The 140,628-nt window shown below is 34.7% G+C and overlaps 17 protein-coding genes, 3 long non-coding RNA genes and 1 pseudogene across 30 annotated transcripts; 10 read left to right on the top strand and 11 right to left on the bottom strand.

Annotated features, from left to right (window-relative positions):
- Positions 1–1,482: 1,482 nt before the first annotated feature.
- Positions 1,483–2,645, top strand: LOC110230063. The gene is made up of 2 exons (XM_021032000.1): positions 1,483–1,638; positions 1,707–2,645. The coding sequence occupies exons 1-2, from the start codon at positions 1,483–1,485 to the stop codon at positions 2,643–2,645; spliced, it is 1,095 nt and encodes a 364-aa protein (XP_020887659.1).
- A 1,174-nt stretch (positions 2,646–3,819) lies between these two features.
- On the top strand, positions 3,820–8,442 carry LOC110225722. Of its 3 annotated transcripts, none has more exons than XR_002329938.1 (7): positions 3,820–4,245; positions 4,359–4,439; positions 4,558–4,874; positions 7,171–7,328; positions 7,451–7,493; positions 7,642–7,747; positions 7,843–8,442. It is a non-coding gene; the product is annotated as an uncharacterized LOC110225722 (long non-coding RNA). The 3 variants fall into 3 exon arrangements; XR_002329939.1 differs by having other exon boundaries at positions 3,821–4,245; positions 4,363–4,439; XR_002329937.1 differs by lacking the exon at positions 4,359–4,439 and having other exon boundaries at positions 3,826–4,245.
- LOC110225723 lies at positions 5,338–7,174 on the bottom strand. Its single transcript, XR_002329940.1, has 3 exons — positions 6,769–7,174; positions 5,486–6,352; positions 5,338–5,375 (listed from the first exon to the last, which is right to left on the bottom strand). It is a non-coding gene; the product is annotated as an uncharacterized LOC110225723 (long non-coding RNA).
- Positions 8,443–26,217: 17,775 nt separating the features above from the next.
- Positions 26,218–27,487, top strand: LOC9299603 (BOI-related E3 ubiquitin-protein ligase 1). The gene is made up of 2 exons (XM_021015934.1): positions 26,218–26,439; positions 26,517–27,487. The coding sequence occupies exons 1-2, from the start codon at positions 26,384–26,386 to the stop codon at positions 27,334–27,336; spliced, it is 876 nt and encodes a 291-aa protein (XP_020871593.1). The 5' UTR covers positions 26,218–26,383; the 3' UTR covers positions 27,337–27,487.
- Positions 27,488–31,574: 4,087 nt separating this feature from the next.
- LOC9299602 (fe(2+) transport protein 1) lies at positions 31,575–33,661 on the bottom strand. The gene is made up of 3 exons (XM_021015509.1): positions 32,638–33,661; positions 32,403–32,552; positions 31,575–32,214 (listed from the first exon to the last, which is right to left on the bottom strand). The coding sequence occupies exons 1-3, from the start codon at positions 33,250–33,252 to the stop codon at positions 31,909–31,911; spliced, it is 1,071 nt and encodes a 356-aa protein (XP_020871168.1). The 5' UTR covers positions 33,253–33,661; the 3' UTR covers positions 31,575–31,908.
- Positions 33,662–35,140: 1,479 nt separating this feature from the next.
- Positions 35,141–37,667, bottom strand: LOC9301355 (probable zinc transporter 8). The gene is made up of 4 exons (XM_002863479.2): positions 36,575–37,667; positions 36,304–36,453; positions 35,618–35,895; positions 35,141–35,387 (listed from the first exon to the last, which is right to left on the bottom strand). Exons 1-4 carry the CDS (start codon positions 37,160–37,162, stop codon positions 35,141–35,143), a joined length of 1,263 nt encoding a protein of 420 aa, XP_002863525.2. The 5' UTR covers positions 37,163–37,667.
- Positions 37,668–45,296: 7,629 nt separating this feature from the next.
- Positions 45,297–48,007, top strand: LOC9299601 (regulatory protein NPR3). Its single transcript, XM_021030217.1, has 4 exons — positions 45,297–46,388; positions 46,494–47,244; positions 47,317–47,517; positions 47,610–48,007. The coding sequence occupies exons 1-4, from the start codon at positions 45,855–45,857 to the stop codon at positions 47,882–47,884; spliced, it is 1,761 nt and encodes a 586-aa protein (XP_020885876.1). The 5' UTR covers positions 45,297–45,854; the 3' UTR covers positions 47,885–48,007.
- Positions 48,008–48,029: 22 nt separating this feature from the next.
- LOC9301354 (transcription termination factor MTEF18, mitochondrial) lies at positions 48,030–51,090 on the bottom strand. 2 transcript variants are annotated; one of them, XM_021030208.1, is made up of 2 exons: positions 48,742–51,090; positions 48,030–48,607 (listed from the first exon to the last, which is right to left on the bottom strand). In XM_021030208.1, the coding sequence occupies exon 1, from the start codon at positions 50,532–50,534 to the stop codon at positions 48,756–48,758; it is 1,779 nt and encodes a 592-aa protein (XP_020885867.1). In that variant the 5' UTR covers positions 50,535–51,090; the 3' UTR covers positions 48,030–48,607; positions 48,742–48,755. The 2 variants fall into 2 exon arrangements, with proteins under 2 accessions (XP_020885867.1, XP_020885871.1); XM_021030212.1 differs by having other exon boundaries at positions 48,030–50,526; positions 50,657–51,088.
- A 515-nt stretch (positions 51,091–51,605) lies between these two features.
- LOC110225646 lies at positions 51,606–51,830 on the bottom strand. Its single transcript, XM_021015462.1, has one exon. The coding sequence runs from the start codon at positions 51,813–51,815 to the stop codon at positions 51,672–51,674; it is 144 nt and encodes a 47-aa protein (XP_020871121.1). The 5' UTR covers positions 51,816–51,830; the 3' UTR covers positions 51,606–51,671.
- A 5,390-nt stretch (positions 51,831–57,220) lies between these two features.
- LOC9299600 (probable aspartyl protease At4g16563) lies at positions 57,221–58,904 on the top strand. Its single transcript, XM_002865233.2, has one exon. The coding sequence runs from the start codon at positions 57,342–57,344 to the stop codon at positions 58,815–58,817; it is 1,476 nt and encodes a 491-aa protein (XP_002865279.2). The 5' UTR covers positions 57,221–57,341; the 3' UTR covers positions 58,818–58,904.
- A 6,847-nt stretch (positions 58,905–65,751) lies between these two features.
- Positions 65,752–66,461, bottom strand: LOC9301353 (annotated as a pseudogene).
- A 198-nt stretch (positions 66,462–66,659) lies between these two features.
- Positions 66,660–68,773, top strand: LOC9299599 (ras-related protein RABF2a). Of its 2 annotated transcripts, XM_021026988.1 has the most exons (7): positions 66,660–66,922; positions 67,406–67,483; positions 67,569–67,736; positions 67,851–67,899; positions 68,001–68,074; positions 68,226–68,319; positions 68,421–68,773. In XM_021026988.1, exons 1-7 carry the CDS (start codon positions 66,884–66,886, stop codon positions 68,519–68,521), a joined length of 603 nt encoding a protein of 200 aa, XP_020882647.1. In that variant the 5' UTR covers positions 66,660–66,883; the 3' UTR covers positions 68,522–68,773. The 2 variants fall into 2 exon arrangements, with proteins under 2 accessions (XP_020882647.1, XP_020882648.1); XM_021026989.1 differs by lacking the exon at positions 67,406–67,483 and having other exon boundaries at positions 66,681–66,922.
- A 170-nt stretch (positions 68,774–68,943) lies between these two features.
- Positions 68,944–80,098, bottom strand: LOC9301352 (DNA-directed RNA polymerase III subunit 2). 3 transcript variants are annotated; one of them, XM_002863476.2, is made up of 39 exons: positions 79,961–80,096; positions 79,612–79,669; positions 79,425–79,521; positions 79,140–79,261; positions 78,837–78,929; positions 78,567–78,639; positions 78,397–78,487; positions 78,269–78,321; positions 77,905–77,969; positions 77,618–77,723; positions 77,427–77,537; positions 76,706–76,765; positions 76,259–76,294; positions 76,066–76,116; positions 75,894–75,992; positions 75,513–75,572; positions 75,319–75,411; positions 74,899–75,012; positions 74,702–74,812; positions 74,481–74,597; positions 74,179–74,295; positions 74,019–74,099; positions 73,522–73,626; positions 73,349–73,429; positions 73,084–73,254; positions 72,953–72,997; positions 72,653–72,730; positions 72,446–72,585; positions 72,256–72,346; positions 71,635–71,756; positions 71,412–71,547; positions 71,182–71,312; positions 70,638–70,763; positions 70,493–70,548; positions 70,184–70,254; positions 70,010–70,094; positions 69,816–69,919; positions 69,511–69,639; positions 68,944–69,269 (listed from the first exon to the last, which is right to left on the bottom strand). In XM_002863476.2, exons 2-39 carry the CDS (start codon positions 79,635–79,637, stop codon positions 69,219–69,221), a joined length of 3,498 nt encoding a protein of 1,165 aa, XP_002863522.1. In that variant the 5' UTR covers positions 79,638–79,669; positions 79,961–80,096; the 3' UTR covers positions 68,944–69,218. The 3 variants fall into 3 exon arrangements, with proteins under 3 accessions (XP_002863522.1, XP_020882644.1, XP_020882646.1); XM_021026985.1 differs by having other exon boundaries at positions 79,986–80,090; XM_021026987.1 differs by lacking the exons at positions 68,944–69,269; positions 69,511–69,639; positions 69,816–69,919; ... (1 more) ...; positions 70,184–70,254; positions 70,493–70,548 and having other exon boundaries at positions 70,746–70,763; positions 71,635–71,725; positions 79,961–80,098.
- Positions 80,099–80,804: 706 nt separating this feature from the next.
- On the top strand, positions 80,805–84,190 carry LOC9301351 (ribonuclease 3-like protein 3). Its single transcript, XM_021033322.1, has 7 exons — positions 80,805–81,160; positions 81,231–81,383; positions 81,465–82,084; positions 82,426–82,972; positions 83,057–83,212; positions 83,299–83,663; positions 83,908–84,190. The coding sequence occupies exons 1-7, from the start codon at positions 80,864–80,866 to the stop codon at positions 84,047–84,049; spliced, it is 2,280 nt and encodes a 759-aa protein (XP_020888981.1). The 5' UTR covers positions 80,805–80,863; the 3' UTR covers positions 84,050–84,190.
- A 3,451-nt stretch (positions 84,191–87,641) lies between these two features.
- Positions 87,642–91,969, top strand: LOC9301350 (ribonuclease 3-like protein 3). Its single transcript, XM_021033316.1, is given in 7 exon segments — positions 87,642–88,229; positions 88,326–88,943; positions 89,172–89,712; positions 89,794–89,949; positions 90,481–91,400; positions 91,490–91,565; positions 91,567–91,969. Coding segments are annotated over 6 exon segments (2,403 nt in total). The 5' UTR covers positions 87,642–88,229; positions 88,326–88,455; the 3' UTR covers positions 91,789–91,969.
- A 1,790-nt stretch (positions 91,970–93,759) lies between these two features.
- On the top strand, positions 93,760–99,172 carry LOC9299598 (protein ROOT HAIR DEFECTIVE 3 homolog 2). Its single transcript, XM_021021798.1, has 23 exons — positions 93,760–93,896; positions 94,013–94,198; positions 94,384–94,450; positions 94,560–94,662; positions 94,891–94,961; positions 95,228–95,291; positions 95,369–95,434; positions 95,515–95,562; positions 95,649–95,711; positions 95,848–95,904; positions 95,995–96,153; positions 96,236–96,304; positions 96,393–96,484; positions 96,570–96,648; positions 96,754–96,919; positions 97,046–97,170; positions 97,247–97,509; positions 97,594–97,690; positions 97,761–97,931; positions 98,159–98,263; positions 98,345–98,439; positions 98,545–98,641; positions 98,728–99,172. The coding sequence occupies exons 2-23, from the start codon at positions 94,045–94,047 to the stop codon at positions 99,016–99,018; spliced, it is 2,502 nt and encodes an 833-aa protein (XP_020877457.1). The 5' UTR covers positions 93,760–93,896; positions 94,013–94,044; the 3' UTR covers positions 99,019–99,172.
- A 113-nt stretch (positions 99,173–99,285) lies between these two features.
- Positions 99,286–103,333, bottom strand: LOC9299597 (CBBY-like protein). The gene is made up of 12 exons (XM_002863475.2): positions 103,249–103,333; positions 102,001–102,284; positions 101,844–101,890; positions 101,685–101,748; positions 101,256–101,304; positions 101,080–101,148; positions 100,910–100,971; positions 100,723–100,803; positions 100,128–100,282; positions 99,946–100,030; positions 99,711–99,854; positions 99,286–99,578 (listed from the first exon to the last, which is right to left on the bottom strand). Exons 2-12 carry the CDS (start codon positions 102,258–102,260, stop codon positions 99,476–99,478), a joined length of 1,119 nt encoding a protein of 372 aa, XP_002863521.1. The 5' UTR covers positions 102,261–102,284; positions 103,249–103,333; the 3' UTR covers positions 99,286–99,475.
- LOC9301349 (cyclin-T1-5) lies at positions 102,218–107,058 on the bottom strand. Of its 5 annotated transcripts, none has more exons than XM_021021814.1 (8): positions 106,884–107,042; positions 105,965–106,223; positions 105,465–105,546; positions 104,965–105,099; positions 104,562–104,737; positions 104,321–104,472; positions 103,249–104,216; positions 102,218–102,284 (listed from the first exon to the last, which is right to left on the bottom strand). In XM_021021814.1, the coding sequence occupies exons 2-7, from the start codon at positions 106,189–106,191 to the stop codon at positions 103,255–103,257; spliced, it is 1,734 nt and encodes a 577-aa protein (XP_020877473.1). In that variant the 5' UTR covers positions 106,192–106,223; positions 106,884–107,042; the 3' UTR covers positions 102,218–102,284; positions 103,249–103,254. The 5 variants fall into 5 exon arrangements, with proteins under 5 accessions (XP_020877473.1, XP_020877468.1, XP_020877464.1 ...); XM_021021809.1 differs by having other exon boundaries at positions 102,234–102,299; XM_021021805.1 differs by lacking the exon at positions 102,218–102,284 and having other exon boundaries at positions 102,518–104,216; positions 106,884–107,058.
- Positions 107,059–124,455: 17,397 nt separating this feature from the next.
- On the top strand, positions 124,456–125,086 carry LOC110227819. The gene is made up of 2 exons (XM_021023531.1): positions 124,456–124,639; positions 124,720–125,086. The coding sequence occupies exons 1-2, from the start codon at positions 124,571–124,573 to the stop codon at positions 124,996–124,998; spliced, it is 348 nt and encodes a 115-aa protein (XP_020879190.1). The 5' UTR covers positions 124,456–124,570; the 3' UTR covers positions 124,999–125,086.
- Positions 125,087–125,336: 250 nt separating this feature from the next.
- Positions 125,337–126,526, bottom strand: LOC110227472. The gene is made up of 3 exons (XM_021021669.1): positions 126,373–126,526; positions 126,206–126,290; positions 125,337–126,122 (listed from the first exon to the last, which is right to left on the bottom strand). The coding sequence occupies exons 1-3, from the start codon at positions 126,453–126,455 to the stop codon at positions 125,478–125,480; spliced, it is 813 nt and encodes a 270-aa protein (XP_020877328.1). The 5' UTR covers positions 126,456–126,526; the 3' UTR covers positions 125,337–125,477.
- Positions 126,527–127,151: 625 nt separating this feature from the next.
- Positions 127,152–128,030, bottom strand: LOC9301348. Its single transcript, XR_002333338.1, has 3 exons — positions 127,953–128,030; positions 127,349–127,381; positions 127,152–127,230 (listed from the first exon to the last, which is right to left on the bottom strand). It is a non-coding gene; the product is annotated as an uncharacterized LOC9301348 (long non-coding RNA).
- Between the last annotated feature and the right edge of the window lie 12,598 nt (positions 128,031–140,628).

Raw genomic sequence — 140,628 nt, 5'->3', positions numbered from 1 at the left:
GTTTTTCCATCTCTGGTCATCTCCCTAACCGGTTAAATAAGACTCATGTTTGCCTTATTCCAAAAGGCCAAGCCCCTAAGACTCCTGCGGGTTTTAGACCAATTGCATTATGTAACGTGACCTACAAAATCATTGCTAAGATCCTCACTCACCGGCTTCAACCTTTTCTCAACAAGCTTATCTCCAAGCACCAATCGGCCTTTATCCCGGGATGCGCTATCACAGATAGCGTCCTTATTACGCATGAAATGCTCCATTATCTCCGAATCTCAAAAGCGAGAAAACGATGTTTCATGGCGGTTAAAACCGACATGAGCAAAGCTTATGATCGCTTAGAATGGAACTTTCTTCGTGCGGTACTCAAAAATCTAGGCTTCCATGAGAATTGGATTGGATGGGTTATGGAGTGCGTTTCATCAGTCTCATACTCCTTCCTGATCAATGGGTCACCTCATGGTAAAGTCTCTCCGACTAGAGGTATTCGTCAAGGAGATCCGCTCTCTCCATACCTCTTCATCCTTTGCACTGAAGTTTTATCGGGTCTCTGCCTCAAAGCTCAAAGCAATGGATCTCTCCCGGGCATTAAAGTGGCATGTGGTTCTCCCCCTATAAACAATTTGCTCTTTGCGGACGACACAATGTTCTTCTGTCGGTCGGACAGCAAACATTGTGCAACTCTCGCTGCAATTATAAAAAACTACGAGACTGCTTCCGGGCAAAGCATTAATCTCGAAAAATCATCCATCACCTTCTCCTCAAAAACTCCCCAAGCATCGAAAGAAAGATCAAAGAGGATCCTTAATATCTTCATAGAAGGGGGAGTCGGAAAATATCTAGGGTTACCCGAACACTTTGGAAGGAAAAAAAAAGATATTTTCACTTCCATAGTTGACCGGATTCAACAGAGAGCACACAGTTGGACTTCTAAGTTTCTTTCAGGAGCTGGGAAACAAGTACTGCTCAAAGCGGTTCTCTCTGCCCTCCCCACCTATGCAATGTCAAGCTTTAAACTCCCTTAATCGCTTTGCAAAAGAATTCAATCCGCTCTCACTCAGTTCTGGTGGGACAATAAAGCTGATCAGAGAAAGATATGTTGGATCTCCTGGGATAAGCTTACTCTCCCAAAGGGCGCAGGGGGTTTAGTGTTTCGAGAAATTGAGGAATTCAATGATGCCTTACTGGCGAAACTCAGTTGGCGCCTGCTTAAAGATCCTACTTCCCTGCTTGCACAAGTTCTTCTCGGAAAATATTGTGCAAACGATTCTTTTCTCAACTGTCAGCCCCTCACAAACTCATCACATGGCTGGAAAGCTATCTTAGCGGGAAGAGAACTTTTGAGAAAGGGACTTGGTTGGATAGTGGGAAACGGAGAGAGCACTAAAGTGTGGCCGGATGCATGGCTCTCTACTTCCTCCCCTTCCACTCCATTTGGACCTCCCACGGAACAGAACAGCAATTTAAGAGTCTCAGAGCTCCTTCACCATGACTCCAATTCCTGGAACATTCCAGCTATTCGTGATCATTTACCTCACCTTGAGGATGTTATCTGTCTTCTCAGACCCATTTCCCTCAAAACTGAGGATTCTCTTGTTTGGCTCCCTGCAAAATCAGGCTCATATACCACTAAAACGGGTTATGGTCTCATTAAAAAGAACCTCAACCCTCATCTCTTTGATGATTTTAAATGGCAAACTAATGTATGGCAGGTCAAAGTATCACCAAAGATCAAAAGCTTACTGTGGAAAGCAGCAATAGGTTCTCTTCCCTCAGGTGAACAACTCCTTTCACGTGGAATCCTGATGGTAGCAGCTTCCTGTAAAAGATGTGGTAATATGGAATCCACAATTCATATACTACTCCACTGTCCGTTTGCCCAAAGTGTCTGGAGCAGAGCCCCTCTCGCTGCCAGTTTAGCAGGATCTAACTTTCTTACAACAAAGTTGCTCCTTTCGGCTCTAAAACCCTGCAAGAACCTGCCTCCCTCAGGGCTCTCTACCACTCCTATCTATCCTTGGATCCTCTGGAATCTATGGATTGCAAGGAATCAACTACTATTTGAAGATCGTTTCTTTTCAGAGGAAGAAACCCTCCTAAAAGCCATTCAAGAAGCCAAAAACTGGCAATCAGCTCAGCTAGAGTCTGTCCCCCTGGAAAAGGCTCTCCCACGGAATGCATCAGAGCCCTTTGAGCCCTCCTACTCTGATGCTAATACTATTTGCCTAGAATCTGACGCTGCTTGGAATGAAAATGCTTTTACCTGCGGGATGGGATGGATTGGCAGAACCTACTCGGGCTCCCCTGTTTTCAAAGGAACCAGTTTCACCATGCATGTCTCCTCTGCTCTTACAGGTGAAGCACTTGCAGTCTCAGCTGCTCTGTCAGATGCCCTCTCCAGAGGTTTCACAAAAATCCACCTAAAGTCAGACTCAAAAGTCCTTATGGATCTCATCCATTCAAATGAAGTAGTAAATGAGCTAGTGGGTCTTCTCCATGACATTCGAGCCCTGGCCTCTCTATTTACTTCAGTGTTTTTTACTTTTGTTCCTCGAGCAGCAAATACTTTAGCTGACTCACTCGCAAAAGCTTCTCTAGCCTCTCTAGGCCTTTGCTCCAATTCTGGAGTTGTAATCCCAGAACTTGTTTAAGTTTCTTAATGAATTCAGTTTGACCAAAAAAAAAAAAAAAAAAATTTACCTATCTATGGGCCCATTAATCATATAGTCTCGGCCCAAACGAAAATAAATGTCAACTCAAAATTTTTGTCGATTTTACAAGTAAAAATAAAAATCATTAATCTTGGATTTGAATCCTAGTACCAAGATCTTTGATACTATAATCAAACGCAAAACTCATTAATCTCATTCAGAGGTATAATTTACAGTCGTTCAATCATATACACTAGGATATGACCCGCGGTACACCGCGGGATAATTTTTTTTTTACTATTTTGTTATAAACTTATGAATTTGATGTATTAATTTTTTTTTTATTGGTACCGTAACGAAAGTTTGATTATGTATGGTTTTTAATAAGATTTTACCCACGGTACACCGCGGTCTGCGGAATAATATTTTATTACATATAACAATATTGATTTTTTACAGTTTTTTAATTAGTATTAGAATTATTTGATTTAAATTTTTAGTGCTTTTAGATTTAACCCGTAGTATATATGTAATTTAGTAATTAAGTATTATAGTTACACATTTAAAGATATCAAAAGACACTAACAATTCTATTTAAATCCTACCTCGGATTATTGCTAATTGTAACCCGCTCCACTATTAAATCTGCGAATTTTTAAATATAATTTTTTTCAAGATTGTTTTTTTCACATTGAAATATTGTATTTGTTTGATCGATATGAATAATTATAATCATATTCAACTATTTAATATTTGAATAATATAGTTTTTGTTGTTTTTATATCTTTTTGTATTTGTTTTGGTAATTTTTTGTTTAACTGTTATCGCACATACTGGCCAACCCGTCATCAAAATCCCGCAACGCATCCATTTTTAACTGCTGGACCAGCCGTACAAAACGTTAAATATCGCTTAAACCGCAACCTTCCGTTTCGGTAACTGTCCATTTTCGCAACTGCTCGTTTTCACAAATTCTTTTAACTGCAACTGCATTCGTTCGTCTAAACCAGTTAGGCTTTAAATATGGTGATATTAAAATTATAAAATATAATATGGGTTTAAATTATTAATTGACAACAACATTATTCCTTCATGTTTCTTATCTTATCTCAAGACAAATATTTTTTATTAATTTGAAAAAGAAAAAATAGGTAACTAAGTTAACTTTTGATCTCTCGAAAAAAGGGGAAATGTGCCAAAAATGTAAATGTCATTTTTTAAATTGAAAAAGGTTTCCAATTAAAATGCATGAGAAATTCGAACCATAATTGCATTACTTAAAAAAATTTACCCAGCCCACGTCATTTTTTTGTTGGGTCAAGCACATATTTGAGATTAGACTACAAAACCCATAAGCGAAAAAAAGAGAAAGAATAGAAACCCATCATTAAGTAGAAACACATCTCAACCAATATTTACAAAAAAAATTTGTTCATGTGAAGCGACTAAGCATTTTCATGGTTGACGGAGGATGACGCATCTCAGACCGTGAAGCCAATTTAGTGAAGAAGGTGAAACAATTATGATGTCAATTTGGTGGAGCAATCAAGACCAGCTTTGAAGCATCTGGGAAGCAAATTTATGATTCGAGTATCTATAGGTAGAGATTCTACTCCTAATTAAAATATCAAAAAAGTTCAAATGAAAATTGTTCTACCATCTGCGATTGAATCTCAATTAGATAAAAGCAACCGACTAATCTATCAATTGAAGACAGAAATTCCATGCATCTGCCATTGATGTTATTTCTTGGGAAAATTCGATTTCTTATCATTTTGTTCATGGATTCTTAAGGTAACTGATTAGAAATTTTAGATCTTATGGTTAATGATAGTACGTCTTCTGATTCATAAATTTACAATTATATTGCAAACAATTAGATCTCATAAAATAATTTGTAATGTTGTTACAGTTACAATTTTGCACAACGTCTAATTAAAAAGATGGAGCCACTCAAAGGGCTGGTAGAAAAGTTGCTTGCTTCAGGTAACTTCATTTACACAGGCTGGTTTGGCTCTTGGAGATCTCAGATCAGTAAAGGATCTGTATGATTTTAAGACTTTGTCCGTGCTATTCCTCATTGGATCCATCTCTATATTCCCTGCCCTCCTAAAGAGAAAGAGAGTGAGTATATGATAAACGTGTTAAAGGGCTGGTAGAAAAGTTACAATTCATGCTAGTGCTACGACTCAATGCTCTCTTTCAGTCAATTTGTCCATGAGGAATCAGGTAACTTGTTCTCCATGAAATTCTTGTGGATTTATCCATCTCTAAAAAATGATCTTGTTACACAAAATGTTAGAAAAACACCAAACATAGTAACAACTCAAAATTGACAAATTGAGTGAAAGTACTTTGGCCGATAATGATCAAATTTTTGTATTATAGAAGTCGAAGAATAAAACAAAAAAAGCTAATCGTACCTCTCTTAGAGAATGAATTAACAATATGGCTCTTATGTTAAGACTCTTAGCTAATGAGATCTAAATTTGCTGTTTGTTTTTTTTTTAAATCTCTGTTATGTTCAAAAAAGAAAAACAAAAACAAAAAAGTTATTAGAACATTTGCTAAATTTATGGTCAAAATTGAACCACATATCAAAAATAATAATCGTAGAAGACAAAAATAAATTAATGTGAATTAAGTAAACTATTGAGTGAAATTTTGTACATACCAGAAATCCATCAAACATATATATTAGTTTGATAGATCTGCAATGCCACAAATATCCTGAAAACAATAAAAATAACACGTTAACATGATAATTGATCAAATTTTCATTACAAACACAAAATCGTTTTTCAATGATATATCTATTCGTAACAAAATAAGAGAAGCACCTTCACCTGCACACGCCAATCTGTTTTGTAAGGCATGATGTTCCTCAAGCAAGCAAAGGATTTGGCCATTGGTGTTCGTAAAAAAAATTTTGAGCTTAAGTTAGAGATCGGAAATGTATTAGTGTTTTATAGTGTTTAGATAGATTAGTAGGGTTTTATGGTAGAGAATATACAAAATCTTGATTAGCAAGTATTATATATCTTATAAAATATTCATGATCCTAAATCTAATAGAATATGCTATAGGAAATAAGAATAAAATCGTTTAGTTAAGAATCATTTCCAATTCAGTAGTTGTGATTGAATGTGGATTTTATACGGTTTATTTGATTTAGGAAACAAACTTTAATGGGGTCATAATATGTAGCATTTTTATAGGAAATAAGTTGAATATAAAATATTCGTTTGTTAATACGATATATATAGTTTACAAAAAAAAGAAAATATATATATATACAATGGATATATAATTGTGCATTAATTTCGGAAACGAATTAAATTCTGGAAATTAATGTTTAAATTTTCCTAATTTAAACAATCGAATTAATGATTTTTATATTGTATTAGTTATTTATGATAACTAAGGTATGTGGAATAATCATTAGAAATTTAGATTTGATTTCGATTTTATTGTTTTAGTAGTTTCCATTTGCTAGATATTCTCGATATTAAGTTTAATAGCATTTAAAATTAAATATTTGATTTCCATATCTTTTAAACTCAAATCTAGTTTACGAAAAATTAGAGACCAGAATACAAGCGGAACTCATCATCAGAGACCAAAATAGGAGCCGAACTCTTCTCTTGCTCCATCTGCTTCGCCTGCTCTTGCTCCATCTCCTTCTCTTTTTCCTTCTCCTTCTCCTTCTTCAATATCAAACATTCAAAAGCAATCTTAAATTCTACCTAAATAATACGGATGTTTTTTTGTCACTATGAAACTCTCATTGTCTAAACCAAGACAATAAACGAGCAATCCAAACACAAACTCACATAATCTCATTATCTATCTACATAATTATAAGAGATAAAGTTTGGGTTTTCAACAAATTTCAAATCCGAAACACATTTAAACACATTTTGAATCGGAATCCTTTTGAATCTATATAAAGTAATTCAAATCCGAAAATAGAGAGAAATTCAAATCGAAAATTGGGACAAATTCAATCCGAAAATTACAACAAATTCAAATCCGAAAAATCATCCGTTTCACAAACAAAACCCAACAAAATCCATCGAAATCAAACAAAAGAAAGAATGAGAATGAAGAATTTATAGCTTACAAGAAAGGAGACGGAGGAACATGGATTTGGATTGGATTTCTAACAAAGAATTTCCAGCGAGAAGAAGAATGAGAGTTTCGATTCGGAGAGAAGAGGGAAGAAAAGAAGGTTTGCCGGCGACGAGAGAAGAACGGCGGAGAGATGAACGGCGATTCGTCGTTTTTTTTTTTAGAGAAAAGGGGAAAAAAATTAGAGTTAGGGATTTTGATTTTGGAACTTTACGATTTTGAGATTTTTGGGGTTAAATGATCCAAAATCCGACCCAATGTATGTGGATCTAGATCCAAATTGAGGTTGGGTCAGTAAATAAGTTGAAAACCCAAGTTTTATTTGTCTTTTACTCTTTTTCAGAATTAAAATAATCAATTTAACACAAGTTTTTTTATTTCGGGGGCTAACTAGAGAATGATTATGAGGGGAGGGGGCCGATGAGATTAAAATCCAAACCAAAATCCCAAAAAATTTCATCCCTAATTCCCAAAATCAATCTCGATTTCTCCCTAATCTCTTCACTTGTCAAAGTTCCCTTCTCAAATTGATAAGATAGACGAAGGTTTAAGGTGAATCTCAATCACTGTTTTCTCTGTTTTTAATTTTGCCCACTGTTCGTTCCTTCGTCGGTTAAAATCGATGGAATCAAAACTGATTTATGCTTCTTTGCGTTCTTTCTTACCTGTTGTAGGTGTCTGAGGCTTCTGAATGTGCTATGCGTTACAGAAACTTCGGTAAGCAAATTAAAATAATTTGAAGTGTTTCTGTGCTTGTAAATAGAGGAGTCCGAGCCACATATGTGTTATTTTATTTGTGTTCAGTATCACTAATTAAACTTCGGTGCTATTCTCTATTGCTTTCGATGGTGCCATGATACAACAGGTTGAGCCCTTGTGCAAGGTCTTGATCTAGAACCGTGAAACATTAACTTCCATTGAATTTCTTCACTGCAAGTTTTCTTCGAGTGCAATCCGTGCATTAAGATGAGGTACGGTTTCATTGTGTGAAGTCTTGTTTGGCTTATTTTTCATTTCTCAGTTTAGAAAGTGACGAATGAGATATGATTGACATCGTATTTTGCAGTTTTTCAGAGATCAAAATCAATTTACATTATGGAGGATTAATGAAGTATGAGAACAAGACAGTCAATTACATAGGAGGATCTCTAAAGCAGGGAATAGTCATCGATCCTGACTATATGACATGGTCGATGTTTGATTCATTTTGTGAAGACAATGGGATCCCTGGGTTGGTTGAACACGCACATCAGGATATGGGTTTAGTAAAGAAAATCTTGGTGCTTAATTCAGATGCAGATATCAATGAAATGTGTGCTACATTTCTCCTTACACTGGTCGAGTTTTTGAAGTATGGGGATCTAGAGCTACAGATTTGGATGTTAGCAACACCAAACCAACCTCAGGAACTTCTGACATTTAGTCGCTTTTGTTGCATGGATCATCTTTGTTTTTGATTTATTAACTCAGGTGTTTTAATTGACTTGTTGTTGTTTTTGCAAACATCCATTAAACATCCAAGAAAGGGAAAAATTGCTGCGCCAATTTGTTGTTGTCTCGTGGGGAGGTTTCATTGTTGTCACTGCAATGATCCTGAAAATAGTGTGGTTTGGTGTTGTCTTAGGTCGTTTGGTGTTGTCTTATGTTGTTAGTATTGTCTTTGGTAGTTGGTTTTATTTTAGATATTTTTGGTTATATTTGGGTAAAGAGTAACCATTGTATTTTCGATAAATCGAGTATTTCGGTTAGATTTGGGTATATATGAGTTAAAAACCCGAACCCGAAAATATTTCGGGTATTTTTGGTTATTTTTGGGTATTTTGTTTTTTTTATTAAAATACCCGAACCGACCCGAACCCGAACCGAACCCGAACCAAATTTTTAGAATACCCGAATGGGTCTTGACCTCCTACCCGAATAGACCCGATACCCGAAAAAAAAGAACCGAACCCGAACGGGTACCCGAATGCCCAGGCCTACTGAGTGGTAAGTAATTAAATATTTTGTTACTTAAATTAAAATCAAATGTACAAAATAATATAAAAAATTCTACTTCGAATACTATCTTTTGTCAATGTTATTTATTATTTGTATACTAATTAAGCAGCTCGATTCAATATGTAATGTCCATATATTCATAATATGATTTGATTAAGAATTGTAAACTAGCCTGAGAAGTAGGTGAAGAAGCTTCCCGATGGCCTCTCATATATATTTGTACTTTATGTGAAACTAATAGTGATTACCAGCAGGAACATTAACTAAAACAAATTGAATTCAAATCTTGTGAAACTAATAGTGATTTTTTTTGGTCTAAAATAATACTAGTGATTATGAACAATGCACCTTTGAATATTAATTAAAGCAAATTGAAAGATTAGCACAGAGGTTGATTGTCCGTCCGAATCATGACAAAAATAAACAAATAATCAAGTAAATCATGATAGTGATTTAAACTTTATGTCATAAAATATAGTATGAGAGACATATACTTTATAATAATGAGTGATTAGATCTGAACCCGTGTTGTGGTTAAACACTTAGGCGGCGGGATTAGTGGGGACAAAATAGATTATGGAGTGTATTCAAATCATTCCATTTAGATAGGTGGGACGATGATTCCTAAATTCTAACCTAACGGGTAGATATATTTTTTAATTGAAAAAAAAAAGCAAAAAGAAAAAAAATTGAAAAATGAACATAATCTAAAATTTTATAACTATATATTAAAAGATAGGGACAATTGTTAAACTGAACTTTTTAATAATAGTGAAAAACGTTCTATTCCAACGAATTTTTTCTAAAAGATATACTAGCTGCATATGTTTTGAAATAACACAATACCTTAATTTTTAGTCATTACTCCCAAAATTAATGCAAAACAGCCAACTTTCTAGATTTCCATTTAAATAAAATATAATTTCACTTTACATTAAATGATAATAGCTAATTTTGAGGGTTGATAGTATATCAAAATACCTAAGCATAATAAAAGGTGAATTTGTTAATTGCAATTGTTCTAGCAGTCTGACTTAAATTAAATCTTGAATACTATATCAAGTGATTGAATGGAGGATAAATTTTTAGTGGACCAAGTTTAAACTGATAAAAGCTGGATTAAAATTGATAGGATGAAAATTTACGGAAGCATTGGCAATTGATGATCCGACAGTTATAGTTTGATTTTTTTTATTTTGTGTGATTAAATATTGTCGAATTTAACTACGTATATGTTTTTTTTTTTTATATATAAAGGGTTTTCAATTATATGTACTCTGGAGTTTGGAGCTGTCAAGAAAATTATATGTACTTTGGAAAAAGGTTTAAACGTATATTATGAAACAAGATATGGTTGAAGTCACTAATCAATCAACCGCTTCAAACGTTCTTTTTTTCCTTCTACTTTCTCAATTTGGTCCCTAAAGACAAAGTAATCAATCAACACATTATGTAAGATGTTTGAAACGTGGATGTGTAAGAGACCCACTCCACGATGACTTTGCCTTCTTCCTTTCTTTGCAAAAATGTGGTCTATAATAGAAGTTCCAATCATGATTACAAATTTACTTAACTATTCGTAAATTTACTCAACCATCCATGTATAAAGTAAACGACAAAATAAGAGTGACGGCAACTAAAAAAACATCATACTAAAGAGTATCATAATGAGTAAAATGTCATTTAATCTCCCAACTTTCAAATGGTGGTCATTTAATACATCAATTTTATATGTGGTCATTTAAAACATGAACTAAACGTTAACTAACGTTTGAGACATGGAAATTCGTTGACCATGCCAAAATAGACATGCCGTTATCAATCGTTGACGGAACCTCTAACTCCCGTTATCACTCCTAACGACTCTGTTAGTCAACTTTCAAATTGTGGCATTTTTAAACATCAACTTCATATGTGGCCATTTAAAACATGAACTAAACGTTGACTAACATTTGAAACATTAGAATTCGTTGACCAAGCCAAAATAGACATGTCGTCATCATTCGTTAAAAGAACCTATAACATCTGTTATCACCCGTTAACGACTCTGTTAGTATGTCTAAAACGACTTCGTTTTGAGGATAATCGAGAAGAAATCAAGATTTTTCCCAAATAAAAACACCAAATCCCCAAATCTATTTCTACAATAGCTCAAACAAGATGAATAGTCCTATTATCTCCATCTCCATTTCAGAAAAGCTACATTTAGTCCTATGATGGGTCTACAAGTTTGATTCCATGATTCTTTTTTAGATTTAAAACAAATATATAAACGATGTTTGCTTCCAAATACTAGCTCTACAATTGTCTCTATATCAAACTATGTCCTTGGAATCTGCTTTAAAGCAAAAAAATTGTCCTGATTTCCTCTCGATTGTTTTCAAAACGACGTCGTTTTGGGCAGACTAACAGAGTCGATAACGGGTAATAACAAGTATTATAGGTTCTGTTAATGACTGATTAAGATATGTCTATTTTGGGCTGGTCAACGAATTCTCATGTACTAAATTGTTAGTCAACGTTTAGTTTATGTTTTGAATGACCATATATGAAGTTGGTGTTTAAAATGGCCACAATTTGAAAGTTGATTAACAGAGTCGTTACGGGTGATAACGGACGTTAGAGGTTCCGTTAACGACTGATAACGGCATGTCTATTTTGGTCTGGTCAACGAATTTTCATGTCTCATACGTTAGTCAACGTTTATTTCATGTTTTAAATGACCACATATGAAATTGAAATATTAAATGGCTACAATTTGAAAGTTGGGAGATTATCCCGTATCATAATCCAAAATATGTATATATATATATATATATATATATATCGTACATATAAGTCAGAAATCTATATTAGAATTTGAAATATCTAGAACTATATATTTCTTTTTTTTTTTTTGTGCACAGAACTATATATATTTCTCTTTTTTACCATATTGTACATGGATGGAGAACGGATGGAACTAGAAGCCTAGAACAGTAGAACGGCTAGAAGTCTAGAACCATCCTTCATCAAATCAATGTCACTTTATAGAAAAGCAAAGAACTTGTCCTAAGAGAAATGTTTAACCTTAAAATCGTAAAGACGTAAAAATAAAACGAATATTGAATAAAATAATATTATAAATGAAACGACAGCAACCTGAAACAAGTCAGAAGAAATTCCTATAAAAAAAAGGTTGACAGATGTGAACATTAAGATACTTTCACTAATTAGTGGGTCCTTCTATCTATTTTAATGTTAATTACGAAATCATATTATTATAACTCGCTTGATTTGTTATTACTTATTAGTTTGAGTTTTTTAATTCTATCTGTCTTCTTTTGTCCCGAGGACTTGGCGGACACGAAGGGAGAAAAAGGAAATATATATAAGTGGCGAAAGTAAAAGATGAGATGCTGAATAAGTCATTAGTGGGACGTGCAATTATCATCGATTCTCTTGTTTCTTTTTCTTATAATAAACATTATAAAAAACGAAAGAATCAAAAAATTAACTAGTGTTGTAAACTGTGTCTTTCATTAATAGGATAGGGGATATATACAAGGATAATAGCAGGATACAAAGAATAAGGTAAAACCCTAATGGGCCATGGACCGGTTATAGAGTCCATCTATATGGTTTATAACACTCCCCCTTGGAAGACATAACCGTGCCCGATACTAAACCGGGATCTCTATAATGCGCTGGGGAATGTTGCCTCATTAAAACCTTACCAGGAAAACCCAGTGGGACAAAACCATGGTGAAGGAAAAAGAGTACAACACGCATTACTCCCCCTGATTTGAGCATCACTGTAGATCCTTAAGTCCGCGCATCCCGATCTGATGAATGAGCTTCCGGAACGTTGAAGTCGGCAATGATTTGGTGAATAGGTCGGCTGAATTCTCACTTGACCGGATCTGTTGAACTTTGACCTGACCGTCCTTCTGTAATTCATGAGTGAAGATGAACTTAGGCAGAATATGCTTCGTTCGATCCCCTTTGATATAGCCATCCTTTAGTTGAGCAATACAGGCTGCGTTGTCTTCAAATATGATGGTCTTTGATGTAGTAGTAGTAGTAGTAGTAGTAGTAGTATTAGTAGTAGTAGTAGTAGTAGTAGTAGTAGATGCGCCTTAAGGAAGGCTGCTTACGTACCCTTGGAAGGGATCAAGCCACACGTAGTTCCTATTCATTGACCATGCCATAATCAGATCTTATGAATAACCTGCATCAGCAAATCAAACTAAACCAAAGCAAACTGGATCTTCTTTGGTTAGATCAGTATAGAATAAACCCAAGTAAACAACGCAGGAAGAATAAACTTTAAAATTTAACCAAACCTTCCTTTAAACCTTTCCAGTGCCTTTGGGTTGATCATGAACTAAATTTAGACAGGAGACTCACGGCAAAACAAATGTTTGGTCTAGTGTGTCTAGCAAAATTCATTAGAACTCCTATGGCACTGAAGTATGGCATTTCCGGACTGAGTGGATCACTATCCAATCTGAGGCTTCTCACCACCATTGGGCCTGGTCAATGGGCGGGCCTGGTCCTTATTAAATCTCCTTGAGTACTCTTTCAGTGTATGCCATTTGATGCACAAGGATTCCATTATTCACGTACTCAGGTTGTAATCCCAAACAGAACTTAATTATTGCCTAGGTCTTTCATTTGAGATTCTTTCTTTAGATATACTCAACTGTTTGGGCGATTACCCAGAGGTTTAAATCATTCATATACACTTCTATGATTACAAATCCTTTGTTTGCAAACTTCTTGATAAAAATACATGGACTGATCGGATCGTTTTTATAGCCTTCTCTGATGAGATATTCGCTTAACCGGTTATACCACATATGTCCGCTTTGTTTCAGTCCATATAAGGATTTGTCCAGCCTTATGCAGTGCTGTTCTCGAGAATCTTTCTTATCTTTGAGCTCAATACCCTCTGGTAATCTCATATATTATCCAGTGGACTTATATAAATATGCAGGCATTACATCCATTAGCCGCAAATCTTTCTCTTTTATATAGCCAGACTTAGCAAAGATTTAAATGTCTTAGCATCCACCACAGGGGAGTATATCTCCTCTATTTCTGGTCTTTGTGTGAATCCTTGTGCGACAAGCCGTGTCTGATATATCACGCTTTCACTATGTTTATTTCACATAATCACAAAGACTCATTTGTCCCACTGGCTTTACATTGAATGGTGTCCTTCGTATTGGACCAAACACATTCTTCTTCTTGATAATTATTAGCTCCACATTTTATGGTCTTGTACCATTTTAATCAATCAGGTCTTTGAGTGCACTCTAGTATAGACGTGGGCTCCTGATCCTCATTCATTTCAGTTGCTACCTTGTGCGCAAATATATTATCATTGATGTCGACATCTTTTCGGTTCCATTGTATTCTAGACATGATATAGTTTATAGAGATCTCTTTACACGTTCAGGACCTTGAGGTTTGGCGTCCCAAACCTCATTGATTGGTACCTTAGGGTTATGTCTATTAGCCGGCCATGTCTATGGTTTCTTGAACCTTCTCGGTTTCCCTTGCACCTTTCTTTGATTTCTGAGGGTTCTTGTCTTTGGAACCTTTTGGGTCTACCACGTTTCTTACGTGTTGTAGCCTCTGTAGCAACTTGATTGTGTTCCTTGTGAACATCAATACGTACTGGTGCATTACAAGCTGGTATGTACGATTTTGTTACTCTCTTTGGGTCATTATAGGAATCTTGGCAACTGTTTTAGCTAGCTTTTGCAGATATATAGTCTTTTGGATCTCTGATGGAGTCCGAGGATCTTGCCATGTGAAGGATGTTTGATTCCATGTAAGTTCTTTGACCAGCTTGTTAGTCTCTCTACCCAGTGTTGGGAAAACGGATTCATTGAGATGACAATCCTTGAATCTGGCCTTTGGCTCGAGATACTTAATGATGGTGGGAGAATCATTGTTAACGTATATTCCCATCCCCTTTTGAGGTCCCATCATTTGCTCTCTGTGGTGGTGCAATGGGTACATAGACTGAACACCCAAATGTCTTAAGATGGGAAACGTCTGGCTCATGACCCGTTAGCAATTGGGATGGGGAATATCTATGCTCACTAGAATGGCCTGATGCGTATAAGCTCTTGTTGCATGTAATATTGTGTGTCCCCAAGAAGCTACTGTCAGTTCAAGTATGGACATGTGCCACGGGGTATACTACTCTCCCCCTCATGGACATACTGTAGCCATAAAACGCTTGAGACATAATTTACCAGCATTATCTAGACATATAGTCTTAAGTATGTGGGCTCACAGACTTATGGTCTGGGCCAGCAATCTAGCAAACACCAAGTTTCTAGTTGCTTTGACTGGTGATGACCTTAGTATGGGTTTCCCTTGTGTACATGCTGCACACGTGAGGTCCTTAAGGAGTGTGTCCTTTTGATTTTAATATCACCTTTACGCATCATGTTAGAACCAGGCTGGCCAAGCCGGTCATGCCATTAGTGAATTTCTCAGTAAACCCTTTTGTTTACTGTATTAGCCTCTATCATATTGACCTTGGCATAGTAAAGGTCTATGACGCGGGTATAGTCTCTAAGACCTTCTCATGGTCTTGGGTGCTCTTAGTAATATATGGGAATCCTTTGTTCCCTTCACCCTTAGTTTCAATGTGGAAACCATTCAAACACTTTTCTTTGAAACTCAACAAGGCCCCTTTGAGCTGGGTGAATATGAAGCATCTGAGGATGCGTGCCCTTGGGAATATGGGCCTGCCATGGCCCTGCCCTTAGCCTTCACTAAATTTAGCTATACCCGCAATTTGGCTAATCAGCCATGTCTTTGGATATTTCGTTGGCATTCCGAAGTCTCATAGTCATCTATCTCATGGTCGAAATCTTCTTCACCATTGTGATGAAATGAGCTTCTAGATTCTTTTCAAACTCTCTTGATAGAGATCAATGAGATGCTTAGGAGTCATGCACGTCTTAGTCCAATGGTTTCCCCATTCCTCATCAGTGGCAAACAAGTTTATTTGAGTGTTGTGGTTTGGGTATACCACGGCCTCTAACTCGATTACGACCAAAGTCGGGTCGGCGGCCTTAACCATATGAATGGTTTCCTTGATCATATAAATTATAATTGCCATGATACTTATCTCTTTGGACGTGGTTAGACTCTTTAGTCTCTTTAGGCTCTTTAGGCTCTTCAGCCCAATGGGCTTCTGATAATGGGGTAGGACCAGGAGGTCTCATTTCACTATTCATAACTCATTGTTTTGCTCAGCAAGTAGCAAAACAAGAGTTTAGACTTGCATATGTGCTAAAAACCTTTTTTTTTTTTCACGATATTGTTGCTGAGGCAATATATTGTTTGTGTGAAAGGTTGAGAATACTTTCTTTAGCAAGTCATTCTCAATAATTTCCTCACCACGGAATCTCAGCATTGACACTATTTTAAATAGTGCTGAGTTATACTCATTCATGGATTTGAATTCTTGGAATCTGAGATTCTTTCGATCGAATCGGGCTTTTGGGTAATAGCACCGTTTTTTTTTTTCAACTCTGTCCTGAGGTCCAGAGGATTCTTAATAGTGAGGTACTGATTTTGAGACTCTCATTGAGGTGATGGCGTATGTTAGTAATCGCCTTATATCTTTCTCTTCTGGTGACATTGTTTCCTTCCATAATAGATTCACCAAGCCCTTTTTCCTTTAGGACAATCTTAGTGTCCAAAGCCCATTTTAAATAATTGTCACCAGAGGCATTGAGTGCCGTGTATTCATAATAGTTGATTTCTGATATCTATAATATATAGAGTTAAATGAGAACTCATGTAATCGGTTAGACCAAGTCATGCGGTATTTAAGACCGAGCCATGCTTGTCTTCAGCAAGTGTTTTCTAAACAATCATGTTATATATATATGGATGAAATCAACCCTAGAAGATTGATCTAGTATGCAACAACCAAACAATCGGATCATACTAGATTAGGATATTAGGATTTCGCGGTTAAGTTTTAGGGTTTTAGCATCCGCGATTTATAGTACTAGGGTTTTAGAATATTTCCTTATGAAGGGGTTTCCTATTTTGGTAACTTTCCATTTTGGGAAACTTGCTATTTTAGGGAACCTTTTATTTTGGGAAACTTGCTATTTTACGAAACTTTCTATTTCTGTAAACTTTCCTTATATGGAACTTTCTATTTCTGGAAACTTTCCATTTATGGGAAGCTTGATCTTAAACCGTGACTTAGGGTTTATTAAACCGGTTTAACCTAGGATTTAGGGTTTCGGTTTACTTTCGGTTTAACCTAGGGTTTATATTAAAACATTCAATCTATCATGCCATTAAATATCTTTCCATTCACTAACTTCTCAATTAATTCTCCAATCATAAATCAAATCACATGTGCCAATTTTCATGCAAATTTTATCTTATCAAACTTTAATTGGATCATGTATATAAAGCATAATAAATAAATAGCACTTATCTTAATTGGAGAACTGAAACAGAGACCCGAGATCTGATACGGAGATTGGAAAACGTTATGTCTCTTAGCTGGTTGGGTCCTCCTACAAAATCTCAATATATATAATCCTGATTCCTGAGAAACTCAAAATTTTGCTCATGGAAACATGGCTATTACATTAGTAAAAAAAAAAAAAATAGGGTTTCTGTAATATACTGCATAAAACAGTTCAGAATCAATAACATATAATCCGTGCATAAATCGTACAAAAATATAGACAGGATTGATAATAAATAATCCGTGCAAAATTTGTGCAAATCTGCAGACAAAATTCGTGCAGAAATACAGATAAAATTGATAACATATAATCCGTGCAAAATTCGTGCAAAACTACAGACAGAATTGACAATAGATAATCTGTGCAAAATTCGTGCAGAAATACAGACAAAATTGATAACATATAATCCGTGCAAAATTCGTGCAAAACTACAGACAGAATAGATAACAGATCATCTGTGCAAAGTTCGTGCAGAAATACAGACAGGATTGATAACAGATAATCCGTGCAAAATTCGTGCAGAAACAAATATGAACAGAAAACTTATCTCGATAGAGTTTAAAATTTTGTTTGCAGAGACAGCTAGGGTTTTGGTTTTGGTTTTTGTGAGAGAGATTTAGGGTTTCGGGATTTTTTTTTAATTTTTAGGGTAAGAGGCTATCGTGCTGATAACGTGTTGTAAACTGTGTCTTTCATTAATAGGATAGGGGATATATATACAAGGATAATAGCAGGATACAGAGAATAAGGTAAAACCCTAATGGGCCATGGACCGGTTATGGAGTCCATCTATATGGTTTATAACAACTAGAAAATAGGTTAAAAGGTAAAGTACATTTTTGCTTTCTCAAGTGTAGTCCACCATTTCATAAATTTTATTACCAAACCGAACCACATCACACTTCATACATATATCTCTTTATACATTCATAATGTATGATATTTTTTCCAGTGGTTGATATTAATTTTGAATATAGTTTTGATTATTTCAATGGAAACATTTCAACGTGTTAACCAAGGATATTGTATTGCACTGCTTAACTTTTTTTTTTGTTGTGCAACTTTTGCAATGCTTAACTAATACCAGATCTTAATTAGTAATAATTAGTAATAATAAGAAGAAGAAGAAGAATATTTTTAGCTAATTTATATGACCAGAATCATATCAAAATGAGAAGCTATAGTTTATTTTTGTTTAAACAATGTATATTTTTCAGCTATACCTACAGTTCTATCTAGTCTGGTTTCGAAATTCGACATGAAACTCCTTGCTTCCACAATTTTATGATAAATGAGTATATAATACAAAAAAGATTGTTTAGATTTGATTTTAAGATACTTTTTTTTTTCCTTGGAAATTCTAAGTTGCCTATGAACGAACAATTCTTATGATAACAATATAATGTGTGGGTAAGATGATCAAGTTCCCATGTATTTGTGTTTTCGGTGTCATTCGTTAATGGTGGCATGTGAATGTGATGATTATTTTTATTGTAAATCTCTTAATTATTTATTTATCTTAGCCATCCATAATCGTCCATTTCTCGAAATAATATAATAAGAAAAATAAAAGACAATTTGGTCATATGATTAAGCTTTATAGAATTATAGGTCCTTTGATTATCTAACTAATTAAACATTATGCTGACACAAATTAGCCTTAAGTTCTGATCAATCTCCACTAATTATATTATTTTTGTATTTAGCATGTGTGTCTAAAAGTGCACAAAATCTTTACCTAATATGCTCTCCATTCTCCAACTTATCAAACACTAGTAATTTGTTACTATATGTTAATCTTATTACATTAAGTATTAATGGAAAGCCTCGATCACTACTACCTAGTATTATAATATCCTCATATCTTCAATAATTTAAGAAGATGCTTTAATAATTTTGTATGTTCCTATTATTTGGCCTTCCGACATTGTTTTATGTTATCGTTTAGTTTTCTTCTTTATCTATATTCGAGCTTATACAGTTGCTTTTTTTTTTTATTTATTCCAGCGACATTGCTCTAAAATCTATCACAACGATTAAAATCCTTTTTTCTTTATCATCCAAATGATAACATCGATTTGTGTTTGTCATTTTTATACTCTTCGTACGAATTGAAAATTATATTCATATACCCAAGGAGCATTTTTATTTATTCAAATTGCTTCATCCATACCCCATAGAGGTTATTTTAACTAAAATCCTAAACAATGGTTACGATACATTATAATCTAATTCATATTTGACATTTATTACAAATTAACAAAATTTAATTTTTGATTATCTTATAATTAGTACTATCAATAAAATGTGAAACCATGGCACAACTAGTCGTAAATTTGGTTGAAAAGCAAATTTCCTTGAAATCAACTTTATCTAAAGTTAAGTAGTTGTATTGTAATAGTAATTTTTTCTGTTAAAAGTGATTTTGTTTTACTAGCCTTTTTTCGTGGAAACACGTAAATTTGACCTATAAATTACTTAGTCATTCAAAAAATAATAATAAACCTAAATATATAAACGGTGGTGGATACCAAGAATCCATCAATCTCAATATATGCCACCTTTTCTGGTAGCATCTCCATTTATGATTTTCGATCACTCTTGTCCATTAAAAATTACGACTATTTATATTTTGTTATTTTTTATACACACATATATATATATATATATATATATATATATATATATATATATATATAAAGATTACTAGGTATATGTATATGTGTGAGAGGATCTTTATGCACCTTTATTTTTGCCAGTGCTTTAGGGAATTTAAGACAATGCTAGCAAGTCTCAGACACATTATGTAGTGGGGATCACTGTTCCCATAACTTCTCTATTTTTGAAATTTTCAATTAATTATTTTTATATTCAATTATTTCCTTTTTCTGTGCTTTAGGATCAATGACCTAACAAGGTTTGTGCAGGAGTGGGTGGTGATGGGGACCAATTTGATTATTTCAACAATTTCAGATTTGGTTCCATCACTATCTGTCTCTTTTCTATATATAAGTGTATATGCAAATTTTGTGAAATCCAAAACAATGTAATAGTGAAAAAGGACAAGAGAAATGGTACCTAAACATGTATATATGTTTAATGGGCGTGAAAGTGTCCCGTGAATAAATTTATTAAAGTTTTGGAAAATCACTCAAAAACAAAAAAAAAAACATTCAATAATGAAAAGGACAATGAAAATTGGTTGATATATGTAATGAGCAACTCATCCACGATGTGAAGGAACCTAATAAATATAAAATATTGAAATTATAATTCATAACAATTTTATCACATTTATTATCATGTGGGCGCATTTCTGCAAATACAAAGGATGAGCTTGGACATGGCCCTAGTACTCTTGTCTTGTTCTTGTCTAAACATCTAGCTAATCAACTTATTAATTATCAATATTTAAAAATATAATTAAGTAAGTCTACAAAGTTATATTGATAGGAAAGTGTGCTCATAAATCTAGTTGGTGGTACCATTAGCTCGGCGATTGACAAATGAATTTAAGAGTTTTTGGGTCTATGATAGAGGTTTAATCTTATACACTATTTAAATACCACAAGTGTATTTAAATAATGATGCTTCATTTTTCTCTATTTATATATAAGAATGGTAGAAATAGCGGAATTATATTGTGAAAATATGAAAACATGAGTAGAATCTTAAACTTGTATTTTAAAATAAGTAAATCGATCCATGATATTGGTAATTAATATTGATGTAATTGGGAACAGAAAATTCATGTTTATATTATTTCAATCTTCAAAATCAAATTTCTTCATCATAAACAAAATATGACTAACATAATTTTTCTTTTCTTCTATTTAATGGCCATGCCTAGTATATGTCACTCCTACCCACTTTCTGTTTTCGTTCCGTTTCTCCACAACTTCATTACAATGCTTAAACTTCCAATCTCCATCTTCTATTCCCCCATCTCTTAATATTTTATCACCTCGAATAAATATATAGTTAATACTTAATATATATGGAATTAATTCAATCTGTTAGAGGTACCATGATTTTAATTTTACTGGATCTGAAACTGCAAATGAACATAAACTTGGAGAGATAATATATATGTTGTACCGAACTACCAATTATGTCATTAAGTTGGTCTCAGGTGTAAAACAAGTGAACAACTAATAATAGGTTAGGTTTAAAAATTTTAACCCTTTTTCTGTTGTCAACAGTCAGAAGTATGTAGTACAGTAGAACCTCTATAAATTAATAGTCGATAAATTAATAAACACGATAAATTAATAAATTTGGTCGGTCCCGAGTCGGGCCAATGTAAAAATTAACCAAATTCGATAAGATAATAAAATAATATTTTTTTTGAAATCCCTATGTAAAAATATAGTCCCAATAATATCATAAATTAATAATCATGTAATTTTCACATATATATATATAATAGTTTTAGTGTTTTTCATAAAAATAGCCAAAAAATTTTGTAAGTTTTCAAATTTTGAATATGCATAATTTTTTTTTTAATAGTCGTATATGTTTTTAAAATACAACAATGGATGTCTTTGTGAATTTTAATTTATGTATATCGTTTGTATATGTGAATTCTATAATCGTTGTTATTCATTGTCAAAATAAATTATTCTTTTCGAAATATTAAGTGTTTAAGGCTAAAACTATAAAATTTATAATATCCAAAACATTAATCTTAGTTAGATCACATTGTTTTAGCTCGTATTTTTTTAAAAAAGTTTTTACAATTGAAACAAAACTTTCTATAAATTAATAAATATTAATTTACGCTATAAATTAATAAATATTAATTTACGCTATAAATTAATAATTATTAATTTATAGATAAATTAATATCACTATAAATTAATAAAATATCATGGTCCCGACATTATTAATTTATAGAGGTTTTACTGTATCATGTGATCTCATATATTTATGAACCGTTTTAATATCCAGTTGGAAAAAATAAAATTAAAAACTCAAGTGATATCATATTTTAACAAGTGAAACTAATTTATCCAATTAGTGAGATTATTTTGGTTATCAATTCTGAATATAAGCCAATATCTAAATTTAAGATCAATAGTATACTTTTTCGAGTTATATAAATAATCTAGTTTTGTATCAAAATTAGAAAAAAGTAAATATTTATATTGTTTTATAAAGTTACAAAACAACCTATTATGTAAACCCTAACTAAAAATTATAAACCCCCAACCCTAAGCCTTACAACTAAACCCTAAAACCATGACACCAAATCTCTAAAACCTAAATCTTTAATCATAAAACCTAAACTAAACTCTCGTTTATGTAATGTTCAAGCGGACTGCTTAGCCCGTTCATCTAGATTTTTATTTTCTGATGTTGCTTTTGTAAACTTTTTTCATTTTAGTTGGATAACCAATCAATGAGTTATTTTTTAATTAATGTGTGGTTGACAAAAAAAAAACATAAACTAAACGATGAATGTTTATTTTTAAAAAAAGATAATTCTATTTTTTTACTCTTTCATAAGAAAAGTACAGTAAAACCTCTATTAATTAATAATGTTGGGACCAGAAAATTTTATTAATTTAGAGAGGTATTAATTTATCGATAAATTAATAATTATTAATTTAGAGCGAGATTTTACTAGTTTTGTAATTTCTTAAAAAATTTCTATATATCTAAAAATAATTTTTTTCTTTATAAACAATATCTTTTTAAAACCAATTACAAGTAGAGAGTAATTATTAAGTTTAAAAATCAACACAAACTTTTTTCGAATAATAGAGTCATATTTCATTATATATTTTACATATAATATTTTAAATATATATCATAGTAATTCATATATGACATATATATCCCGAATTATAAGAATTTACAAGCACAAGCTTAGAAAGTCAAAGCCCCTCCAAAACTAAAACATTTCTTATGGCAAATTGCTACGGGATCTCTAGCAGTTACTTCAAAATTAGCACATCGAGGGATCCAATGTGACTTTCTCTGTAAAAGGTGTGAGATGGCAGAGGAAACAATAAATCATGCTTTATTTGAGTGCACTCATTCTCAGAAAATATGGGAATTATCAGATATACCTACGGCAATAGGTAGTTTTCCTCTAACCTCGGAATTCTCAAATCTAGATTATCTTTATTGGAGGTTACCATCTAATCTAGATGGGGGAGAGAAAACTTTCAGTTATGCTTGGATTTAGTGGTTCATCTGGAAAGATAGGAATAAAAAGGTTTTCAAGGGATTACAATCTGAACCCAGAGATATTTTAAATCATGCTTTGAGTGAAAAATTAATGTGGGAAGAAGCTCAGTTGGATCCGATCGAAACTAGTTCTACTACGGAAACTTTGGAACGACCGGTTCAATCTATAATATGTCGGATTGATGGTTCTTGGAAAAATTCAGATCCAACAATGGGTATAGGATGATGGTGTTTTCAAGGAAATGATCAAACGATACTGCTCGGTGCAAAGTGCCTTCGAAGGTGTCCCTCCCCTCTTCACTCGGAGATGGAAGCTTTAATTTGGGCTATGAAGAATATCCTTTCAAGAGGGATCGATTGTCAGGTGTTTGAATCAGACTGCTCGGAGTTAGTCTCGATGATACACTCACCGGATGAATGGCCTGCTTTCTCCAATCTTCTAGACGAGTTTGGTTTTCTCCGTCTCTCTTTCCCTTTCTTCTCGCTTTCTCTTATTTCTCGTTTATGTAATGTTCAAGCGGACTGCTTAGCCCGTTCTTCTAGACTTTTATTTTCTAAAGTTACTTTTGTAAACTCTACTCCTCCTAATTGGGCAACCAATCAAGGAATTATTTATTAATTAATGTGTGGTTGACAAAAAAAAAAAAAAAAAAAAATTTATATCATATATATATATATATATATATTAAGTTAAATATACATATATATATATATATTGATAAGTTTATACAATTATTAATATATGATATAGATTAGACTATATGTTTACATGGGATTTTCAAAAAAAATATTATCTTATTAATTTATCGATTTATGTCATATTTTACACTGGTCTCAAGTTAGGACCAGAAAATTTTATTAATTTAGAGAGATTATTAATTCATAGAGTATTAATTTATAGAGGTTTTACTGTATATAACTATTCCATATATTATGGATTGACGCATTCTTATCAACCAATCTCCCAATATAAATAAATGACATACCGATAGATTTTCAAACTTTTTAAAAACTATTTATGTTTTTGGTAACATGTATATATGTTTTATTTGTTCTTGGTAACATGTATCTATACGTATTCGTTAATATGAATTGATGACACATATATATAAGAGAGAGAGAAAGAGCGAAAGAGAGATTGATACGTACGTAGATTCGCCTGTACATATAACAATGACTATAAGACATTAAATACACAGAGACACGCATGAATGTGTCCACAGACACATAAAATAGACTTTTTTCCATGTGGTCCACTTATTTATCCCACATCTAACACAATTATATAAATCACTTATTGTCCGTACAGTGTTATAACATTATCGGATAATTTCAATTTTCTTTCAACGTATTACTTTGATTTTGTTTTATTGTTTTAAAAAAAAAGAAAAAGAAAAGCGACAAGACAACAAACTTTTTTTCCCAGCAAAGCCATGGACCAAAAACAAAAGCTATATTTTTCCGATCCACTAAAATAGTAAAATCAAAACAGTGAAGTTTTTAGGAATGGGTTCCACCAAAACGTGGCTTATGTTGTTTTTTCCCATCATGGACCTCACACGTTTGGCACGTGTACAACTATACACTTGTGTTGAGGGTCATTTTGGACCTCAATTTGTGTTACGTTAAATTAAGAAGTGATAAAAAAAAAATTAAAAAATAAGAAGTGCAATTCAAAATTAGATAGAAATTGGTAAGATATCATATTTTAAAAACTAAAAGATTTATTGTTTTAAATGTTAATTATATAATACTAATTTATTGTACATAACCAAAATATTGATTTTTCATATATGAGAACCTATACATCATGATCTCTAACAAAAAAATGAAATTTTTTTTAATTCTGATTATCAACTAAGACCTTACTATAATGTTACATAAATTGTAATTTGATTTCGGATACTCGGCACTGATTCAAACCCGAAAAATATCGATAAAACCTAATCCAAAGTTTTAAAATACTCGAATGCAATTTCGATCACTAGTCTTTAAATATTAATCCAACGCGATCGGAATATCCGAATGTCTATGCCTAAAACAATATAAAGATTATAGGTCAAAATAATATACACGGTGGAATCTTCTTGGTAATTGCATGGCGTGGTGAGGAATTAACACCCACCCATAGCCATGGCATATGCGACGTGCATGCTTCTGGATTTTTTTGGTTTTACACGAGTACTTCGAGAGAAAATTGTTTTACCAAAATGCCCCTTAAGATTCTTACCTATGCATATACTGACCAATCATAACACTGCTTAATATTTATTCTATTTTAATAAATCAATCCTAATTTTTGGTCTAGTCAAAAAGAAAATTGAAAAAGGTATTTTAAATTTTCTCTTAACTATTTTAGCAAATGATTCCTAATTTTGCATGTAGTCAAAACAAAAACGTAAGAAAAATTTAAATTTAGCTAGATTTTATTTCCTTTTTTTTAATGATATATATCCCAAGATATAAATAGCATTTATGCTAAAATACTTATACACGGAAAAAAATAACAGATTTCATGGAAAAATAGACTCAACACTTTCTTTCTTTAAACACATTACTAACAAAAAAAAATCAAATTTCAAATTTACAAAATTAGGAATACAAAATATTTATACCATATCACTACAAGTCAAGTCAATAAAAAAAATAAAGCTATATACAGTCACATGTGCTGGTGTTTGTTAAGATATTTCTATAAAGGAAATTAATTTTTTAAAAATGTAAAATTTTCAAAAGGATAATTTATACTCTTTCTGGAAATAATCTTATTTTTAATTTTCTCATTTTTTGACTTTTTCTTTCTCTCTCTTCCTTAAATAAAAAGCCTCCCTCCATAGATTTCTTCACCAGTCTTCTCCTTCTTCTTCCTCCTCCAAACTCTCTCTTCTCTCAAACCTTATATCAATGGCTGTTGAAGCAAGACACATGAATCTCTTCTCTTCTCAATACATTACCAACAGGTAAATTTCATTCTCTACACGATTCCATTTCTCACCACTGTGTTTTTTTTTTTTATTTTGTTTCATTTTTTTCTCAGAGAATGTGTTAAATCTCAAACGAATATGAATTACAACAACGGAGGACAAATCGGATTCGTCGGCGGTGATTTTCCGGTGACAATCGGTGATCGGAACTTACAGTACATAGATCCGATTAACAGCTTCAACAAATCAGAAAGCAATCTCACAGCGATTTCAAAACGTCAAAGAGATACAACGTTAGATTCAAACGCATCTCAGAAACGCAGACAAATCGCGTTTTCTCCGTCGTTAATCGACGCAGAGTTAGTTTCTCAGATCCAACAGCAAAACTCAGAAATCGATAGATTCGTTATGCAACAAACGGAAACGTTGAGAATCGAATTAGAAGCGAGACAAAGAACGCAAACGCGGATGTTAGCGACAGCGGTACAAAACGCGATTTTGAAAAAGCTAAAAGAGAAAGACGAAGAGATAATAAGAATGGGGAAATTAAACTGGGTTTTACAAGAACGTGTGAAGAATCTCTACGTTGAGAATCAGATCTGGCGTGATTTAGCTCAAAGCAATGAAGCTACTGCGAATAATCTTAGATCAAATCTTGAACAAGTTTTAGCTCAAGTCGATGATTTTGATGCGTTTCGTCGTCCTTTGGTTGAAGAAGATGCAGAATCTAGCTGTGCAAGTTGTGACGGAGGTGAAGTAACGGCGGTTAACGGAGGATGTAGACGGTGCGGTGATTTAACGGCGAGTGTGTTGGTGTTACCTTGTCGTCATTTATGTTTGTGTACGGTTTGTGGATCGTCGGCTTTGTTACAGACGTGTCCTGTATGTGATATGGTCATGACTGCTAGTGTACATGTTAACATGTCATCATGACCATGTTTTTTTTTATAATTTTAATTTTTTTTAATTTAAGGATTAAAAGAGTAAAAATAGGTGAAAAAAGAAGAAGAAATGTGACTTTTTTTTTAGACTATTTAATATGGAATTGATTCATTAGTAGTATTTGTTTGTAGCTTTTGTAGTATTTTTCTTATTTTGGTAATGACAATTTGTTTTCCTTCATTCGTACGGAATCTACGCGACCTCTGTAACCGTGGAAATTAAAAAAGATTCGAAATTTTTTTAAGTCAAAGAATGTTATAATTCTTGTAATTTTATCATTAAATTTGTGGAACTGCATAATGAATGACTTAAGACTAGCCAGTTACGTATATTATGATGCATATATATATTATATCATTGTAATTTTTTTTTTTGAAATTTCGAATTGATATCATCTTAGCATCTTTTTGTAACTCTTAATCATGTAGTATATTCGTGAAAAAATAAATTATGAATATGTCGCATCAAGCATGTAATTGTGGAATCGTATTGAAAAAGATTCGATTAAACTTTTAAATGCATGGTGATCTAATTTGAATTATAATTTTTTCATAACCACATAAATGATAAATCACGATTCGTTATACCTATATCTAAAGGTTATATACAAATTAGAGAAAAAACAATAGGAGTAGTAAAATACGGTGAGCGAATGATGTTGTCAAAATATTGATTTTCTTGTAAATCAAAACAATATATAGTAAACTAGCTAATTTAAGTCATAATCTTTTATAGACGTTTTTACACAATTTGAAGTGTGGCACTATTTGTTTCTTTTCTTTTTCTTTGATAAAGCATGTTTCATGCATGTTTAATGCGTTTACAAAACTAACCATTCTTGTTAAGAGTATAACAACCACATTAAACTCTGGATTTTTGTGAATAATGATAATAAAATTTGCGGTTTGTTCATGCTTCGGAGGAACGCACTAAACCAAATTTTATCCTTCAATTCAATGTTAGTTAGTGTCTTGTTGCAACATTAATACTAATGTACGTGTAGATTAAGCAGGAAAATAACTCTTGATTTCGTTCCTAGTTTTTGGTTAAATCACGATGCAATCTTATATACTGGTTTGGCTTAAAACATAGAATCTACTTCCTTAGTCCGTATTCCTTACTTTCTTTTTTTCTAGATAGAAATTGAAAATGAAATCGTGTATATCGGTTTAGTTAATCTATTGACATTACCATCGTCATTGATCGTCATTAATATTATTATAAAAAAACATTTTGGTTATTTTCCTGGAAACTTCGAAGTGGAAGCCAAAAATGGAAGTTGCAAAAGACGACATAATAATTGAATGTGGGAAAGAAATTTTAAAGAATTTCTCCAAAACATGTGAGGTGGTCCTTGGCCTTTTACTTCTCCTCTAGCCAAAGCAATTACATATAACAAAAATAGAAAAACAAATTCTCAGTGTAAAGAAACTTATCCTTGAATTTAGAAAATATGAAAGGCATTGATGAAATATTGTTACTTATCTACTATTTGTTTGTTAACCATTAGTTGGAAAATCCAAAATATTGCATTATAAGGTTCAAATTTATTATTTTTTAAAACTTTTTTTTTTTTTTTTAATATTAATCTCTTTTGGTTTGGTACAATTTCTTAGTCGGATTTGGTTTCATATTGGTTTATATATAAGAATTTTTTAAAAGTTTATGTTCTGATAAGTCTATGTCTTTTTGGCTAATTCGGTTTCGACTACGGCTTGTTATTTATATATGTTTAACAATATAGTCTATATTATTAAAAACTAAATTATTAAGCATTTTTAATTTTTTTAAATAATGTTTGATATTTACTTAAAGTGTCACTGGGAATTATTTGTACTCAAAGTGTCATCAATATCTATTATCAAGAAACACACAAAATTCATTATTTTCTTGGTGTCCTTTCTTGTATTGTTCCATAAAATTCGAATTTCAGTGCTTTCTAACACCCAAAAAATGTTGCCCACTAAAGGTTATGTAATTATGTCGCAATCACTAATAATGAAATTGTCCAGTGACGTTCAATATAACAAAACTGTATATAACTTTGTTTTCTAAGAAGAATCAAATTTCGCTATCCCAACTATAAAAAAGTAGAAAGGAAAACGTCATAAAAAGCAATAGTCTGAATTTGATACCTTCAACGACATTAGCAATTTAAAGTCTATTGTTATTTGTCGTGTAATAAATTTTATAATTTGGGGTCGTATCTTGTGCAGTGCATATAGACAAAAAAAAGACACCATAAATTTTCAGATTTGATAATAAAATATATGTATTCAAATGTATATCTACCATTTTTTTTTCCTCAATATATCTACCATTTAAGTGCATATCTGAACGCAGAACGATGAATACGATGTGTGACTTCACGATTTACGATGTTTGCGTTCAAGAAACGTTACAATGTCGCTATCCAATATTTATATTTTTCTTCTTGATTACATAATGCGTCCAACAACTTTTTTTAGTGATGACATTTCGATATTTGGTTAAGATGATTCGAATGCTTACATACATCTTCACTAAACCCTGTTCCCTAAGAATATTCCAAAATTTGGCCCTAATTAACACTAATTATCTATTCCATTGATTAGTATAGATACTTTTTTGGTTAACCAAAAAAATATAAATACCATATCTATATAGTCTTTAAAAATCAGCATGTCACGTCTCATCTTACATATAATATAATGATGATTTAAACAACTTCAAACGTTAATATTGCTCTCCAATAATGCTAACACAAAGTATGCTATTATATAATTAAGATTGTTCATAGATTTGATATCCATATACCGCTAACTATATCACTAATACATAACAAGGAATTTCATCACAACTCTTACTTTATCCCTAATCAAATTAATAGAATATAATATGATACAAAAATTCAAAACTCACTTATTTTAATAAATACGTAATAGTTTTAAACTATTTCCTAATTCACGTGAAAATGTTAAAATGATACTTATATTAAATTCTAGAAACCAAATTGAATTTATGTGTAGGTTATTGAAATTTATGCAGTGTATGTGATTTCGAAATGGTTTAGGTTAGTGAACAACATAATGTGGTGATTTACAATTGTTCTTAGTTGTAAGGTTTTTAGAGTACTTTAAAATGATTTTAGGTGTTTAATTTTCAAAGATAATTCATATCTTTCAAAGTAGAATAGCCGTATTCAATTAACTAATGTGGCGATATATATCTTTCATATGTTCCAAAATAGTACATGACTTGTCTTATCTCCTTGAGTTTTTTTCGTATGATGATGAGATGCGTAAGTTCATTCTCTCGCTTGATGATGACGATTTGCGCTATCTTGGTTCGAAATGTGGATCTTTGTAGATTTTCTCGTAGTTGTAACCCGAAAGCTATATGTTGAATCTGATTGGTAACCAAAAGATGAACAAAATTTTTAGCTGTTAGTTGGAACTGTAACTTTATCGGAATAGTGCAAAACTGTAAGAAAGAGCTGTACAAAAAATGTGAGAGTAAAACTGTTAGTAACGCTTTTGATAAAGTTTTTATAATTGGTAACTGTCAAATCTATACACCATGTACCGATTTGATAATGTGGTACCATTCAAAGCCGTTATGTTGTAATTGGTTGATGTGTAAGAAAATTTTTTTTCAAAATAGGAAAAAGAAAAAGAAACGGTTCTCAAATGAGAACATGTCTAGTCTTAGGAGACTCTTTTGACATGTGACTTTTTATGATTGGTTCATTCTTTTAATTGATTTAAAATTTAAATAATAACATAATTATGTTAAAATATTATATTTAAAATACTTCTAACCTTGTATTAATACAAACTATTGTGTGCCTTTGTAAATGCCAATGGGCTGTTTCTCTAAAGGGGCCGAGCTTTTAATTGTATTTTATTTTGCCAACAATAATTGGGTATTTATTCACCATCATATTTAATCTATATCTAATGTGTGTCAACATATGTCACATACACATTTCTGAACACAATATTACCTATTTACCTCCGGCCCGCTTAGCGCCTAGCGCTTTCTTGAACACTGGTTAGCATAAGGCCATCTCCATTGGTTATATTTTTATGAGTATTTTTACTAGACGCTAGGCTCTCATGCGACGCCTAGATTACCGCCTTGACCGCCTAAAATCACATAGATCTTGTTTAATGTATTTTTTCAGAGACATTTAATAAATAAATCTTGGAGTTAGAATGTATTTACAAGAAATATCGCTGGTGGGTCGGATCAATTTAAAGATTTTGCATCGGAATAATGAAATGGATCTTTCCTTATAAAATTACTATTTGGAAAAATAAACTCGTTACATTTTTTTTAATAAGAATACATACACCCACAATTTTATATAGATAGTAATCATCGCTTTTAATGGTGTGTTAAATTAAATATCGATATTTCATTACACAATTATTCATCACACAACAATTATTGCTCTTTACATAATGATATGAAAGTAAAAATTAAACAAAAGACAAAAACGCTTGCGATCAAACAACATTTTCAAACCCGAACTTAACCAAATTCTTTTAGTATATGCACTCCAAGATTATTGATAAGTTTCTAAGCCCATTTGGCGAGGATTGACATTCCCCCGCAGCCGAGTAAAGCGGCAAAGAAACATTTGATCTGAAGCTTGATGTTGCCTTGGAGCTTTGGTCCCATGAACTCAGCCGCTAGAAGGTCAACGAGGGCCATGTAGATAAGCAGTCCTGCAGAGCAGGCATTGAGCAGCCCGACAGTGATCAACGCGGTCGGGCTGTTATCCCTATAAATGCTCGACAATGCAATCCCTAAAACAATCCCAAATGGTGTTGTAACCGCGAAAAAGAAGGCCATCATGAACTTTTTCACAGTTGTATATTCCGCCTATTCACGATTTACAATATTTTGTTGTTAGTAAACATTGATGCAACATTTCTAAGTGACATAATCGATATGAATACTCAAAGGTATATATCAATTTGGTTAGTACTTTTATATTTCCTTGTATAAGTATTATATTGTTTTTGGTACTGTATCAAAACACCTCAATAAAGATGTAGTTTTGGGTTTACCTGGAGGATGCAACCTCCAAGACCCATGCCTTCAAACATTTGATGGAAGCAAAGAGCTGCAATGAGACCTTTAATGGTGCATGTGTCATTTGTTGCACCTAGAGATAATCCAATGACCACGGAGTGAACTATAATTCCAAGCTCCAACACCTTTCATATGTGTTTATATAAACATATAAAACGGTAGATAAGTAATTTTGTTAAAATGGAATATTTATAAATGTGGTGGACTAACCATAGCAATGACACGGTACCGCAATAAATGTGAAGAACCATCATCTTTAGTATTTAATGTAACGCCATGACCATGACTATGGCCATGAGTTATCATCGGATTCGCTCTCTCCTGATCACCGTTACTAGCAGCAGGTACAATCTCACTACCGTTCTTGCTAGAGTAGAAGCTAGTCGCCATGGAGTCAATGGCTAAAGTGACGAGGCCCGACAACATAGCGACAAATCCCGTGAATGGGAACTTGTGCCATGGATCGTCCTCTAGACATTCCGATGACAACATCTCGAAAGAATCAGGTAAAACGTGCATGAAACTTGTTCCCAGTATGATTCCGGATGCGAAAGCCTTAACGATTGTGAAAATATTTCCATCCGGATGGAGAATGGGAACGTATCGGCTGAAGAGAGGAGCCGAGACGCCTATCATGCTGGTCAAGAGGATGGCTACTATGGATATGATTTTTAGAGGTAAGGCTTTAGTCTTGTTAAGACATGGGTTTGTTGACTCGGCTTCACATTCTTCTGGTGCCGTGGACGTCGCTGGAGATACGATGAAGCTGACAAGAATTAGGGCAAAGAAGAAGAGCTTCATGAGTGTTGTTGTCGAAGCCGCCATTATAATTTTTTTAAACTTCTTTTTTCTTTATAAATGTTTTATTGTTTTGTATTTGTGTTGGATCTATTTTGGCTTGTTACGACTTATGCTTATATAGGGAATATAGACGGGCTATTTCCATGCCAAATTTTTGGTGACATGGAATATATTTCTTCTTAAGATGGAAAAAATTAAGGAGTTAGTTGGTCAAATAACTATTGTTTATAATGGAAATTGGTGAAATCGCAATATTCTTGCTCACGTACGTAATAAGGAGTTGTACGGATCTTGCCTTTTCATAAGTCGTACAACGCGTACGGTCATTGATTTGTTGAACAATTGATTATTTGGGGATGAATAAACTACTCAAGTAAGATAAACTTTGTTTACAGAATTAAACCATATTTGATTTCATATATTTAATATTTTATGTAAGTGTTTTAAAAAAACTATTTCGAAAAGTGTTGACAAAAATTCTTGGAAATAAACAGAAATAAAAAGCTTATGTAAGAAATGTTAAATAAAATCAGAAAATAGGGAAATGATTTTTAAAGAAGAAGCATAACAATAATCTTATCAGATTACATATATCTTTTGTATAAAAAACGATGAAAAAGAAGAAAGGAGAACTTGGCTCGAACTTACCATCTTAAAAGAATATATTTCTTTGGTTTATCTTCAACTTTAATATTTATTTATATTGGATTTTGACTCAATACATAAGAATATTTTCATTCTATTCTAATTCATAAAATAACGTTCTCTTAGTACGATTTATTGTTTTATAGACTTTTATGTGTGTTTCGGGTGGAACAAGAGGGTTCTTTGGATCTAAGAAGAAAGGGAGAAGCACATAACAAGAAGGTTCATCATACATGCTTTGGTTTACGAGATTTGGAATGAAAGAAACGCTAAACTACACTGATCTGAATCCAAAACCACAAGCATCATTATTCGATACGACGAAAACTTCTCACCATTCCTCACTCGGAATCAAGCCTTATTGTCTTATGGACCGACACACCTCACTATTTGGTCGTTGGACATTTTTAAACTTCTCCTGATTAAATACAAGGCTCCAGTTGATCACACATGACCTGACCTTTTACACTCGTATATATCACTTTTATCGCCAGTCCAACGTTCTTCTGCATATATCTCTCTCTCTTTTTTTTTCAATTTTTTGATGCAATAAAATTAACCATTAAATATCAAAATCTGGATAAAAGAAATGGATTTTTCTTAAATTTTGTGGATAGAGTATTCATTAGATTATATAACTCACAATACCAAATAACTATGGAAATTAAACGAGAGGCCAATCGCTTGATAACTGACTTTATTATCTTCTTTATATAATAAATCACAAGTCAATTCTAAAAAAACTGCAACCATCTCCATCCGACACATGTCTTAAGTCCCATTTTTTATACTTTCAAATTTCTAAACAATTAAACTTTTGCTATTCAACAAAAAAAAAAAAGACTAAAAAAAAAAATTTCCTTGCAATTGTTTCCCCTCTTCACCCCCACGATCTCAATATCTCCTCTCTGTCTCTCTTCTTCAACAATAGAACAACAACATTATTTCATACAAAAAGCTTACAAATTTCTTTCTTCCTTGCTCTTTCCTACAACTTCTATCGGGTAAAAATTTTCAAGTTGCTACATGCTCTGATCTTAGAGTTTCATCAATCTCATGTCTCTTCAAAGAATCAAATCAAATCTTCTTCTTCTTTTTTTTTCCTTCTCATCAATCAAATCAATTCATTTTTTTTTTCTCTTTGTCAACTGTAAAGAGAATTGTAACCACTATACGTTATCTGCCATTGATAGTTTATTCTCAGACTGAATAACCGAAAAGCGAAACTCGCTCGGACGAACAAGCAAACGGGGACAGTTCGTGATAATTACAGCTCAGGGGAATTACTAGAGAGTCCTGGAGATGAAAACACTTGGTAGCAGAAACCATCAACACCATTTAAAGATCTGACTGCATCAAAAACCCCGAAAACAGGAGAGAATCTGTTGAGATCATCGTCATCATCAGAAGAAGGGATAAAGCAAGGGCAACAAGTGAGGCTTATGGATGAGAGAGGAGACGAGATCGAGAAAGGACGGGTGTTGAGAACAGACGGTGAATGGTACGGTTTAAGCCTGGAGACAAAACAGATTTGTGTAGTTGATGTAATGGAGCTTAGTGAGTCATAAGTTTTATTTGGTAAAGAAAAAAATTAATTGGTTTATCTATAAATTTGATTAAAGTTTTGCCCCGTACGGAGTACGGGCTTAATACTAGTTATTAAATAAAACCATATATTACAGTTTAAATAAAACCATATATTACAGTTTCATAAAAATCGGAAGTAAAATGTTAAAGAGTTTACGCTCCGCAACCAAGCAAAGCCGCACCGAAGCAGTTAAGCTGAAGTTTGACGCTTCCTTGGAGCATAGATCCCATAAACTCTGCGGCTAGAAGATCTACGAGTGCCATATAAATGAGCAATCCTGCGGAACATGCATTGAGCAGTCCAACTGTGATCAATGCGGTTGGACTGTTGTCTTTGTAAACGCTCGACAAGACTATACCAAGAGCAATTCCAAACGGTGTTGTAACCGCAAAGAAGAAGGCCATCACGAATTTCTTCACATTTGTATACTCTGCCTGTTAAAAAAACAAACTTTTATATGTTCTATCATATGATATGTTCTATCATATGCTATATGTATTTCTCAGTATTTCTCAAAATGCTATATGTTCTATCATATGATACGATTAGAAATTTTTTTATTGAAAAATATATTTATCAAAAGTTACACGCGTATTCACATAAAATTCTAAGCTACTATATATCCTTGAATCTATATGTTTGTGTTATGGTCAATTTTTTCGAGATTTGGTAAAGGAAAAATATATTATGGTGTTAGTTGCTATTATTTTTGAAAATTAATATATATACATGTTAATGTTATCCTCATTTTTACATCCTATTTAAGGCTTTTACGCTACGCTTTTGTTTAGTGTGTTTTTACCAGATATGAAAATGGATTTTGATGTAAAAACATTTTGTACCTGGAGGATGCAACCACCGAGACCCATGCCTTCGAACATCTGATGGAAGCAAAGAGCTGCAATAAGACCTTTGATGGTGCACGTGTCGTTGGTTGCACCTAGAGATAGTCCAATGACAACAGAGTGAACTATTATCCCAAGCTCCAACACCTAATTTTACACATGATTTTTTAATATGTGATTTAAATATTCAAAATTTATATAGTACTTTCCATGAGTGTATATATTTGTTAAAGCAAAAAGCTAAATGGCATTGTAATGAAGAACTAACCATGGCGATAACTCGGTACCGCAATAGTTGTTTTGAGCATGTAGAGCTACGTTCTTTAGTTGTTAGAGGCAAATGATCGATTTGAATTATCATTGGAGTAGTCTTTTCTTCGCTGTCATCAGCAAAAGCTTTCTTGGTGTAGAGACTTGTAGCAATAGAGTCAATAGCGAGAGTTACAAGACCGGACAACATAGCGACAAAGCCCGTGAAGGGAAATTTGTGCCATGGATTGTCTTCAAGACATGGAGAGGACAACATCTCGAAAGAATCCGGCAAAACATGCATGAAACCGGTTCCTAGGATGATCCCGGATGCAAAACACTTGATGATCATAAAGATTTTACCGTCTGGATGCAGGAAAGTGACATATCGGCTAAAGAGAGGAGCTGTAACTCCAAGCATGCTTGTCACGAGGATGGCAACGATTGCTACGATTTTGAGAGGTAAGGCTTTGGTTTTATCGATGCAAGATTCTGTTGAGTCGGCCTCACATTCTTTTGGAACCGTTGATATTGCCGGAGAGATTGCGAAGGAGATGAGGAGGAGTACGAGGAAGATTTGATTCATGTGTTGTGTAGTCGTAGCCATTTTTTAATTTTGTTTCTTTTAGTAAACGAAAATAATGTGTTATTTTCCTTCAAATCATATGAAATTTACGACTTATATATACAGGGACTATAATGTGCCGGCTTGTTGATATTGACATGGAATATTGATCGTTTTATATCTACGGACAAAAAAAACGCATGACACATGAGTCAATATCAATGTAGATTAGAAGTATAGTTATGTGAATATGTAATCTTATCTTTAAAATGGACATATTCAACTTCATATGCATATAATTATGCCAAACATAATTGATATTATATTTTTTTTATATAGTATCATATATTCCCTATGCGTAATCCATTCCATGGAATTTCATTCTGGCCAGGCTCACGCCGATCGAGGATTGAGCTCCTTCATTCATGCTTTTGGATCGTTAACAAGTCAATGTTAGTTATACGACTAAAATAAAGTCTCGCAAATCTATATATAAGACTAGAAATATGTTAGATTCTAAATTCTAAACATATATTTGGAAGAACTATGATAAAGTTTGACACATGTAATTTTTGAGAAAAATGTCAAAAGAATCATGAACGTTTAGACGTTTTAAATTTAGTTGAGAAAAGCACCAACTTTCCTTTAGACGTTTTAAATCACCAAGTTTTATTGACTTTTCATTTTAATCAAAACTTTTGTTCATTGAACTAATTTAGGCACGTTTTAAGTGTTTTAAGTTTTAACAAATCATATTAATAGATAAAGTCTCCGATAATAATCTATATTGAATTTGTTGACAATCTGATTACGGAGAGTCGGAGATAAGTAACGAATAGTTAATTTTGTTAATTCGTTTCGTCAATTTTTTTATGACAGGTCTAAATTAGTTCAGTTAACAAAAATATGTGACTAAAATGAAAAGTAAAACAAAATTTGTGACTAAAATCACAAGTTAATGATAAAATTGGTGATTTAAAACGTTTAAAGGAAAGTTGGTGTTTTTATTCAACCAAATTTAAAAGTTTGTGATTTTTAAAATATTTTTCCCTATAATCTTTAAGTATAAGGAGTGTAAAGTTTGGAAGAACATATTCTTGTTTAAGACAAGAAAAAAAGTTACTAGTTGTATAATTGGGATAATCAAGCTAGTGATTGTTATATCTATTTTCCAATTTTCTGCCGCAACAAAAAATTTTCATTGCAGAGAAAATTATTTTCTGGTAACTTTTTACTTAGTTTACGAGATCAAAAATCAAAATATAATTAGTGGATGTTGCACAAGGAAATGGAACATAGATGGGAATATGAAGAAAATGCAGAAAAACTATTATGATTTATTTTCTTGGTATCATCAGTAATATATCACTACATATGTTTCAAAAAGAATCAGTTAAAAGTTAAAACTATATTACCGAATGAAACTAGGTTTATCAAAGCTGGGCCAAACCAAATTGGAAAAGCCCGTCACAGTATCGGGCCCATTAATTTCTGTAAGCCGATTTTTGAGATTATATGCTTTAGATTTTTTTTTTTTTTTTTAAGGTTAGAAAAGAAATCTTCTTTTTTTTTTAAGATCAGTTGTCCATTAATGGGTCACAGCATCGGGCCCATTAATTGTAATGTAGTGATGCTGAAGTGCTTGATTTTGTTTTGGCTCTCTATCAACACAAGTAGCTAGTACAGAGACGTTAGAATCTGATCAGATCAGTGGTCTTGTGACAACATTTTCAACACAATCCTCATTGTTATGGACGTTTACTCTGAGCAAGAATGGTCCGACCACGTGTTGATTTATCGTTTCTCAGCTTGGTGATGTTCGTGTATGTATTAAACGATAGGAAGAGTGCAGCTGCCAATGGCAGATGTAATGGAAATTTGAAGACCGTTTTGGGATTTGATTGGGAACTACATACTTGATAATTTGCCACTTCCAAATATACAGTATAGTTTCTTACGTAAACAATAGTAACACTTTTTACGCAATCTATAATTTCATTTGGACAGTAATATATTATAGCCTAGATAATATAACAAATGATCGCTTCTTATTTATCTCTTATAAATAGTATATCTTGATTTCTTATTACATTATACTAATCTTGAAATGATTAGATTGTGTTTAATATTTCCATGCAAATTTACCAAATGTTAATCGTTTCATCTTCATTAATCATATTATAGCTGTTGTAGTTAATATTTACCAGTTGAAAGAAGTGTTTTTGCGTTGCGAAGTGACCGTGAAATCAAGAAACCATATGAACTTGAAATGTCCTTATTCCGTCGAAGTAAAAACAATTTACAAACACATTCTCCAAATGTTAAGTTCTACTTCAAGTGACAAGACTACAGATCGAACTCTTCTAATTGGATGACAATCTAAAATCAATGAGATTTGAAAGGAACAAAATTTATTGGGAAGCTTCTTTAGTTACTTACATAAATAGTGTCATTAAATTGAGTTGTTGTTTGTTGTTGTTGACAAGTAGCTGCGGTTTTTTCCTACCAAATTGTTGGTTCTTTACAAAGAAAATCGCTTTGTCAAAAACTCTGTATGCCTTTTATTTTTACTTTATTAATGCAAACAGTAGTAATTTGACACCATTAAGAACATTGCTGTATATGACCCGGTCACGCACGCCAAGACTTTTTTTTGATACACGACAACTCAAATATCAAAAGTGGAAACGCATGTTATATTAACAACTTCATAAAAAATATTTAGTCGATATATTTAGAAAATCACATAAAGAGACTTTTGTATGATAAACCATATATTCCGCGTAGCTTCTCAGCAGGAACTAGGAAGCATCACCGACACTGACACCGCCCCATTGGATGCTTCAATTTTTTATTTCGGTAATACATTTATATGGATCACATTCAACAAATTTTAAAAAAAAAATACATTTTAACATTTATATGGGTCTTCAAGTTTGTTTTCTCTTCTAAAACAAACAAAAAAGTTCACCGTATATTTGCATGGGAAATTTAATAATTTTTTTGTTTTTGTTATTTTTCTTTATAATTGTTTCGTCAAGCTTCGTTTTGTTTCCACTCCTCTTTATAATGATCTTTATCTCTTGTGTGAGGTTAATTAGGCTGTACTTATTAGGGGTTTACATGGTTATATTTTATTTTATGTAAGAAATTTGTAAATTTGAATGGGTTAAACTTCTGGTTTAAATAACGAGTTGGTCGGAAGAATTTTTTTGTTTATTAAGTTAATATTTGATGGTTTAAACCAAAGTAATACATTTTTAATTTAATATAAAATAATTATATAGTGACCAAAACTTATCACATAGTAATATGTTATGATTTGTATTAGTGACATTGCAGTGTCACTATCCAAGTTTAAAATTTATGTTATTTTTTGTTAAAAATATATTTAGAATTAACAATTTAAAATTGTAATTGAATCTTTTTCGGAGAGCTAACTGGAGCTACCGTCGATAAATCTGTTTTTTTTTTTTTTTTTTTTTTCTGATGTTAGATTTAAACTATTTTATCTTGTAATTTTATTGTTAACGCGCATATGTGACAAAAAGTATTTTTGGTATTAAATTGAGTCACATGAAAGAGAATTAAATAAAAATAAATAATCTTCAAGGTTAGACTCTTTATTTTTAATTATTCTGAGTATATATATTTAACTCACCCTTTATTGAAAATGAGTTTTATCGAGCTTATAAATTTTAGTATATACATATTTATTGAGTTGCTTAAACTAAAATTTGATAAGGGTCAATTTTTATTTTGGGATAAGGTTATTTTTAAATATTTAATCATAATTAGACTAGTTTCAAAAAGTTTATGGGTGGGTATAAATTGATCCCCATACTTACAACGCTGCCTCCACTTCTGTCTATATCATTTGTAAACAGAATATAAATCTAGATTAAATTGATGAGTTTTGATAATAAGATAAAAATAGCTAATATTAGATAATAAACAAGCATAAACATTTTCAAAACATAATTAAATGATAGTAAATTAGAATGATTCTACTCCCTCTGTTTCAAAATATAGGATGTTTTGGTTAAAAGTACAAAGTTTAAGAAACTAATTAATTTTTTTTTGTTTCTATTATTTTTACATTGAAATCATAATTTTACTATTTACTTAAAGAAAGTTTGGTCAATGAAAAAGTTTACTGCAGAATATAAATAGTCATAAAATTGTATGAATTTAATTTTTACATAGAAACTTGAATTTTTTGTCCAAAACATCTTATATTGTGAAACAAAATAAAATGGCTAAAACATCATATAATATAAAACAGAGGGAGTAGTAGATTTTAAATAATTAAGAAAAAATTATTTAAAGAGTTTAATTCACCTAGCTAGAGTCGAATTCCGACGTCTAAAATGGTAGCATAAGAGACTTACACAACTTTATTACGAAGCTTTTAGCATTTCAAGAATTTATTTATTTAACTAGACTTTAACCTGCGGTACACTGCGAAACGATTTATTTTTAAAATTAGTGATTTTTAAAATTTAATGATTATATATTATATTATATAATTTTTTTTGCAATTTATATAATTTTATAAGACATTTATATTTTATAATTTACAATTGTTATTAAATAACGGTATACCAGACGATAATTTTTGTTTTTTACAAATTACTTTAATCAGGATCATTCGATATGTCTAATATTGGTGGTATTAAAAAAGTAATAAAATGAAGATTTAACCGTATTGAAGCAGCGGGTTAATGATGTTTTAATTTTTTTTGAAAACTCATTCTGTTATATAACCCCATCTTGCAATATAACTTCGTCCTGTAATATAATTGTCCTATGTTATTTTTTTTTTGTCGGCTGTCCTATGTTATTTTAACTCTTTATATATGTTCAAATGTTCTTATATTATAAACTTTTTATTGATTTTAAGTATATGAATTATAATATTTAAAATTCTTAAATCTCGTCCCGTTAAATAACCTTATCTACAATATAACCCGTCTCGTGTTATTGTAACCCTTTATATATGTTTAAATGCTGAGAATATTATAAATTTTAATTGATCTTAAATATATGAATAATATTATTTTAAACTTTTAAAATTTTTAAAATTTAACATTTCCTGTAAAATTAAGCAGTTAAACTAAAAAACCGAATGAAACGGTATATAATTTTGAATTTGGATATGCTTATTAAGTTGAGCTTCTTGTTTATTCAGATTTGGATTCATTTTGATTTTGTTTATAATATGATTCTGATCTAAATATTTTAGTCGATATGGAACGTTGAACACACATATTTTCATCAATTGGGTAATATATATCCGTTTTTAAAATATTGAATCTCAATATATGCAGATAAAAATTGTGATATTTTTTTACTTTATGTATTATATGACGATTCAAAACAGTTAAAAAATGTTCAAACAAAGAGGATAGGAGAATTGTATTTCTAATCTTAACCAAATATTTTAAATATCTATATTTTTAAATATAGAATATCTTGTTCATAATTTCAGATATGTTTTGATCCGGTCCAAAAAGATATAAACTATCCAGTATAAAGTTTATGAAGAAAAATTTTTATTGGTTCAAATATAAAATTTATCGGATAACAATTTAAGCAACCTACTAAAAATGTAATTAAAAAACACTAGTATAGATTGAAGACAACATGGTCGTCCCTCATATCTATATACAATTCATTTCAGATTGTCTTTGACAAAAAAAAAAAAAATCATTTCAGATTGAGAACGTTATTTATGTCTTGAAATGTGGAACTAGGCCACAAAGAATGACTTTGGTCATCACAAAATTATAAATTAATAAAATTCGGACCACTTTAGCTATTATATAATCTCTACAAATATTTTATGATTTATCTACTTTTCCGAAAGTGACATTGTTTAATACGTCATCACATCACAGCAATTCACACACAAGCCACATCATTCATATGCCGTTCGCATTTGCTTGCGTCACTTCCTTCCGTCATCAATTGTGACGGCTATTTCTTAATATTAATTTTCTTGACTTAATGCTATTTTGTGACGGCATTAGCATATCATTACAAATTGTTTACAACTAAGAAACAAATTTTATTATTTTATCAGATGAAATTAGCAATACAATTTGCAACTACTGAAAACGCATAAAATGTTTAAATATAATAAAACTATTGAATAAAGAACATTAACAAAAACTATAATGAGATTTTTTTAAATTGTGTCTTTTGTTTTACAGAATAAATAATTTTTTCTTCCGTAAACATATTATGTTTTATGTGAATTTATTATATAATAACAAAAAATCTTAAATTTGAAATCCTAAACTCTAATTAATAAACTAGACACCGAGGTAAAATTTAATATATTATGAAAAAATTACATGTTATATAAAAATTAAATGAATTTTTCAAAAAAATAAATTAATCACATTATTTGTTTTCATACCATGTTATTCATTGTTCCTTTTTACCTTTCTATGTAAATATAAATTACATTATAACATATATACAACATAATCAAAGATTTAGAAGTTTAATCCCTAGATTAGATCTGATTTTGTAGAATATGGTTACTAGTTTATTATTGGTCAACTTAAAACTAAAAATGCTTTCACATGATACAAAACAATTATAAAAGTTTTAAGACAAAACCCGAAAATTAAAAAATCACATATCAAATGTCGATTTTGCTTTTAATTATGGTAAACAATTGTAAATATTTTCAAATAATAAAATTTTCGATTGTTTTATATATTAAACTTTTTATTGGGTCAAATAAAGATTAATCTTAACAAACCCAATATATTATATAATAAATTAGAGAAAAATGTCGAATATGTGAGTGTGTGGCGTCACCCACGGAGAACCTTTAGCACCATACACTGATTTTCCTAGTCTTTGTTTTCTATTTGTCAACTTTCATTTGAGTCTTTCTTTATACTACTTTATTAGACCATGTTTTTAATGGAAAAAAGATAGTCAGCTACACGAAGTATAACAAAATACATGGCTGCTACATATGCCAAATTTAAAAATGTACAACTAACTACACGAACTAAATGTATTGCATGCCCACATATACCAACTATATGACGGCATGTAGTCAACATCACGAACATTTTATTCCGGTACACTAATCATCAAAATTCGGCATTGACCATCGTTGACCGGTATTGACCAACAAAAATATTAAAAAATATATATTTTTATTTATTTTAAATGTTTTTAAAAAGAATTATTCTATAGAATCGGTTATGGTGTTGTATAATAATAATAAAAAAAAACACATTCTATATTTTTAAAATATATATATTTTGTATGATAATAATAATTAGTTAATTTTTTCAATTTCAAAACTAAACTAAAAGTGAAATAAATAAAATTCTATTACAAAAAATTGAGTATATGACTCTTTAGTCTAAATTTTGCATGGTAAAAATATATAAAGTTTTTTGCTAAAATCAAAATCATAATACATAAAAAAGATATATAGAAAATTTTATATATTCTTTAGTCTAAATTTAATATATTGTTAAATTTTTGTAATTAAAATTATTAAAACAAATTCTCGTAATAACGCGTAAACAACAAAAAAATTCGCAATGTTTCTTTTTAATATATAGAAAATAGAAAATCTAACGATGTTGATTTTAGCAAACGCATTTGTAAAATAAGAAGTTAATGTTTTTTATTGACAATGTACAAATAAGTAATTCGCTTAATTATTTTTATTTCACTTTTATTTTAGTTTTTAAATTGAAAAAACTAACTAATTATAATAATCAATATATTAAATATATATACAAAATATCTTTATTTTGAATTTAATATGTATTAGTTTTGTTTTTAATATTAAAATAAATAAAAATAATTTTTTTGCATATTTTTGTTGGTCAATGCCGGTCAACGATGGTCAACGCCGGATTTCAACGATTGGTGTACCGGAATAAGATGTTCGTGATGTTGACTACATGTCATCATATAGTTGGTATATGTGGGCATTCAATACATTTAGTTCGTGTAGTTGGTTGTACATTTCTAAACTTGACATGTGTAGCCATGTATTTCGTTATACTTCGTGTAGCTGAATATCTTTTTTCCGTTTTTAATCTAATGCTTATAAATTCATATTATTAAAATGTAAAAAAACTATTATATTAACTCTTTTTTCTCCTCTCTCTCTTCACATTGAAGCTGTCTCTTTCTTTCACCATCACTTTGCACCTGTTGTGTCCTGTTTGTCCTCAATTTCATCATCATCTATCCCTTATATACCTCTCTTTCTCTCTTGACTTTTCCTCTAAATTCTCTTCGTTTTTATCTCTTTGATAGATCTCAATTTGCCTTCTCTTTGATCTTATCTTTTACGATTGTGCAGATCTCAATTCCTGATTTTGTATTTCTTCAATCTCTATCTCCTTCGTTTTTTCAGATTCTTTGAGGGTTTTTTTCTCTCCCAATTTTGTTTGATTCCTTGTCCAAAGTTTCTTCCTTTCCTTATGACTTTCTTTTGGTACATTGAATCAGAGGTGCTAGAGTAATGTTCTGTCTGAAAAATTCGATTTTTTTGTTTGGTATAGTTTCATAACTAAAATCCCCAAGTTTACAAAATTTCCCCTTTTGGTTCTGTGTTTGGTTGATTCCTTGTTAGAAATGTAAATTTTGGGCTTTTGTATCTGAAACCGATCTTTAGACTTGTGTAATCTTGATCTTCATGCAACAAGATTGATAATTCTGCAAAAAGAAGAAGAGAAAAATGGCTACTTTGACTGAGCCATCATCATCTTTAAGTTTCACATCTTCTCATTTCTCTTATGGTTCTATTGGGTCTAATCATTTCCCATCAAGCACAGCTTCTAATCCTGAAGTTGTTAGTCTAAGCAAACTCAGCTCCAATCTTGAGCAGCTTCTTAATAATCCAGATTTTGATTACAGTGATGCAGAGATCATTGTTGATGGTGTTCCGGTTGGTGTTCATAGATGCATTTTAGCTGCAAGAAGTAAGTTTTTCCAAGAATTGTTCAAGAAAGAGAAGAAAATATCGAAAACTGAGAAACCTAAGTACCAGTTGAAAGAGATGTTACCTTATGGAGCTGTTGGTCATGAAGCTTTCTTGTATTTCTTAAGTTATATCTACACTGGGAGATTAAAGCCCTTTCCTTTGGAAGTTTCGACTTGTGTTGATCCAGTTTGTGCTCATGATTCTTGTCGACCTGCCATTGATTTTGTTGTTCAATTGATGTATGCTTCATCTGTTCTCCAAGTGCCTGAGCTAGTTTCATCTTTTCAGGTGTGGGAAAAATCTTCTTTCTTTTTTTCTCTATAACTTTGTTTCTTGATTCATAGACCTCAATGAGAACTTAAAGGTTTCTGCTTTATGTTTGTGTATTTGCAGCGGCGGCTTTGTAACTTTGTGGAGAAGACACTTGTTGAGAATGTGCTTCCGATTCTTATGGTTGCTTTCAATTGTAAGTTGACTCAGCTTCTTGATCAGTGTATTGAGAGAGTGGCGAGGTCAGATCTTTACAGGTTCTGTATCGAAAAGGAAGTTCCTTCTGAAGTAGCAGAGAAGATTAAACAGCTTCGACTTATGTCCCCGCAAGACGAAGAAACCAGTCCCAAGATTTCGGAGAAATTGCTCGAAAGAATCAGTAAAATTCTCAAGGCGTTGGATTCAGATGATGTTGAGCTTGTGAAGCTTCTTTTGACTGAGTCAGATATCACTCTAGATCAAGCCAATGGTCTGCATTATTCTGTGGTGTATAGTGATCCGAAAGTTGTTGCCGAGATTCTAGCTCTGGATATGGGTGATGTGAATTTTCGGAACTCCCGGGGTTATACTGTTCTTCATTTTGCTGCGATGCGTAGAGAGCCATCGATCATTATATCGCTTATCGATGAAGGCGCCAATGCATCTGAGTTTACATCTGACGGACGCAGCGCAGTTAATATATTGAGAAGACTGACAAATCCAAAGGATTATCATACCAAAACAGCGAAAGGGCGTGAATCTAGTAAAGCTAGGTTATGCATCGATATCTTGGAAAGAGAAATCAGGAAGAACCCCATGGTTCTGGATACCCCAATGTGTTCCCTTTCTATGCCTGAAGATCTGCAAATGAGACTGATGTACCTAGAAAAGAGAGGTAATTGACTGATAATTGCTAAATTCTTCTGTATCTTTACGACATTTTTGTTAAAGCATTAACCTTTTGCAGTGGGGCTTGCTCAGTTGTTCTTTCCAACGGAAGCTAAAGTGGCTATGGACATTGGTAACGTCGAAGGTACAAGTGAGTTCACTGGTCTGCCACCACCTTCGAATGGGTTAACCGGAAACTTGAATCAGGTTGATTTAAACGAAACGCCTGATATGCAAACCAAAAGACTTCTTACTCGTATGGAGGCTCTAATGAAAACAGGTAAAAAAGCTTGCTCTTTGTGAGTTTACCCTTCTTCTTCTTCTGTTGCTCATTTTCTCTTGACTGACTTCATTTACCGCTTCACAATGCAGTTGATACTGGTCGAAGGTTTTTTCCATATGGCTCAGCGGTTCTAGATAGGTACATGGCTGAGTACATAGACGAAGACATCCTAGATGATTTACGTTTTGAGAAGGGATCTACACATGAAAGAAGATTGAAGAGAATGAGATATAGAGAGCTTAAGGATGATGTCCAAAAGGCATATAGCAAAGACAAAGAGTCTAAGATTGCGCGGTCTTGTCTTTCTGCTTCATCTTCTCCTTCTTCTTCTTCCATAAGAGATGACCTGAACTACACAACATGAAAGTGCACCATAAGTTAAATGTAATTAGATATCTTTGTTAAAAGGGTTTTCTTTTTGGGTGTTCTTCAGATTTTATACAGATGCTTTAGGTTCAGTTTTAATAAAGAGAGATGGATAGTTAAATGTATAGCACTAAGATTAGGAATGCTGATTAACCCAAAACATTTTAACTATATGCAATCTTTTGTTTCCAATACAAAAATCTAATAGTTAGGTAATCTACAAGATACTCTCAGATACTTAAACAGACAAAGACACTCCACAAAAAGTCAGGAAAAAGCATGATCATTTGTCAAAGCTATATGTTACATAGTTACAGGAGATAGACTAATGGTGGCTAAGAGTAAAGGACAAAACCCATTCTTCCAAACAACCTGTAATAATGCATTCTGAACAGAACTGTCACAGGTATGTCCCAGTAAATACGTAGACGTTAGCTGATCTCTTCGGTATCAGGTCGGGTCCTTGTCTGACCAATACTGTCTCCTTCAACAAAGAAAATATTTCAAGTTGCATCATATGGTATGTGTGCATTTCCAGCTTCGGAAAGCAATAGAAGAATATTGTATAAACGAAGGACTGTGCCTTTCCAATTTGTCGCTCTGTTCACTCCAGTCTAAGAATCACTTCGCTGTGCTCAATAGCGTAGCAACACTATGGAGAGTCTCTGTTCTTTCAGCTTTCTCCAAGTCCTTCCTTGTCCATTTGTTGGCATTCGTATCACTATACTGATGAATAGAGAGTAATTATCAAATTCAAAGGCGGAAATACTTCACTATGCATAGACATATTCTCTGATCCTCTCCATCTCACTGAAAAATTCCAGATTGAAGGTAACGTTTTATCATTGAACTGACCAGTTAAATTCACTTCAGGTAGATGCTTTCTTTATATTTTCCCAAGTAGCTCGACCTTCAGGGTGGGTATTGACAAAGTATGACACAAAAAGGGTATTGGAAATACCGACTATAGTGCCTAGTGTCAGCCTCGGCATTGCTGCATCTCTTTCTTTCAACCAAATGTACATTGAGAATCTGTGATGTATTCTCTCCATACTATAACACAAATATGTTGGGGACTCTATCACGGATTCAATTGGATAACCCAAATAATCTGTTAGCAAATTGATCTTCTTTTCTATGATACCTTTCGGCCGGTTAAGCATATGAGGCGCCCGCTTAACAAGCTGGCTAACCACATTATAGTCCAAACCAGCCTTCACAAAGCAATCAAATCTCTCCTGTAGCTCATCTCCCCTCCCTTGAAACTTTTTCAGAGCTCTCACCATCTCATCGGAATTCTCTACATACCCTAGCTTCAACAAGAACACCGTTTTCTCTGCATTCCTCAAATCCAGTGAATCAAGTTTAATTCTACTATTATTAGTTTTAGAAGCTAAACTGAACAATCTCAAAGGCTCTTCCTTAATGATCTGACATAACTGGTCTCTTCCGATTTTCAATCTATTCCAAACAGCTCTAGGTCCTAGCAAAGAGGATGAACATATAAGCTTCATGTGACACAGTAAAAACCTTACGACAAACTGCTTTTCCATTCTGATACGTTTCAAGAATTTCAACGTCTCTAAAATTCTTTTTACAGATTTCTCTAATAGCATCTCTGGGTTGTCTGTCACTAAATTATCGATTTCATTCATCTGAAGTCCAACTTTATGAAACTTTTCCAACATAATATAAGCTTTATTTCCAGAAGCCTCACCCACCAAATCTGGATATGCTTTCAAAAGACTACTCAACCTCTCATCCTTAAACCCCACCTTATCAAGGAGCTCCATTGTCTCAAGAATCCGAAGCCAGTTATATGTTTTTCTATCCGACAAATACCGCGCAAGCCAATCACATCCTATGTTTACTCCCTTCAACTTATTGATCACAGAAACAAACTCACTATCAATGTCACCAACCAGAAGCAATGGGCAACAAGTAACAAGCTTAATGACTATAGGCTTACTAAGAACCAAGCTCTCATAAGCTTCAAGTTTCGACGCCAAAACCCCATTCTCGTATCCAAAAATCTCTCTTGCTTCTTTAAACATGCGGCCAATCTTGCCACGCGGAATCCCATAATAGCAAAGAACATGAAAGTTCTCAAACATGATACCATCATCACTCAAAAGAACCAAGTCCCGTTGAAGGAAACGCGGAATCTCAGATGGACGCAAACCCAAACTCTCGAAAAATGGTTCAAACTCGTTGATGGGATTGTACCTTAGAAACTTAGTCAATGCCCGGGATATATCCTCCTTCCGAGTATCATCAATCTTGGACAACAAACTCAAAATAAAACGAGGAGAATTCTTACTTATATGATCTGCATCAACAAAACTAAGGGTTCTAGTATAATGCAAGTAATCAAAGAGAGCTTTTTGAGCTTCATTCTTCATAGCTCTCGAAACCCGATTCCCGAAAACCCGGGTCGGTGACTGAGACCAATGCCGTGAAGAAGAATTACCCCCACAGACAAATCTACCACTCTGAAAACATCTCACAGTACTATAAACATGATAAAGTTTCGACCTTGAAACCTGGTTTTGATGAGCAATGGAGGAGAAAGCAATGCAGATATTGAATTGAGCAATGTTTTCTAATTTTTTCAGAAATCTTGAAAACATCATTGCAACCCTAAACATTAAGGCAAAGAGAGGAATCAAACAAAACCAACCCTAAAACCCAAGGCAAAAATGCAGAGCTATGTAAGATTCATCAAAATAGTTTCTTTCCTTAATAACTCATCGAAAGAATAGAAATTTACCAGAGAATCAAGGACTATAAGGTTTCATCGCTCAGAATCTCTCTGTATCTTTGCTAAAACCTCCGTCTTAGGGGTCTTTTACTTCTCCGCCTGTGATGTATTCAGCTCCGGCGACCCCGGGTTGTAAATTACTACTAGGCCCCTGAATTCTTCCTCTTCTTACTAATATGACCATATCTTTTTTTTGGTTCCTAAAGATTTTTTTTTTTTGGTTCCTTAAAAATTAAAATGGTTGGTCTTGTGGAAAACCCTTGTCGAGTGGGTTTAATCAAAATAGTAAACTATGTTTTTTTAACAATCAGGTTTGCATATTGATTTTAACAGTGATGAATGCAAGTTTTTGTAAATTGTGAATACTTACGTTACCGAATGTTTTAGCTTGTCACAGAGAGAACTATCTGTCAAGATCTTGTGTATTATGGTTAAAATTTTTAATTTCTTATTATTGTATTTTCTGGGAAATTTTTGTTTCAAAAAAATAGATATTTAAAGTTTTTTTTATGCAATATTTTTAGTTATTATTGATAAATTTCAAGGAAAAAATTGAATACTATTGGTTTTGAGATATAGAAAATTGTAAATCACAAAAAATATTACATTTATAAATAATTTTTAATATATGTAAAAATCCTATAAAATACATTAATAAGGAACATATGGAGTAAGGAAACAAAAGTCACTACCAGTCCTCTCTCTCCAACCCTAAAAAAACACTCTCCCTTCTCTCTTAAAAAAGTAGTCATCGCTGTGTTTTTTTTTCCGGTTCCGGTGGCTTCCACAACACTGGAGCCGGAAAAACTCTTTCTCTAGTCTTGTTAAATCTCTTTTCTTTAGTACATCCATGTTTTTCTTCCAACGGAATCAGATCTAGTTTTCCAGATCTAGATTTTTAAAGCTTAAATCTTTTCATCCTTGTGTTCTTGCTATTTGGCTCTTTTGTCTCCGCCATTCTCAGCTTCCGATCTGGCCGTATCTTTCCTTGGCAGAGGCAGTCTTCAACCGGTTCTTCACTGCCTTAGATGAAGAATTTCACCATCGTAGACCTAGATCTTCTTCCTTTCTTCAAGAGACTTTCCTTGTCTCTAGGTTTTGGATGTGTCTCTCCGCCTCCGTGGCTCCTCTCTGGAGCATTATAAAGAGGGTCGCACGGCACTTTCATTCGGTTCCAATTTGTGGTAAAGGAGATTCTTGTATTGTAACCCGTTTGTGTGTTTTTCTTAATCTCAGATTTGATTTAATTTTCTAAAGTTTAGGTTTTGTAATTCTTTTTTTGGGTTTCTAGATTCTGATCCGGGAAGTATTGATGGTTGTAGTGTAGTTGGTGTGCTTGGGTTTTTTCTCCTTTGTTTACCTTGTTTGGTCTTTGTCTCTGGGAGTGTTCTTGTACTCGCCAGCTTATGTCTCCGGAAGTGTTTTGTACTTGCCGGCTCATGTATTTCATCTTGAATCCTATAAATGAAATCCTATTGACGAAAAAAAAAAGAACATGGGGAGTAAGTTAGTATAGACTTTTCTTTAGAATGATATAAGATAACTTTTTTTTAGGTAAGTCATATATATAATTGTTGTTACTTTAAGGCAAATATCAGTATCTATGCTCAGAAGACCAAAGAATTAAGTCTGTATGCATGCTTTTTTATTAATTAAGTGAGCAAGAGAGAGAATAATGTTTTACCATTTTACCCTTTTTCTAAACACTTGATTTATTTGTCTTTCTTCCAAATCCTCCTCTTTCCAAATCATCTTCTTTCTTCATCGTCACTTCTATTTTTTTCAAACAGATTTTATATCCAATTCTCCATTTGGTTAATAAAATTCATTGTTTTTATATGTAACACACCATTATCACCAAACGATTCATAAAAATAGAGAGAACTTACATGAGTTTGGATGGATTAAACTTTTAATTTGAAGAATTTTGGGATGAAAATTATAGTTTTGTAATTTAAAGTGAAGATGGAGAGGACGAAGATAAAGGAAATAAAAAGGAAATTTGCAGGTGAACATGGGTTGGAGTTGCAGGTGACAATGAAAGAAGAAGAAAATTTGGAAGAATGACGACAGAGGAGGATACCCGAGAAGAATGAAATTTTATTGTTTTTTACGTCCACGATAACACATAAGTTAACCGTGATAAACAAGTTATCACGATAAATAAATATGCTAATGCATAAGTTAACGATGCTAATGCATAAGTTAACGGTAATAAATAAATTGTTGAAATAAATAAACATGTCAATATATAAGTTAGTTGATATCAATCAGATGATAAATAATTTAACATGATAAATATAAATCTATCATATAACTTGAAAAGTTATCGCGATACAATCTGATTTATATTGCTAATCAAATAAATAATCAGCAAAATCATTATCTTTTTATTTTATCTCGTGATGAATAGTGTTTTTCATGTTGCCCGAACAGTGTTTTAGTTTTTATTTATCGCAATACAATTTGATTTACATTGTTAATCAAATAGATAACTACAAAAATCATTGTGTCCTTATTGATTCCGATGATAGATAGTGTTTCTGATAACAAATGAACAATGTTATTTTTACTGTTAACACTAAATTATTTATCTTGTTATTATTTTTGTTAGCATTTAATTCTAACAAAGGGTAGTTTTGGTATTAATTGAGTCAGAGGAAAGAGAACTAATAAAAAATAAGTATGGATAGATTTTTAATTTTGCAATCCTCTATGCATATCAATTAATATAGCCCTTACTTTAAATCATCTACAACTAAAAAACTAAGAATCTAAGGTCTGATTGGTAACACAATCCTACATAAGGGTTGACAAGTGTAAAGAGATCTCGTATTGATATGATGCTGGCTTCACGGGGGAAAGAGAGACCATTGAACAATTCATTTGTGCTTTGCCAATGGTGCTCAAAATGAAAGACAAAGACAAAAGTCAAAAAGTTCATGCTTTTGTAGTACATTCCCGGCGAAGCGGCCCTTCATATAGATTTTTACCAGTAAACTGTTACAAAGTAGTGTAAATCTCTCACTAATCCTCTATATATTAAAAGAGAGTTTTTGTGATGATGTGTCAAGCCCACATTTTTTCTAAAAAAATTTTTAAAATTTTTTCATTTATTTAATTCTAATATTTTTCTTGCCAAACACTTCTAGTTCCATATACTACTTATTTTTAATTTGTTTCCGGAAAAGTCTCTACGTACTAGCTAATAACTACTACTTTCGGGGTATTGAGAACTAACATGTGTTTAAGTTAGTGGTAATATGTTTGACAAGTTATTTCAATTCGTATTTAGGATGTAAAACATTAAATAGATAAAAATAAATAGATTAGAGATAATGGGAAAATATATTGCAGGAAATATATTTATGAGTAAATAATAATGAAAGAAAATTAAAAAAAATAATTCTTAAACATAAATTACAAAGAAAGATAAATTTAAACCAGTAATAGTACCATATATTTTTTTAAAAAATTAAAATGTTAAATACAACATTACCTGTTTTTTTAGTATTTTAACTAACTTAGAAATATCAATTGTCAAATGTATTGGACTAATCCCTAGTGTCAATAATAACTTAATAAGTAAAAGTTTAATCAACTTAATAGTAGTATACATAGAAAAAAACTTATTAACAGTACTAAACGTCATTAAGGTTGATGACGAAAATGATCATGCTACGTTATATATAATGTAAATCCCTAAAACCCATACAAATCAGAAACCATTTTCGTCTGGAGGGTCTTAGCTTGTCCAGTGGAATCGGAGCCCAGAAATGAGGTCACGAAGAGACAATCGATTTGCCATTTTTGATTTTGACGAGAATCATCAATTTGAAGTTTAGAAAGAAGCAAAACATGAAGAAGAAGAATGTACGAAAGATTGTTGACAAGAACCGTTCGAGATAAGCTATGGAGATTCCCGTCATTAGAGGATCTGCTCTTCACACAAGGTCTTGGATAATCAGGTTGCTCAATCAATCTTCATCATCCTCACTATCCCTCTTTTGTTTATCTGTTCGGAAATTTAAAGGATCATTTGCTAGATTTCGATTAGATTTTCGGCACTGAGATTCTCAACATGCCACATGTTGCACTTAACTCGCTCACCACACATATGGTACCCATTCTCTTTTTTTTTTTTCTTTTTTTTTGACATCATTGGATCGACAAGGCCCGATCCATAGCCAATCCCTACTACACGGGGTAACGCGTCTTAGTGGAGTCGAACTCCGGTGGGGAAGGCGGAGTCATGTGGACTTAACCACTTGACTAAAGGCACATCCCCAACTAATTTGTATATTTTATCTTATATTTTTATGTGTATTAATCTTGTTGATCTTACATTAGAAAACGAATACTCCATGAGCAGAACCCTTGGTGTGATCAACGGTGCTATTCTAGTACACTCAAAAGGAACTAAACAATGTCTTTGAGCATTAAAGAATGTTTACGTTGATAAAATTTAACATATAACTTCTAGTTGTAAAATAAATGATATAGGAAAACTATATAAAATATTTAAAATAACATTTTTCATATTATTTTGTGATTAATAATTATCAAAACGGTATACCATATACCGCATCGTTACGACTTACGAGTATGCCATTCAAAACTAGTGTTTTCGTTTTTGTATTTTATATAATATATTACATTGGTTTGGCAAAATAGACAATATATGGTGGGGTTACGTGTGAAACTCCATAAGTATACATTTTAATTGGACAACATGCAAGATAATATAAAAAGAAAAATCATTGCAGCTATACGAACTATACACCAACACATCACCACACATACAGACTATTTTAATGTTTCGCTAACTACACGAACTATTAGTATTACATACGGACATCCCCGAACTATCATCGGTTATGTGTGCAACACCATAACCATCATTTCCATATAATATAAATGTCTTGTTAACTACACGAAGTATTTCTTTTTTTTGTCAACTACACGAAGTATTTTCATCAATTTTTTTCAAAACTAATAAGTTAAATAAAACTATATAATATATCAATGTAAATTATATATGTACATTATAACTATTCTAACTTTAAAATTTTAATGTAATAAAGACTAAACTTGTTCCATAAAAAATATATGTGTTCATTAAAAATTTGTTAATTAACTTAAACCTATAATGAACATGTATAATTTAATTAAGTGACACTTTTAAAAATTTAGTTAAATTAATTTCATATAAAACATATGTGTGCATTAAAAATTAGTTAATTAATTTAACTTAAAATTATAAGGGATACTGCATATAGAATTTAAACTTTAAAAGTTATAATGCATATATATAATTAACAATAGTGTATTATTTACTTTTAGTTATTTTTTCATTTTGTAATTTAGTTTTTAAAAAATGATGGAAATATTTCGTGTAGTTAACAATACATTTATATTATCTGGAAATGATGGTTATGGTATATATAATTTACATTGATATATTATATAGTTTTATTTAACTTATAGTGATGTATAATTTAACTAAGTGACTATTTTAAATTTTTAACAATTTAATATAATAAATATTAAATTAGTTAAATTAATTTAACTTAAAAGTATAATGCATTAAAAGTTATAATATATATATATATATATATATATATATAATTTATAATAGTGTAATATTTACTTTTTAGTTATTTTTTATTTTTTAATTACTTTTTATAAATAAAAAAAAATTTGATGGAAAATACTTCGTGTAGTTGACAAAAAGAAAAATACTTCGTGTAGTTAACAAGACATTTATATTATCTGAAAATGATGGTTATGGTGTTGCACACATAACCGATGATAGTTCGGGGATGTCTGTATGTAATACCAATAGTTCGTGTAGTTAGCGAGACATTAAAATAGTCTGCATGTGTGGTGATGTGTTGGCGTATAATTCGTGTAGCTGGAAATGATTTTTCCAATATAAAACTAAGTACAATATTTATGGTGCACTCATTGGTACGTCATAAAGAGAAACAATATTATCTATATAATTTTCTTTAAATTAAATTAAAATAAAAACAAAGTTAGCGGGAGACTAATTAACGGTTAGACAGTTAAGTGGATGAGTCATGCACACCTCAGTAGCTAGCTGCATCACCTTGTCCTCATTTTCGTCTCTTCCTTAATTTCTGGATCTATTTCCGCATTATACACAATTACACATAATTACATAAACGCACTTATATAATATCTAGTATTTTAACATTAATGTATAATTTATAATATTTATTTCCAAAATATTTCTCTTTTACACTACAACATATAACTTATTAGTTTGTATCAGTTATGTCATTGCGTTATCATCCAAATTCAAACTAGCATAATAGTAAGTTTCTGTGTTAATTTCGTTTGTTGGTAATACACGTCTTAGTTTCCATGTAGGTTCTCAAAACTTTAACTTTATTCCACGTGTGACGAAGTGCGGTCCATTTTATGGTATCTAATTTTAAATGACTTAATCTAAAATATCACATGGAAGAGTACATATAAAGCTTAATTAGTTTATCAAGATTATTTAAATACTAACTTTTCCTAAAGTACAAGAAATATATTTGAATAAGAGTTTTAAAGCCCTAATTCGTCTCTATAAATACCGAAACTAACTTCACACTAAACATATACAAAATCAAACCTTTCATTTTACATTTCTTTTTATTTTCATCATCTTGTAAGCTAAGTGATGGAAACCAAAACATATGTTTTGTTTCTCTTCCTACTCATCACTATATTGTTAAACACCATCAACAAAACCCAAGCAAGACTACATAAAAACCCTAGTTCCTCCTCATCTTCCTTTCTTGTTCTTACCTTGACCAAATCAAGTGTTTCTCTTCCCACACCAAAGTCTCAAGCCCAAGAAAGGATCAAGAAGCCATTATCATCAGTAGATGTTGTAATGGAGCCCTTGAGAGAAGTGAGAGATGGTTATTTGATAACCTTAAACATTGGAACACCTCCACAAGCAGTCCAAGTGTACATGGACACTGGTAGTGATCTCACTTGGGTCCCATGTGGGAATCTAAGTTTTGATTGCATAGACTGTAATGATCTCAAGAGCAACAATCTAAAATCATCATCAATCTTCTCCCCTCTTCACTCATCTTCATCTTTTAGAGCCTCTTGCGCTAGTTCCTTTTGCGCCGAGATCCATAGCTCAGACAATCCTTTTGACCCTTGTGCAATCGCTGGCTGCTCTGTGAGTATGCTTCTCAAGTCCACTTGCATAAGGCCTTGTCCTTCCTTTGCTTATACTTATGGTGAAGGTGGTCTTGTCTCTGGAATACTAACCAGAGATATACTAAAGGCTCGAACCAGGGATGTCCCAAGGTTCTCTTTTGGTTGTGTAACGTCCACTTACCACGAACCTATTGGCATTGCCGGATTTGGAAGAGGTTTACTCTCTCTCCCTTCACAGTTAGGCTTTCTTGAAAAGGGATTTTCTCACTGTTTCTTGCCTTTCAAGTTTGTCAACAACCCTAACATCTCAAGCCCTTTGATCCTAGGAGCCTCCGCTTTATCAATAAATCTCACGGACTCTCTGCAGTTTACTCCCATGTTGAATACTCCAGTGTACCCCAACAGCTACTATATCGGTTTAGAATCAATTACAATAGGCACAAATATCACTCCTACACAAGTTCCTTTAACCTTAAGACAATTTGATTCACAAGGAAACGGAGGAATGTTGGTTGATTCAGGTACGACTTACACACATTTACCAAATCCTTTCTACTCACAACTCCTCACAATTCTCCAATCAACCATCACATACCCGAGAGCCACGGAAACTGAATCAAGAACAGGATTTGATCTCTGCTACAAGGTCCCATGTCCTAACAACAATCTCACTAGCCTAGAAAATGATGTAATGATGGTCTTTCCTTCAATTACATTCAATTTCTTGAACAATGCAACCTTACTTCTCCCGCAAGGTAACTCATTTTATGCAATGAGCGCCCCTAGCGATGGTTCTGTGGTGCAATGCTTGTTGTTTCAGAACATGGAAGATGGAAATTACGGACCTGCAGGAGTTTTTGGGAGCTTTCAGCAACAAAATGTGAAAGTTGTGTATGATTTGGAGAAAGAGAGAATAGGGTTTCAAGCTATGGATTGTGTCTTAGAAGCTGCTTCACATGGACTCAACCAAGGCTCATAAAAAAAATAAAAAAGTCTTCAATCTTATGAGTTGTTTTGGCTTCATCTTTTTTTGTTGTTGTTGTTGTTGTTGTTGTTGTTATTGTTTAAACTGTTTCGACGACACTTTGTATTTGGTGGAAGTTTTCTTTTGATTAAGTAATGTTTTTGATTTTATAATTAATTTTCTTCTTTTGGATTAATGATTATTCTTGAGCTGGAGACTTTACTATATATAGAGAATGAGTTGGAAGATGGAACTTAGGAACATATCGTCATGGAATACGAGGTGTATTAGACTTTGAGATGTGAAAAAGGACAAAACAACATGATCTGTTAAAATTTATTTGTTTATACATCACAAAGCTAAGCATGCATATGTGTACACACACACACAATATATATTATGCCAAACATTATTTAAAGTTTTAAACTAATGAGTAACGTTTGGATGTTCTTTAGGAGTGAAAATAGATGTGTACGTAGTTAGAGCCTAGATGGATAGAATAAGGTTGGATGAAACATTTGTAATATCTTGCCAAAAGTTTACCATTTATGTTAAATGTAATAGAATGAACATTCCACTAAAAAAGGAAAAACATAATAATAAAAAAAATCCCTCAGCAAAGAATGAATGGCATAAATTTATTCACTATAAAAATGAATGGTATATCGCTTATTTACGTTTTCAAGTTTGAAACGTGATTTTGCTATTTTTTACTATTCAAAATATTTATTAATTTTTTTTTGTTTTCACGTTTTAGAAAAATAATTCTATTGTATACTACTAGCATGTCAAAATACAACTAAAAAAAAACAAAACAAAACATGATTAATCTACTAAAACTATATTTTCATCGTTTAATCTTTCTCTAGTTCAGTTCATTCCACAAATAATTATTCAGTTATTCCGTCATTCCACTATTTATAAGTTATATATAAGTTTCTTTTACTAACATCTTATAGCTATCAGCCTATCATTCAGAAATGGTACTGAGCAATAATGTTTCAAGTTAGTTATAAGTCGTTATTCTAAACATCCATAATGTTTTGTCATCCAATTAATTTCTTCAAAACAAACAAGTTAAAAATTAATTTCTTGTCTTCAACTATAAATCTATATATATAATGAGAGAGTTTTCTCTCCTTTTAGAGTGTCCACATCATCACCAAATTAATATGATGGATCCCACCAATAGTTGTTTCAAAATATTTAATTTTATAGTTAATTACATCTAATTATCTAAGAAGTAATCTTTAATTAATGCACAATTTTAAATAAAGGTTACTTGAATAATGATAACACAAGTGAAACATATATATAAAACACTTAAAATTAAATTTTTGCTAATATATAACTTAAAATGAACATAATCCCTAAATATATAATTAAGAAATAAAAAATAATAATTAAAATTTCATAGAAATACCATTTTTTAAGAAGGGCAAAAGGATTCTTAATGAAATATATTATACAATTACAAAAAAATAATAACTTATTAAAAATAAAAAAATAAACGAACTTTTAAAACATATCACTTTTAAGAATAATAAGGAAACTTCAAATATAATTTAGGATGAACAAAAGAATTGAATTAAAATAGAAAGCTATAAGAGATTTTTTTTTAATAATAAGAAGATATTCATAGTTCCAGAAAACATTAACTTAAAGAGATGGTAGTGAAATGGAAGAAATCTATTTAAAATAATATTATTGTTGTAGATTAAAAAATAAATGGTTAAATGTTATAGTAAATTTATGATTGTATAATTTTTTAAGATATAAGAAGTAATGCATTTTTATAATTGGAAATTATATTTCAAGAAAGTAAAAGTATAAATTCACATTGACGAAAAAATAGAAAGATTGATTGTATCTTAATAATACAATTAAAAAAAATACAAATATATCTATAATATTGTTTTCTTTCTAAATAAAAAAGGGGAAAATATTTAAATATAGGTAATATATAAATAAGTGTTGAGACAATTTTCATAAATATATATCTTCCGTAAAACTATATAATACGCTCAAGCATGAAAATCATATAATTAATAAGAGAAAATAGGCTAAGAAGATGAAAATAAAAAAAAAATAGTTTTGAGTTAAGAATGAAAAGTTTTATTATTATTTGTAAGTGAGCATAGAAGATAAAAGAAAAGTAGATGTTAGGAGGCGAATAAGTGCATCATAGAAGATGACGAAAAAATGAAAGTGAACAAATGTTTGAAGAGAAATTGACTAATGCTTGAAGCATCAGATATATGTATGCATATGGCTAAAATAAATTCATCGGATATATGTATGCACTATCGGATAGTTTAATTTAGTAAACCAAACTATCATATTCAACATTGGGTTAAACCGTTGAGCCATGTATAAAGCGTTGTAGGATAGATAAGATAAGATAAAGACATTCATGATTTGGTCAAAACTTATTTTTTTTAAAAAAAATGAGATTTGGTCAAAACTTTCCTTAATGCATGATTGTCTTGCTTCAGTAGGTAAATTGTGCTCTCCAAACCTATTGAAGCGGCATGAATATTACGTTTATACATTTTCATAAATTGATGTTCAAACTCAGCAAATTTACTTTTAGTATGGGGTAAGATTAGATCAAAACCTCGAGATAGATATACTTACAAGATCTGTTTATAGAATAAACTCTCTTTTTGACAAAAGTTTATGGATGGCTACCGAAACCGATTCATATTATATTACTTTTGTTATTACGTGGTACATACCAAATATTTTTGATAATTTCTATGTTTTATATTCTTTTGTAAATATATATATATATATATATATATATATATAGTTTTGAAATTCAAATGATTGTGATTATTTTTAATATTTTGTATTGTGGTCAGTTTAAATTTTGATATCCCGCGCAACGCGCGGGCGAGTAAATCTAGTAAGAGTCAATTAGCTGCATGCTAATTATTTGAGAAATAATTAGGTGTGGCATACACAAGTTTTTTTCTTTGCAAAACAAGAGAGAGAAAACTTTGGTTTGGTAAAATTCGGACGAAATTGCCCCTCAAATTAAAAGCGGAAATTTTCTGTAGAAGATATATGCGGCATGGAACTTACAGTAGGCCACCACTTATTAAATGATTTCATCCATAATATATTCTACTACATAATTAAATGTCATGATATCTTGTTTTTTTATTAGATACGTGGATATATATCAATACATCATAATATTATATTAATATTGTTTACATATGATATATCACTATAGAACATTGTAGTGGTTGTGATAGGTGAGTGAAGTAAATTTAACATTGTAGTGGTTGTGTTGAATTGTATGTTAGTGGCGGAGGAGGTGATGGTGATGTGAATGAAGAATATATTGCGGTTGAAGAGAAAGTGGTGATAGTGAACGGGATAGAAATTATATTGGCGATGACATAGGTGAGACTATGACGATAAATGAATTGAGAGACAAAGATGCTTAACCATCACTAGATTTGTTCTTAGCGTCGTCGGTTGACGGTGTCTCAAATAATCTCTAACAGAAGCTCAATAATAACGAACGACACCCAAACATACGACGTCTCTATACCGAATTTTTTTTAAGGTTTATGGAGTACATTTTAATCAGAAAAATGCGACGAGTTTAATGAATTCAAAATATCATAATTTTAGATGCAATCAGTTTCACAATTAAGAAGAATCATTTGTTTGGGGTTTTCATAAAGTAAAAAAAAAAAGAAAAAGAAAAAAATAAATAATAAAAGGAAAGAGAAAAGAAGAAGGAAGGAAGAAATAATGAAGTGTTTGATTTTAGAGGTATGTTAGTCTTTTTGCCATGTTTTCAAATGATCATTTATTTACAGATTTGCTACTTCTCCTTTGACTTAAATACTTCTCAGTCTTAGGGTATATAGTGTAATTACTCTATAAATAATTGGTCCACTAATGAACGCGCACACCCCATATTGAAAAACGTGCATTTGTGTAATGTACAAAGAAAGTTTTTTTTTTTTGACTACAAAGAAGTTTGATTCGTCATATCTAGGCCTGGGCATATGGGTAACCCGTTCGGATTCGGGTAAAACCCGTTCGGGTTCGGGTTGAATGGGTAATGAATTTATGGTCCATTCGGGTATTTCTATGGTTTCGGTTCCGGTCCGGTTCGGGTATTGTCGGGTTCGGGTCGGTTTGGGTAATACCCGAAGTTTAAAATCACTTTACATACTCAAATGATCAAATAAAGAGAATAGAACATCAAACATGACATTTAAATACTAAATCCAATCCAAAATAACAAAAATGACTATTTCACTCTTAAGTGTTAAGAATAGATTCTAATTATCTATATACATATATAAACATATGTGTATTGCATATATATATCTAATTATCTATATACATATATAAACTCAAATGTCAAAAGTCACAAAACCTAAAACGTAGGACATACATATAAGTATATAACTATATAAGACTATATATCTAATTATCTATATACATATATAAACATGTGTATTTTTTCGGGTTTGTGGGTACCCTAAATGGGTAACGGATAATCCCCGACCCGACACGATACCCACGGGTAATCCAATACTCTACCCAATGAGGTAATTTTCTAATACCCTAACCCGCCCCAACCCGATTTTTTTGGTCCAGGTATCGGTTTGGGTATCGGGTCTGGGTTTTTTGCTCAGGCCTAGTCATATCTTCTAATTAGGTACCAAAACATGTAAATAGTCTCGTCTTAAACCGTCCAATATGACTTCATGACCGACAAAATTAAATCACACGCCCAGTTTTGACGCGTGAGACAACAATCTACTATTGAGGATTTTGCTAAACACTCACTTGCCACAATGATATATTTGTATTGACAAAACTTGTGTTAATCATAGTTGTTATTTGTTATTAATAAAGAGAAATATCAATAACTAACTACTAATCCAAAATTTAAAACGTTATATTTTTTGAACCAACGACTACAAAATTAATAGCTGGAGAAGCAACAACTTTTGGTCCTTATCTTATTATATAAAGTATGGTTTTCAAAGTTAATAACTCATAAGATCGTGTCACGTGTCAAATTTATCGATTTCAGATTTTGACACATGTTAAACAAAAATTTTCTTTTATTTATTTAGAAAAAAATATAAGGAAACTATACGCACATGTCAAATTTATCAACGTGTAAAACCAAAAAAATATTTGTTTAAAAAAAAATTATAAGAAAATTATACGTATATATCTTATATAAAAAAATTTTAAAATCTAAAGAAGATAAATATAAGGAAACTAGATGTATCTTATGAAATAAAAATAGAAATTTAAGAAAAAAAATTATAAGGCAACTATACATATATATCTTATAAAACAATTTTTAAAAATTAAAGAAGATAATTATAAGGAAACTATACGTATCTTATAAAAAAAAATAGAAATTAAAAAATTGTTTACTAATTCTAATTTAAAGCTAATAATTCTAAAAGAAAAAATTACTTTTTCCATAAAATTAAAAAAGATTTATGATATTATACAATTGATAATTTAAGAAATTTTATAATCAATTATTAATCCTCGAAAAAAAAAAGATTCTAAATACTCACCTCTATATATAAACAAATAGATAGATAGACAAATTAAGAATATATGGTAATTGAGGGAAACTAAGAAATATGAACAGCGATGGACATAAAATAGAGTTGTTGTCGAAAAAGTTCGACCCGATGTCGGAGAAGATAAAGAAGGTGGAGAAATAAGAGCAGTTGGGGAAAAAAAGGAAGATGCGGTAACAGTGGTGTTGGTGTTGATGACGGTTGTTCAAGTTTGGTGGTGGTGGCGGTAAATATTGATGAAGGTGGTGGGTCGGAATTAGCGAGATTTAGTATTGATGGTGATGATGATTGTGATAGTTCTGAGATTCAGTTGTGGTGGTGGCCTGGTGGGTCAGAGTAGTGAGACTCGGTGGTGATGTCCGACGAATGAGAGAAATAGTGATATGGAAAAAGAAAAAAATATAGTGGTGAAGAAATCCAACGAGAGGGAGAGAAAGATAAAGAAAGAATAGATCAAGCAAAAAAAAGAAAAATCCAATGAGAGAAAAAGAGAGATTTGAGAGAAAAAAGAGACAACGAAGAACTCATGAGTAATGTGGGACAAAAATTGACAAAAACCATATAGCAAATGGACATTGTTTAGTTAATATTATTTTTTTAATTCTTTTTTAGTTTTAGGTTATTTAGTGCATATTCCCTAATTCCTTATAAATTTGTCTTTTGTTTTGAGGATTTCTCATTTTATCAAGTAAAGTTACATGATGTGGATATAGACTGTCTCATATTGTCACAATTTTATTTTCATCTTGCCCACATTGAAATTAGAAAGTGTTATACACTCTTCCGATGGATGTAGATAACTTATTATAATTTATATGAACATTTGTTAAATATCATATTGTAACATACAATAAACAAAACTACAAATAGTATTTTATATTGCACATTATGCATAATTAATCTATATTTCAAAAATAATTAAAATACTATATTTTCTAAAATCAAAACATATTTTAATATAATTTTAGTTAACTTACAAAAATAAAAATTAAAAATGACAATTTCGACTGGTAACCCGTGCAACGCACGGGTCCATATCTAGTTTATATATATATCAGCCTTCAATATTCAATATGTTTTCTTAATCTAGGGGCAAATTCAAAATAATTTTTTGATAGAAAGGTTTTGAGTTCAAATCTTTCAGATGTAAATAATAGCATTTTTCCTTTTTTTTACCGGTTCATTTAATTGTTATGGTTTTCTGTAATTGCTATTATTAGTTGTTGTTGCTAACTATGAAATGAACATGAAATTTTTTTGGATTTGCTCAAAGAAGGGAGACCTAACAATTAGATTTTACAAAGAATCTTTTTTTTTTCTTTTCTGATCAAACAGATTTTATAGAAAACTAACAGAGTTTGTTACAGAGAAGGGCTATTCAAGGAGGCAAGAGCTGCCTTAGCCAAAACATCAGCTAATACATTAGCTTCACGGGGAATAAAAGAGAAAGTACAGGAAACAAAAGAATGACAAAGCAAGGCAATATCATGGAGAATTCCTTGTAGCTCATTCGTAGAGGTCTCTGTATTGAGCAGAGATATGAGGACTTGAGAGTCAGAAAAAACATTGATGGAGGTGACTTCCATTCTAGACGCTGCGGTCAGCGCATACTCCATTGCTAGAGCTTCAGCTGCAAGAGCTGAGGGTGTATAGCGGCGGAAAGCCGACCCCGATGGATAACTCTATGAACTTGATTTTTGAAAATCCATCCCATACCACATGAGCCAGAGGACGCATTCCAGGCCGTGTCTGTAAAACAGAGCAGGACCTCACCAGGAGGTAATGCTTGTGAAGAATCCTCAATACGAGGTAGAGCGAGAGTAGCATCCTCAATAAGAGGTACGGGGATCAAACTAGCCTCAGTAGGAGGTACATTTGTGGTTCTGCAACGTTGTGGAGTCTTCAAGATTAGTTGTGCTGCTTGCCATTCCTTGGCTGCTACAATGGCCTTTGTAATTGTCTACTCTTCTGTAATAATACGGTTTTCAAAGATCAATAGATTGCGTGACTTCCAGAGAAACCATAAGATCCAATGGTAAAGAGAGGAGTGAGCAATGCCACAAAGGAGCATTGGAGCAAAATATGCAGAAAATCTATATGTAAACTATAACACAATCAATCATCTACGGTAATGGGGTTCCCCGTGAACATATTTTTATTTTTGGGGCTACTTTAGTAGTTTAGATAAATATAGGGATTTATCGTAATATCGATATTTTGGTGGGGTTTTTACTTATATAAGCCTCGTGTCATATTCACGAGCCGTATAAAAATTGTTTCTTTGATTTTTCTTCTCTGCTTTTTTTTTTTTTGCTTTCGTCTTCGGGAGAGAGAGAGAGAGAGAGAGAAATTTGGTTGTTTGTTGACGAAGCTTCTTCGGTCTCTCTTCTCCGTCTTTCGATTGTCAACGCGGCTTTCATCTTCAATTTTCTTTCTATTTTAGCAGAACATTCTCCAGCTTCAAATACTGTATCATCCGATCAATCAATCATCATGGCTAGCTCTGGAAACAAGAACATCAACGCCAAATTGGTCAGTTTTAGCATTCTGGGTTTTGTTTATCCTTCGAATGATGATCGTGAATTTAAGAGAATTATGATAAGATGGTTTCTGTTTCCAATTTGGGGGAATTTTGAACCGAATTTTCTGATCCGAAATCTAATCGTTTCAGAAATCGCATGTTTTAAAACTAGGGTTTGGAGTAAAAATTGTAGATTTCTTGGATTATCCGATCTGGTTTAGGGTTCTAAGGAGTCAGCTAATTAGTATGAATTAATGGTTTATCCTGAAATCAATTTTGTGTTATGTAACACTGTCTTTAGCTTCTTTTGTTGCATCTTTACATCATTTAGTTTATAATGTTTTACTTATTTGATGCACTATGGAGCACTGGATATTAAGACTTTCTTGTGGATTGATGCTTGTGGACATATTTAGAATCTAAGCTCATCTTTAAGTAGCAGAAGAAAAATCCGTTTTGTTTCTTTATTTTGTATTGGTGGTTAAGTTCTTCAGGTGTTACTAGGAGACGTTGGAGCTGGAAAATCAAGTCTTGTGCTGCGTTTTGTTAAAGATCAGTTTGTTGAATTCCAGGTTGGTGGTGGCATTTTTCTCCTGTGATCTTGTTAGAGATTTTGTTCTCATTCCTACAACCATAATGATATTCGTTGTGTTGTAGGAATCAACCATAGGTGCAGCTTTTTTCTCTCAAACATTGGCTGTGAATGACGCGACTGTGAAGTTTGAGATATGGGATACAGCTGGTCAGGAACGGTACCATAGCTTGGCTCCAATGTACTACAGGGGTGCAGCTGCTGCTATTATTGTCTTTGACATTACAAATCAAGTAGGAACTCACAATCCTTGTGCTTTGGTCAAGAATGCACTAACTTACTGATCACCTGTGGACTTTAGTGGTAGTTTTTAGGTATTCTTAACTTTTGTTTTTCTATCGCCACAGGCGTCATTTGAGAGGGCGAAGAAATGGGTTCAAGAACTGCAGGCACAAGGTATGGAATAGCTGACTTTTATGATTCCTACTTTCTGATAGTTGGTGTGGTTTATTTTGTATCATTATATGTTAATGTGGATTTTGTTTTCATGTGAATAGGTAACCCTAATATGGTCATGGCTCTTGCTGGAAACAAAGCTGATTTATTAGATGCAAGGAAGGTGTCTGCAGAGGTAAACCAAATCTTCCCTTCCTGTTCTGTCTGATTTTGCTTTGCTAATGCCAAAAATCTTTGAGATTAAATTTGACTGGTGCCCGTAAAATCTTCTATTACAGTCCCTGCGAGTTGTGTTGTTAAGTAGTTCTCGATATTGTCCTTTGCAGGAGGCAGAGATATATGCTCAAGAGAACAGCCTTTTCTTCATGGAAACCTCAGCGAAGACCGCAACAAATGTCAAAGACATATTCTACGAAATCGGTGAGTCATTCTTCCATCAAGAAAGGCATTTCCAACAATTTAATTTTCCACTAAATCCCCTTTCCACTTTTTTTTTTTTTCTTTTATTCAAACCGCTACAGCGAAAAGGCTACCGCGTGTACAGCCAGCTGAAAACCCGACAGGAATGGTTCTCCCAAATGGACCAGGGGCTACAGCAGTGAGTTCATCGTGTTGTGCTTAGTTTCGTACCTTAAGAGAGATCTCTTTTGGTTAGTCGCATAGTAGAGAACATCGAGACTTTATGTGTTTGCTTCGTCTTTGTTACTTTACTTTTCTTGCATTGACAACAACAACAGTGTATATCATGATGATACTTCTGCCTTTGTGGAATATGAAGATATTTGTATTTGGAGAGATTTATTTGGATCTCTTTTGTAATTAGATATCATAACTTAGTGTGTGCACTTTATCAAAAAAGAAAAATGTGCTTCCATCTTTCGTTTATGTTTTAAGTGAATGCTCAGAGTTAATAGATTGTATCAATTACTAAGATTTTGTTTTTAAAAAACATTTTTGACCAATAATTTAGTAGAAAAAGGTCTGTTTTGCCTACTTGGAGATAATAGACATTTGGATGCTCTATTTAATGGTACAAGACTATGGTTCATGTAACTGAATACGTGATGTCAGAATTTGGAAGAACAAATTCGAGGAGATACAATTCAATTTGGGTAAAGAGAGATGGTAACAAGCCAGCTGATATTCTTGCTAACCAAAGGTGTTTTTTTTTCTTTTTTTTTTCTCATTATCCAATTTTTTCCAAAACAAATATGATCAAACCTGAGGACTTTGACAGCAAAATATCAAACCAAAAGCAATCGAAGTTGTTCAAATATTATCATTCAAGTTGAAAACAGTTTGATAACGTTTCCCTGAGATCAAGCCTCTACAAGTTTCAGACGCGGAACAACATTCATGGACTGGAGTTCCTGTTACCACGTAATGCACAGAACGAGTTAAGAAACAACAAAAACAAGCCAGAAGAAAAATATAAGAATATAATTTTTTTAAGTGTGTCATTAGACCTATCACAAACCAGTAAAACCGAAAACATCAAGTGATTCTTACTTATTTAGGAAGAAATTTGTATCCAAAGATCAAATTATTTTATCATTTCCAAATGGGACTAAGAAGAGAGTTTCAATTTGAGCAGTGGATCAATGGTTTTACCTGGAATAGTAGCTTGCATGCATATGGGAGTTTCATAGTAGCAATGTTATCGCCATTTTTACATGTTGAACAAACTGCTTTTTTAAGCTTGTAATTGTAATATCCCAACAAACCACAAGCTCTGCAAACCTGCATTTAAACGTGAAATAGTGTATCAAAAATAGTTGGCGTTCTACCCGTTTCCAAGATATAAAAGATTACCCCGTTCGATGTTGATATCTTTGATACAATGTCAGCGAGACAGAAGTTGCAATGATTTCGCAGAATTTGACACTTATCAAAACAGTACATTATGATCTCATTACCTGAACTTCAAAAGGATCACTAGAAATCATGAGCCGCTCGTAGATCAACATGCTGGCCCCATAAGCAATAAGACAATCTCGTTCCATTTCTCCCACTCTTAAACCTGGAACAGTATTAGAGATACAATTGAGAAGAGAACAACAGATAAATTCTGTTAAAGATACGATTGCAAAGAGAAGCAAGAGGCACATACCTCCATTCTTAGATTTCCCTTCAGTAGGCTGTCTTGTCATCATGACACGTGGTCCACTCCCTCGCGCATGCATCTTGTCCAAAACCTATTTAGCAAAAGTACAGAAACGAGAATTTCTGTTTACTTGTCCGAAAAACAGAATAAAATGGTCCAAATAGATAAGAGGAACCTCACCATGTGTTTCAATTTCTGGTAATATATCGGCCCCATAAAGATGTATGCTTCCAATGGCTCGCCACTGAGACCTGCAAGACGCTCAAGATCGACAGGTTGATGTACAAAGAAAGAATCATGAGCTATATAGCTTTGGAATAAGAATGAATATGTCCGAGTGTTAAAAATGTCAAAATGATAATGCCTTGGTTCATTTGAGTAAATCCTAAACGACTTAGTATTTGAAGAATTTAACAACACATACTAAAATGAAATTTAACATATGATGATTGCACATTTTGAAATGTGTACAAATTCACAATGAAGTACCTGAGTATAACAAGTCCTTCCCACTGTATGAAAACCCTTTATCCACAAGGGTCTTACTGAAATGATAATAGACAGACATTAAATGCCAAAAAGAAGAGTTTATTTATGGAAGAAGAAACTTCATACTTAAGAGAGAAAAGAGTACCTTATAGTCTCAACCTTGTCAGCATGACCACTTCTTTCTCCAAAAGCACTACCATAATGAAATCTACCACACGAAACGCCAGCCTTGCTTCCAAGGAGTTCAATCATCTTACCAACTGTCATACGACTGTGACAAGAAATATGTTAATACATTCGTCAGTTTTAATACAAAATCTCAAGTAATCAAGAACTTCAGATGAAACTTGAAAATTTTGGACCAAAGGGATGAGAACATATAACTGTTGCTTCAAGTTGGGTACCAAAACAGATTCTAAGATTTTGTGCTAACTGGAAATCCATTGTTCCTTGTTTGTTACATCGAAAAGATTCTTATAGTTAAGGCACCCTGACAATAACAAATGAAGCAAAACCTCCACACAAAAGACCCCAAATACACCTACCTCCACAAAAAAGGCCCCAAATACACACCCACACAATCGTACACAAATGAAGGATGTTTTTTTTTTTTTTTGGCTCCACGTTATAAAAGGGTATCTACATGCACAGATAAATAGAGACAAATCTTAAAAGGTATATTTTCTGACCTTGGAAACCCATGAGGATTCATGATCAAATCAGGGCAAATTCCAAGCTCAGAAAATGGAAAATCTTCTTGCTGAATAATTGTACCACATACACCTTTCTGCCCATGCCTACTGCTGAATTTGTCGCCAAGCTATAAAAAAGCCAGAACAAGACATGAGTAACACTGCAGAACATGAGGCCTAAGGCCTAGGGCTAGATACATAACAGTATTAAAGACAAAAATTCTCACCTCTGGTCGACGAGTATGTCGTATGATATATTTGATGCATAAACTGCCACTCTTATCAGAACAGAGAGCAACTCTATCGACCACTTGCGTCTCCCCTTCAGGACCTTTAAAAAACTCTCTGGCCGGACGGTATTGACTGAAAATTACACAACGAATTGTTCATCTGTGATTACAGTTTTAAGAAACAATTATGATCATATACTTTGAAAAGTTTATTGGATACCTATCAGATAGCGGGGATGTAATCTTATCTCTTGTTGTGCACACAGGGATTTGTTTATATATATAAACATCATTCGGTCTGATAATTTCCCCTGGAGAAGCAATTCCATCATCATCCAGTATCTTGAAAGGAAAAAATAATTAACATGAAAAAGTATTCAACATGTATTAGCAGAGGGAAAGGCCACAGTCAAATAAATAAAAAAATAAACCACCAAAAAGAACAAAGAGAAGGAAAATGCCCATGTTCAGACACTCTCACTAGTCATTTGGATAAGCAGAATTAAGAATTTTCTCATCTTCAGATTCAGAAGAGGAGGGTTTATGCCAGTTCTGTCATAATTTCTAGGCAGTCATATTTTTGTTAATGGAGCGTCTATTTTGAGAAAAAACAGTAACTATTTCAAATAAGCAACAACCATATTGTGCTTGCTCCCTCTGATGGTGCAGTCTGAAAATGTATTTTGTGCTCAATGGATTACCTAGGGCTGTTTCCACATCATCTAAAAATCCGGAAGGAATTTGCATTTGCAACAACGCTAATTCTCAAAGATGCCATTTAAAAAGAAAATTGACTTGCACAAGTCTTACGATAGGGGCATATGCATTCAAAATGTACTACCTGCATCTTTTCTGCATCTGGGCCTGTTCTTTGTGGCATGAGTATTCTGTCTACTGTACCGTTTTCATACTTCTGGCATGTAGCAACAATTCTGTTTCACAAAACAACACAACACGAGAAGCAATAATTAATGTAATAGACGATCTTTCAAAGCAAACGACTGTGCCTCAAATAGAAATCCATTACACACTTTTTCATAACAATGCAGCGGCCAAAACCACGATCCAAGGAAGATTTGTTCATCACTATTGCATCCTCTATGTCATATCCAGAATTACTCATAACAGCAACTGTTGCATTTTGACCTGCTCCAAGTTTATCGTATCCAACCTGTTAACAAGCATAATTTATTAGTTCCATATTATTAACACATTCCTATTAGAGTAAAGTAACTTACCAATTCAATTGTCCTTGTTGTCAACAGGGGTCGCTGAGGATACACTAATAGGTAAAGCAATGTGTCCATCCGGTTTAACTAAATATAAAGATTATAAAAGCAAACTCAGTGTCCGAGAGATAGCAAGATATACTGAAACACAATGCAAGATGATACAGGTGTTAAAGTATTTAGACTTCACATAACCAAAGCAAGACCTGAGATAGCATAATAGGCAACAATTTATCTAATCACACCAAAACTGGAAAGCAATACGATTTGCCTCAATGTAAATGATATGAAAGGCATAAATGGGCTTGCCTGGTTGTAAGCAATATTTCCCATAGCTTGTTTCCCCATAGCACACTGCACAAAATGTAACAGGACTAAGAACGAAATGCAAACCAACAGAAATTGGAGCTGCTTATGTCAGATTGTCTAGAAACACAAACCTGATACGTATTTCTAGGTGACTGATTATGGTGAGGGTAAGGAATAAGACCAGCAACAACACCTAAGATGGTGAAAGGTTCAATCTCAATGTGGGTTGTGTCTGCCTTTATCTTAGCAGCTTCTGCTCCTTCATCCAGTTCCGTAGTGGCTTCACTTTCATATAAAGCGATCTTAAGACAAGGAAAAAGAGCAGTTTATCATTTTAGGCTGCCTAGGGTGCAATATAATATAACACATCTAGAAAATATGGAGACTGAGACGAACCAATGCATTGTTTTCCTCATTGACATCAAGATACTCGATCAAACCGTCACGAATAAAGTCATCAAAAGTGCGAACCCCATCCTTCAAGAAAATACATATCAGTCAGCCAATGTATTTAACTCATACCACTAAGACCAAGTATGCATGAATCTGGGAAAATATAACACATGTACCTGTAATTCCTTCATGTGGTGTTGTTTAACTCTTGATATTCCTTTATCGGCTATAACAAGTGGACGACAAACCCGCCCACCATCAGATGCAACGTAAACACAATGCTGATAAACATTTTCTCTTCAGAGTCAGTGTCAGTTAACATTTGTGAATTCATAAAAAAAAAATTGGCAGGAATTTCAGCAACCATCTACAAAGTTGTAGCTTTTATAATTGACATCCTTAGCTGTATTTCTACTCCAAAATCACCAAAAGGGGGCTACTGAAGACTCTACAAATTAATTAATGTAGCTTCCACGGTCTATTCTCAATTCAGAAATCTTAATCTTTATTTCTAGCTATACCAATCCTTATAAACAAATACAAAGCTTAAATAGTTATGCACAAAAACATAACCGAATAGATAATTTGGGTTTTGCTTGATGGACGAATGAACATAAGCTATAAGGTGCACAATGCAAAACTTAGATACCCAAAAAACTAATCGGTGAAATACCTGCTTTTCGTTTGTGAACACACTGACAAACTCGCCAATTTTTCCAGCTCTACGCAGCCTTCTAAGTGAATTGGCGAAGTACTGAAACAAAAGAAACTCGTGAAGAGGTGTAAATATGTGTATTGTGCTTGTTGTAAAACCGTGCCTTTATATATAGTACCTGTGGCCTTCTATGTTTGCCAAGTATTAGCCCATTCAATATGACCAAAAATGAGTCCGGAGTATGCAGCTCCTCTGCTGATAATACTTCCAGATCTGTAACACCCAATTTGTAGCACTGTTTCCAGAAAATTAATTCAAACACAGATTCAGTACTAAATTGACAAAAATCCATCTATGACTAGCAGAAGATAATGAGAAAGTGTAGTGTGGTTCCGGCGGTATCCTTCTCAAATCCATAGGAAAGGCGATTAATGCTAATAAATGTACTACATGAGCAAAAAAAAAAATAGCAAACCATACCATAGCAACCAATGGGCCTTCCTCTTCATCCGTTGTGACATGAGTCATTAAAGCCAAGTTCTTGACAAGCCCACAAGATTCGCCTTCTGGGGTATCACATGGGCAGAGCATGCCCCACTTGCTCAAGTCACAATACCAAAAATCAGATTAAATGATACTTCAAATGAAAGCAGTAGTTTTCTTTACAAATTTCAGCAGGCTGATAAAGAAAGTATCATTACCTGGCTGGGTTGCAATGATCTAGGCCCACTTACTTTTCTTGACTTTTCAAATTGTGGTGAAATTTTCGTGATAAACCCCAAGCTCCCGATAAAAGATAACCTTGTTAAGACCTATATGAAAAAATTTCTTTGAGAGTGATGTAGCGTGAAGGAGGCTAAAGACATACACACACATGTATATAGAGAGTGAGACTGACCTGTGTCATGCCTTTTCTATGCATTCTGAACCTTTTAATATCGAAGTTTCCCGTTGAAAGGGTTCTTTCTAGTCCTACAGAAATAGTGTTTTGACTGTCTCCAGTAGTAAGATACTATGAGCACACCACAAGAGAAAATTGAAGTTTTACTATCAGATATTTGACTACAGTAACTATTTCTGAAAATCTACTAAGGGAAATGTTATTCTAAGGGAAAAGCTACAGAAGCAATAAAAAAAATTGTTGCAATTCAAGTTGCAATGGAATATCCAAGGGAAATATAAGTTAATAAAGCAAGTGGTAAACGGCATAATAACACCTAGTTAATAATGAGCTCATTGCAAACAGAAATATTTTTTAGATTACTTGGGAACACAAAATAAAATCTGAACCAGCAGGGAAATGTATTTCTACACTTACCTGAGAAAAATCAAATCGGCTAGCCCGGCTTGGTTTTGAAAGAATAGCATCTACTTTTTTAATGGCCTCACTGAGCATCGTTTTGAACAAATCCTGTAGCAGGAGAGGGAGGGAAATAATAGGTAAGGACTAGAAAAAATCTTACAAAAAAAGGAAGAGAAAGTACTGTGCTTGGTGATATGTTTCAGCGACACCTCAAAGAGAAGAGACATTAGTTGTCCAGATAACTCCAACCGCTTGTTACCAACATAATCCTACAAGAAGACGCACACTTGAGAACATACGTTGCCAGCAATATGAACTTTCGAGTTACAGTAAGACTTGTCTATCCTTAGTTCATTGACTAACAAGTTAGCCATCATAATGAGTTGAAGTCTTAGATATTATTGGCTCCTCTAAGAGACGGCCAAGACATTTTGTAAGCCATTTCAGCATATCCCTCCCTTTTTTCAATTGGCTAATCTAAGTATCTATCATGTCATACAGAAATAATCCTAACAGAAAATAACCAGACTTCAAATATATTTTCAAGTACAAAAAAAAAAAATATTCCAGATAGAAGGTCATCATATTACCTTGTCATCCATCGAATCTTTGTTTAACATTGCTTCAATCATTCGTCTCAACATCACGCCAACATAGAAACATTTTTGACGAAAATTGTTGTCACGCACCTTAAGGAGAAGAACATAGCAGTAAGAGCAAAGGTTAACAAATTTTAAAACCAAAAGAAATTAAGATACTTACAGGTACATGCGCAAGGAATAAATCTCTGAGGATGTATAGAGCTCTTCCATCCTAGTAAATCATTTAAATATACAATGCTGAGTTTTCACTTAGCAAGAAAACTTTCACATCCAAATTTGCAGTGCCAAAAACATATTATCCATCTTTATAAAGTTGAACAAGAGAGTGTAAAAGTGGAATAAAGAATGAATACCTTTTCAGGTGGAGGTCCGTATGATGTTTTTTTCACCTACAGTAATAAACAGATAAAAGAATATGTCACAAATTTCTTGCTGCAAACTGACAAAAGTCAAAATCTATTGTTAATCTCAACATAACCTGATAGTCTACTTTTCTGTTCAGTGTGTTTATTACTCAATGGAAGACAACAACACGGAAATAAATTGCAGACTTACTCTCAATACATCACAGAATGAGGTGGAAGGAACTAATTATACACCAGAAAGTGTATGACAGATTTCTTTCAGTAGAGTGAGATATGAGCTATGGTCTTTTTAACAATAGAAAGAGCTCTTTTTCAACAGGGAAGTAAAATCTTTTCTGGGTTTTAGATAATTTTTGAAGTAGACGATATGTGTTCACTACAACCATTGAACAGAAAAACTATTAAATGACTCTGTAAGATAACTAAACACTGCACCTTTGCCTCAAGATAGTCCAGTGCTTGTTTTTGTGTATTCACACCTTCACTAACACACTCCTGAAATTAAATAAGCATTTTGAGAGATAAATATGATGCTTCAGAGATCAAGGCTCGTCAGAACCCAAAGGATGAACAAAATGGCACGGAAGAATAAGAAAAAGGACTAGCTAAGAAATTGGTTTCGTATAGCAAGTTCTTTTGTGAGCCATGGGTAAATGATACTCACACATCACCTATAACTTTCAATAGCTAGAGCAAGAGAGAGAACCATTTATTTTCCGAATGTCAAAGCAAAACCTTCCATTCTAAGAGCCATAGCAGTGGCTTTGATAACTTTATGCATCACCAACCGACTCATAAGTGCATCAGACGTGATCAATATGCATGGTATCAGATTTAAATATCATTATTTATGTATTATGAAATTTTTATTGGCAACACGTTAGTATTGGGAGTTGAGTTTAAAAATCAGACATTCAACTTCCTAACTAAAATTTGGAGAACAAAACAATCAACCACAAGGATCGCTGCTTCGTAGTTTACTTTCGCAAATGAAAGAGATTCAAAAATTCATATGACGAACATTTACATCCATATACTACAGCTGCTTCTAGATCTAGAGTTATTATAAATTGAAAGGTTCACTCAAACACCAGTATCATTACGAAAAGACCATAAATTAGACACAAGATCAAAAGCAGGGGGCTATAATACTTGCCTCAATAGAAGGTAAGAGTGATGCGCTAAAACGGGGATCCCTTCCAACCATTTGTACAATCTCTTGGTCGCTCTCCATTCCCATAGCTTTTAGGACAATTACAATTGGAATCTATGACAAAATAACATGCTCAGCCAATGGAATCCAACACCGAAAGATCTACAATTAAAGCGGAGATAATGTATCTACACCTTTTTTACAAATTGATGAAGAAATAAATATATCTTCTCCTTTTCCATCTGAATAACTGTTTTGCTTTTCGTCATTTCAGTGCTGCTTGTGACAGATGCATTTATGCTGAAAATAAGTAGTAAAAGAAAGAGAGTAAATAGTAAAATTGATAATTGGATTGCGGGTGGGTAAATAATGAAAGAATACTGCTGAAGAATGACACAATGATTTTGCTTGACAATTAATGTATATGGGGATGCTAGCCATCAATACCACAGGGACCAAAATACTGTAAGAGATCACTTACTTCCCTTTTTTATCAGAATCAATAATAATTCTGTTCTTCGAAAGTTGTTCTTGTATCAACAACACCTGAAATGAACATCAAACACCAACACGCGCAATGGCATGGCTTCAGGTCACGTAAAAAGGAAAGGATTCAATGACAAATCGGATAACTGTGTTGACAGAAAAAAACTAAAAACCGAAATACGCCAATTAGAACGAGAACGGTGTTGAACAGTTAAATAAACACACAATCAAGTCTGAACTAAAGAGATGCAACAACACACAACATATAACCACAAAGTCAAAGTGCGGACTACTAGGCAATCTATAGACTCCATAAGATAGCTGCAAGTAGATTGTATATATGAAGTATGAAGTATCACCTTCTCAGTTCCTTTGATGACGAAGTATCCTCCAGGATCAAGAGGGCACTCACCTAGAATCCAAATGAAATACAATAAATATGATGAACAAGAAGATGTAATGCTTGAAATAAAGGAACAATACAAACCCAATCTTGCAAGTTCCTCTTCATCTTTTCCATGTAATACACAGCGACAACTCCGCAACATGATAGGCATCCTTCCGATAATAAAATCATTCTGAAATAAAGAAACATCATATTCAGCCTGAATTTCCAATAACCAGCAGTATGTATAATACATTAAAATTTTCATTTACCTTTACACTTGTTGCTTTCTTTCCATGACTGCCGTGAACATATTCTATATTGACATATATTGGAGCAGCATATCTGATAATTACAACAAGAAGTGATAATGCATTTAACAAAGCCAAGAGAAAAAGAAAGTTATTGATGATGTAGAAGAATGCGGAACAACAGAAACAGGTGGAAAATGCAAAAGATTTCACCAAATTCCAACTGTGCAACATATGGTCAAATATCGAACTATAAACACATGATGAATGTAAATAAAAAGAACTCTTTACGTCATGTCTGCTAATCGGCACATGTGCGGATTAATTTCTTCTGATATATTGATGTTCATAATTGACGGTTCACCAACTCTGACGTTCTTAAACCTGCATTAAAACTTGGCTACGAAAGGTTAGTTTAGGAAACAGCAGAAATCCAATAAATAGAACAATCTCAATGTATATATAAATGTTGTACGGTGATTAAAAAAAAAGACTGCAAAAACACCAACGGTTCTACTTACTTATTATGAAATAAAATATCAATATCCATACATGAAGAAATCAAGATTAAAAGATGATAAAAGAAAGTTTAACCTTAGGTAGATTGATGGGTCTGTTACGGATGCAATACGACAATTTGCATGGACAATCTTTTTTATCCCGACATTGATAAAGTAATTGAACGAATCCAGGTGTTGCTTCACAAGTCCTCTCACCTACAAAAACAAGACAATTACACAATCGAAGTATAAATTACCTTTGCAACCAAGATTACATACATTCCAAACATCAAAGACTTTGAAAGTAAACAAACCCAATCGCATAGTTTCAGCTACTCGTATAAAGCAAAAATAAAGACTTTTGTGTTCTGTGTAGTACCTTCAAGAACTCGGGAACGAGCTGGAATTTATCTGCAGTAGACTTGATAGGAGCTGAAAGCTTTTCCTTGTCGATGAAATTATCATCATTGGTCAAGCTGTTTCCATAGAAAGAGTAAAATTAGACAAACATCTAAATAGTTCGATTAAAATCCAAAATCAATGAAGAATTAACAAAAGAAACATACTCTAGATCTTCTTGATCGGGTCCCATCGCTCTTGACTTGCAAATCAGCTGTCAGTTATCTGAAATCCATGGAGAAATATAATTAACATTAACACTGCGTAATCACAAGATTACTAAACCACGAAAACCTAAATTCCTACTAATTATTTTCCAAAATTTCATCAAATTCAATTAAAACACAGAATTTCCCAGAAACATATCGTTTTGAGAATTGAAGACGAAGCATTGTGATTTACAGAGAAGAAACAGTAATATAAGTGAACCTAACGACTCTACGAACACCGGAAATTTGTGCGAGGATTTTTGTGTGATTCGAAAAGGAGATTGAAGATGAAATTCGAAGAAAAAACCTTGAGATTCGAAGGAGATTGAAACCTGGGCTCGATGCTGTCGCTTCGCTGGCTGAAGATTTAACAGTCGGCGACGGTTTAGGGAAGAGGTTTTAGAGACGGCGAAAGAAACGGCGAAAGAAATCGAATTATAGGGTTTTAAATAGTTTTGCGTTTGCGGTTACGTTTGCGTTCGATATATATCCACTTTCCCTAATATTTTTGTAACCTCGATTCGCTTCTAATTTCTAGGCCTGGACATCAAGTCGGTTCGGTTTGTTGGGTTTTCTGATTTGATAAAAAAAAAATCTGATGAATAAATTTGGTTCGCTTGACAAAAAAAAAACATTTTGGATCTGATAAGGTAATATGTAATTGGTTCCATGAGATTATTATCTCTGTCGAAGTGAACCAATCTTGTCGGTTTGAATTAAACCATCTGTCTGGTTTTCAATTTTTTCGTAAAATTTGGTTAATTCAATACATATAAGTTGATTACGTTAATTCAGAATTTCAGTTTGTAAAATAAAATTCAGTATATTTTTTTGTTTTTCTTTTGCCAATAATATTTTTTTTTGTTTAATTAGAAAAAAATGAACCTGATCGGTTTAACGCATCCGACCCAAAACAGAGAAAATCAATTTTTTTCCATGGATTTCAGCTCAAAACCAAAGCAAATTGGCCAAAACTTGGAGCTGGTTTGGTTCAATTCAAATACACATGACTACTAAATTTCTGATCATCTACTTTTATTTATTAGTTATTTCTCTTTAATCCTTCACGTAACCTTATCATTCCAAATTGCTCCTCAAACTTTCAAAACGTTATCCGAATTCCCCTTTTAAAAAATTTATTAAACATTTAGGACTGGACCTGTGATCTAAGCTCTTCTCTTCAACGCCGCCTTCAACTTTCGCCGGAGATATGGATTCAATGGAAACGGTGGAGAAGATCCTGAACTACAGTTTCAAGAACAAGACTCTTCTCAAGGAAGCGATAACGCTATCTCCTCGATTCAAGCGGCTTGAGTTCCTCGGCGACTCTGTACTTGAGGTCGCCTTGGCTAATTACATCCACCACGCATACCCTAATCTCAAACTCCAGGAGTTGTGTGACTTGCGAACTGCTAATGTAAATAACGAGAAGTTCGCTCGTGCCACCGTCAAACACAATCTCTACCAATTCATCATAGGCGAGAAGTCTTCTTCTCCATCTGAAAAGGTAATCATCACAATCTCTGAATTGAATGATTTGAGAACATTTTGTACCAATAAGTTGTTTTATCTCTTAGATTAAAGAGTTCTCGGAGGCGGTGAGCAAAGAAGATGTTCCAGTTCCTTATGGTGGATTGGTGGAAGCTCCAAAAGTTCTTGGTGACATTGTAGAGTCAATAGCTGGAGCTGTTTATATCGATGTGGATTTTGATGTACAAAGATTCTGGGAGGTCTGTTGTGTTTGTTTGTTCTTCATTACATTTGTGTTTCTTATTTCTATGTTATTAATAAAAAGAGAGGAATTTTTGCAGATCTTCAGGGGTCTTTTGGAGCCAATATATACACTTGATGATTTACAGATGCAACCTAAACCACCATTTCTTACGCTTTTTCGTTTGGCTGATAAACACGGCAAGCGAATTGACTTCAGGTATTCGAAAGATGATCACAGTAAAGAAAATATTGCTGAGGTTTATCTTGATGGTATATTTATTGCCTCCGGGTGTACTAAAAGTTTAAGTGTCGCAAAGGTGCTTGCTGCTGAGGAAGCGGTACAGAAGCTGTCAGAATATGATGTTGAAATTGAAAATGTGAAACGGAAGTTGATTGAGATTTGCTCCACTGAAAAACTCCGGTTACCGATTGAGTCATTTTCTTTGCCTACTGCCTCTGAGAACCCTGTAACCGATGAAATGACGCAAGAACAAATGGTTATTGATGAGGATTGTCCACATGTTGAACTTGAAGATGCGAAACGGAAGTTAATTGATATTTGTTCCATTGAAAAGCTCCGCTTACCGACTGAATCATTTTCTTTGCCTGCCGCCTATGAGAATCCTTTAACCGATGAAATCAAACAAGTACCTGGATACCCGAAAGGGAAGTTACATAAGATTTGCGTCAAGAATAAGTGGCCATTCCCGATTTACAGGTATATTTTATTCCTACATTTTTCTTTGCTTTAGCAAGAATTTTTCTTTTCTAAGTACTACTTACTACTTAACAAAGACCGTGATCCGATGTCAAATTTATATCTTCGAGTAATCTAGAGTACTCTTATAATGTCAAAGAAGGAGAATACCTTTGCTAATCCGTAGTGAAATCCGTACAATCTAGGGTGAGAAATCACATGTATGCTATCTAAAAAACTATACTCCTAAAGATCAATGTGAGTTTGACTTTTATATATATTTTTTACTTTGTGTGACTCAGTAAGCACGCATATGCGGTATTAACTTTAACACTTTTGGTACTGTGTTTAACTTTTTCCAGAATTGAGGAAGAAAGAGGGCCAAAAAATGAGCAGAAATTTGTTTGTTCAGTTAAGATTGAGATACCAAATATAGAAGGTTCCTTTCACATGAAGGGAGATGCAAAACCAAAGAAAAAGGAAGCAGAAAACTCCTCAGCCTACCACATGATAAGAGCCTTGGAATCTTCTCTAATGAGTCTTGTCATTAATCCGCAAATGCCGAAAGTTTTAGATGAGAAGAAGAATCCATCTCTCGTCAGCTCAGAAATGGATTCTGATTCAGTGAAAGCAGTGGAGAAGATCTTGAATTACGTTTTCACGAACAAGAATCTTCTGAAAGAAGCGCTAAGGCAAACCTCTTCTCTATTCCAGAAGCTTAGGTTCGTTGGCCGGGCAGCTCTAGTTCTCGCCATCACGAATCACATCTACCTCAGGTATCCTAATTTCGAACCCAGGGAGTTGGAACTGCTGCAACGTGGAAATACATGTAACAAAACTTTGGCTCGCGTTGCCGTGAAACATAATATTCACCAATTCTTTATAGGCCAATTCAAGTCAGAGAAAAAGGTTACTAATCATTTCTTGTGGTTTTAGGTGTTATTGGATCATCTTTGCTTGATTGATAACAACACTTTTGGTGTAATCTTTTAGATTGAAGCGTTCTCAAAGGTGGTGGGCAAAGAGGATGACCCAGTTCCTTCAGATGGCCGATCGGAGAGAACCACAAATGTACTCTCTGACCTTGTAGAGTCTGTAGCTGGAGCTGTTTATATTGATATGAATTTTGATATTAAAAGACTGTGGGAGGTATGTTGTGTACTCCACTAGATTTGTGTTTCTAATTCGACGTTATATGATTCTCAAGTTATTAAGAAAAATAAGCAAACTTGCAGAGCTTCAGGGGTCTTTTCGAGCCATTATATACATTGGATGATTTGCGGCTGCGACCTCAACCAATTCATACCCTTTCTTGTTTGGGTGATAAAGACGGCAAGCATTTCGATTTCAGGTATGAGGAAAAGGGCAGCAATAGGTATAAAGCTCACGTATATCTTGATGATAAGTTAATAGCTAGTGGGAAAAAGAAAAATAGTAGAGATGACGCAAAGATGAGCGCTGCTATGGAAGCAGTACGAAAGTTGTCAGAAAGTATGCCCGTTGAAATAGTTATGGATAGACAAGACATTGTAAATGAAGATGCAAAAGACAAGTTGATTGAGATTTGCAACAAGCGAAAGTGGCCGAACCCAGTTTACAGGTACACATATATCTTAGTTTTGCTTTGCTTTCGCCAAACGTTCAAGTCAAAATTGATTCTATCTTTACGCAGAACGCATTTGCTAATCCGTTATATTACAATCTAATGGTAGAGAAAATGCATATATGTTCTAACATGACTATATATACCTAATATCAAATGGAGTTTGGTTGTTTTTTTTTACTGTATGTGCCTCAATAAGCACGAATCCGCTGATAACCAAAATTTGTTTTCCTGTGTTTAGTGTTGAGAGTAACGGAAAATCTAAGGGATATGTTTGTTCAGCTAAGATTGAGACTCCAACTGAAGAAGGTACTTTATACGTTAAGGGAGATAGAAGAAAACTGAGAAAGACAGCAGAAACTCCTCAGCCTCCCACTTGTTAAGAGCCTTGGAATTTTCTCTTAAGGATGATTTGTAATATTAGATATGTGTTTTTGAGCCACCATTAGCTTATAGATAACATTATTAGTCGCTGTTTTGAATCATTCAAAAAATATATCTTATTTATCGTCTTATTTAGTGTTGTTTGATCTGTGAGAGAACAGAGAAGTTCAATCCGGATAACTGATCTGAACCAAACCGAAATACTCAAATCTGAAAAGTGGAAACCAAACCATATCAAATGGTTTAAATAGATCCGTTTTTCATATATCTAAAAAAACCGAAACCGAATCAGGAAAAAAAAAAAGAAAACTGATCCTTTTTTTTTCTTTTTCTTTCATCTGGTTGTTATATTAATCAAACGGTGTTACAACTTACAAGACATTCGTGTAGGCTACAAGACAAATAAAGCTTAGCACTAAGCTAGACTAAGCTAGACTGACTACAAAAAATCATGTCAAAAGGGCAAAGCTTAGTACTAAGAAAACTTATCTAAACCGATGTTTGTTTGAAAATTAATGATATACTATGATATAGTCCGTGGTATAATTTTTGTTTGATATAATTTTAATCAAATCAGTCTCATTCGACATATCCAATATTGATGGTGTTACCAAAATAATAAAATGAGGATGTAATCCGTATTGAAACTTCGAGTTAATGATATTTTAAATTTGGATTAATGTCGATTCAAACTTGTCATGCCTTATAACATGTCCCGCAGTATAATCGTCCCATGTTATTTTAAAATTTTTGTATGTTTAAATATTAATTCATAATATAGTATAAAATTTTAAAAATTTATTATATTCGATAAAGAGTTCAACTAAAAAACGAATTAAACCGTATACAAACTTTTTTAATTTGGATGTTTGTTAAGTTAAGCTTCCTCGTTTTCTGCTCATTCGGATTTGGATTCATTGATCTTATTTATAATATGACTCTAAATCATTATCTAAACATTTTAGCTGATGTGAGACGTTGAATACACACTTTTTCATTAGTTAAGGAATATATGTTCGTTTTTAAAAATTTAAATCACATATATACAAAAAATTGATTTTTATTAACTTTATGTATTATATAATGATTCAAAATATTTATTAAACAAAATAAAAAAAATAATAGGAGAATCAAAAATTTTAAATCTTAACAAAATCTTCAAAATACCTATATTATTAATTTTGGATCACTATATGGATATTTCTAATTTGATAATTAATATTAAAATCTTTTTAATGTGTTTGGTTATATGGATAGTAGGGAACTAAGTGTAAGATTGTTTGGATACATGAATCTATATATATAATGGGAGAGTTTTTCTCCATCTAAGGTGTCCACATAGGCGACACATCAGCGTACACGTCATCATACATTTTTAATAGGTATAAAATGTTACCAAAAAGATTCGAACCCCTTACCCAATAGATTTAATAGGTGCATTTCAAACCAAATTGCCATTTAAATCGTTTTGATTGATATCAAAATTTAAATTATATATATGACTTTATAAAACTTCCACTCAATTTATTTATTAAACGAAGAAACATTAAAAAAAAAATTCACATACTTTTATATTATCATCTTTTAATAAAAGAAAATATTTTTTCATAAACAATAACATTGTTTAATATAAATAAAAAGTAATATAATATAACACACAAAAATATGTGAATAGAAGTTAATATACAAATAGATAATTCAAAAATAGAAGTTAATGAATTAATAAAACACAGCACAAAAATATATAAGATAAAAATATGAATAAAAATTAGAAGCATATAGATAATTTTCAAATACATATAATTTGAGAAGTAGAAAACAAAAAAATATGTTATCACGCTAGAAAGACATTAACCTTTTCAAGAGTTATAAAATATTTAGATTAAAAAAAGTTTATATGATAGTAAACTATAGAATTTAGATTACACGAAATAAGAATATCTATTTTTCAAGAAAAAAGTATGTATCCAAAATCAAGATAAAATATATATAAAATTGTATAATATATTTAAGGAAAGAATTGTGATTTAAAAGTACAATTAGATACAAGATTTCTTTAAACAATAACGTTAGAGTGCAATGTTTCATGGAAAATGCAATGCATGAGAATAGGAAGAATCCAAATATAAAATTTAATATGTAGGAAAAAGAACATTTTATAATAGACAAGAAAAAATAAAATATAAAAATGAAATAGATAAAGAGAATATAATTTTAATATAAGTTTATAATGAATCAAAAATTTAATCAATTATTTTAACGAAAAGAACGTGAAAAGAGATAAAATGTCGCGAGGTGGACGACTGCATATTAGAATATGACGAATAAAATGACAGCGAAATAATTTCAAGAGAAATTGACTAAATTCAAAAAGATGTATGAACATGACATAGTCGAGATTGTATTATATTTCTCTGAATTTTTTCAACTAATTTTTTACCACGTGTTACCTAAAAATTTGTTGTTTTTTTCAAGAGAAACATTATTCTCCATATTTGATTTCTCGACGTGCAAATTCAAAAGCGGATAATCTGGCACGAAATGTTCGTACCCAACCGCATCTAATTACCTATGTAAACAATATCCCCCAAAATTGGCTTGTATAAGCTAATCTAATAAAGTTGTTGACAAAAAAAAAAAAAAAACATTATTCTCAATAAAATCTATGTTATATATCATTATAGATTTATCTTTTAAAATTCAATATATATATATTTATATTCACGGCTTATATTGTTAATAGTTTATAAGTAAAATCCCGCGCATTGCGCGGGGTCACAAATCTAGTATAAGAAATGACATTCTTTGTAAATAGTCTAGAAAACAAAATGGTTATCTCTAAAATGTACTTAAAATGTACTTAAAATGTATATATAGATTTGACTACAACTCGAATCCGAACCGAAACTGAAACTAAACCATGCATAATAAACTTTAGTTTGGATATAATTTCTACTATTATCTTGAATAAACGAAGCCTAAGATCGAACAAAAATCTTATACATGAGTGAGTTAATTGAAAGCTCAGATGATTTAGAAAAAAAAATGCACAATCGGGAAATTTATACTTGGTTGTCATTATACGGTTAGGGATCGATTACTCTCAAACACGAAATTTATTAAATCACTCAATTTGGCTTGCCGAAATGGTATCATGCTTCTCATTAGAAAACCTGATGAGTGACATACTCGACGGCTACACTCACCCTTAGGGATTAGTCGGCTTGTAAAAGTCCGGATCACCCATCTCTATGGAAGAAAAAAAAAAATACTTGGATTTACCCCTAGGGGTGAACTCTTTATATTCACCCCCTATTTCAGCCAATAAGAATATGCTACCTAATAATAATAATAATAATAAAAAAAAATTAATTTAAAAATCTAATTTGCCACTAAAACGAAATTATATATCGGTTTGGGTTTATTTGAAAGGGTTAGGGTTTAGATTTTATGACTAAACGAGGTTAAATATCGGTTTAGGATTATAAACAGGTTTAGCTTTTACAATTAAACGAAATTAAATGTCGGTTTGAGTTTAAAAAGTACGATTAGGGTTTAGATTTTTTACTATTAAACGAGTTTAAATGTCGGTTTGAGTTTAGAAAATACGATTAAGGTTTAGATTTTTTACGATTAAACGAGTTTAAATGGCGGTTTGGGTTTACGAAGGAAAATTAGGGTTTAGATTTTGTAATTAAACGAGATTATATATCGGTTTGGGTTTATAAAAGAGTGGTTAGGGATTAGATTTAATAATTAACTGAATTTAATTTATTTTATTATGTGGCGAATTTTGATTGGTTAAAATAAATGGGGGTGAATAAAAAGATTAAGGGCTTAAATTCATGTATTAGTAAAGGTCAGGTGTTTAAAACCTCAAAAAATAAAGTTACGGGTTTATATAATAAGATTTCACCTTAGGACTGGTCATGCTTGTGTGACCTACTAAATTCACCTTTTCCACCGGAGATGGACTCAGTAGAAGCAGTAGAGAAGATCTTGAACTACAGTTTCACGAACAAGACTCTTCTCAAAGATGCTATAACACAAAGATCTACTTTATTCGACCGGCTTGAGTTCTTCGGTGACTCTGTTCTTGAGGTCGCCTTCACTAATTACATCCGCCACACTTACCCTAACCTCAAAGTCAAGGAGTTGTGTGACTTGCGAACTGCTAATGTAAGTAACGAGAAGTTCGCTCGTGTCGCTGTCAATCACTAGATTTGTGTTTTCTAATTTCTATGTTATATGATAAAAAGAGAGGAAATTTTGCAGATCTTTAGGAGTCTTTTGGAGCCAATATATACACCGGAGGATTTACAGATGCAACCGAAACCACCATTTCTTACGCTTTTTCGTTTGACTGATAAACACGGCAAGCGAATCGACTTCAGGTATTCGAAAGATGACGACAGCAAACAACATATTGCTGAGGTATATCTTGATTGCTGCTGAGGAAGCGATACGAAAGCTGGAAATTATGCCTATTGAAAAGATTATCAATGAGGATAGTCCACATGTTGAACCTGAAGATGTGAAAGGGAAGTCGTTTGTGATTTGCTCCACTGGAAATCTCCAATTACAAACTGAATTATCTTCTCTGTCCACCGCCTCTGAGAACTCTTTAGCCGATGAAATGACACAAGAAGAAATGGTTTTTGATGAGGATAGTCCAGATGTTGAACCTGAAGATGTGAAAGGGAAGTTGTTTGAGATTTGCTATACTAGAAAGCTCCAAATACAGACTGGTTCCTCTGCAAACCCTTTAACCTATGAAATGACTACAAAACAAATGGTTGTTGATAAGGATAGTCTACATGTTGAACCCACAGATGGGAGAGGGAAGTTGATTGAGATTTGCACCAAAAATAAGTGGCCGAGGCCGATTTTCAGGTATATCTTATTTCTACATTTTTCTTTTCTTTTTCTTTAGATAGGACTTTTTCTTTTAGTATAGAGTCTTATAGTCTCAAAGAAGGATAATGTGTTTGCGAATCCGTGGTTAAACTATACTCGTAAGATCAATGTGAGGTAGTTATTTTTTACTTTGTATGCCTCAATAAGCACGAATGTGGCGTATTAACTTAAAATTTTTGTGTTACTGTGTTTAACTTTTTCCAGTGTTGAGGAAGAAAGAGGGCCAAAAAATGAGCAGAAATTTGTTTGTTCAGTTAAGATTGAGATACCAAATATAGAAGGTTCCTTTCACATGAAGGGAGATGCAAAATCAAAGAAAAAGCAAGCAGAAAACTCCTCAGCATACCACATGATAAGAGCCTTAGAATCTTCTCTAATGAGTCTTGTCATAAGTAATCTGCAAATGCCGGAAAGTTTAGATGAGAAGAATAATCCATTGATGGATTCTGATTCAGTGGAAGCAGTGGAGAAGATCTTGAATTACAGTTTCGTGAACAAGAATCTTCTGAATGAACTGCTAACACACAATACTTCACCTTTATTCCAGCGGCTTATGTTCGTCGGTGAGCCGGCTCTTTCTCTTGCCTTTACGAAACACTTATACCTCACGTACCCTAAGCTTGAACCCAAGGATTTGTCTCTGCTGCGAGATGCTAATGCATGTAACGACAGATACGCTCGCGTAGCCGTCAAAAAAGGCATCTACCAGTTCATTATAAGCAATGTTGAAAAGCCAGAAAGAATGGTAAATTAAAATTCATTTATTGTGAATTGAGAACATCTCTGTTCTTATGATATACTCATCAGTTCTTGTGTCATATCTTAGATTTTAGACTTCATAGATATGATGGGCAAAGAAGATGATCCTGATCCAGATCCATACAGAGTTGTGAAAGCCCCAAAAATTCTCGCTAATCTTGTAGCTGCTGTAGCTGGAGCTGTTTATATTGATGTAAATTATAATGTACAACGACTCTGGGAGGTTTGTTGTGTTTCTTTCACTAGATTTGTGTTTCTTTCGCTAGATTTGTGTTTCTGTTTCTTTCACAGATTTGTGTTTCTTTCACTAGATTCTCAATTTATTTTAAAAAGATAGGAAATTTGCAGATCTTCAGGGGTCTCTTCGAGCCAATATATACACTGGATGATATTGATGTAAATTATAATGTACAACGACTCTGGGAGGTTTGTTGTGTTTCTTTCACTAGATTTGTGTTTCTTTCGCTAGATTTGTGTTTCTGTTTCTTTCACAGATTTGTGTTTCTTTCACTAGATTCTCAATTTATTTTAAAAAGATAGGAAATTTGCAGATCTTCAGGGGTCTCTTCGAGCCAATATATACACTGGATGATATTGATGTAAATTATAATGTACAACGACTCTGGGAGGTTTGTTGTGTTTCTTTCACTAGATTTGTGTTTCTTTCGCTAGATTTGTGTTTCTGTTTCTTTCACAGATTTGTGTTTCTTTCACTAGATTCTCAATTTATTTTAAAAAGATAGGAAATTTGCAGATCTTCAGGGGTCTCTTCGAGCCAATATATACACTGGATGATTTACGGATGCAGCCTAAACCACCATTTCTTATGCTTTTTCGTTTGGCTGATAAACATGGCAAGCGAATCGACTTCAGGTATTCGAAAGTTGATGGCAGCAGAAAAAATATTGCTCAGGTATATCTTGACGATATGTTTATAGCTTCCGGGTGTTCTAAACGTATCGATACCGCAAAGCTGCTTGCTGCTGAGGAAGCGTTGCAGAAGCTGTCAGAATGTATGCTCATCGAAAAGATTATTCATCAAGATAATCTAGAAGCTGAAATTCAGACTGGATCATCTTCTTTGCTCACTGCCTCTGAGAACCCTTTAACTGATGAAATGACAAAAGAACAAATGGTTATCGATGAGGATAGTCTAGATGTGGAACGGAAGTTGTTTGAGATTCGCTACACTGAAGAGCTCCAATTACAAACTGGATCATCTTCTATGCCCACTGTCTCTGAGAACCCCTTACCATGTGAAATTACACCAACAAAAATGGTTATTGGAGAGGTTAGTCCACATGTTGAACCTGAAGATGTGAAAGGGAAGTCGTTTGAGATTTCCTCCACTGAAACATCTTCTTTGCTCATCGCCTTTGAAAACCCTTTAACCGATGAACTGACACAAGAACAAATGGTTATTGATGAGAATAGTCCATATGTTGAACCTGAAGATGTGAAAGGGAAGTCGTTTGATATTAGCTCTAATAGAAAGCTCCAGACACTGACTGGATCATCTTCGTTGCCCACTGCCTCTGAGAACCTGTCAACCGATGAACCGACACAAGAACAAATGGTTATTGATGAGAATATTCCACATGTTGAACCTGAAGATGAGAAAGGGAAGTTGTTTGAGATTTGCACCAAGAATAAGTGGCCGAATCCGATTTTCAGGTATGTTTTTAACTTTGTGTGCCTCAATAAGCACGAATGTGGCTTATTAACTTAAAACACTTTTTGTTACTATGTTTAACTTTTTCCAGTGTTGAGGAAGAAAGAGGGCCAAAAAATGAGTTGAAATTTGTTTGTTCAGTTAAGATTGAGATCCCAAGTATAGAAGGGTACCTTTTACATGAAGGGAGATGCAGAATCAACGAAAAAGGAAGCAGAAAACTCATCAGCCAACCACATGATAAGAGCCTTGGAATCTTCTATAATGAGTCTTGTCATAAGTAATCTGCAAATGCCGAAAAGTTTAGATGAGAAGAAGAAGAATCTGCAAATGCAGGAAAGTTTAGATGAAAACAAGAATCTGCATTCAAAGAAGAGGAGGACTATTTAAGTTTTTTTTTTTCTGGTATATCTTTTTTTTTCAGTTTACAACTACTGCTCATTGCATCTCGTAGTGCAATGAGAGAAAGTCTCTAGAATCATATAATAGTTCTTCCATTCACACTTTTATCATCTGTGTTTACTTCACATTGTATGCGATCGATTGTATGACATGAGAGTTCTTCTTGTCATCGCCTAACCCAACGCCTTATGTTTCTTCTTCTCTATAATTTAGTTTCAAATAAATATAAAATATATTAATGTTAAAATATATATATATCTACATTAGAGATATTCTGCGGATAACGCAAAACACATACAGCTTTATGAAAATCTCAAGATTAGCTAATGTTGTGGCAGATAGTTTAGCTAAACAAGCAAGAATGTCTAAGCAAAGTTATGTAATAGCATGGAACAATGTATCTTGATTGATATCAATGTAATGGTTGGTTGACGACGACAAAATATATATATATATATATATATATATATATATATATATATATATATATATAAAATATATTAAAAGAAACGAATTATTAAACTGACTATTTTTCAAAAAATAAGTTGATTAATTTATAAACGATGTAGAGTATGAACATAGAATTTTAAATTGTTGTTTGAAAATACACATTCTCATGAATTAATAATATTAAATTAAAAAAATTCAAATATATATAGCGACTGATAAATAAACATATTTACCTGGAAAAAAATTATTAGATTTATCAATAATTATGTTTCTTTTATTGGGTTTGTTTGCGTGTTTGCAGAATATTGGCCTGTCACATTTGTCTTTGTATCAATACAATAAAACTAAGAATCTCTCCAGGTCTGACACCTCAGCATTTTGGATTCTTCTCAGCATGACACATCATTTAAAATTTTATCCAATCGAATTATAACAATTAATATAGTTCAATATTTGTGTCCTATAAGAATCCTTCTATTTTCCACATCATTCTTCTCATATTACCATCTTGGACTTATTCTTTTCAGAACTGACTTTTCATATTCATAAGTAGGCTTAGTATCGAAAACCAGTTGTCCTCTCACCTCACCTTCATTTTTAGACTAAAAAAGTAAAAACTACTGAATTTCATTGAGATTTGATATGGTGAATTTTCCATTTTAATTGAAGAGTTAGAAAATAGGCAAAGAAAAGAAGAGAACTCAAAGCTTAAGCAATGTGTTAGTAATATGGGGCTTTTGCAAAAATGCCCCTTTTTCAATGCCACTTTTCAAAAATGTCCCTTCTTTAAAACCTTATAAAAAATGCTCTTAAAAATATAAGATTTATCCAAATATATATGTAACATTATTAAAACATACACAAACTACATTTCTATGTATCTAAAATCTTATAAATACTTTATAAATAACTTATAAATGCATTTTAAATACCTTTAAAAACCTTTAAAATATCTTGTAAAACCTTTGAAAAACCTTAAAAATCCTTAAAAATAACTTGTAAAACCTTTAAAAACACCTTATAAAACCTTATAAATACTTGGATCGAGTCTTCAAGTAGTAGTTACAATCCATAAGTACCTTATAAACCGAATAAAACTTTATAAAAATTTCAGATTTAAAAAGGGGCATTTTTGAAAATGGACATCTAAAAGGGGCATTTTTGAAAAAGGGCACACCAAAAGGGGCATTTTTAACAATTTCCCTAGTAATATTGTTGCAAGGCGTAACAAAAAAGGCGGTGATTCTCGGAAGAAGCAACATACGTAGAATACATTTGATTCTTGAAGGGTTTTGGTATTAATAACAAGCGGTATAGCGTGGGTTTTAAACATAATAATTAAGTGACAAAAAAAAAAGATTTATTGATAATTGGGCCCAATAAATAATTATTAATAAAATTTACTATTATTTTTTAGATATATAAATATCAGAAAAATCTCCTAGAAAGAGCCAAAGAAAAAAAAAAAACAATCTTCAAAAAAAAGTATTATATCATTTCTTCATAAGAAAAAGCAAAGAGACAGAAACAAGCTTCGTATATTTCTCGCTGCTTAGGCGGTTCTCTTCTCTTCTCTTCTTCTCTTCTTCAATCTTTGGCTACAACGCTGAAGTACACATCCAATTTAATTACTGACCTAAAAATCGGTAAGGAAAAAGAGAAAATTCCCAAAGTAGTTTCGTTCCTACTTGCTGATGCATGTATAAAGCTTCGCAACAACATTCGAAAGTTTCGATTTTTATAACGTTTTGGGGTTTTGTAGATCCGTTCGAAGTCGAATTTCGTTAAATAGACATGGGGGAAAACGATGATGGTTGCTCGACTCAGCTAATCGATGGGAATGGTGAATTTAACGTTAAGGGTTTGGATAATTTCGTGAAAAAGACGAAGCTTTCTGATTGTGGTCTTTCTTATGCTGTTGTTGCAATCATGGGTCCTCAAAGTAGTGGTATGATATTACCAGTTTGTTTTTCTTCTTACTTAATTCTAATCAAAGTTACAGTTTTTGGGGTTGTTTTTGTTGATTTTGGAATCTGGGTATCTGAATCTCTCAACGTTACTAGATTTTATAATTTTTGACTTCAGCTTAAGACATTTGCAAAGTCTTTGACTTGTTGATGTATGTCATTTCAGGGAAGAGTACACTTTTGAATCATTTGTTTAAGACTAGTTTTAGGGAAATGGATGCTTTTGCGGGAAGGTTAGTGATTGTTAATTGCCAAATATTGTTTTTTATCTTTTTGTGGCAATGCCATTTTTAGGGTTGAAATTGGGTTGACTTGGTAAATTTGTCTTCATTTTCTTTGCAGGAGTCAAACAACTAAGGGTATTTGGATGGCTAGGTGTGTTGGTATTGAGCCTTTCACAATTGCTATGGATTTGGAGGGTACTGATGGGAGAGAAAGAGGGGAGGTAAGATGACTGAATGACACGGTTCGCAATATATACTGCGACACATATAGGAGTACCAAGGAATATGGTTTTGGCTGACTTGCTAAGAAATTTTCTGAAATTTCGAATATATTTGGATAATTATATCCTGCAGAGTACTTAGACATATACTTGATACTTTTAATTTTCTGATGTGTTTCTAGCATTTCTCTTGTTATTCTTTTTGTCAACGGCTCCCGTGATTTTTAGGATGACACTACATTTGAGAGACAAAGTGCCCTGTTTGCTATCGCTGTTGCCGATATTGTACTTATAAACATGTGAGTATATTTTCTTGCCTCTTCTTTTGATAACTATTACTGATGTATTTTAAACATTGAGCACAAAGTTAAGCCAGTGTTAGAAGGTGATAGATATAAAGCCAATTTATCATTCGATAGTTTTATGTTTTATATCTTTTATGAATATTAAGTACTATGTTAGATTTGAATTCGCATAAATGATTAAAGAACTACCAACACAAGCATGATGTAAATTTTAGACACTTTTTCTTGGTAAATTTTTAATGAAATAATGAACTCCACAGGTGGTGCCATGACATTGGAAGGGAACAGGCTGCCAACAAACCATTACTAAAGACAGTTTTCCAGGTATCTTGATGTGCTTACATATGGAACGTTATGTGCAACCTAAAGGTTTGATAAATTGGTCATTATTGCTTTTGTAGGTCATGCTGCGCTTGTTTAGCCCTCGAAAAACAACTCTTCTTTTTGTCATACGTGATAAAACAAAGGTTTGGATTTGCAATTGAATATTATTCTTGTTGGTGAAATCATATTTCATATTTCTTATATTGACTGCTTTTGTTCTTAGACTCCGATAGAGCTGCTTGAACGTGCTCTAAGAGAAGATATTCAGAAGGTAGCATGCAGTCTCTCTTAATTTCCTTTTATTTCTAATGGTTTTTTCCTCTCTGAAGTTTGGGTTCTGGTTATGGTTTTTTGCAGATATGGGATCTAGTTCGCAAGCCTGAAGCACACAAAAATACACCTCTAAATGAATTTTTCAATGTAAGGAGATCTTCTTCCAACATAGATGATGCTTCTTATGATGTTTCAATCTGATTAGCGCTGTATTCTTACTAAATTGTTCATGATAGACCTGTCTATCTTTTCCTTATTTGATAATTCGTATATATGCTTGTAGGTAATGATTGTTGCATTATCCAGCTATGAAGAGAAAGAAAAACAGTTTAAGCAAGAGGTATTCTTCTGATATGTAAAACACTTTTCTTTTGAAGCATCAAAGTAAATCGAAGACCAATTCCCTTGACTTATGCAAACTTCTAAATAGGTTGCTGAGCTGAGGCAGAGGTTTTTCCATTCCATTTCACCTGGGGGACTTGCTGGTGATAGACGTGGTGTAGTTCCTGCTTCAGGATTTTCTTTCAGCTCCCAGCAGATCTGGAGAGTTATAAAAGAGAATAGAGACTTGGACCTTCCTGCTCACAAGGTCTTCTATTCATTAAAATTTATGTTGTTAAACCTTGTGACCTATCTTGTGACCTAAAGTTCTTTTGTTTTATGCTTGCAAGGTAATGGTTGCCACTGTTCGTTGTGAAGAGATAGCCAATGAGAAGCTACGCGACTTGGCAACCAATGAGGTTTGCTTCTGTGGCCTCCTTTACCTCCTTCAATTTTTCTTGTTGATTCAAATGTTTTGTGAGATATAATGGGGTATAAAATATGTAGAGTTGGTTGGAGTTGCATGAAGCCGTAGAAGGTGGTCTAGTTCCTGGTTTTGGCAAAAAGCTTAGCTCTATCCTTGAAAAATACTTCTCAGAGTAAGCCCTCTTTTTTTATTCCTAAGGTCTTTAATTTCCAAGCAAAGTAATTTTGCGTAATCTTGTTTCGCCTACCCCTTCTTAGATATGATGCAGAGGCAATATACTTCGATGAAGGAGTAAGAAAAGAGAAGCGTCTACAGCTGAAACTTAAAGCTTTGGATGTAAGACTTCTTCTGTCTGTGGGTTTGCATTAAATAGTGTTGACTCTGGATCTGGTTACTTATGATTATTGCGTCCTTATTTTCAAATTTTCTCTAAATTTCCAGTTAGTGCACACTGCTTATGCTACCATGCTGGGACATCTACGGTCCAATGCACTGGAATCCTTTAAGATCCAACTGGAACAGTCTCTAAATCAAGGAGAAGGATTCGCAAAAGCTGTGCGGGACTCCCAACAGTATTGTCTGATTGTTTTTGACAAAGGATGTGAAGGTGAGAGTTTCTATTTCAGTTTGTTGCTTCAAAAGTAGATTCCCCTTTTGAGAAACAAATTGTTTTGGCCAAAAACTACACAACATTTACACAAGAATACCTCCGTTTATAAATTCGTCTCTTCAGATGCTAAGGTTAAACAAGCGACTTGGGATGCATCAAAAATCAGAGAGAAACTTTGTCGTGACATTGATGCTCACACATCTTCTGCTCGGACTGCTAAACTATCTGAATTAACTGCCAACTACGAGGTTCTGTTTTGGTTTTTCTATTCTTAGCTTTTTAGGGCCTGTATTAAAATATGTTTTGATTCATGATGGTTCACAGAAACGGCTAACTCAAGCACTTAGTGAACCTGTTGAGTCTTTGTTCGAAGCTGGTGGAAAAGAGACGTGGCCTTCCATAAGGAAGCTTCTCAAACGCGAGACTGAAACAGCTGTTACAGATTTTCTAGATGTGGTTACTGGTTTTGAGCTCGATCATGATAAAATTGATGCTATGGTTCAGAATCTAAAGGACTATTCTCAGAGTTTAGTGGAGAAAAAAGCAAGAGAAGAAGCTGCTAAAATTTTAATCCGAATGAAAGATAGGTAAGGAAAAAGATCAGAGTACAGTCCTAATATTAGCCTCTTCTTCAGTTTCCTCTGCTTGATATTATTTTAAGCACATTTCAGGTTCTCAACAGTCTTCAGTCATGACAAAGACTCAATGCCACGGGTCTGGACTGGAAAAGAGGATATTAGAGCAATCACAAAAGATGCTCGAGCAGAGGTAACTTCTTAGAATAATGGCGAACGGGGCTTAGTGTTGTCAACTCACTCTATCTGTTGCTATCCTGCAGGCTTTAAGTCTTTTATCTGTGATGGCTGCAATACGTTTGGATGAAAGACCCGACAATATTGAGAGTACTCTTTTCTCTTCTCTCATGGATGGAACTGTATCAGTCTCATCTTCCCACAACAGAAGCTTAGGAACTTCCACGGATCCACTTGCATCTAGCTCATGGGAAGAGGTAAACAGTCTAGTCAAGTGGTCTCTTGTATAATCTGGTTGATAAGTATGACTGTTATTGGGACATCACACTAAATGGAATGCAAAGTAATCCAAATTAGTCCACTTTACCAGAAATTCTTTCATTCCGCCATAATTAGGACATATTTGGCTCATTAGATGCCAATACCGATGCCACTTCCAGTCTAGTCAAATGAATTACCAATGCTATGGTTTTTGTGTGTGCAGGTTCCTCCAAAAAACGTGTTACTGACGCCAGTACAGTGTAAGTCACTGTGGAGACAGTTTAAATCTGAGACAGAGTATTCTGTAACCCAAGCTATTTCGGCACAGGTGATTTTTCAAATTAACCTTGTAGTTTATGTGTTAGAATTATAATTGAGTCAATGGTATGTTTACATTTTTACTCTTCAGGAGGCTCACAAGCGAAATAATAACTGGCTTCCACCGGCTTGGGCAATTGTGTTGATGATTGTCCTTGGTTTCAATGAATTCATGATGCTTTTGAAGTAATATCAATTTCCTTGCACTCCTTTACTATTCATTGAAAGATTCTTCATAAGTGTTTCAGCTATTTAGATTCATTGGCATGTTTCATCATCTTATTGGAACAGGAATCCTTTGTACCTCTTGGGTTTCTTCGTGGCGTTTTTACTCTCCAAAGCCTTATGGGTGCAGCTTGACATTCCGAGGGAATTTCAACACGGCGCAGTATGTTCTTGCTAAGCTTCCATGGTTCTAAACACAATTATTTTTAGGATACATTATCGTAACACCATGTTTCCTGCATCTGTTAGGTTGCTGGAGTACTCTCCATCACGTCAAAGTTCCTTCCAACTGTTATGAATCTTCTAAGAAAGCTTGCGGAAGAAGCGCAAGGAAAAACAACTCAGGAAGGTGAATACTCAGCTTCCCAAAGCTACAGACAGCAATCTCCATCACACTCCATCTCAAGCACAATATCTGAATCTGTCGCATCAAACATATCATCTGCTGGTGATGATGCAGAATACTCAAGCCCAAGCCCGGATCTGGTTCGGAGACGAAACACCAACAATGTACAAGAATCAGAGATCTCTCAACTGTAAACCAACTAGAAGTGTAAGATTTACCGTAGAACAAGTCATGTTGGTTCTGACAATCTTCTCCAAGAAAATCGTACTATAGTTATATATATATAGGTAGTGTCTTGACTTGAAAACGAAATAATAATGTATCATTTTGAATATAACCTTGAATAAAGAAGTAGCTCAAGTTATTTGATTCTTGGATAAGCTTTCCAAAGAACCAAATTATGTTTCCTTGAAGGCTTGAACTCATTGGACCAGAAAAAATGCAGATCGTTGGACATTAAGTATTGAGTAAAGGTTTGCTGATGTTTGAAAACTAACCACACCAGTTCATTATAAAGAATCAAGTTGTACAACATGTAGCTATAGTTACATATATCAAGTCGAAAACTTCACAAAAACTTCAAGAAGTGAGCAAATAACTCGACAGTATTTCCAGATTCTGATTTTTAGACAACTTTCTTGATTTGTTTCTTCAAGACTTGATCTTGTGCCTAAGTTTTGGGATTGTTAGGTCTGCACCTCCAAACCCATCCATTACACCTTTCGCCGATGGAAACTCACCTCTTGCAGTTAAACTTCAAGCAAAAAGAATGGTAAAGAAAACGAGCAAATGAACAATGCTCCACAGAAGCACCTTTCAGGCTTTAGTTCTATAGAGTACGCCAAAAAAAGTTCCAAAAATAGACATCAGAAACCGAATATCATACCTGCTTCGCATGACTACACACGGCATGCCTATCATCTTTGCAGCAGAAACTCCAGGTTGGCTACCAGCAACAAGTACACAGTTTTTTACAGGTAATCCTATGTGTTCCGCAGCTGCACGCAATGCAACAACAATCTTTTCCAATCTGGAGATAATAAAACAGAAAATGAGAAGACATCACTTTCTTGTCAATGTATGGAATTGGAGTTTTTGTAGAGAAGAACAGAAAGTCCCACCTCTCAGATGAGGTTGTGTCAATGTCAACACTTAGCTTTAGCATTGATGCAACTTCTTCTGCTATCCTCTGTTTCTCGGCGGACGCTAGTCAGACAAAAATCAAGAGGAGAAATTTACTATAGTTACAAGGGAAGATCTTAGATAGAGAAAAGGATTTGCAAATTGTCTCCGAGCTCTATACCTGCTTTTTTGACTTCCTTCACTAGTTGCTCCTCTAGACTTGAAGAAACTCCTTTGCCAAGAACAAGTTGTCCATACATACTCTGTTCTACCTCATTTTCTCCGATAACCTTCACATTTGGAAGTCTTTCTTGGCCAAGCATCTCGACAATGGATCTGTTAAATAATATTTATTCAAAAAAAAAAGATAAGAAACAATCAAAAGCTTGTTTAGAAATAACAGAAAAAAAAAATCTAACGTAGGATTTTGTTTATGCTAATAGATTGTTTTGTAGAGTTTCCTCACCAGTACTACTTTTCACCTTGCATTTGTTGGTCTTTCTAATATGTGAGATTATACGATCACAAAAAGAAAACAATATGAAACCTCAAGATTCTAAAGCACTAGAGCTACTGTTGTTTCCAACAAATGAAACCTTTGAGAATTTCACGGACTGTATCAAAATCATATGCATGTGAACCCTAGCGATCTCCAGGAGAACTGGCATTTGTGCATCTTTCAGCAACCAGAACTAAAGACATGATATGTATAGGAATAGGACAATCATTTTTATTAAATTGCAGAAAGAATATTCTTTAGGAGCTTAACTACTTACAGGGCTACTTTGTCTCCACTCTTGCAGTAGGCTGTTACGATAGCAACAGGTACTCTCTCTGTGTATGCATTATCGATAAACCTACAGCTCAAAAAGGTAAAAAAAAATTGAATTTACAACTTACAAGTACAAGAAAAAAATCTAAAGTTCTTTGCTTCAGTTTGAAAGAGATATCTACGAGACTCACTCTTGCACTCCAGATCTCAGAGGTAAGCTTTTCGACATCAGAAACTCATCCATTGCATTTTTCTGACAACAAACAAGCTGGAGTTAACCAATTGATGGAGTTATCAAACCTTAACTTCCAAGAGAATATATTTAGCTGAAAAAAACATCATTTTCAAGTGTGCATGCAACCTTTTCTCGCAATACACTTTTTACAAAACTTGCTTTCTCACTGGTTGGCAAGGACGATGGCCAACCAATCTGAAAAGAGGTAGATAAACAAGCGAGTAAAAAGGAAGCTGTCAGATTTTGATAACTGTGTGGGCGCATTTCGGTAATGATGTTTACGCAAAAAATTGATAACTTACCTGGTTAAAATACAAAAGCAACATTTTCTCTTCATCGGCAGCACCCTTTCTGGTAAAATCAACTAAACACTTTCAGACAACGAAATGCAATTGTAAAATGAACTCAATCTAATCGTCTAATCATACCAACAGCAATCGAAGGGGAAATAGCCATCGATTATGAACGGAAGCATAAACAGTTTGAATGGAACAAAATCATCAACTTAGTACCTAATAGACTACTAAGAGAATTAGAGTTTTTAAATCCCTAGAAACAGAATCTAAGAGATGGAAAGGGAGATGAATGGAAACAAATAGATTCTTCAAGGTCACAGATAGATGAATTATAAACCAATTGCAACAAAATAATCAATTCTTAAGTATTTCAAAGTAAACTTCAATGAATAAAAAACCAACCGGAAAACACAAGTCACAAACTTAAATATATACCTCAACAAGTCTGAATAAACTGGTTCAGGCCAATTTGCACAATCAAGCCCAAGCTTTTGAAAAGCTGGTATCCACAATAAGAAGCAACAACATGAGAAACAAGAAAAATAATCACTGAGCACAAAACAGGTCTATAAGAAGGGTGATTTTAAGTCGCACCTACATTGAACGCTTGGCGATTACTTGACCATGTATCAATCATAACCCTGAAAATAGAAAGAACCAAACAAAAAAAATTCAAAAGTTACCAAGAACTTGCTCGTACTCATAACAATCTCATCAGAAAGTTTGAAGCTTTTTCTGAATCGGAACTTACCCATCAACTTCAAGTATCACAGCGAGTTCTTCGGATGGGTTTACGTCTTCTCGGCTCGCTGATAAGCAAATCGAAGAGAATCTCTGCAATCGCAAGCATTTTCCGAGAATCTGGGATTTTCCAGGGAAATTGGAAAAAGACAAGAAATTGCGTCTTCCAGTGTCGTGTGAAGACGGCTCGCTCAAGTACTGAGTGAAAAGAGAAGTCTTTGTACAAGAAAGTTGAAGATTGTCAAGAATCGAACAAGAAGCGATTTCCATGGCTATGTATGTTCTCTGGTTTCTCTGCCGAAAACGTCTCTGATTATTATTAAAAAATAAAGCACACAACTTTAAACTTTCGTCGTTCTCTAGATACAGTAAAATATAAAGTAAAGATTTCAACTTTTTGTGGTGATGATTTCTTATCTTCTTCTCCTTCTAATTGTTTTAATCGAAATGTGTTACTTTACCAAATCCACATTATTGAAATCGTTTTTATCCTTACGAATCAAATGGAACTTCTGAGATGGGTATAATACATAAGAACATAATTCATTCAAGTACATAAAATTCACTTCAATACCGTACAAGATTTCTCTTTTACATTGTATATAACTTAGAAAGACATTGTAATAACAAAATTCTGGAGAAGACACATTAATGTAAAACACTGCTGTAACAAAAAAGTTATCAAGGGTGAAGCTGACTTAACCACAATCTATACTTCCTATGACCATAGTGGAGGAAACTTTTTTCCTAATGAGATGTATACTAGAAAATGGAAGCAAGTGAAAGTATGAAACTTGCGAACAAAAAAAAAAAAAAATTGAAAGTATGAAGTTGCCTACCGGAATCAAATGAAAGTATGAAACTTGCGCACAAAAAAAATAAAAATAGAAATGCAAGTATGAAGTTGCCTAGTGGAATCAAACCGTTGCCTGGCTTTAGAGTAGCAAAAAAAAAAAAGCAGGTGATAATGCATACGTTAAATTCCCTAGCATGGAGTACTTTATTGGAAAGAAAACCTAATTAGGCTTCTCAACATCCTTTTAGGATGATGAGTCCTCGTTCAAGCCGTTGGATTGTGCAAAAATGCCACAAATAGAGATATATAATCAACATAAAATACACTGAGCATTGGTTCCAACGACTGAACCGACCCATGCAGAAGTCAAGTTCACATGGTTGGGGCATCAAAGTGCCAAAGGTCTTTATTAAAAAGACCATAAGATGGAATATAAAGAGTAGCAGTTTTAATAATCATTACCTCTTCTTATGAATGGTTATTCTCTTGTGAGTGTCTTCTGTGCTCTCTATCACCATGATGACTACTACCTCTGCTCGTTTTGTTGTGGTGGCCTTCTTCACCATTCTCACTATTGTGGCGTCTCTTTCCTTCTGACTGCTTTTCAGGAGGGCTTCCCATTTTTCTCTTTCTGCTATGCATCATCGGGGACACATCGTTTACCATTTCGCCTTCCTCTGTATTTTTGACTTCTCCTTTAACATCTAGAATCTCACCATGTTCTGTACCCATGAGATCAGAGTTCTCGGTTTTTGGCCTGTTCTCTACTTTCCTTTCCTTCGTCTTTTCATCCTCAACAGCTAGTTCCACATCTTCCAATTCTCTTTCAATCAAATCATCCTCATCCATCAAATCCTTTTTCCTCGTCCTTTCACCTAGTAACTTTTTAGCTTTCTCTCGTTTAGCCTTCACCTTATCTCGAAGCAATTTTAAGTCTTTTGGCGATTGGCTGATTGGGGCATCACCCACATCAACATTTCTAGATTTATGAACAGCACCATCATCTTGAATCTCTCCACCCTCTCTTTCTGAGTTGTCTTTCGCAGGTCCCTCAACTAAAGGTCTAGAGTTATGGGGGGCTTCTCTTACATTGTCCTTATGGGGTGGATGACTTTCAGGATGTAGGCTGCTTTCTTTTGTTTCTCTCTCTATCTCCTCTTTGTGATCGACACTGACATTAGCTGCCTCACCAGCCCCATTTTCATTATTCTGATTCAATACTCCTTTCGATGAATGATTATCAGAATTTGAATTTTCATGGGTTGAACGTACTGATGTTTGCCTAGAACCAACATGCTCATCGGTTGAAACTGCATTTCTGGAGCCTGGCCGCTGAGCTGACCCTCCACCTACACTACTTTCGACTTCGCTTACTTGAGATGCAGGGACACGGTTTTGCTCATAAAGCTCAAGCATTTGGTTGCTAACATCTGAGACATACAAAAGGCAATGGCTCTTGAAATCATATCCAAAAAGGAAATGAAAGTCAATCAAGGATACAAGAGTTGTCAAATCAATTTCATCATGTACATACCCTCCAATTGTCGGGGTGTGACGTCAAATTCTTGCCACCAAACCTTCTCCCCATCTGATGGTAACTTCACTTTAAGGAACTTGGCCGCAAGAAATATTGCACCAGCCGCAATATGATGAGGCTTAAATTGCAGGCAGAGAGATGTCCGAAGACTGCAAGCCACTTTTCATTGTATGAAGACGAAAATACAAGGCACATAGAATTATTGGAAGCTTTAGAAGGAAATAGTTCTTGAACGTACCCATCATTAACAAAATTCCATGCAACTTGGGCGAGAGCATTCTGTGCAACCTTAAATTTCTTTATAGCTTCTACAAGGGGTTTATAAGGATGATGAACATTGAGGTCAAAGCCTAAAGTAGAAAGAACAATTTTTTCTCCGTTTAATATAAGCTCTTTTTGTTGCTCATATACTTCCTGCAAAATTGATATACGTCAGTATGCATTTTGACATGCTGACCAACAGAAAATAAATCAGGACCAAAGGATCAAGGTTCTACAAAACATACAAGCAAAGTCTTTAGCTTATAATAAAACCTCAATGTCAAATAAAATAGAAGATATGTGGAAAAGACGATACATTCATTTATAAATAGCTAAACGGAGGCAAGAGATTTGAGAAGCTTCAGTAGTAAGATGAATACCTTTTGCTTGATTTTCTGTGAAGCACCAGGATCCTTCTTGTTTATTATCTCATAGGAGACAAAAATAACATCTTTCAAGGGCCGTGGGGTTTCCTCAACCTTTCCAGCAAGGAACATGCATACAGTTGCAATAGTCTGTGGAAACAGCATGAAGAGAGGGCTCAGTAAAGATCTAAGTATTTTCTCCGCTCTAGAAGAATAAATCAGTACCAACAATCACAATTCATTAATCCTACGTAGAATAAGTAAAAAGAAAAAACCTATATCAAAGTGACAGCAAAACTATCAGTGAAATTAGAGTATTGAGCTCTCTAGAACTACCAAGAAAAATGGCAAGGAGATGGAGCCAAAATATATAAAAGAATAACAAGGAGCCAAGACATTTCGATACCTTGAATTCTACGCTAGCCAGACTACAGCATAGTGGTTCAAACAACACAGACTAAATTCATATTTTTTATAAGCATTCAACTTGTTCAGGTGTAAAACAATAAACTCACCCTTCTGTCATTCTTTGCATGTGATTGGCGAAAGAAGAATCGATGACAGAAGATTATCGCTGTAGCTATTGTAACCTGGGGACTGGTTGGAAAACTATATCAGCCACTTTCCAAGAGAAGCAAAAATTCAAAGCTTTGAAACAATGCAGAAACATGACTACAAGGAGAAAAACTCAGACTGTATGGCAGTAATGTCTTCACCACTAATAACTTTCTCTTCCTTGTATTCATGTCAAAGAAAGAAATAAACACAACTTTTACGACTTTCAGTTGGAACATGCTAGAACTAATATCAGTACAAAGGTATGCCTAAAACCATCAGCAGCACATCAAATTCCAATTATACAAAACCTATATGTAAAGGGGTAACTATTATCTGTCCACAATGATGATGGGACGGGTTGGACGAACTATAATGTCAAGAACTACCAAGCCAACTTGAATCAATTACATGAAAAATGCACAGAAGGGAATCTAAATGAGGTGAAAAAATAACTTACACTTTCAATCTCATGCCCAAGTCCTGCAAAAACGTACAGTAGGATTTGCGGAGGTACGTTTCCTTCTTTAAGTCAATACCATCTAACCTTGACGGTGAATTCTCTTCTATTTCTTTTCTTCCGAAATACCAGCGGGAAACCTCTTCTTGCTTTTCATGAGAATTCCTTGAGTGTGATGAAACTCCACTCTCACTGTAAGAACATTCCCCAGCTAGTACTCCAGCCATTAGTATCTTCTAAAACCAAAAACTATCCCAACCTACAAAAGCAAAGAACCAAAATGTGCATCACCTTACAATAGTATAAGCCTGAAACTCAACACTAGAAAGAACACAAATAAAGAGATCATTAAAAAAAAAACAGATTGATTCCCCAGAAACAAAGTTATGATCTTTATAATTGCATTAAACAGATAATCTTATAAGCTTTTAGAAAACTCTGACAACAGGAATCAACTGAGATTTCAAACAGATACACAGAAGGGCACAAAGGGGAAGAGACTGATTCGTAAATAGTGACATAGCGTCAAAGAAGCATAACCACATAGTCTAAAACGAGAGTCAAAGGGGATAAATCTTCTACAAGCTATGAACATGAATCATGCAAACGATGAATCTTTACGAATTGCAAATCATGGAATTGAACTTATCCGAACAACTTGATTAGGCAAAATTTTCATCGCCCATCAAATACATTCGATCAAAATCCCAAATTTTGCTCAAAACACAAACCGATACCTAGACATTTAGTAATTGGGGAGGAAAAAAAACAAGATCCAAAGGGTTTGTAGAACAATTAACCGAAAGATTGAAAATTTCGTTCACTTGACGGTGGACAAAAAAAGAAAACCCAAATCGAGAGAATAAGGAAATCGAAGACAGTAATCGAACAAGGGCAACAAAAAAGAAGGATACTTTACCTTACCTTCAATGGAATTAACTTCTCTAGTCGCGAATTGTAGAAGACGAAGAAGAATAACGCGTGAAATTCAACAAACCCTAACCCTAGAGAGTCGCGAGAAGAAGAAGAAGAAAAGCGGATAGGAAGTAATCGAGAGTTCTGATATTAAAAGCTGAGAGACCAGATTCACTTTTTTCCCTTTTTTCACATTAAAAGAATAAAATTAAATGATAATTGTTGTAAAACTTATTATTATCTCTATTAATGAACTTATTATTATCTCTATTAATGAATGAGGTTTGTTACATATATATACATAAAGAGAGGAGACAAATCCTTATTGGGCTAGTAAACCCTAAAGCCCAAAAGCCCACTAAGTATAAAATAGACCGTCATAAGGAGAGTCTTCTAGAACGTGGGCATGGGCCTTCTAGGACATGGACATGGGCCTTCTAAAATATGCATAAGGCCCACGGTTATGGAGTCCATCCAACATGTGATTTATAACACTCCCCCTTGGATGACATAACCGTGTAGATGCCAAAAGGATCTCAGTAATACGCTTGGGGGATGCTGCCTCATTAAAACCTTACCAGGAAAACCCATTGGGATAAAACCATGGTGAAGGAAAAAGAGTACAGCGCGTATTACTCCCCCTGATTTGGTCATCCCTGTAAGTCCTTAAGTCTCCGCATCCCAATCTGATGCGTGAGCTTCCTCAATGTTGATGTTGGTAACGCCTTAGTGAATAGGTCGGCTGAATTGTCACATGATTGGACTTGTACCACTCGAACTTCTCCATCCCTTTGCAAGTCATGCGTGAAGAAGAACTTTGGTAGAATGTGCTTCGTCCGATCTCCCTTGATGTAGCCGTCCTTGAGCTGAGCGATACAGGCTGCATTGTCCTCGTACATGACCGTTGGTCCCTTCTCTTCGTCCATGCCACAACCAGACCGTATGTGTTGAGTTATTGACCTTAACCACACACACTCACGGCTGGCCTCATGTATCGCCAAGATCTCCGCGTGGTTGGATGAAGTGGCTGAGATGGTTTGCTTCATCGAACGCCACAAAATCGCGGTTCCACCGTGTGTGAACACATAACCTGTTTGTGACTTACCATTATGCGGATCTGATAAATAACCTGCATCAGCAAAACCAACTAAACCTTCTTTGTTATGGTTAGTATAAAATAAACCCAAATCAACAGTTCCTTGTAAATAACGTAAAAGATGCTTAATTCCGTTCCAGTGCCTTTGGGTCGGACATGAGCTAAATCTCGATAGGAGGTTCACGGCAAAACAAATGTCTGGTCTAGTGTGGCTAGCCAAGTACATTAACGCTCCTATGGCACTGAGGTATGGCACTTCAGGACCGAGAACTTCTTCCTCGTCCTTCTTTGGACCGAATGGATCACTATCCAATCCGAGGCTTCTCACCACCATTGGGCTGCTCAATGGGTGGGCCTGGTCCATATTGAATCTCTTGAGTACTTTTTCAGTATATGCCTTTTGATGCACAAGGATTCCATTATTCACGTACTCAAGTTGCAATCCCAAACAGAATTTTGTCTTGCCTAGGTCTTTCATCTCGAATTCTTTCTTTAGATACTCGACTGTTTGGGCGATTTCCCCAGAGGTTCCAAGGATGTTCAAATCATCCACATATACTGCTATTATCACAAACCCTTTGTTTGCGAATTTCTTTATGAAGATACATGGACTGATGGGATCATTTTTATAACCTTCTCTGACTAGGTAATCGCTTAATCTATTGTACCACATGCGCCCACTTTGTTTCAGTCCATAAAGCGATTTGTTCAGCCTTATGCAGTATTGGTCCCGAGACACTTTCTTATCTTTATCTTTGAGCTCAATACCCTCTGGTAATCTCATATATAATTCATTATCCAGTGGACCATATAGATAAGCGGTCACAACATCCATTAACCGCAAATCAAGTTTTTCTCTTATTGCCAGACTTATTAAGAATCTAAAAGTCGTTGCATCCACCACAGGGGAGTATGTTTCTTCATAATCTATCCCCGGTCTTTGTGAGAATCCTTGTGCTACAAGCCGTGCCTTGTGTCTCACGATTTCATTATTTTTATTTCTCTTCCTTACAAAGACCCATTTATGTCCTACTGGTTTTATCTCAGATGGTGTCCTTAATGTCGGACCAAACACATCTCTTTTCTTTAATGAACTTAACTCCACGTTTATGGCTTCTTTCCATTTTGGCCAATCTGATCTTTGAGTGCACTCTAATATAGACGTGGGTTCATGATCCTCATTTATTTCAATTGCTACCTTATATGCAAATATTTCATCGATGTCGACATCTTTTCGGTTCCATTTTATTCCAGACATGATATAATTTATTGATTTCTCATTATCATCTATCCCTTCAGGACCATGAGGATTGGCGTCCCAAATCTCTCTATTCGGTTCCTTAGGGTCTGCCGCGGCCATGTCTATGGTTTCCTTCACCTCGTTTCCTACTGCACCTTTCTTTGATTTTCGAGGATTTTTATCTTTGGAACCTATTGGTCTACCACGTTTCTTACGTGCGTTAGACTCTGTAGCAATTTCATTGATTCCCTTTTGGATATCAATACGTACTGGTGCATTACAAGCTGGTATGTACGATTTTGTAACTTTCTTTGGGTCAACAAAGGAATCTGGCAATTCATTAGCTAGCTTTTGCAAATTTATTATTTTCTGGACCTCTGATTCGCATGCCAGAGTCCGAGGATCTTGCCAATTCAAGGATGTTTGATTCCATGATATTTCTTTTATATCTTTACCCAGCTTGTTCGTCTCTCCACCTAAAGTAGGAAATTCGGATTCATTAAAATGACAATCCGCGTATCTAGCCTTAAATAGATCACCCGTAGTTGGCTCTAGATACTTGATAATGGTGGGAGAATCAAATCCAACATATATTCCCATCCTCCTTTGAGGTCCCATCTTTGTTCTATGTGGTGGAGCAATCGGTACATATACGGCACACCCGAAAGTCTTTAAATGGGATATGTCTGGCTCATGACCCATGAGTAATTGGGATGGTGAATATCTATGTTCACTAGATGGCCTTATGCGTATAAGTTCTGATGCATGTAAAACAGCGTGTCCCCAAGCGGCTACTGGGAGCTTCGACCTCATGAGTAATGGTCGAGCTATCAATTGAATTCGTTTAATGAAGGATTCCGCTAATCCATTCTGTGTATGTACATGTGCTACGGGATGTTCCACACTTACCCCCATGGACATACAGTAGTCATTAAACGCTTGGGACGTGAATTCACCGGCATTGTCTAGACGTATAGTCTTAAGCGGAAAATCTGGAAAGTGGGCTCGCAGTCTTATAATCTGGGCCAATAACCTAGCAAACGCTTGGTTTCTAGTGGATAGGAGACAAACATGTGACCATCTTGTCGACGCGTCAATGAGAACCATAAAGTATCTAAACGTCCCACATGGTGGGTGTATTGGTCCACATATATCTCCTTGTATCCTTTCCAGAAAACTTAAGGTCTCTTTATTTACCTTAGCCGGTGACGGCCTTATAATAAGTTTCCCTTGTGAACATGCTTCACACGTGAGATTCGGGATAACTCTTTTCTCTTTTAGGGTGTGCCCCTTTGAATTAGTCATTAATTTACGCATCATATTTTGACCCGGATGGCCAAGCCGGTCATGCCATAAAGTGAATTTCTCGATGAACTCTTTGTTCATTGCCATATTAGCTTCGATCATATCGATTTTAGCATAGTAGAGACCAGTGGATAATGCGGGTATAGTCTCTAGAACTTTCTTATGTCCTTGGGTGATCTCAATTATATTTAGGAATTCTTTGTTCCCTTCACCCTTTGTTTCAATATGGAAACCGTTCAATCTTATATCTTTGAAACTTAACAAGCTCCTCTTTGAGCTGGGTGAATATAGGGCATCGCTTATTTCAAGATGCGTGCCCTTTGATAAAAGGATATGGGCTTGACCGTGGCCCTCAATGAGACTAGCTATACCCGCTATGGTGCTAATATTGGCATTTTTCAATGTTAGATTTATAAAGTATCTTTTGTCTTTTAAAATTGTGTGGCTCGATCCACTATCCACCACAAGTATATTCTTGTCATCGGCCATTTCTAATATTGACAAGAAAATATGTCTCAGATAATAAAGCAAACAATTATATTAAAAGCAAATTAAACTTAAATTTAAATCCAAGACATAATAGTATTCAAAAACATAGAATAGAATTCAAAGACATAGAGCATGAAAAACATAAAGCAAATTAAAGCAAATTAAAACACAAGATGTCGAATTTAATTTTCCTCTCTTAAGCAATCCGAAGTCTCATACTCCAATTGGTCATCGTTCTCATGGTCGAAATCTCCATCACCATCGAGATGAGCCAAATTGGCTTCGGGATTCTTCTTTATCATTTCTTGATAAGCATCGATTAGATGTTTAGATGTCCTGCACGTCTTAGCCCAATGATTGTCCATTCCGCATCTATGGCAAACGGATTTGGCCTTGTGTTGCGGTTTGGAGATTCCGCGGCCACGACCTCGACCATTGTTCCCGCGGCCTCTACCACCATGGTGGTTTCCTCGGCCGTAGGAGTTATGGTTGCTGCGACCACCACCACGTCCTCTACCACGGCCACGACCGTGATACCCTCTATGGACGTAGTTGGTTTCTTTGGTCTCTCGAGGTTCTTTGGCTATTTCGGCCTTATGGGCTTCCGGCAACGGTGTGGATCCTGGAGGTCTCATTGAGCTATTCATTAGTAATAGCTCATTATTCTTTTCAGCAAGGAGTAAGCAGGAGATCAAACTTGCATATGTTTTGAATTTCATTCCACGGTATTGTTGCTGAAGTACCACATTATTAGGGTGGAATGTTGAGTATGTTTTCTCAAGCAAGGTATCATCAGTCACCTTTTCACCACATAGCCTCAGGATTGAGACAATCTTAAAAAGCTCGGAGTTATACTCCTCCACGGATTTGAAATCCTGGATCCTGAGGTTTTTCCAATCATATTGGGCTTTCGGTAAGAGTACCGTCTTTTGGTGATCGTATCGATTTTTCAACTCGACCCAAAGGTCGAGAGGATCTTCGATAGTAAGGTACTGATTCTTAAGGCTCTCTGCTAGGTGATGGCGTATAAACGCAATCGCCTTAAACTTCGACCTCTTCTCACACTCGTTGTTTTCCATAATGCACTCGGCGAGATCTTTGGATTCAAGGGCTATCTTAATGTCCAATGCCCATTGTAAGTAGTTGTCGCCGGAGACGTTGAGTGCAGAAAACTCGAGGTTCTTTGTTTTCGACATCTACAAGCAAAAGGGGAATTTGAGTCAATATCATGTAATCGTTAATGTCATGCGGCTTTTAAAACCGAACTATGAATCGATTACTTAAGGATTTGACTTCCCTTTTAGGATTAAATTTCCTTTTCTAAATATTTCCTAATTTGATTAGGGTTTCTTATTATTCCTAGGATTTAGGGTTTTAAAGATTTCCTATTATCTAGGGTTTCCTATTTTATTTAGGGTTTTAGGATTAGACAATAAAACTTCTCTAGCAACTTAGGCGATTTTAGCATAAGCAATAATCAACTTTTCTAGCAACCTAAACGAATCAAACAATCGGATCTTACAAGCAATAGGAATTACTTAATCATTCAAGGTTCGTTTTAAAGTTTCCACCGTTCGTTAGATTCAAATTCATGATCGGTTTTCAATAGCAATCACTTGAACAATCAAGACTCGTTTTAGTGTCTTAGCCGTTTGTTAATTTCAAGTTCATGATCGGTTTTCACAAGCAAAAACAAACGTTTATACAATCAAGATTCGTTTTAGGTTTCCACCGTTTGTTAGGTTCAAATTCATGATCGGTTCTTTAGCTTTTAGGGTTTTGGTTTTTACCTTTCACCTTTTGGGGTTGTATGGATTAGAACCGGGAGCTAAAGACCTCGGTTATCAAGCTTATCACGAACGTATGAAGCTAGGAGGAGATCGCCGATCAAGGAGCAAAGCGAGCGGTCGGCGGTTGGTAGCTTCAAGCGGTGGGCGAACTCGGCAACTTTAGTTTTAGGGTTTTCGTTAAGAACAACTCGTGCTGATAACGTGTTGTAAAACTTATTATTATCTCTATTAATGAATGAGGTTCGTTACATATATATACATAAAGAGAGGAGACAAATCCTCATTGGGCTAGTAAACCCTAAAGCTCAAAAGCCCACTAAGTATAAAATAGACCGTCATAAGGAGAGTCTTCTAGAACGTGGGCATGGGCCTTCTAGGACATGGACATGGGCCTTCTAGAATATGCATAAGGCCCACGGTTATGGAGTCCATCCAACATGTGATTTATAACAATAATTAGCTAATCGTCGTTATTCCTCTTTGTTGACATCTTTAACCCATTTTTTTGTTTCCTTTCTTTTATGTGATAAGAAATAGGATAAAATTACCGGACTGGGCCTTTTTCCAGACAAAATTACGGAATCCGGTACGATTGCCGGGACTTTCGTTTTAGGCATTTTCACCTGCGAGGAAATGTCCACCTTGCCCTCACGCTTAAGCTCCCCGTGTACGCTTTGAATTTTGATTTTCCGTCGCTTCGAGACCATGATGACGTTTCTCATAAGACGAGCTAAATCAAAGCAGCTGTTACACGCTTTGTCAGTGTGCTTTCTCTCTGCTCAAAAAAACAATTTCTTTACTCCTCTTCAAATCGAGAGCCGAAACTCATCAAATCTGCATTAATCGCACTTCAAGTAGCTCAACTCTCCGATTATCACCCTTCTAGGAGCTCAACTCTCCGATTATCACCCTTCCAGCAGCTCAACTCTCCGATTATCACCCTTCCAACAGCTCCTGCGAAGCTCCGCCCTTAACTCCCGCTGACACAGGACTGAGTAATAGTGTACGCATCGCCTCACATCTTCTTCTTTTCTGGGTTTCTCTGCAGATATTTTACAGTTTTGCGACCTCCCTTTTCTTTAGTTTCGGATCTTTCAATCCAATTGAAATTCCATTTTTTCTTTCCGATATGTACTTCCAATGTTATGCATTTTTATTAACAGTTTTTTTTCCCCTTCCTCATCCCCGCTGATTTGTCTTGCGCTTTCTTTCCTCGTGGATATCGCCTTCGTTTCCTTCATGCTTGTATTTGATTCCTAGCAGGTTCAGCTCATAACAATGCCTTCCAATGGGAGTCTAGCTGATCATTTCCTTTCCAAAGGTATATGTTAACCCCACGAGCCATACTTATCTGTTTCTATCACATAAAACGCCCTAACCTGATAGTATTCATTATGGTGTTTAGTGTTTTACCCTTTCCCGTTTGGGTTTCGGCTGTATATGTTGTTCTCTTAGGGTTTAGTTTTTATATTAAAGAACTCTATATCCCATGGTATTGTGTGTTATACTTGTCATTATACTGAGCTGTTACCTTTTTCTATCACATAAACTTCGCTAAGCTTGTTGTGCTTATAATGACGTATACTGTTGTGGGCTTTCCCGTTGGGTTTAGTGTTTCTATGTTGTTCCCATAAGGTTTAGTTTTGAATATTAAAGAACTCTATATGCTTAGTGTTTTACCCTTTCCCGTTTGGGTTTAGGCTGTCTATGTTGTTCCCGTAGGGCTTAGTTTTGAATATTAAAGAACTCTATATGCTTAGTGTTTTACCCTTTCCCGTTTGGGTTTAGGCTGTCTATGTTGTTCCCGTAGGGTTTAGTTTTGAATATTAAACAACTCTATATGCTTAGTGTTTTACCCTTTCCCGTTTGGGTTTAGGCTGTCTATGTTGTTCCCGTAGGGTTTAGTTTTGAATATTAAACAACTCTATATCCCATGGTTTAGTGTCCTCTGATTGTCATTATACTGAGCTGTTACCACTTTCTATCACGCAAACCTCGCTAAGCTTCTTGTGCTTACAAGAAAGTATACTGTTTTGGTGTTTGTAGTTGGGTTTAGTGTTTCTATGTTGTTCCTGTAGGGTTTAGTTTTGAATATTAAAGAACTCTATATGTCCTGCTTCTCTTATTATCTTTGCTGCCATTGTACTGCCCTGTAATGTTATTCTCTGTTCAGTTTAACCCTTACCCTTTTGGTTTACTGATTATTGTTCTTTTTCCTGCCCATTGTTCTCCACCATTGTTGCCCTTTTAAGTAGCTTTATAGCCTTCTCTCCATTACTGTATACCATTTCTTATTGTATTTGTATAAAGTACTCTTAACCACCTCTGCTTTTCCATACCTTGTAGAAGACCTGCCTGAAAGGATTTTTCAAGTCGATCGGTACCCTGGCCATGTGGTGCGTATCAACTCATACTCTAAGCCTCAATACCTAATTGACATACTTACTGCATTGGAAGGGACACCTGAGCTGCAGAAGCTATTGTCGTCCCCGCTTGGGTCTTTATTCTCCTTGCCGGTGAGGCAAAGTTCTGTATCTGGCCAATTGGTGCACCAGATGTTATGTAGACAGCTTCATACCACCAATGTAGACGAAACTTGGTTTGTCTATGGGGGTCAGCCTTTGCGTTTCTCTCTTACAGAATTTCACCAAGTTACTGGTTTGTGTTGTTCTCCTCTGCCGCCTGTCGAACAACTTGCTGCAGCAACAACGCATGAGAATGGTAGTGCTCCTTATTGGTATCAACTAATTGGTCCGACGCTTGGTGCTGCTACGGTTAAGGAAATTGTTGGTTGGTTAAAGGCTGAACCAAATATGCCTATCTGGCGTAGGTTTAGACTTGCTCTTATTGTTATTGTTGAAGGAATACTCTTGTGCAAGACCCAACCTGTTAAACCTTCGGTTGAAGTTGTAGAGATGGTGAAGAATGTTGACTTCTTCTTAAATTATCCCTGGGGCCGCCACTCGTTCCAAAGGCTTCTGCGTATGGTCAAAGTTGGGGAAAAAATAGAGACGAAGGCCGACCTTATAAACAAGCTAAAGCAATCAACCATGGCTGTTCATGGTTTCCCTCTTGCTATCCAGCTCTTTACCTTTCGATCCATCCCGTTGCTCCTTCAATACCTCCCTCATTCTGAAGATGACTCAACTTTCCTTCACAAAACCTTAACGCGCCTTCCCAAATGCAAGTCATTCCATACCTCCAACATATTGGCTGTTGAAAATGATCCATCTGTAAGTTTTGCTTCTTTTAAGTTTTGCATCCTTTTTGTGTACTACTTTACTGTTGGTGTAATATCTTTTTCCTATGTGAACAGATGGTGGTTTTGTACCCACACCCGGATGGCCCTCCATTTGGTTCTTCAGAATCAGAAGATGATAAAGTCGGAAACCTTGAAAGGCTTATTTTTGCTGGTTTTCCATTTACCAAAGCCTTTTGGTGTAGTGGTGATGGGTCCTTACCGTCATTGTACACTTCCCGCAGGCGGAAAGAAATAACTGCAACTAGTACCACCTCTGATTCTGACTCTTCCGAAATGCAACGACAGAGGAAATCTTCAAAGCCCAAGTTTATCAATACTGCAGAGGATGTTACCACTCTTCTGGATAAAAAACTTAAAGGTTTTAAAGCATCTTTGCTCGCTGACCTTCGTGGAATGATGCGAGCAAATGAATCTCCACCTGCTGTTCAGTCACCGAAAGGCAAAAGCCCTTCTCATGTTTCTGAAGCTCGGTCTTCGGAACCATCACGTGTGACCCGTTCTGGCCGTGTTGGTCAGTATGTCCGTGTTCCAACAGCCCCTGGTCACAGCCTTAGTCAACGTGATGGTACAAGATCAGATACAATCGAACCTGAAGGTTCCACATCGGCCACCTGTAACGCAAAAAAAAATTCCCATCCTCCATCTTCCCGTCCTACATCTCCAACCGCCGTACCTCAGTTTTCTTCGCAGGTCCTTATTTTTAGCCTATCCTTATAATCTTTCTCATTCTATGTGCTATAATCCTCTGCTGTACCAGCCTCCTTCTCCGTCCTCCACTGCTCGGGAGCAACCACTAGAGCCACCTGCTGTCTCCACGGTAAAACAACAGTTCCGTTTCGCTCAGAAAAGAACCCCTGCCAAGGTACTGTTAACAGGAGCACCTCTCATATAGCCCCATCATATCCTTGTATCCTCGTTTGCCTATTTACGCTTGTTCTTTTTTCCCCTATCTGCAGGCGTTCTCGCTACTTGCTGAAGCTACCCACTCGTCCGCTGATAGGCACTGCTCCATGGTGGTAAATGAGCTACCCCCTTCTGTCCCTCCCGTCAGCGATCACCTTAAGAAGCTCTCTTCGCCATCAGTATCATTGACCACTGCCGGGGTACGCTGGCTAACTTATTATTCTTCTTTATTTCTCTATTCTCAGTCTTAGTGTCAGACCATTCACTTTAAAGTCATAACACGCAGGACTCACCAGTGGAAGAGCCCCCTGTTGCTGCTGTTGACATCACGCAGTTTGTTTTAGTAGATCCCCCTGATGAACCCTTAGATGTTTTCCCTCCCATGGATGTTAATGCAGAAGTTATGCCCACCCGTAGTCTTCCCCCCGGTATTCCAGTCCTCCCATCACCATCTATTCTGCCTTCTCAACGGCCCAAAACCCGTTGTTCCAAAAGGCTTCGATCTTCAGCAGCACCAGAAGTCAATCCCCCTGCACCTGCTCCTAAGCTCCGGCTGCGTCATACTTCCGGAGATGTTAAGCTGGAAGCCGCCTGTTCTAAACTTCTTAATACCCTTCATAAGCCCTCCCCCACCAAAGTTTCAACCCTCATGTCTCAGCTAAGGCGTTCAACGAAAAGGTCCTTACGTCATTTAACACTTCCGCCTACATTCGTCATTTTTATGTAACCATTTTAACATTTTTACATTTCCTTTGCCCTTTCTTGCAGCGATTACAGCATCTGTGGGACTGTGTTCCCTGCAACATTGTTCTTTGACCTTCTCAAACCCCAGCAATGGGTTTCCTCTATGGTCTGTTCACCCACTTCTACCATCTCCTTTCTTACTGCTTTTGTGTTGTTCTCTGTATCTTAAACTGACTACTGCCTTACTCAGCAGCACATGGATTTGCTGATCTCCTTTGTTTGGGACACTTACAATCCCTTCTTTATTACGCGCCGGATCACCATTCTTGACTCCATGTTCACCTCCATCATCAGCAACAAGTACATGAGCTTCAAGCAGCACAACAATAACAAAGCATTTGTTTGGCACCCTTTGCTTATTTCCTATGTCAAAGGTCAAGTTTCGCCAAGGCGACCAGAGCTTCAGTGGATGCGAGATGTTGATACAGTTTACCTCCCGATGAATTGGGGTACGCGTCATTGGGTTGGCTTGGCGATCGATCTTAAGAAAGGCCATATCGATATCCTCGACCCTTTTGAAGACTTAACTTCTGCCCGTAAGGTTGTTTCTTTCATGTCTCCTTTTGCGCAGATGCTGCCCGAGCTCATTCTCTCAGTTTGCGGTTCCATTCCTGCATTGTGGCCTGACACTGCTTTCACGTTTACAAGAGTTCCTGGGCTTGCGCAGAATAAACGTGGCGGCGACTGCGGTCCTTTATCAGTCAAGTTTATGGAGTTCACCATGTTAGGTCTGCAGAGTAGCCTTCTCAATATTACTCCTACCCAGATTGACAATGCACGCCTCCGCTATGCCCTTGACATCTACGAAACATATGTCAATAAACTGTAGTGCACCTGGTTTTAGGAAGACGCCATTCTCGCCTTGACGCTGTATTACCCTTTCGATACTATCATTTCTCTTTAGTTCAACGTGACCAAGTTTTTCCATTTGGAGTACACTGAGACTTTTTCCCCTATTGTTGCTCTCTTCGCTCATGTAAACCATTGTAGTTGTTCTACCAAACTTGTTTAATTACTCTTACACATATCCACAATAAGTTCCTTATCTCTTTCTTACTGTATTCTTTCAATTAATGCCAACAAGAACGACCATCTCCCTCTGTTTGTAGATTCGAATACATCTGGAAGGGAATCTCATAGAATAAAAGTTTTTTTAGTTGAAGTAAGGGCTAAAGGCAAAAGTGACTAATTTATTAGTAAATAAAAGTTAATAGTAATGGATTTCGGTAATTAAGAAAAGGGGGGAAAAATCCCGCCTACAAATAGACAACCAAATTACCAAAAATTGGTATGTTATATGGTCAGGTTATGATGGACATGTCATATTAATATTGGGCTTACGATTGATGTGATGGACTAGAGGTTTGCCTCGGCTTATTAGAGGTTTGCCTCGGCTTTTACCAAGAATCAATTGCCACAATTGATAGCTTCATCTCGTCTGTTGGTTCATTCCGTCAAGCTGATGCTATTGGTAGCACTATCTTTAAACACATAATGCAAATTGGTCCAGTGAAGATTCGTTCGCACGCTAACACTTGGCACTATGGTGACATCCCTACCTGTTTTGCTACTAGGTGCCGCATTGACAGACGTTGCAGGCAGTGTTTTTTGTATTGGTTTAGTGTTATGTACCTCCTTCTTTGTTAATCTCTTTTCAAGATCTTATTCCTAAATCTTTTTTTTCTTTTTCATTTTTGTATCTTGTATGTGACAGTTCCAGTAAAAGCAGTTCCCGTATCTACACCAACGCTTACACCTTCTGGTTTCCATATCATTTGCTAGTTTCAAGGCACTTTACACTGTCACTTTTCCTTGACACAACACGCAAGGGAACACACAGCTTTTAATTACCACTTGCTGCTACTGTGCCACCTATATCACTTAATGTATGTCATTGCACGCTTACTCCCCACCTGCATTTCAACTCCAAATACGTTCCCTCTCTTGCCTCTAATTCCCTATTTAATCACTGCTGTTCTTTCTTTCTCCTGCAACCTCAGAAACGCAAACTCCAAAAAAATGAACATTATTCCACATCCTCTGCTTCTTGACATTGTTCGGCGTCTCTCCCAGCATGGTTTCAGAGAGTTAGGTTCTTTGGTAGCTGCTGGACCCGAGTGTATGGCCCTTGCCTTTGACGAGACCGTCCTTGCTGATGTCGATATTGATGAATTCGTCTTTGCACCACATCTGGCAAATATTGGTTCTGTCTACAGGCAGTTCTTTTTACGGTGTTTGGACGCTGATAATCACTCTGCCCAGTTCGTTGAAGGCTTACGCCTTGCTGCTGAAGCAGGTCCTTCCCAGCTATCAATTGATCTGTTAGGAGCTGCTGCTCCACACATGATATATGCTAGGTTTGCCTTGGGAATTGTTCTTGTTTGTTGTGGTTCTTTTGACCAAGGTATGGTGGTCATGGAATCATTTTTTAATCTTCTTCCTAACATTCCCGAAGCAGTTGAGATTGGTGAAATGTTTCTACATCAAGTTACATCCCTGAGATTACCAAGGAGTGGTCGTTATGACAATACCTTTCGTTTTGGTCCTGGTCTGCCTAATTGTTTTCTGAACAATTATACGGTGTTTTCCCTTTGTCGTCGATGTTTTGTTTACATGTATGCAACTTGCTTTCGCGAGCTATGCTAACTACATCCTATTCTCTACCTTGTACTCACCCAATAAATAAAGTACCTGCTGTTTTCCTTTTACACCAACAGAAGCCTTTTTCCATTAATACTTTAAGGGACATACATGCGTAGTTTGTTTGAGCATCAGATTAATATATGGGAGATTTGCATGTTAAGGCACTTCTAGAGAAAGATATTAGACTTTAGACACTTTATAAAGTAGAGGCACTTTATCATTATTTCGGAGACAACGTATGACGCTTCTGCCCCTCCGTAAAACAAATAAACACAAACTTTACATTAATTCATGTTTTAATATAGATAACTATACCCTAGACCATACTTTGTTAACCCAAGCAACAAAATGTATACCCTAAAACCAAATTATAGAATCCCTAACTACTACTACTTTATATTAATTCATGTTTTAATATAGATAACTATACCCTAGACCATACTTGGAGAACCCAAGCAACAAAATCTAAACCCTAAAACCAAATTATACAATACCTAACTACTAGTAGACCATATTTAGAAAACCCAAGGGAAAACCGTTCGCTTGGTTTCTGATTATCGCAGTTGGTGATGGACTATTTTGTTTGGACAACCAATAAATAAAACTATACCCTAGACCATATTTAGTAAACCCAAGCGAAAATATTATAATTTCGATTTTAACATCATAGGAATACGAAAACTAATAATACTAAAATATAAACAATTATTAAAATTTTATAGAAAATCACTCTTTGTGAGATGTCTTCCCCTTTATACAAAACGTCTTCTTTACACTCAAATGGGTAGATTCGATATATACATCATAGGAATACCAAAACTAATAATACTAAAATATAAACAAGTATTGAAATGTTATAAAAATTTCAATAAAGATAACTTTACCCTAGAATATATTTAGTAAACCCAAGGGAAAATATATTAATTTCGATTTATACATCATAGGAATACCAAAACGAACAATATTGAAATTTTATAAATTTTTCATAAAGATAACTATACCCTAGTCCATATTTACTTAACCCAAGTATATTAAACGTAAATGTGAAATTCATATATTATGAAAACCTTGTATAGACACTTTTTTTTAACTAAACTTCTATAATACTCACTAATAATTATAAACCGTTCGCTTGGTATCTGATAATTCTAGTTAGTCGTGGACTGTTGTGCTTGGACAACGAAACTCGTATCTATAGACGCAACGGTTCATTGATAATAAAAAGTAACCATTGCATTCAATATTGATCCTTATTTTTGGCTTTTTCGTATTCATTGCCTTTTAGAGTTCATTGAATATAGGATAAACTATTAGAGACTGTACATACATCCAACTATGTTCGTGGCTTTCAGACTTCCAATTTTTTCCATTATATATTCGTTACCCCTTATTCTCGCCAAAGATAGACTTTACACATAAAAAAATTATATATAATAACCAAAGCTTTTTGTCTCCACCGTCTCGAAGAACTAGGGATTTAGGTTTTGCAATTCGATATGGGTCATTACCACAATCTTTACGAGTTGTCACCTGTGATAACGGGATGGACGATCTGTGTTATGGTGCTTAGGGTTTACAGGAAATGGATCAATCAATCCTCGTTCCAACTTCGCTTGGTGTTGGTCGATACATCGGTAAGTTATCTACTGTGTCATGTGTAATTTTATCTCTCAATTTATCATACTTACTTAACATGCAATTCACAATTGTTTATTAAAGGGCACCCAAATTGAGGCAATAATCGATCGGAGTTTTTCTAAATTTTACTATGAAAAAATCAAAGAAAATCAGTGGAAAACTATAACAACATTCCGTGTTCGCCCTAACTCGGAAAAAGTTAGAGCCACCTCTCATACTTATGGGATATGGTTCGTCGATGAAACTTGTGTCACATCTGCTGATCCTAGAGAAACTGTCCTCTTTAATAATTTCACACCTTTCGACTACATTGTTGAGGACACTGTCCCAACAAATACATTGATTGGTAATTGGAATTCCCTTTAATTTAAACTTAGTCTTCACATATGTTTAAACGCTTGTACCGATCATATTAATCTTTGTGTATTTCAGATATAATTGGTGCTGTCGTCTATGTTGGTAGCCTGACCAATAACGCTCCGGATCGTGCTGATATCAATGGATACAGAATTCCTTTCAAACTCATGGATAGGAAGTAATTATACAATAAATATATATATACGTTAGGAATTATTTCATAATTTCCTACCTAATTTGTGTTTATATATGTTAACATTATATTTTTGATATTTTCAGCCATGTAGTACTGAGATGTGAGGCAACTGGGCAAACCGCCCTAGACTTTGACAGTAGCTACCGCAGATTTGGTCATCCGAATATTATTCTTGCTCTAGCTTGGTGGAGGATTGATAGGTATGCAGCAAGGCCGGAAAGTGTGAGGATTGTTAGCCATGGGCCTATATCGAAAGTTTATTCGGAGCCAGATATTGAAGAAGTGGAAGAGATCAAAATGGTGGCGATTAACTTATCCAAAAGCTAAAACTAATATTCATGTCTCTCTTATGATGATTGGTGAATGTTTTTGTTAAACTTTTTGTAAGGATGTACTCTGATGTAATATCTAACCCTTATTCTATCTCCCTTATATGTAGTTATGTATTAAGTTTTTGATAAACCTTTGTTTATTATGTGGCCTTTTTAATGATTATGTAAGTTTTAATTATCCATATAACTTGTTCAAATCCTATCAGAGATGATATACTGGCTACTACTACTTTATATTAATTCATGTTTTAATATACCCTAAAACCAAATTATACAATCCCTAACTACTACTACTTTATATTAATTCATGTTTTAATATAGATAACTATACCCTAGACCATACTTGGAGAACCCAAGCAACAAAATCTAAACCCTATACCCTGATTGTTTTTTTTTATTTTGGTTCCTACAACATATTAGCATTCACCCCCTACATCATGGTTATAATGTCAAAGATATTTGACTTTTATATTTGTAGTTGTTTATTGTATGAAAAAACCAATCCCATCCCTTAATAAAGAAGACATAAGTGTCCAACAGTTGTAATCCCTTAGGGGGGAAATTTCCCGCTTAAAAGTTAAATGGGGTGATAAGACAGATTGTCTCTTCTTCCCTCATAGTTAGGTTTACAAGTGTCCAACTTTATATAGCCAAAATAAGATGGTTTTCGGGATAAATATGTTATTTCTCTACAATTACCTTTTCTAACATAACCAATAGAAAAGGTTATGGATGGCTTACTATCTGTATTATTAGATAAAATTAAAATAACTTTCTAAATTTTTTGTAAAATTAGTTATGATTCATAAATACTAATTATTATATAAGTAACAAATTTAAATAATTTGTTATTTTTCCTATGATTCAAGTCTCTAACTTACTAAATATTCAATGGACATGGCTGGATTACTAGATTTATTTTTAGATATTAGTACATAAGTTACCCTTAATTATGTGAGTGATATGTTATAGTGACCCCCTGTTAAAAGTGACTGTGTTTTGTGAAATGAAAAACCTATCGAGTTGATCCAGATGGACACTATACTTTGCCTATATAGACTTGGACACCTTATTAACAATCTAGCTAATTAGGTCAACTTACGTTAAATCTGCCCATCTAAAATTTGTGCGGGAAATTTCCCCCCATAATGATTTAAACTTTTCACTGTTAACTCTTCTTTAGTAATGGATTGGGTTTTAGATTAGTTATTGGGATAATTAACAAGTACACATAATCAAGAAACCATTTTGTTTATAATTATACAAACAACATAATTTATTCAAAAAGTTTGTCTTTTTCAAAGTCGTAGAGATGTCCAAAAATAAGTATCCCTATCACATAACATATTGTGAATGGACTGAGTTAAGGTGTCCAATACTAAAAATCCACGTTTAAAAATATTTATATTTTTACGGCGTCGCATATAATCAAACCTCCCCCAAACACGATAATCCGGAGCTTTTCTTTTCGAGATTTTTTCCATATATAGATTCTGATATTCCGGAGTAGGAACCACGATGTCGTCATGCGAAAGTGGAGGTGAGTAATCTATAATTTAAATGGTAAAAAATTTGGAAAAAGCTATTATCGAGATAAATGATGATATCTTTTTGATCTGGTGTAGGAGTGAGCAACCTGTCCTCTCACACCGTGAGTGGAATCCCTCGGCAATGTACATGTGGCCAATTATCTGTGATGAAGACTTCAAAGACCCCGAAAAATCCTGGTAGACTCTTTCATTGTTGTCCTTACGGATCGGAGGAGGTAAGCAGATAAGCAACATCAATAGGAAAATCTGATTTATTTGTTAACATTTGATTAAAATTTTGTTTTGCCAAATATAGAGTAAGAATCATTTGTTTAAGTGGACCGACATATCCATGGTTGAAGAGATGGAAAGTGTTAAAAGGGTGGTTAAGACTCTGGAAGAAGACTTGGAAGTGATAGAGAAGAAATTCAAAGAATTTGAAGATTTTAAGGAACAAACACAGAAAGAGATTGAAGGTCTTAAGTGTGGACTGTTGCTATGTGGGAAAGATAGAGAAGATATTTGTGTGAAGAACAAAGTATTTATCTTTGGTGGTTTAATCATGGCTTTCGGATTCTATGTATTATTCAGTTGAGAGTAGAGTTAGTAGATTTAAGTATGAAATGTAATGTATGTGTGGGACTACTTATTCTATGAATTATGTTTCCATTATGTTTCATCCGACTCAAGTAATTTGATTTGTTAAGACTCAGTTCATGTCAAGGATAATAGATAAGAATAATGTGACAATAGAGTCCTAAAAGGACTGTAACAATGGATGAATTAATATGGATGGAAAGATAGGATGTAGACAAAATGAATTTCAGAGAAAATAATAGTTTGGGTACAGAGTACATAATAAAGAAAGGAAAAACAGAGCAGGCGCCAGTATCCACAGGAATATAGTAGGAAAGAAGGGAAATGATGGTTACGATTACAGAGAAAATAATAGTTTGGGTACAGAGTACATAATAAAGAAAAACAGAGTAGGCGCCAGTATCCACAGGAATATAGTAGGAAAGAAGGGAAATGATGGTTACGATTACAAACAGAAACTTGGGAAACATGTAGACACTAGGCAGCAAAGTCAGATGCATAAACAGGACAGACAAGATGCTCATAAATATCCATTGCATATTGACGCCTGAAACTGTCAACGTGTTTGTCAGTGATTTTCTCCATTTGATCTGGGAGTTTATCGCTTGCCATTATCTCAAGAAATTTCATAGCAACCGGGCCACAGTCACCAGATCTAACATTCTTGTATACACCATGTATTCGCCTCCACAGGAAAGGTTTTAGTCCATGGTTCTGGGAACATGCGGGCTTACAGTACCTCTGGATGAGGTGTGGCAAAAGGGTAACAACAGGCTCGATACATTCTTTAACTTTTTCCTCCGAATTGAGGTCAGTATTTGGGTCGAGAATTTCAACTTCCCAGACTCCTAGATTGATTGAAAGGCCTACCCAGTGGCAAGAATTCCAGATCATAGGTACGTAAATGGTATCAATGTCTGTGAACCACTCGGTGGTGGGGCCAACAATAAAGCGTTTCATGGGATCGGACCAGCGGACGCGAGATTTGATTTTTGCTGCTTTGAAAGATTTGTATTTTCCTTGTAAATGGTTAGCAAACCATGGTTCAACAAAAGCAGCACGCTGTGTGGCAAGTCTTGTTGCAAGCCTACTAGAAAGTAACTCCACTAAAACCTCCATGTGCTGTGGAAAGAAAGGCTAATATATTATTATCTCTGAGTACTGTCTAAATACAGAACAATGAGTTGAAAATAAAATATAGTTACCAGAGTTGAAACCCAATTTTGAGGTTTTGCAAGCTTCAGGAGGAATGAGTTGGGAAATAGGAATCCAGAATCCGTAACATGTTCCCTGAGAGGAGTAACAAGGATAGTTTAGGTGCCTTAATGACCACATGTGAGGATTGAAGAAAACAATTACAGTGTATGCATACGTATTAGGAGCTGATGAAAGGGTATCCAAAAAATGGGCATAATCTGTCTTTTTTAGGAGTGGTAAAAGTTGGTATGCCTCCATTTTTGGTTTTGATAAAAACTCAGCTACAAGAATAGACTCAGGTTCCGAAAGAATAGGTTTTTCTCTCGCTTGTGCTGGTGATGAATCTGAAACATTAACTAAATCCTCTTCTATAGGGTCTGATTTGTTAGACAGTTGCGATTTATTATCCTGGAAGATAAAATAAAATAAGCAATCATAATACTGTTATATTAAAAAGACCAAATTAGGAGGAAACAAAATAGAAAGTACATATGAATGACTAACAATGGAATCTTCTTTGTCCTGCAGATAAAGGAGAAATTGAATTTTAAAAGTCAATATCAATAAAAACTTGTTCTATTTATAAAAGGATAAAATTATAAGTAAACCTGATTATCCACAATGTTTTGTCCATCAATGTTTTCCCTTAAGAAGATTTTACCCTGCACCAATATGGAAAACATTGTAAAGTTAATGGGATTAAATGGTAAGAAGTAAAGAATGACTGAAATAGTTCATAGGCAGAGATAATATGTCCATACCTTAGTTGGGGATGATTGGTTGCTTATCTCTGATTTGGATGTGGTATCAAAAACAGGATCCCCCACCAATACCAATGCCTACAAACAGAAATAATATAAGTAGAAATACACATAAGAATTTGGGAATTGGTATACAAAAAACTTTAAATACACGTCATACAATACTGGCAAAGTTTAAAAGAAGAGAAGACCTGCAGTGGATTATCTTCAGAGATTGGTTGCATAGGTGTATCAATAATTTCCTGAGATGCAATAACACTAACCAATGTTTCCTGAGTGTATTAGCAAAAGGAATATGGTCAAATAGATATGTCAAAACAAGTATCCATTAATTCGTGACCATTATAACAAGACACACTCGGAAACTACTATGTTTTTTTGAAGGTATACCTTTATTGGGACATCTTCAGCAAATACCAAAGGCTGCAAACAACAAATAAATCAAATAACTATCAATATTATACTGGTATATATTATATTATAAAGAGCAGTTTTAGAAACACACAAAAGACCAATGGGACTGCAAAAAGGAATAATGAAATAAAATACGGGACCTTCAGTGGATTATCTTCATCCATTGGTTCAACAGGTGTATCTATAACATATTCAGACACATGGACAGTAGCCAATGTTTCCTGATATAATTTAAAAACTGGTAAGAGATTTGTTTCGAAATTATGGTAGTGAAAAAATTATATAGTTTATAAAAGTGACCAAATATTCCTGTCCATCATATCAAGAAACAGATCGTAACTATGATATATTGTTTGAAGGTAGACCTTAAGAGGGTTATATGCAGCTTTGGGTTGTCTGGAGGTATATACCACAGACTGAGGTGCATATAATCTATAGAATTCATCCTTGGAGTTGAAATTTAAAGATAATGCTTAGAATACACATATCAACTATGTTCGGTTGCACAAATTCTCGGGCTTGTAGTCCTAATTTAGAAAGCAATGTATGAGAAGATTTGATGGCAGTTAGGTTGTAGTACCTCAAATTGTTTTTGAAGCTTCGTTGTAGGAGGTTGAATACTGTCAGCAGCCATTGGAGATTTGATGGCAGTTAGGTTGTCACTTTTATCGAAACTGGGATCATTATTAATGTCCTTAACCTGTAAGAATAGTTAGGTTGAACTGTTAAACAAGAGAGAAAAAAAACTGGAATGGTCGCGTTTAAGACTAGCCACACATGTATATGTGTGCAATTATACCTTGGAGCAAGATGGATTGTATTCGTTACCCTCGAGAGCAGAAGGGGTATTCAAACCAAGGGAATCTTTGTTGGCAGTGTCATAAATGGGATTTCCTTGATGTGTATCAGGCTTATTAGGCTCTTCTGATGGGAGTGGGGTAATCAAGACATCCATGGGGTCAGCATCAAGCACCTGATTGTCATATGTGAAGCAATGATTAATTAAAGGGTAATTTTAAAGAGTAGCAAAAAACCAGAACACATACCGGGGTTTTAAATGTCGTTCTTTCAATGGAGTCCTCGACAAAACCATCAACCACATCATGGACGCCCAACTGGCCAGGATACCCAAATACCTCCCGGTATTGTTTCCAGTTGTGCTGAACACCATCACCAACCAATATATCTCCAGGAGATTGAGGTGCGACATCCGATATATTGAAATTCTTGTTGGATTGTGGCTGTTTAGAAAGGTAAAAAATGTTTAATATTATATAGATATTGTTACACAATAAGTAGGAAACAAATAAGATATAACAGACATACCTCCATATCCAAATCAGTGTTAGTTTGCGCGAACCCGGAGTTATATTCTGACTGATTGCTGTAGCCTTCATTATTGTTTGCCATAGGCAAATAATTGTCTAATTGTGATCCGAAATTGTCAGCATTGACTTTGGTTGCGCAGTGATCCTGTAATGTTAAACCACTTTTTATATTAATATTATAGTTATAGTCATAGCTATGTGAGTGGTAGAAGCTATAAACCTCCATAAGAAAGCCTTCATGTATGTGTGCGTTTGATAAAAATTCATTGCTTGAACGATCATTCTGGTAAGAAATAGAAGTTGTTTCCATAAGGTGAGGGGCAAACAGTGTCACTGAAGGAAGGGTAAGATATATACCTCATTGGACATATCATCCGGAGTGGTCTGAGATTTAACAGGAACTTTAGCTTGCGTCATGCGCCTGGATCTAGAGGCAAATTCACCACATCTAGAAGAGAGTTTCCTAGAGCGCTTGAATATGATTGCCTTATTTCTTTTTTCTAGCTTCAATACACGCTTTGATAGCTCTGCCACTTGGTTTTTCAGTTCCACCATTAAAGAAGACTTCTCATCATCACATAGAGTTAGAGAAGACCGGCTATGGGTAGCATAGCGATGCTTTGATTTTGGAGACTGACACTTCACACGTAGTCGCGTGTTAGATTTCTTCTGCCCTGGTTTCTTTTTACGCTCGACAATGTGCCTTTTATGAACAACTGCGACTTTCTCTTTTGGGATAGAAATGAATGGTAATGAGTCATCACCTCCTGGCCATTCAGATTTATTGAATTTATTTGATCTGAGTATCAGTTCCAACATATAAGCTACTTTCTTGTCTTTCACCTCATCATCCCACTCCCCCCAAGATTTGTCAACATTTTGGCCAAGAAGAATATAAGGATCCACTTTCTCCTGACCAAACAGAAGGGTAAATTGAGTAACAAAGAGGGTATGTAAAGATGAAGCTACCAAGGTTGGAAACTTATACCTTCAGGTGGTGCTCAAGAGCGTGTATTTGAGAAAGAGAAATTAATTGTTTTGGCAGAGAGACTTTATTCCAGTGTTTGATAGTCAATGAGGTGGAATCATCAGTGACCAAATCAACCATGCCAGGAATGTTTCGAAATGCTAGGAGTTGCAACGCAAGCGGAAAACCTTTCAGACGGAATGTGATCTGCTGAAGTTGTTTGGCGAAATTCTTCACAGGATCAGTTGACACCAATTTTTTCCCAGTGCCTGATGGTAGAATACGTTTCCCGGGTCTCATGGATGCTATTGTCTTCATAAATGACTCTCTACCCCAAGGGAAGGCAAGGAACGCTTCAATATCTGCCAACATCTCAACATATTTAAATGTGGGCCTCCCCGTTTGGTTTGAGGATATGAGGACACCATCAACAATGAGGAGATACGCAAGCTTAACTCTGTGTTCAGGAGACAAGGGTTTTTTGGGGTTGAGGAGCATTTCAGATACATCACCTAAGGTTGCGTCCTTATCTTTCCCTATTAACTCGTTCCAGTAACAATCCTGCCCTTCAACATAAGATGGCTCACTTTCTGGATCATAGTCCTCTAGAAATTCACCGCAGGGCAAACCAGTTAAAGCACCAAATTCAATAAGGGAAAATCTCAGGGGTTGTCCACCAAACACAGTCCATAATTCATACTTCCGTTTGGTTATCAACTGCCTACATAGCAAAGAATGTATCAGCTTGCAAGAACTAGGGCTTCGACTTACCGGCAAGTCGAAGAGAGGACCGAAGCAAGATTGCAGAATAGTGTCGAATTCCGGTGTCCCATGGAAAATAGACCGGATAAACGAAAGAATGTCGGGTTTACAATAGACATTTAGCCTCGCTTTGGGATAACGATCAGTGGCGAAAAGTCGATTAGGAAGATTTGAATCCCATTCTGAAGAAGGTTGCTTTGAAGTCGAGGCTGCAGTTGGTTTTTGAACTGGTTAATTGCATAAATTAGTTATGAGAACATGAGCATTGGGTTCAATAATTACCTTCCATTAGGGAGATGCGTGGAGTTTCTGATAATGTAAACACTTCGAAGACAATGATGTACAGCCCTACGACAACGATGAAGTAGGGAAACCGTGCGACAGGGGTTAGTTGACAAAGGAAATGGCGGGTCAGATTTGAGCTTTAAACGGGAGAATGAAGAAACGGTAAAGAAGTTGGGAGAAGAAATTAGGGTTTTTTACAGTGTGGGGGAAACCGTAACAAGTGGGGAGGATAGAGACAGAGGCAAACCAGGTTCGGTTTGTAGAAAGAGAAACAGAACCGGCTGTAGAACCGGATTGAGGGTATAATGGAGATTTGGCAATGTGAGAGTGCCTTCTCCCTTCAAAGTGCCTAAAGGCACAAATAAGTTGAGGTAAGTGCTTTATTATGCAATAATTCCTATATAATGTACATGCTTCTTCTACCAAACCATAACTCAAACAACAAATATGGAAAACCTTGATATCAATGTTGCCATAGATATTGCTATGCGTGTAGGAGCTGATAGTTTCATCAATCTAGGGGGAATGCTTGGGACTTCAAAGTTCTACAACACACTTGCTTCTGATCCTGCAGTTCTTCGTACTATCTCTCTACAATATCTTTTCAACAATCCTCATCTTATTACCAATGAATCTCCTTTCCATCCATTTTTCTCCCGCTGTGTCCAAGCTGGTAATCCAACTGCGTGTTACCTAGAAAGCCTAAAGCTTGCAACAAGAGAGGGTCGGGCAGAGTATGCTCTCCAACTGCTGCTATCGCAACCGGATCCTCTACCTCATGCTAACTTCACCATAGCCTTGCTGCAAGTGTGTTTGGGCTTTTACGATGATGCTCTTCGTAGCTGTTCTACATTTTTATGTTCTACTGGCTCATTCGAAGCAGCAGATTCCATTGGCAGTACTGTCTTCAGGCAAATAATGCAAATTGGCCCTTTGAAGATACGGAGTCATAGTAATACTTGGAAATGGGTCGACATTCCTCTCTGTCTAGGCTGCAACCTAAGCAACAGATGCATTAACTGTTTCCTCTATTGGTTCTCTGTTATGTACCTCCTCCTGTGCTAGTTCTCTGCTCTTGCTCAGTTCTGTTGGTGTCTTTGATTGTTTTTTTAAATAATTTTAGTCTTTCTTCCTCTTATATGTATTTTCCCTTTTATGTGTTTGTTCTCCAGCTTAAATATGTTATTCTTCTTTTAACTTATGCTCTGTTTCCTTTTACTACTCTCCACTGACCCAAATAAGCTTACTGACACATTTACCTACTCCTTCTGTTCCCCCAAAACGCATCCACTATGTTCTCCTATTTCACCTGTAGTCATAAATGAGTACACCATTTACTCAGTTCTGAACTACCATATTTATTGCATACAATGGAAAACACTGAAACTTCTTCCGCCTATAAAACTGAGAACTACCTCTCCACCGTCTTCCCTCAGCGTACCCCAAACACATAAAGAGCAAGCGCAAGACAATGAATACCATTCCAAATGTTCTTCTTACTGACATTGTTAGGCGTGTAGGGAAGCATGGGTTCCGTGAGCTTGGCCCTCTAATCGCTGCTGGTCCTGCTACCAAAGCAATAGCTTTCGCAGACGAAGTGCTCCAGGATGCTGACATAGATGAATTCATCTTCGTGAGCCGCCTATGCCTTGAAAACTCCAGGTACAGGCCTTTCCTTTTAAAATGTGTTGCTGCAGGCAACGTTACTGCAAACTATGTCGAAGGTCTCCGCTTAGCTGTTCAGACGGGCCCTAGCCAAAGGGCACTCGATCTAATAGCTTCAGCAACTGACGAAGTTATGTACGCTCACTTTGCTCTTGGATCTTTCCTGATTTGCTGCGGTGCATTTGACCAAGGCATGGAAGTGTTCTTTTCTTTCTTCAGAAGTGTTGGCACCATTGAGGAGGCTGTTGGAGTTGCTGAAATGGTTATACATCAAATAGCGGACATGGGAATTTTACCTTCTGGCCTCTATGACAACACACTCCGCTTTGGTGGGTTACCACACTGTGTGCTCAACAACTTCTCTCTTCTCCATCTCTGCCCAAAATGCTTCGCCTTCCACTACGCAAGGCGTATTCAGGCAATGTGCTAACCCATCCTCCTATCTCGTCAGCCACTATCTCGCTCTTATTCTGTAGACCATGTTACTGATGTATTAGTATATGGAACTGTCGTATGCTGTAGTCTTTATTATGCCAAACTGTGTAACGCCTAAGCCAAAAAACCTGCTACTCCTGTCCTACCTCTAGTGTTTCCTTTTGATTCAGAAAACAAAATTTTCACCAAATGCCATTGTCATATATATAGTTAGGGCCGTTACAAAGCGACATACATATTTGCAACTTATTTGCAGTCCCTAATAGAAACTTACATCCTTCAGGCAAACACAACCATACAGGCAATACATATCAATCAATTACCTTGCCTAGTACATGTTCACAAAACAAAACCCCTCAGGTCTCCGCCTTCACCTTCTACGATTTCAAGCTGAAATCCAAAAGCATGCTTACTCCAGTGGCCAAAACGTTCTTGCACCAGTTCCACAAAAGACTTGTTCTACAAGTCGCAACAGATTTCACCCCAGCCTCTAGTCAATACCGGCTCTGCCTGCTGCTTTACAGTAGTTACCAAAAAACCTCCACTGCCCTGCATTTGGGGCACAAAAAACTGTTCTCTCCCCTGCAATTATAAAACCTACCTATGTTAAAAGTTCTATGTTACTAGTTCCATTACAAATCCAAACTTCTAACTTTTTGTCAACTACTTGACCAACCTTATACAGCAGGATTAGAGCAAGTGGCCCTGTTATGTCCTGTTTCATAGCATATTGAACACTTATGAGGACCACCCTTTCTCCGCTTTCCTCCCTGAGATATAGACAAACCATAGGAAGCCTGTAAAATACAGTATGTGTATCCTTGTATTTGATAACAAGTTTAAGGCGTGTAGAAAGGTACCACATGTTCTCCAGCTGAGGGAATCCTACGTTTCTTTCTCCTTCCTGGACCAGGAGGATTCCTTGGCGGATTGAATTGCTCCTGTTCCACAACTTCAGGGACTTCTGCATCACCCTGATTTGGTACAGGGAATATGAACTGCTCATATGCAGCATGGAAGACTGTCAGCTTGTAAACATCTCCAACCAGTGTTGGGATGTGTACACCGTTTATCCTTGCCGCAGCCAGTGCATGAGGACAAGGGATCAGCAACTTCTGAAACTGCTGACAGGAGCATGTCTTCTTCTGAAGATCCACATAGTATGACTTCCCCTCAGGTGTACTCACTTGGTAACTCCAATCTGAAACGCCTTTCACATTCAAACCTGCTGATGCTGTATGGTAGCGCATCATTAACTTGTTCACATTTGGTGTTATAGGTTCCGAAAGTGAAAGCAAACGCTTTGTCTTTGCTCTTCTAAAACAAAACCATTGCATCAGTTTTGTTCTGATCGACTCTACCATACTTACAATAGGAAGTTCAACAATCTTCGCCAATGCACTATTAAGCGCTTCAGCAATGTTACTGCTCATCATATTATACCGCTTCGCGTTACAGTAAGCTTGCGTCCAGTGCTCAAGGGGAATGGCATCCAAGTATTCTCCACACTTCTTGCTTCTGCTACAAATTTCTACATAGTGTTCTTTGAACTCTCCAACATTGAAAGACCTTGCAGCTTTTCCAACTAGGCATGCAAGTCCTTTCCCAGAAAAGTGCTTAACATTCCTCTCTATGTGCACTGCACATGCACCATGGAAAGCCAGAGGATAGACCTCAAGAAGTCCCGCATATATTGCTCGATGCCTGTCAGAAATGATCACCAAATCTTCAGAGTCAGGAAGAAGGGCACTTAGCTGCCTAAAAAACCATGTCCAGGCAGGGGCATTTTCTGAGTCAACAATGCCAAATGCTATAGGATAGACTTGAAAGTTCGCATCTTGCATACTAGCAGCTAACAGAACTCCTTTGAACTTTGCTTTGATAGCTGTCCCATCCACAAGGACTACCTTCCTCATATGCGGAATACCAGCAATGCTTGCACCAAGTGCAAAGAAAAGATATTTGAACTGGGTGCTCCCTTTTGCACCCAACTTGTGCTCAAGTTTGTAAACAGTCCCAGGATTACCTTCCCTTAGCAAATACATATAACCAGCAAGCAGTTTGTAACTCTCTTCGTCACTGCCTCTGCTCTTCCTAACTGCTGCTTCTTTCGCATGCCACGCCTTCATGTAAGTCACAGATACTTTCAGCTCTTCAAGTACAATGTCAGGAATGTCTGCAGCTCTTGGCCCCCTTAATCCGTTTGCAAACTTCTTCTCCAATACAGAACCAATAACCTTAGCTGAAGCTTGCTTTCCATATTGTGACCTTGCCGCAATTGTGCAACTGTGGGTTAAAGTCATTGTTCGGACCTGGAAATTTGTAGAGTTGTCTGAGACACGATGCCCAAACACTCTCCACCTACATCTGGGGTCAACGCACACAAAGATTAGCCTTCTTGGATCAGACCTTGTCTGCCTGAAATGAAACATTCTCTTGATTGCATAAACGGCTAAGGTGTTCTGCATATCAACTTTATCTTTGAAAACACGTCCAATATAGATAGCATCATCTTCAGCTGAAACAGGAGCACATCCATCTGTGTTGGTCAAGTCAATGACATCATCAAACACAGGTTCTGCATCAGTTGGTGGCATTGTCCCCACCTCATCACCCATATCATCAGTGTCTTCAACACTCAGAGGTTTATCAAGAGATCTATTCAAGTAAGCAAGGACATCATCACAAACATGATGTTCTCTGGAATGCCTTGGTTCCTCCATCCAGGCATTACTTATTACAGCATCTTGAGGTTCTTCAACAGCAGAAGGTCCTACATTAGTTGGTGGCATTGTGCCCACCTCATCACCCATATCATCAGTGTCTTGCAGACTCAGAGGTTTATCAAGAGATCTATTCAAGTAAGCGAGGACCTCATCACCAACATCTCTTTCTCTGGAATGCCTTGGTTCCTCCATCCACTCATTACTTATTACAGCATCTTGAGGTTCTTCAACAGCAGAAGCGCCTCCTTCCTCCATAACAGGAACCGCCCAATCATCTGACCAATCGGAGTCATTAAGGTCCCCCCAGTTTGCGTACGCAGTCAACTCAGACACAGTCAAGCCATTTTCATCAGAACCTGAACTTTCAACCCCATCCGTGAAATAGGCGTCAGACTCTCCATCACATTGAGACTTCCCCCTTTCCCTTGCACTGGTTTGACCTTTCTCTTTAGCCAAATCTGCCTGACGCTTCTCCAATGCTTCAAACTCTCGCAACATTAGTTCATCCTCAGTATTGGGCTCACTCAGATAATTTGATAAAGAAGGTGTTGATGCATTTGAAAGACTTATTATACCAGGGACAGTACTACCCGGTATCTCCTCAATACTCCTTCCCAAACCAGCAACACTTTCCCTTACACAACTAGGGCCAGCATCAACACATAACTCAGGCATCCCCCGCCGACTACAACCACCTTCATCGATCATCACCCCTTTCCCTTTATCAAGGCCTTCTCCAAAGAGCCTACGCCTTACCTGACTGCCGGAATTTTCGTTCCTGTTCTCAGTTGTGGCAGTCTCGACACTATACATCCTGATCCCATCTCCATGGATAGGATCCTGTTCATCCTCTGCTGCAACACAAACTCTTCTCATGCGTGTACTACAACTTGCTTCTGAAGCCTCTTGCAGAGACAGGAGCAAATTAAGATGAACTGCAGTTCTTCGGACATTAAGGAAATTTCGGATTCCCATTTCACTTGAAATTATTACAGGAGGTCTGCGGTTAACTGAAAACATTGACAGTTGGCTTGGAAGCCAATAACTCAGCTTTGGCATCAGGGTCATCTCGGACAGATCAAACTCCGCAATAACTTTCGCTATCAGCTCGTCATAACTCATTGTCATGCTCATTGATATGCTTCGGGCATAGCACTCCTTTGCAATGAGAAAATCCCATATACCATTTTCACAGCACTCCCAGCTACCAGCAATCACGATAATTGCATGTTCATCTCCCTGCACATGAACAATTATTATAAGATACAGAACCAAACTCCATTGACGAATTCATTCTGCTATACACTGACTACAAGTACAAAAACCACTTAAACCCAAAAAAAATTCAACCTAGCATCCAAAACGACAACAAACATAGCTCTGCATAATATAATTAAAAACCCGACTAATATCCATAACAGAAACGGACTACTACCCATCATACAAACAACTAAATTCCAGTGACAGTTGTGTGAGTTTCCAACTTAACATCAGTAACCTCACAATGAGCTTCAGAGTAATCGATTCCAGAGCTAATGGATATGTATAGGAGTATAAAAGCGAAATCATTACCTCAGAGTTCATGGTTCAAACGGCCACCTTCTCTCTATGAACTTCTATCTTCAGCTCTAGCTTTATGAATCCAACAATTTTAAACAACAATTATCAGATCCAAATATCCACAAACACCTACCACTCTTCTTATATCCTGTATCGTTTCTCACGTTTACCTACCCCACGGATTAAGCTTACACATCGTCGTTTCTCAGCCACAAAAAAGCCGGCACTGTTGGAGATGTCATCTCCGTCGTCAGTTTTGCGAATTCAAGCAATTCCAATCCCGCCCAACTTTTAGAGGGCAAATGTGTAATTTCGCACGAGTGATAAATGCCCAATTTGAAAGGCCCGGTAGATGTTCCTTTATCGAAATTTCTGGGCCAAATAATGCCCATTTTGGCAATTACCCCTAAGAAATAGATATATTAGGAATTGTAAAATAAATATTAATAATATTTATATAGGCCTACTAAATTATTTTTCTTAAAAAAATATCTTATTATATAAAATATGGTTTTCAAAGTTAATAACTCATAGGATCGTGACACGTGGCAAATCTATCGATCTTAGATTTTGCCATCTGTCAAACCTTTTTAATAATAATTAAAAAAAAAGATAATTATAAATTTAAACAGTTTTAAATGTAACAAGATCACTATAAGGAAACTATACATATATTTCCATAAGAGATTTTGCCAGTGGCAAATAAAAAATAGTTTTACAATTTAAAATTGTAAAAAGATAATTATAACAAAATTATAAATTTAAAGAGTTTTATAATATAAAAAGAATATTATAAGGAAACTATATATATATATAAAGAAATTATATGTATATTTTCCATAAAAATAGAAATTATAAAATTATGCTAAACGTTTTATTTATAAGTTACTAACTGTACAAGAAAAAAGATTTAAAAATAAAAAAAATCAGGAAATTATATAATTTATTAATCATATACGAAAAAGATTGTAAATACTCACCTCTTTATAAACAAATAGTTTGTCTCATATTTTCTCACCAAGCAAACTAATTTCTTAAGAAACATCACCATTTTTTTAACTTCATTCTATAAGTAAAGTTTTTACTCTCTTTTTTGTCATAAATTATTTTTAAAATAATATTAGTAACTAACCTTTGACTCAAAAATAGTTAAGAAAATATCCATGAGTCAAAAAAAACTTTAGAAACTAACGTTTTTCAGCAATTAAATAGCCCTCAAACTAAAGACAAAACATACATGTAATTAGAATTTAAAAAACAAGAAATAAACACTAATAACACGAAATCTAAAAATAAAGAAAATTAATATTGGAATTTTTACGACGAAAGAGAGACATCCACTTAGAATCAGAGAAAAAAAACAATGTCATTTAATAAAATAGCATATCATACTAAAAGAAATATGAGTAGCATATGATTGTTAATGGAGGTGACGATGGTGGTGGTTGATGGTTACAGATGTGGTGATAGATTAATTTTAAAAATAACATGAACCATGTAATAATTATTTATCATTTATTGGAAATATATCATGTTATTTATATATAAAATTATTTTGAATTACAATGATTTTCTAAAAATGGGATGTGATATTCAGATTTCAAAGAATATATGGCGATTGGGGCAAATTAAGGAATTATGAACAGCGATGAACATAGACTAGAGTTCGCCCTAATTTTCTTTTCTCTCTGGCACGAAGCCCGAGAGAGCCATTGAAGTTCTTCATCTCTGCTATGGAGCTTCACCTTTACTCTTCTTCCGTTGGTCTATCCCTTCTGTGTAAAGCCTTTCTCACCTGAAGACATCACTTAGTTGGGCTGCCTCCGCCGTCTTTGTTTTCCGGCGAGAATCTTTTTCAACCTTTCTCACTTGTTGTGAAGATCTTATGATGTTCTTGGTTAAGCACAATCTCATGTCTCCGATGAGGCCAGTTACGCCCTCGGTGGTCTCCCCCCTGCTGGAACCACCAGATCTGCTCATGCTTTCCTTGTCTAGGCTTCCTCCGGCTACGTTGATCTTTCGCCGAGATAGGCTGCTTCCGCCGCCTCTTCTATCGCAAATCTCGTGGTTGCACTTCACCAGAGTTTCGTCAACAAGTATCTTCTTCTCGGGATCCGCCTTTGATTCCCGAAGAATTATCTCCCTCCCCGGGAACAGCTACTCCGTCAATTTCTCCTCTGCCTCTCCGAAAATTCAAACGCTTTGGTCTATCCAAGCGATTCTGGTGACTCCATCGACCTCGGCCTCCATCTCGGTCTCAATGTCCGATGGATTTCTGACCACCACAATCTCTAGATTGTTAGATCTGGTGGTCGGAGATCTTGTTTCGGCTGAGCATGGTCTCGCCTGCTCTCTGCCATGCCCTTCAATCGGCAAGAAATGCTTCCACCGTTCTCCGGTTAACCTCATCACTGAAGTTGAACCACTTTTTCCACCTCGATTGGGATTTTCCTCGATAAACTGGAATGGTTCCCCGACGATCAACGGCCGCCGCCTCCTCTGCACTCAAAACGCTGAAGTTGTCCCTAGGGTTTCTAGTGGACCAAGTTTGGGCATAGCTAGTAATGGGCTAGGTTATGGATTTACTACTAATGGGCCTTACAGAACAAAAGCCCAGAACTGCTTTTGGAAGAGAACATCTTCGAATTCCTCCCTGTGGGAGAGACCATTGTTATATTACCTCATTTTTGGCTTATCAGAGACTAAGGATATGTTGTATCTCTTTCCAAATTTTAGAGCTTGTATAGCTTTTTTTTCTCTCTTTGTAGAAGATTCTCTTGAACTTGAACTTATGGGAGGTTATACTCTTATGTTCTCAAATGACTATCCGGTTCGTTTGGTGTCGATTAATGCATGTTTGTGGGTTCTTGAAACTTCAATTAGAAACCAAGTAATTACATCATTTTTTGTTCATCCGGTTGTTAAAGACCGAGACTCTAATTGGATAAGTTTGGGCCATAATGGCACGCCTAGAGGAGATGTATGGTTCTTGAAAGATGATTACTTTTTGATCACCGTGTATGAGGAAAAGAGAAGAACAAACCACCAACTAAACACTTCGCTTCTTATTTCACTTGATTCCTCCTTCATGGAGAGACTATTCCCCCTTTCCCTCTTCCTTGTAAGGGAGTTTTACCGAAAAGTTGTTAGGCCTTTGCTATTTGACGGTTCAAAGGCTCCTAAGTTTCAAGAAAGCGGGTGTGAAAGTAGCTCTCTAATATCATTTCTTCTCTTGAACCATATGAGAGAAAGGATGGCGAGCATTTCATGTGGCCCACGCTTTGGCATTTTCCTGGTTATTGATTGGAAAAAGGCTTTGGGTCCCCTTTTTCTACTTGTTACGTGTGTTAGGATCCTTCTCATATGTGTCGGCAACGGCGTATGGTTCGCGAGAGTTTTCTCTCGTCCTACTTGTGACCACCCTTTTCAGGGATTGGGTGTCTCGGCACTTCAGGCGCAAGTTTGGAACTTCAAAAACATACGAAACCTTGTTTGTTTCGTGATGCAATGTATCTCAAGGTGGCTGGC

Source organism: Arabidopsis lyrata (genome assembly GCF_000004255.2).
Source record: "Arabidopsis lyrata subsp. lyrata unplaced genomic scaffold ARALYscaffold_8, whole genome shotgun sequence".
In the NCBI taxonomy this organism is placed as follows: domain Eukaryota; kingdom Viridiplantae; phylum Streptophyta; class Magnoliopsida; order Brassicales; family Brassicaceae; genus Arabidopsis; species Arabidopsis lyrata.
The sequence above is the reverse complement of the archived record's forward strand: the minus strand, read 5'-3'. Positions and strand labels throughout refer to the sequence as shown.

Coding starts and splice junctions, on each gene's coding strand:
- LOC9299597 (XM_002863475.2), bottom strand. CDS start 102,260: ATGGAAATCGCTTCTTGTTCGATTCTTGACAATCTTCAACTTTCTTGT. Junction 101,305..101,684: donor GTTTATTCAGACTTGTTGAG/GTATATATTTAA, acceptor TGATTTTACCAG/AAAGGGTGCTGCCGATGAAG. Junction 100,972..101,079: donor AAAGTGTATTGCGAGAAAAG/GTTGCATGCACA, acceptor GTTTGTTGTCAG/AAAAATGCAATGGATGAGTT.
- LOC9299601 (XM_021030217.1), top strand. CDS start 45,855: ATGGCTACTTTGACTGAGCCATCATCATCTTTAAGTTTCACATCTTCT. Junction 46,389..46,493: donor AGCTAGTTTCATCTTTTCAG/GTGTGGGAAAAA, acceptor GTGTATTTGCAG/CGGCGGCTTTGTAACTTTGT. Junction 47,245..47,316: donor GATGTACCTAGAAAAGAGAG/GTAATTGACTGA, acceptor AACCTTTTGCAG/TGGGGCTTGCTCAGTTGTTC.
- LOC9301352 (XM_002863476.2), bottom strand. CDS start 79,637: ATGGGACCCGATCAAGAAGATCTAGA. Junction 78,488..78,566: donor AGAAAGCAACAAGTGTAAAG/GTAAATGAAAAT, acceptor TCTTTATTTCAG/AATGATTTTATTATCGGAAG. Junction 74,598..74,701: donor GATCATTGCAACCCAGCCAG/GTAATGATACTT, acceptor GACTTGAGCAAG/TGGGGCATGCTCTGCCCATG.
- LOC9299603 (XM_021015934.1), top strand. CDS start 26,384: ATGGCTGTTGAAGCAAGACACATGAATCTCTTCTCTTCTCAATACATT. Junction 26,440..26,516: donor TCTCAATACATTACCAACAG/GTAAATTTCATT, acceptor TTTTTTTCTCAG/AGAATGTGTTAAATCTCAAA.
- LOC9301349 (XM_021021805.1), bottom strand. CDS start 106,191: ATGGCTGGAGTACTAGCTGGGGAATGTTCTTACAGTGAGAGTGGAGTT. Junction 104,738..104,964: donor CACAGAAAATCAAGCAAAAG/GTATTCATCTTA, acceptor TCAATTTTGCAG/GAAGTATATGAGCAACAAAA. Junction 104,473..104,561: donor TGGAATTTTGTTAATGATGG/GTACGTTCAAGA, acceptor AGTGGCTTGCAG/TCTTCGGACATCTCTCTGCC.
- LOC9301355 (XM_002863479.2), bottom strand. CDS start 37,162: ATGGCTACGACTACACAACACATGAATCAAATCTTCCTCGTACTCCTC. Junction 35,896..36,303: donor TCGGTGGTTGCATCCTCCAG/GTACAAAATGTT, acceptor TTTTTTTAACAG/GCAGAGTATACAAATGTGAA. Junction 35,388..35,617: donor GCTTTGCTTGGTTGCGGAGC/GTAAACTCTTTA, acceptor TTTTGTCTCCAG/GCTTAAACCGTACCATTCAC.
- LOC9301351 (XM_021033322.1), top strand. CDS start 80,864: ATGGATTCAATGGAAACGGTGGAGAAGATCCTGAACTACAGTTTCAAG. Junction 81,384..81,464: donor ATGTACAAAGATTCTGGGAG/GTCTGTTGTGTT, acceptor GAATTTTTGCAG/ATCTTCAGGGGTCTTTTGGA. Junction 83,664..83,907: donor TGGCCGAACCCAGTTTACAG/GTACACATATAT, acceptor TCCTGTGTTTAG/TGTTGAGAGTAACGGAAAAT.
- LOC9299600 (XM_002865233.2), top strand. CDS start 57,342: ATGGAAACCAAAACATATGTTTTGTTTCTCTTCCTACTCATCACTATA.
- LOC110227819 (XM_021023531.1), top strand. CDS start 124,571: ATGAAGACTTCAAAGACCCCGAAAAATCCTGGTAGACTCTTTCATTGT. Junction 124,640..124,719: donor GTCCTTACGGATCGGAGGAG/GTAAGCAGATAA, acceptor TGCCAAATATAG/AGTAAGAATCATTTGTTTAA.
- LOC9299598 (XM_021021798.1), top strand. CDS start 94,045: ATGGGGGAAAACGATGATGGTTGCTCGACTCAGCTAATCGATGGGAAT. Junction 95,712..95,847: donor CTCTAAATGAATTTTTCAAT/GTAAGGAGATCT, acceptor ATATGCTTGTAG/GTAATGATTGTTGCATTATC. Junction 97,932..98,158: donor CATCTAGCTCATGGGAAGAG/GTAAACAGTCTA, acceptor TTGTGTGTGCAG/GTTCCTCCAAAAAACGTGTT.
- LOC9301354 (XM_021030208.1), bottom strand. CDS start 50,534: ATGTTTAGGGTTGCAATGATGTTTTCAAGATTTCTGAAAAAATTAGAA.
- LOC9299602 (XM_021015509.1), bottom strand. CDS start 33,252: ATGGCGGCTTCGACAACAACACTCATGAAGCTCTTCTTCTTTGCCCTA. Junction 32,553..32,637: donor GGTACCGTGTCATTGCTATG/GTTAGTCCACCA, acceptor CACATATGAAAG/GTGTTGGAGCTTGGAATTAT. Junction 32,215..32,402: donor TTGGAGGTTGCATCCTCCAG/GTAAACCCAAAA, acceptor AATCGTGAATAG/GCGGAATATACAACTGTGAA.
- LOC110225646 (XM_021015462.1), bottom strand. CDS start 51,815: ATGAAAGTGCCGTGCGACCCTCTTTATAATGCTCCAGAGAGGAGCCAC.
- LOC9299599 (XM_021026988.1), top strand. CDS start 66,884: ATGGCTAGCTCTGGAAACAAGAACATCAACGCCAAATTG. Junction 66,923..67,405: donor AGAACATCAACGCCAAATTG/GTCAGTTTTAGC, acceptor TAAGTTCTTCAG/GTGTTACTAGGAGACGTTGG. Junction 67,900..68,000: donor TCAAGAACTGCAGGCACAAG/GTATGGAATAGC, acceptor TCATGTGAATAG/GTAACCCTAATATGGTCATG.
- LOC110230063 (XM_021032000.1), top strand. CDS start 1,483: ATGACTCCAATTCCTGGAACATTCCAGCTATTCGTGATCATTTACCTC. Junction 1,639..1,706: donor TACCACTAAAACGGGTTATG/GTCTCATTAAAA, acceptor AATGTATGGCAG/GTCAAAGTATCACCAAAGAT.
- LOC110227472 (XM_021021669.1), bottom strand. CDS start 126,455: ATGGAGGCATACCAACTTTTACCACTCCTAAAAAAGACAGATTATGCC. Junction 126,291..126,372: donor CTTTCATCAGCTCCTAATAC/GTATGCATACAC, acceptor TACTCCTCTCAG/GGAACATGTTACGGATTCTG. Junction 126,123..126,205: donor AAAATTGGGTTTCAACTCTG/GTAACTATATTT, acceptor TTCTTTCCACAG/CACATGGAGGTTTTAGTGGA.